This window comes from Cannabis sativa, chromosome 7 (genome assembly GCF_029168945.1).
Source record: "Cannabis sativa cultivar Pink pepper isolate KNU-18-1 chromosome 7, ASM2916894v1, whole genome shotgun sequence".
In the NCBI taxonomy this organism is placed as follows: domain Eukaryota; kingdom Viridiplantae; phylum Streptophyta; class Magnoliopsida; order Rosales; family Cannabaceae; genus Cannabis; species Cannabis sativa.
Genome location: NC_083607.1, coordinates 35,726,279 through 35,870,457, shown reverse-complemented (window position 1 = coordinate 35,870,457; position 144,179 = coordinate 35,726,279). Strand labels below are relative to the sequence as shown.

The 144,179-nt window shown below is 36.5% G+C and overlaps 8 protein-coding genes and 1 long non-coding RNA gene across 9 annotated transcripts; 2 read left to right on the top strand and 7 right to left on the bottom strand.

The window, feature by feature from the left end:
* Positions 1-2,498: 2,498 nt before the first annotated feature.
* Positions 2,499-3,837, bottom strand: LOC115696575 (uncharacterized). The gene is made up of 4 exons (XM_030623469.1): positions 3,650-3,837; positions 3,316-3,580; positions 2,917-3,211; positions 2,499-2,800 (listed from the first exon to the last, which is right to left on the bottom strand). Exons 1-4 carry the CDS (start codon positions 3,835-3,837, stop codon positions 2,499-2,501), a joined length of 1,050 nt encoding a protein of 349 aa, XP_030479329.1.
* A 68,871-nt stretch (positions 3,838-72,708) lies between these two features.
* Positions 72,709-84,594, bottom strand: LOC115696576 (uncharacterized). The gene is made up of 3 exons (XM_061101699.1): positions 83,903-84,594; positions 82,521-82,941; positions 72,709-72,898 (listed from the first exon to the last, which is right to left on the bottom strand). The coding sequence occupies exons 1-2, from the start codon at positions 84,021-84,023 to the stop codon at positions 82,532-82,534; spliced, it is 531 nt and encodes a 176-aa protein (XP_060957682.1). The 5' UTR covers positions 84,024-84,594; the 3' UTR covers positions 72,709-72,898; positions 82,521-82,531.
* On the bottom strand, positions 84,161-85,636 carry LOC133039699 (uncharacterized). Its single transcript, XM_061118615.1, has 2 exons — positions 84,741-85,636; positions 84,161-84,377 (listed from the first exon to the last, which is right to left on the bottom strand). Exons 1-2 carry the CDS (start codon positions 85,634-85,636, stop codon positions 84,161-84,163), a joined length of 1,113 nt encoding a protein of 370 aa, XP_060974598.1.
* A 12,345-nt stretch (positions 85,637-97,981) lies between these two features.
* Positions 97,982-98,673, bottom strand: LOC133039698 (uncharacterized). Its single transcript, XM_061118613.1, has 2 exons — positions 98,479-98,673; positions 97,982-98,377 (listed from the first exon to the last, which is right to left on the bottom strand). Exons 1-2 carry the CDS (start codon positions 98,671-98,673, stop codon positions 97,982-97,984), a joined length of 591 nt encoding a protein of 196 aa, XP_060974596.1.
* Positions 98,674-103,326: 4,653 nt separating this feature from the next.
* LOC133039697 (uncharacterized) lies at positions 103,327-104,123 on the bottom strand. Its single transcript, XM_061118612.1, has 2 exons — positions 103,824-104,123; positions 103,327-103,722 (listed from the first exon to the last, which is right to left on the bottom strand). Exons 1-2 carry the CDS (start codon positions 104,121-104,123, stop codon positions 103,327-103,329), a joined length of 696 nt encoding a protein of 231 aa, XP_060974595.1.
* Positions 104,124-108,668: 4,545 nt separating this feature from the next.
* Positions 108,669-109,361, bottom strand: LOC115696577 (uncharacterized). The gene is made up of 2 exons (XM_030623470.1): positions 109,167-109,361; positions 108,669-109,064 (listed from the first exon to the last, which is right to left on the bottom strand). The coding sequence occupies exons 1-2, from the start codon at positions 109,359-109,361 to the stop codon at positions 108,669-108,671; spliced, it is 591 nt and encodes a 196-aa protein (XP_030479330.1).
* Positions 109,362-112,346: 2,985 nt separating this feature from the next.
* LOC115697006 (pentatricopeptide repeat-containing protein At5g66520) lies at positions 112,347-113,940 on the top strand. The gene has a single exon (XM_030623908.2). It carries the CDS (start codon positions 112,478-112,480, stop codon positions 113,780-113,782), a length of 1,305 nt encoding a protein of 434 aa, XP_030479768.1. The 5' UTR covers positions 112,347-112,477; the 3' UTR covers positions 113,783-113,940.
* Positions 113,941-117,263: 3,323 nt separating this feature from the next.
* On the top strand, positions 117,264-119,214 carry LOC115696240 (peptidyl-prolyl cis-trans isomerase FKBP13, chloroplastic). Its single transcript, XM_030623145.2, has 5 exons — positions 117,264-117,729; positions 117,903-117,995; positions 118,573-118,633; positions 118,722-118,790; positions 118,912-119,214. Exons 1-5 carry the CDS (start codon positions 117,355-117,357, stop codon positions 118,977-118,979), a joined length of 666 nt encoding a protein of 221 aa, XP_030479005.1. The 5' UTR covers positions 117,264-117,354; the 3' UTR covers positions 118,980-119,214.
* LOC133039836 (uncharacterized) lies at positions 118,976-120,279 on the bottom strand. The gene is made up of 2 exons (XR_009688763.1): positions 120,121-120,279; positions 118,976-120,023 (listed from the first exon to the last, which is right to left on the bottom strand). It is a non-coding gene; the product is annotated as an uncharacterized LOC133039836 (long non-coding RNA).
* Positions 120,280-144,179: the final 23,900 nt, after the last annotated feature.

Genomic DNA, 144,179 nt, shown 5'->3' with positions numbered 1-144,179 from the left:
TTGTGCCGTCAACACATTGGAAAGTAAACATGACTATGTGAATAAAGTTTCCTAGATTTATCAGACATAGGGTTTTACTGATATGATAATCTACAACAGAGTTTACTTGCATTTGAAGAAGTGCTATGTTCTTTCCAGAGCATTGGTTAAAGTAAAGCTCAGGTTGGATGCATGGAGTATGCATCGGAAGGGACCGATATTGAACTTTGACTTAGATTTATTAAACTTACCGTAATATCTATTCAAGTCAATATTGCCTAGTTAATCCTAGATCAAATGTTCTTAATCCTGTTATGATTAGGCTCAATCTTGAAAGGCTATTCGTGTTCTTTGATTTGTTAGTTAAGCCTACTTTTAGGTCAGGGTGATACGTACATTTTGGGAACACGGTAGTGCAATTAAGTGGGAGCGCTAACATAAACATGGAATCTATAGCTTCTATCTGGCAAATAGTAAGCAAAGGATGATCTCCATTGAGCTTGACCAAACGAACATAAATGGTGGAGTACTCATTTCACATAAGCTGAAATATCATTTATACGGGGTCAAGTGTTTTAAGGATAAAATACATAGTAGGGTGTTACGGTAATCTAATCCCTTTACAGTGTAGATCATTCATATAGAGGATCATTGATCACATTAGGATTATAAAATTGGATAACTAATGATGCATCTATATGGTGGAACATATAGAGCATTCTATATAACTGAGAGTGCAATTCTAAGTTCTATGCGTCGATTCAACGAATAATTAATAAGTTAGTGAATTTTAGTGCTAAATTCTTGATCTACTTATTGGAAGCTCGGTTATATAGACCCATGGTCCCCCCACTAGTTGAGATAATATTGCTTGTAAGACTCATATAATTGGTTTTGATTGATCAATTATAATTCTCAAATTAGACTATGTCTATTTGTGAATTTTTCACTAAGTAAGGGCGAAATTGTAAAGAAAGAGTTTTAGGGGCATATTTGTTAATTATGATACTTTGTATGGTTCAATTAATAAATATGATAAATGACAATATTATTTAATAATTATTTATAGTTATTAAATAGTTAGAATTGGCATTTAAATGGTTGAATTAGAAAATTGGCATTTTTGAGAAAATCAGATGCATAAAAGGTAAAACTGCAAAATTACAAAAAGTGAGGCCCAAATCCACTAAGCATGGCCGGCCACTTTTGTAGGCAATTTAAACTGATATTTTCATTATTTTAATGCCAAATAATTCAAACCTAACCCTAGTGGAATCCTATAAATAGATAGTGAAGGCTTCAGGAAAATTACACTTCTGATTCAGAAAAAACTAAGCCTTCTCTCTCCCTATCTTTGGCCGACCCTTCTCTTTCTCCTTCCCTCTTCAATTTCGAAAATCTTAGTGTAAGAATAGTGCCCACTCACAGCAAGTGATACCTCAATCATAATGAGGAAGATCGTGAAGAAAGACTTTCAGCAAGGAGTTTCAGCATCAAAGATTCAGAGAAAGAGATCCAGGTTCAGATATTGATAATGCTCTGCTACAGAAAGGAATCAAGGGCTAGATATCTGAACGGAAGGAGTCATTATATTCCGCTGCACCCAATGTAAGGTTTCTTAAACTTTATACGTTTTTATTTCATCATTTTAGAAAGTTCATATTTAGGGTGTTAATAAACATACTTGTGAGTAGATCTAAGATCCTCGTAAAATAATTCCAACATGATCTACACTGTAAAGGGATTAGATTACTGTTACACCCTACAATGTATTTAATCCTTAAAACACTTAACCCCGTATAAATGATATTTCACCTTATGTGAAATAAGATCTCCACCATTTATTTTCGTTTGGTCAAGCTCGAAGGAGATCATCCTTTACTTACTATTCGCCAGATAGAAGCTATAGATTCCATGTTTATGTTTGTGCTCCCACTCAATTGCACTACCGTGTTCCCAAAATGTACGTATCACCCTGACCTAAAAGTAGCCTTAACAAACAAATCAAAGAACACGAATAGCCTTTCAAGATTGAGCCTAATCATAACAGGATTAAGAACATTTGATCTAGGATCAACTAGGCGATATTGACTTGAATAGATATTACGGTAAGTTTAATAAATCTAAGTCAAAGTTCAATATCGGTCCCTTCCGATGCATACTCCATGCATCCAACCTGAGCTTTACTTTAACTAATGCTCTGGAAAGAACATAGCACTTCTCCAAATGCAAGTAAACTCTGTTGTAGATTATCATATCAGTAAAACCCTGTGTCTGATAAATCTAGGAAACTTTATTCACATAGTCATGTTTACTTTCCAATGTGTTGACAGCACAATAAACAGGATCAAGTATGTGAAAAGGGTTTCAGAAGAATTCATACATTATGTACATATAATCATGAAATAAATCATGTGAACCATGCAACATTAAATGTTATTTCTGATCTATATTAATAAGTAAATCTGATTATATTGAAATGAGTTTTATTTAGGGCATAAAACCCAACACCTTCCACATTAGGGTTTTTTCAGTGTTTTATCCCTAAACACCTTGATGAAATTTTTTTCCAAGTGCCTAGCACAATGTCTGTGCTCAGCTTCGGGTATCCCATCTTCCCACATACCCTTTAATGCCTGTTCTAACCCCTTTTGTTTGTCTGTAATAAAGCTCCAGTGAAGAGAATTCTCAATCTTCAAATCTCCCTTCAACAAATTCACAAACCAACTCCAAGAGTCTTTGTTTTCTATCTCCACTACAGCGAAAGCAACTGGATACATCTGGTTGTTTGGAACTATGGCAACTGTAGTCAACAATTGACCTGGATGTACCCTTTAATGTAGCAGCCATCCAATCCAATGAGTGGTCTACACCCCTCATTGAAACCCTGTTTCAGTCCACCATAGAAAATATACATTCTTTTGAAATGAGGCTTACCATCTTCAGTTGCTTCAGTGAGAATTTTTATAGTTGAGTCCTTGTTGGTGTGCTTGATCTCCTCAGCGTAATCCCAAAGGGCATTGTATTGTTCTTGATAAGTCCCTTCTATCTCTTTTGTTGCAAACATCCAAGCTTTATATGCCTTATCTCTTGAGATAACGAGGATCTTCTCTCTGCCAACACTTTGTTGGAAGGCCGAGACAACCCACTTATCATGCATCTTGAATCGATCCAGGTCCTTTTCAGCAAGCCATTTTGAACTTGCAAATCTATTTTTATTGGTTCTCGGGCACTTGTGGTCATCGTTAAACGTTTCACAACAAATGTAAGAGTATCATCTATTTTAGATGAAAACAATACCCATGGACAATTAACTCCTTTGCATCTTGCCCTAACCGTATTAGAGTCATTTTTCTCAAAGTAAACATCCTTACCCTGTTGAATGGCATACTCCCTCACTGCTTTTTTGAAATGTGCCCCTGAAGCAAATGATAAACCTGGTTTGAATATTGGATTGGCCATGTCAACTTCTGGCCTAAACTCAAAAAATTTTTGCAGCTTCGTTCTTACATACTTTTTCTTCCTCTTATGAACATTTGTAGGTTCTTCATCTTCTACTTCAGTGTCTTCATCAGAAGAACTACTATGCGGTTTGAAATCACTAACAAACTCAACACAACCATCATTGACAACATCAATATGTACATGCTTTTTCACTAACTCTGTCAACTAATTCTCGGCTCTCTCATCAACTCCCAAATCTTCTTCATCCATGCTGTACTCATGGTCTTCCTCACTCAAATCCGCATATTGTCCTGTCCCAAAAGTATCATACTCATGGTCCTCATTTGTCTTTTCATTTTCCTCTTCGCATGGTGGTTGTTCTTTGTCATTTCTAGAGTGATCTTGCAAGTTCATTTATTGGCTGGTGTGTTGGGTTTTATGCCCTAAATAAAACTCCATTTCAATGTAATCTCTATTATTCAATATCCATAAAGAAACAGAAGTATTTTTTATTCATTTGTGTATTTTTTTGGTTCATGTTATCAATTACTTGTCTATTTGATTTATAAATTCATCCAAACCCTTTTCACATTTATATTCTTGTTTATTGTGTCGTCAGCATAGTGGAAAGTAATCAAGATTATGTGATTATAGATATATTCCAAGATTTATCAGAACACAGGGTTTTACTGATATGACAATCTAGAACATAGTTTACTTGCATCTTGGATAAATGCTGTAACGGCCTATTGCTAAGGCACGCTACAGTGCAATCTTTGCTAATCAAAGAATTTTCTCGAAAAACATGTCAAATTAAAACTTTTATATTAATTAATAAACTTTATAATATAATAAAAATATTTATAAGTACCGGGATCCCGTTTTCAATCTTCTTAAAGTTAACATTCCAAAATACATATATTACAGGTCGCACAGCGACAACAAAATACAATCCCCAGATGTCCCGAGATCGAACACTCTAGGTCGTGTTGCTTTGACATGTACAACTTCATCCGAGCTCAGGTTCACTCCTGTTCAGCCTTCGCCTTTCCTTTACCTACACATAGAAGCAGAACTGTGAGTCGACAGACTCAGTAAGACAAGCATATAACATATCATATAATACCGACTTATAACTAGGCGTCCATACACCTATTTACAAGGCTTAACAGATGAGTAAGAACGTTCTACTAGTTGTGCTATTGACCATGATATCACCCATTACAAGTACTAAGATCGTACTGCAGGACCGACACTATGTTCATGCCGCTATGATAGCATCAATAACATCCAAGAGTATAATTGGCCATGATATCATTCTTAACCAGTACGATGCCTATACTGCTGAACCGACACAATGTTTGTGTCGCTATGATAGTACCAATTCATACTCTCTGGGGTGAATATCACTCTTATCTAGTACGATGCATGTATTGCTGAACCGACACAATGATTGTGTCGCTATGATATCACCCAAACATAATCAGTCATGCACACAGCATATATATATACCATACATATATACATTCGTATAAATATCACATATTATACACAATTCTTACCTTATTTCCGAATTCAAGTGTGCTGGCTGACCTGAGCGGAAGTTTGGTGCTAGATGGATGCCCTAATCACATTTTAAAACTGGGTATGTTACATGATTAAAACCCTAATCCCGGGAAACCTAAAACCTTAACCCTAGGTTTTGTTATACTTTCTATAGGTTATACTAACTCTGGGAATGGGGAAACACCCAACCAAGGCACCGCAAAGACAAAAATTGAGAAAATGAAAGGCCCGGGGAACCCTGCCAAAACCGGCTAGCCGGTTTTTGTGGCTCTACAAACTGACTAGCCGGTTTGCACCACAGTTCCCAAAGCCTCTCATTTCTTGTTCAACTCTCCACCAAATGCAATTAAAACTTCCAGAGTATCTAATAATGGTATACACAATACATTCCAGCCAGAAAATTACATAGCAAACCATTGAAACTCAAGTTTCCATTAATGATCAAAGCTTTGAGTTCAAAACTCAAACTTGCATAAAATCAACAACAAACCTCAAAACCAGCTGCTAGGAACTAAAATCAATCCAAACTAGCCCTAGAATTCGAACTCCAAACAAATCTAACCCTAACAGCCCCTAATTTACAATTTCACATACACAAACTAAAGAAAAAGCTTTAAAAATATAAAACCAATGATCTAGGGGTACCTTTGGTTGTTCCTCCTTGAATTCCTTGCTAAAAACTCAGAGAAAATAGGATGGAAGAGTTGGTTCTAGCCCTGGTTTGCCTCAGCCGAAGGAAAGAGAGAGAGAGAGAGAGTTCAAGAGAAATGCTATCCTTCTAATTTCTTTTTGATTTGTCCTTTAATTGGAAAAAGGATTTTAATTAATCCTTTGCTGCCCAAATAGTTGCTAGGTGTCATCCTCAAAATCAGCCACCTATCCCACCATTTAAAATTACTAAAATACCCCTTGAACATAAAATTAGTGTATTTCTAATGCTAGGGGTAAAATGGTCAAATCCCATAACCCCGCTCAATCCCGATATTTTATTTTCTCAAAAATATTTCCCACTAAGAAATAAGGTTCTAAACTTACCCATGTGATCAAACTAGCCATCCATCGCATTTTCTGTTGTCGCCGAGCAAAAATAGCAAAAGTAGCATATTTCACATATAAGCTAAATCATACCCCTAAAGTTTAATAAAATCTCCGAAATTGAGAAATTATAACTCTAATATTTATTTCTAAATATTGGGGTCCACAAACAATTAACATTATAAATAATCATAAAATAACAGAAATTAGTGCTAATTGCCTTTTCTAATCCAATTTACTAAAGCGGTCATTACAAATGCTATGTTCTTTCCAGAGCATTGGTCAAAGTAAAGCTTGGGTTGGATGCATGGAGTATGCATCGAAATGGACCGATATTGAACTTTGATTCAAATATATTAAACTTACCATAATATCTATTCAATTCAATATCACCTAGTTGATCCTAGATCAAACGATCTTAATCATGATATGATTAGATTCAATCTCAGGAGTATTACACATGTTCTTTGATTTGTTAGTTAAGCGTACTTTTGGGTCAGGGTGATACGTACATTTTGGGAACATGGTAGTGCGATTGAGTGGGAGCGCTAAACATAGATATGGAATCTATAGCTTCTATATGGAAAATAGAAAGTAAATGATGATTTCCTTCGAGCTTGGCTAAATAGAGATAAATGGTTGAGTACTCATTTCACTTCGCTAAAATATCATTTATACGAGGCTAAGTGTTTTAAGGATAAAATACATTGAAGGGTGTTACGGTAATTTAATCCCTATACAATGTAGATCATCTGTATAGAGGGTCATTGATCAAATTAGGATTATAAAAATAGATAATTAATAGCGTGTCTATATGGTGGAACATATAGAGCGTTCTATATAGCTGAGAGTGCAATTCTGAGTTCTATACGTGGATACAACATAGAATTAATAAGTCAGTGAATTTACTTGGTAAATTCTTGGTCTGCCTATTGGAAGCTCGGGTATATAGGCCCATGGTCCCCATACTAGTTGAGACAATACTACTTGTAAGACTTAGTTAATTGATTTTGATTAATCAATTATAATTCTAAAATTAAACTATATCTAGTTTGTAAATTTTTCACTAAGCAAGGGAAAAATTATAAAGAAAGAGTTTCTAGGGTATATTTGTTAATTAAGAGACTTTGGTTAGTCTAATTAATAAATATATTAAATTACAATATTATTTAAAAATTAATTTTAGTTATTAAATAGTTGAAATTGGCATTTAAATTGTTGAATTTGAAAATTGGCGTTTTTGAAAAAATGAGATGTAAAAATGATAAAACAGCAAAATTGCAAAAGTGGGGCCCAATATCCAAAGCCCAGTCCCGCCACTATTGTAGGTTTTATCATTTATTTTTTCATTATTTTAATGCCAAAGAATTCTAACCTAACCCTAGGTGGCATACTATAAATAGGTGGCGATGGCTTCAGAAAAAGATGATGCATCTTATTCTTTCAGAGAAAAACTTGAGAGCCTTCTACCTAACCTAGCCGCCACCTCCCTTTCTCTATTCTTCACTATTGAATCGAACCCCTTGAGTGATAGAGTAGTGCCCACACACATCAAGTGGTACCTCAATCATAGTGTGGAAGATCGTGAAGAATCCAGATTCAACATAAGGACATTCAGACTTAGATGTTGGTGATACTCTGCGGCAGAAAGGATACAAGGGTTAGAGATCTGAGTGGAAGGAGACATATTATTCCGCTGCAACCACTGTAAGGTTTCTCATAGTTTATATGTGTTTATTTATAATCGTTTTAGAAGTTCATATTTAGGATGTTAAGCAACATACTTCTTAGTAAATCTAAGATCCTGGTAAAATATTTCCAACAACTTGCCTCAAGAGCCATGGTAATTGATTTACTTTCAAGAAATTTGGACTTAAACGATTTGTGTGTGATTTGGATGTTTTCATGTTGATCTCCGTATTATATGATGATTGATTGATGCTTGTGAAATTTTATTAAAATAGTTGAATTTTCGTTTATGGAATTATTTTTGTTTGATAGTTTGGAAAAAATTAAGCAATTCACTTTTTTACAGAACTTAATTTTGATTTTATTTGAATTTGTTATGAATATTTGAAAATTGAAAAAAATCAGGGTGGCATCACCCACCCTACGCGCGCGGATGGGCCTATTTTTCTCGGCTGCACGCGCTCAGACAAGCACGTGCTGGGATGTTTGAAGACCACCTGGGCGCGCGCGGAGAGGCTGCATACAACCTCATGCGCCATGTCCACTCGGTCAAGCCCCCCACTTCGTGCGTGTGGACAGTATGCAATGCATACTGTTCGTACCACTTACATTTTTTTTTTTGTTTTCTTCGATTTTTCATGCTATTTCATGGAATTAACTTCCAATTTTTTTTGTGTAGTTTTGTATTTTGATTTTTACTTTTCATATTTCAAATCTAATTATCAAAAAAAAAAAATTAATTGAATTTTTAAAAATTAATTTTAGATATTAGTGTAATTTGAACTCGAAAATAGGTAAAAATCTATCTTTTTGCTTAATTTTTTATCTTAATTTTAAATTTAAGGTCAGATATTAATATATTTTTTAATTTTTTTTTTAAATTATTTGACCTTATTTAAATTTAAAATAAGATTACTATAATCATGATATTTTGCTAACTTTTAAATCTTGCTATTTTTTTTTATTTAAATTAAATTATAAAATCAGAAAAGGATATTTAATTATCATTTTATTTTATTGAATATTTAATTTATAAAATAACATGAAATTTGAAAAGGTAGTTAGCAAATTTTTTTTGAAATGATATTTAGGTTAGTTGAAACCTAATTTTCTAAAATTTGTAGGTTTAATTTTAATATTAATTTTTTTAAAATTTATTTAAAACAGAAAATATTTTTTTTATTATTTATTAATTATTTTTGAATTTTTTTTAATTAATTAATTTAAAATTAAATAAATCCTACATCCAACTATCCAATTCAACTTGTTGCAGGAGTATGTGTTTTAGCTTGTGTGTAAGTTTTATAAAACCTATTATTGCTTCATCTAAATTGCCATGATTAACTTGCTGATAGATCCAATGATCTAATTTTAACCCATGGTTCAATTGTCAATAGGTCAAGCAAATAATTTGTAACAGGTAAATTTTACATTCTTTTTTCATCTGTGTATGATCTAGTAACTGTTGGGTTTTATGCTCTAAATAAAACTCATTTCATATAATCAGATTTACTTATTAATAAAGATCAGAAATAACATTTTATGTTGCATGGTTCACATGATTTATTTCATGATTATATGTGTATATAATGTATGAATTCTTTTTAAGTCCAGAACATATGAGTTGGTTAAAGATTATAGTGTTGTCAGCACAGTGGAATATAATCTTTATTATATGTTCAAAAGTAGATTCCCTGATTTGTCAGAACACTGGATTTAGACTCACATGGTATAATCAGCGATAGGTATTCTTACACCTTGGAAAAGTGTTATGTCCTTTCCAGGACATCGACAAAGTTTACCAGTATCGGATGCATGGAGTATGCATTGGAATGGACCGATATTGAACTTTGAACTAGATTTTGAAACTTACCGTAAACATCTATTCAATTCAATATCATAAGTTGATCCTAGATCACATGATCAAAATCCTGATATGGTTAGGCTCAATTTCAAGAGTATTATTCGTGTTCTTTGATTTGTTAGTTAAGCCTAATCTTTAGTCTGGGCAATACGTACATTTTGGGAACACGATAGTGCAATTGAGTGGGGGAGCGCTAACATAAATATGGAATCTATAGCTTCTATTTGGCAAATAGAAGTAAAGGATGATTTCCTTCGAGCTTAACCAAACGAAGATAAATGGTGGAGATCTCATTTCACTTAGGTGAAATATCATTTATACAGGGTTAAGTGTTTTAAGGATAAAATACATTGTAGGGTGTTACGGTAATTTAATCCTGTACAGTGTAAATCATCTATATAGAGGATCATTGATCACATTAGGGTTATAACAATGGATAACTGATGACGTGTCTATATCGTGGAACATATAAAGCGTTTCTATATGACTGAGAGTGCAATTCCAAGTTCTAAGTGTGGATTCAATGAGGAATTAATAAGTTAGGGAATTTACTTGGTAAATTCGGTTCGACTTATTGGAAGCTCGGTTATAAAGACCCATGGTCCCCATACTAGTTGGGGCCATACTGCTTGTAAGACTCAGTTAATTGATTTTAATTAATCAATTATAATTCTAAAAGTTAGACTATGTCTACTTTATGAATTCTCACAGTTTAAGGATGAAATCGTAAAGAAAAGGGTTTCTAGGTTTAATTATTAATTAAGAGACTTTGTATGTCTAATTAATAATTATTTTAAATGACAATATTATTTAATAATCTAATTTAGTTATTAAATAATTAGTTTTGGCATTTAAATGATTAGAATTGGAAAAATGGCATTTTTGGAGAAATTGAAATAAAATTGAGGAAACTGCAAAATCCAAGTGAGGCCCATATTCCCTCTATGGCCGAGCACTCCCTTTGTATTTCCCAATTATTATTTTTATTTTTTAATTGTCATGTAATTGCTAATCAAAGCCTAGCTATAATAGGAAAGTGGTGAATCACACTAAATAAGGCAGTTAATCAATTACACAGTAAAAGAGGAAACTGTTTTATTTGGAAAGTTGTGCTCTCCCTTCTCCCTATATAAAGCAACCTTTGTGTCTCTTCTCTTGCATGCTATCAGCCACGAAATTAAGAGAGAAAAGAGAGAGAATTTTCGAAATCCTTGTGAGATGAGTAGTGCCCACACACATCAAGTGGTATCTCAATCATAGTATGGAAGACTATGGAATTTCTGCATCAAAGAAGGAGAAAAGAAGATCCAGGTTCAGATCTTGGTGATGCTCTGCTACAGAAAGGAATCAAGGGCTAGAGATCTGAACGGAAGGAGTCATATTATTCCGCTGCACCCACTGTAAGGTTTTCTAACTTTATATGTGTTTATTTTCATTGTTTTAGAATTCATATTAGGTTGTTAATCAAACATACTTGTTAGTAAATCTAGATCCTGGTAAAATAATTTCCAACAACTGGCACCAGAGCCATGGTAATGATTTACTTTCATGTAATATGAATTAAAACGATGATTGCATGTTTTTGTGTTGATTTGGATGGTTTCATGTTGGTTTATGTGTTTATGTGATGAATGTTAATGTTGTACGAAATTTTTCCATGAAATATATTTTTTCAATTTTTGAAAATATTTTATTTGGATTCCTTGTGAAAAATTGAGCAATTTTGTTTTTTACGGAACTCGATTCCGATAAAAATTGAGAAAGATATGAATTTTGGAAGATTGGAATTCATGGTTGCTGCATGCAGCCTATCTTGGCAGTTCCCCACAAATTGCGAATTAAATATTTATTTTTCCAATTTTAAATATTTCTAAATTGAAATGTTTCCAAATTTAAATATTTTCAATTTGGAATTTTTCCAATTTTTAAATATTTTCTATTATGGTGAGATTTAAAAATTTGTTAACTTCTTTAACATTTATTTATTATTTAATTATAAGATTAGATATTTTGATATATAAGATATTTTAAATTAAAAGATAACTTTGTCTTTTTATTTAAAATATTATATTAAAATTATCTTATATGGCAAATTAAATAATTAATAAATTTGAAATTAACATAGATATTTTTATAGATATACTTACCATAATGTTTTTCAAATTCAAAGATTTGTTATTTTGTTAAATATTTAATTATCTATAAATTATAAGTATAAAAATGATATTTTTTCTATATATATCATTTTTTTCTTATTAGAAATTTATAAATCATATCTTAAATATTTAAATAACATAGATATTTTTGTAGAGATTTGAATATTGCTTAATTTGAGATATTTTGACATATAATTATGGTAATTATTATTTAACCAAATCTATTTTAAAATTGGTTTATTTTATTAAATTATAAGATCTGAAAGTGATATTGGAGATTCTTTCCTTTTAAATCATTGATCTTATTAGATATTTAATTTCATTTGATTCAAATAAACCTAGATATTTTAAAATTAGTTTCCTTTATTTGGTTAGTTTAAGAATAATAATTTAATTATATTAATATCTTATTTTCACATCTGTTACATGGACAATGTTTGTTTATTAATATTGTTTATTCAAAAACTCTTTTTAACAAACCTATTATTTATCTGATCTAAATTGCTATGATTAACTTGTTGACAGATCATGATCCAATGATCTGATTTTAATCATAGTCCAATTGACGATAGATCTTATAAATAATTTGTAACAGGTAAATTTTGTACTTCTTTCATCTGTGTAAACCTAGTAACATGATAGGGTCCATCCAAATCATTTGACCTGTGTGAGCCTATATGTTTGCTTTTGGGCTTAGATACATATAGGGAGCCCATTTAAGTTTTTACTAAGTAAATGGACTAGGTTGCTAAAATAAATTTTGACATAAGGAAATTTATTTAGGCCCAATTAGATTTGGGCTTATTCAATGAATAACAATTGTTTATTTTAAGGTTAAATTCCTCTCTTTTGGGCCTTGTGTGAGAGTTGGGGGCCATAGAAGTGGGTACGACATACTGAACCCAGCTCCCCCTCACATGAACTACCCCAATTGTGAAGGCCCATTTGCCTTATTTAAATAATTGTATTAGGTTAATTATATTAGTCTAACCTAATAAAAATTGAATTAGCAACATAATTAACTTTTAAAATATATGAAATTTATTTTTCATTGTAATATTTTAAAGTTAATTTTAGAAAAACACTTAGTCAATGATATATTCTAGATAGTTATTTCTAGTACTAGTTATTATTTCTAATATTAAATAGGAAAATATCATAGATTGTGAAATTAATTGTTTCCTAATTAATTTTGGTACAATCTAAGTTTAGAATATTTTCCTAGTATTAAACTAGAATCAATAATTAAGTTCCCTCTTTACTTAATTATTTATTTCTTGAATTTAATACATTTAATTAAATTGAAAATTTCAATATCTAAGTTGATTTTCATCATGATACTTTAATATTGTTATTTTCATGTATTTAATTAAAGTTGAAAATTATTTTAAGTTTGGAATCTTATTTCAGAATAACTTAAGTTTGAATAATTTTCAGAATATATTTTATTTATTTTATTAATCATTTCCCAAAATTTCGAAATTACATTTCTTTAATGTAGAAATTTCGAATTTTATTTGAAAAATAGATTAAAGTTGAAAATTATTTATTTAATTTTGGACCAACTTAAATCAGTGACTTTTTCATTTGATGGTTAATTAAAATAAATGAACTAAAATATATAATAATTAGAAATTAGATTAATTAGTCTATGAAAGTCTAGATAGATATTATCTCTTTTGCTTGAAGTATTTTTCTAGTGATATTTAATTAAATAGAAAATTAATATTTAAGTTGATTTTTTTAATCATGATACTTAAATATTTGAAATTTTTCTTAGATATTTAATTAAATAGGAAAATTATATTTTTTTGTTGAAAATTAATTTTTTAATTAATTTTGGGACAACATAAAATTAGGATAATTTTCCAGGATTTATTTTATTTTATTTTAAAGCATTTTCGAAAATGCAATATATATTTATAGAAAATTAAATTTTAGTTGTAAATTAATTTAAATTAATTTTGAAACAACTTAATTTGAATAATTTTCTAAATATTTATGGAAATTATTACTAAGATGGAAATAATTCACGTTATTTTAATATCCATCTAAGTATAATTTATAAATATTAAATTAAAATTTATATTTGGAATTTTTCATTCTAAATTGGAAATTTTAATTAAATAAATATATATTTAAAATAAATGGATTAAAATAAATATTAGAAGAAAATACAACCCTTCATTAAATAATGAGCTTTATTATTAGGATATTCGATCTCCATTGTTGGTTTTACATAGCTATTGTTTTAGTGAGTAATCCTCCCTAATGGAGGAACGTTCATTAGCAAGTTAGCACCGTTTAATCTCGAAAGATAAGTAATCTTGTAAGTTTTTTTATATAGTTTATGACCACCCTAATGGTGGCGACTGTATAAGACTTGCAAGAATATGAAACAATGGTGGAAGCTCATAAGATAGAATAGCCTTGACTCTCGCCTAAACGGGACAACGCGGATTCACATCTTGATCGAATAAAAGGTTGCTAGAATGTTTGACATTTTAGATGAGCTGACAACTCTGTTCAATGAATGGTAGCTTTGACTCTCGCCTAAACGGGACACTGATATCAGTTTGTTGAAAACCTTGGAAATTATTTAGGATTGTATGTTTTAGTATTTTCACTTGTCATTCCTACTTGCTATATGCTTGATAATTTCTGAATTGTGTATGAATTTGTATTGAACAATGTTATTTTCTGTTATTAAATTGTAGTTTAATTTCGAATCTTCATTGTTGGTCTAACTTGATTTGTTTTTCTAATGAAATAAATCCCTAATGGATTTTCACCATTAGACTAACATAATAGTGTTAGATCTCGAAAGATAAATATTGTATATGCAACATCTAGTTGTTCATCAATTGATGACGCCTTAGACTAGTGTTTTACAATATGAAACAAGAAGATTGTATAAATAAGATTACTTTGACTCTCGCTAATCGGAGCATCGTTGGATTCTTATTTAAAACGAAATTATCCTAATTCCTCTTAGCTTATTCATTTCGAATTAGCTTAATGACATATCATTGGATGAATGGTCTATAAATCATATAAAGTCATATTTTCTCTTAAGACATTAGATGACGCATATGATTATATTCCCGGAATTCTATCCCTAAATGATATAAATCCTCAATCTTAGATATCTCCTACTTGTATAGGCAAATCATAGAGTTAGATTAGTAGTGGTGGTCCAAGAAAGAATTACTAATTATACAGTTACACTTTCACAAGTGTTTCATGACCATTTTCTTTCAATGGATTCAAACTGTATGAGTTTAGTATTCTGTGACCAGAATCCACTTGCACTATTCTAAGAACTCTTTGATGTAACTAAACCTGAGTCATCAAAAGATACAACCACATTTTATAAATCTATGGCATTTTTATCTTGTTCATAGTGGTTTTGACAAGATCATTCTCTGCAAGGAGTTAATATGCCTATATCCACTGAAAGTAATTTCATCTCATTCGCAGATGAATGTACATTCAGGGGTGGATATGAGTTTTCGTTGTATTCTTAAAACGATCACTCTAGATTTTACCTTATGCAAAAGAAATTTGAAATTGTTTGAAAAATTTCATGAATTTCTAGCAATGGTGAAGGTAAGTGGTTAAAGATCATGCGAACTGATAGGGGTGGAGAAAAAGTTAGTAGATATGCAGTTCGAAGATCATTAATTTGATTTTGAATAATATCCAAACTTACCTCCCCAGAAATTCGAGTTGCATATTGATGATTAGTTACTAGTCGTTGCCTAAATCCTTATATGGTAATTTCAGAATGATGCAATGGTTGTATACTTAATGTAAACCATTACTAGATTCATGGATGACCTAATCGAAGTCTTAAGAAAAGCTAGAACTGCTAACCTTGGTTTGCATGTTTGTTAGCTATTCTAAGTGATTAGGGGTGGAACATCCCATAGTCATTAGATAAGAAAGTGTTTGTTTAAACAAATACTACTTTTCTAAGAAAATGACTAAGTCTGAAAATAAAGTAGCAAATTAAGGAGATATTTTTTCTTGATTCCAAAAGTGTTCTATCATCTTATTTTACAAGGTGATCCCACTGCCTCTGTTGTCTTAACACAACTTAAGAGGTCTATACCATTTAGTTTTCTATGACATAGTTCACGGTACCTTGTTGCAGTGGGAGAGTTTCCAGGAACTCACCTTCTTATAACTTGGAAGACACTAGTGATCAAAATCCATTGTGAGTTTAAACAAGTAATGGATTGTCAAGATAAGAAACTAAGAAGAAAGCCAAGAGAACTATGGTTTGATCCATTCACATGGAGTAACCTAAAGTTTTCTATTACAAGGACATGAAAGGAAATTTTTGTTCATAAGTCTATTCAATGGACTTAACAAAACTTCCTGTTCCTAGTATTGTAGGTTTGAGTTTATCTAAACTTATGGCTTGTGGTATACCTGGTGATTACTTACTCTAATGCATGCATGAGATGCTGATGCATTTTCTTTCCAATGGAAATCTATAGAAGCTTCACAACTTCTTAGACATAGATTTTATTTATCTAAGGAAAAGTCTCAACTATTCCAGAGAAGATAAAGCCATGAAAGAATTTCTTGAATCAACAGTGAGAGGTCTCAGATATGCTTTAGTATGCCTTAGACCAGACACCTGCTGTTGAGTGGGAGTAATGAGTAAGTATCAGATTAATCCAGGAGAAGAACATTGGAAGACAATCAAGTAAATTTTAAGATTAAGAAGAGGAACTATATGTTAGTCAATAAGGGTGGTTTTGAAACTCTTAGACTACACCACATCAGATTTCAAGACTTGCCTTTGTGCTAGAAAGTCTGCTGATGAGATGGTGATTACTTTGGGGGTGGAGTAGTGGTTTTGGAGAAGTGTAAAAACCTATCTGAAATCTCTTGGTCTACCAGAAAGAGACTGAATGTTAAAAGTTGCAGGAAAGATACTCTTTCAGTCTAAGGAAAGTTCTATACATTTGTGGCAGTGTTCCAACTTGCCTTAACTACTAGGGTTACTTCCTGTATAACAAAAGAGTAGTTGCCCAAAAGTATAGAATCCAGTATCCCAAAAGAGTAGACATATAGAGAGGAATTTCACATTATCAAGGATTTTGTGATTAAGGAAGAGTAATGGTGGAGAAGAGGTTGTGTTTAATTCAACCTGTCAGATCCCATTACGAGGAGTTTACTACTATTACACTTGATTGGTATATCAAGGTGTTAATGATTATTTGAAATGCACTTTTTGTTTTATATTAGTGCAAGTGGGAGTTTGTTGGGTTTTATGCTCTAAATAAAACTCATTTCATATAATCAGATTTACTTATTAATAAAGATCAGAAATAACATTTTATGTTGCATGGTTCACATGATTTATTTCATGATTATATGTGTATATAATGTATGAATTCTTTTTAAGTCCAGAACATATGAGTTGGTTAAAGATTATAGTGTTGTCAGCACAGTGGAATATAATCTTTATTATATGTTCAAAAGTAGATTCCCTGATTTGTCAGAACACTGGATTTAGACTCACATGGTATAATCAGCGATAGGTATTCTTACACCTTGGAAAAGTGTTATGTCCTTTCCAGGACATTGGCAAAGTTTACCAGTATCGGATGCATGGAGTATGCATTGGAATGGACCGATATTGAACTTTGAAATTAGATTTTGAAACTTACCGTAAACATCTATTCAATTCAATATCATAAGTTGATCCTAGATCACATGATCAAAATCCTGATATGGTTAGGCTCAATTTCAAGAGTATTATTCGTGTTCTTTGATTTGTTAGTTAAGCCTAATCTTTAGTCTGGGCAATACGTACATTTTGGGAACACGGTAGTGCAATTGAGTGGGGGAGCGCTAACATAAATATGGAATCTATAGCTTCTATTTGGCAAATAGAAGTAAAGGATGATTTCCTTTGAGCTTAACCAAACGAAGATAAATGGTGGAGATCTCATTTCACTTAGGTGAAATATCATTTATACAGGGTTAAGTGTTTTAAGGATAAAATACATTGTAGGGTGTTACGGTAATTTAATCCTGTACAGTGTAAATCATCTATATAGAGGATCATTGATCACATTAGGGTTATAACAATGGATAACTGATGACGTGTCTATATCGTGGAACATATAAAGCGTTTCTATATGACTGAGAGTGCAATTCTAAGTTCTAAGTGTGGATTCAATGAGGAATTAATAAGTTAGGGAATTTACTTGGTAAATTCGGTTCGACTTATTGGAAGCTCGGTTATAAAGACCCATGGTCCCCATGCTAGTTGAGGCCATACTGCTTGTAAGACTCAGTTAATTGATTTTAATTAATCAATTATAATTCTAAAAGTTAGACTATGTCTACTTTATGAATTCTCACAGTTTAAGGATGAAATCGTAAAGAAAAGGGTTTCTAGGTTTAATTATTAATTAAGAGACTTTGTATGTCTAATTAATAATTATTTTAAATGACAATATTATTTAATAATCTAATTTAGTTATTAAATAATTAGTTTTGGCATTTAAATGATTAGAATTGGAAAAATGGCATTTTTGGAGAAATTGAAATAAAATTGAGGAAACTGCAAAATCCAAGTGAGGCCCATATTCCCTCTATGGCCGAGCACTCCCTTTGTATTTCCCAATTATTATTTTTATTTTTTAATTGTCATGTAATTGCTAATCAAAGCCTAGCTATAATAGGAAAATGGTGAATCACACTAAATAAGGCAGTTAATCAATTACACAGTAAAAGAGGAAACTGTTTTATTTGGAAAGTTGTGCTCTCCCTTCTCCCTATATAAAGCAACCTTTGTGTCTCTTCTCTTGCATGCTATCAGCCACGAAATTAAGAGAGAAAAGAGAGAGAATTTTCGAAATCCTTGTGAGATGAGTAGTGCCCACACACATCAAGTGGTATCTCAATCATAGTATGGAAGACTATGGAATTTCTGCATCAAAGAAGGAGAAAAGAAGATCCAGGTTCAGATCTTGGTGATGCTCTGCTACAGAAAGGAATCAAGGGCTAGAGATCTGAACGGAAGGAGTCATATTATTCCGCTGCACCCACTGTAAGGTTTTCTAACTTTATATGTGTTTATTTTCATTGTTTTAGAATTCATATTAGGTTGTTAATCCAACATACTTGTTAGTAAATCTAGATCCTGGTAAAATAATTTCCAATAGTAACATGATAGGATCCATCCAAATCTGTGTGCCTATGTGAGCCTATATGTTCACTTTATGTTTAGATGCATATAGGTTGTTCATTTAATTTTTTTTAATTAAAATGAACTAGGTTGCTAAATAAAATGTCACACCATGATAGATTTTATTTAGGCCCATTTAGTTTTTGGGCCTATTCAATTAATAACAGTTGTTCATTTTAAGGTTAAATTCCTCTCTTTTGGGCCTTGTGTGAGAGTTAGGGGGCCAATAGAAGTGGGTACGACATACTGAACCCAACTCTCCCTCACATGAACAACCCCAACTGTGAAGGCCCATTTGCCTGATTTGAATAACTGTACTGGGTTAATTAAATTAGTTTAACCTACTAAAATTGATTAGCAACATAATTAATTTCAAAGTAAATGAAATTTATTTTTCCATTCGTATATTTTGAAATTAATTTAAGAAAAACACACTTAGTTTAATGAATTATTTATAGATAAACTATATGTATTTTTCTTGTATTTAATTAAATATAGAATTATAACTAAATAGATTCTTTCTGAAGCTTATTTTAATTACTTCATTAAATATACCTATTTAAGTTGTAAATTAGTTATTTCTAACTAATTTTATTTATCAACTTAAATTTGAATATCTTTTAAATTTCAAAATTAAGTTGAGGAATTCTAGGAATTGGTTATTGAAGATTCTTTAGATATTTTTTAAGTTAATATTATTTTTAAAATATGGACAAACTTAAAATGGAATACTTTTCAAATTAGGTGGTTACAACTTAATTTTGATATTTAATTAAATTTTATTTGAAAAATATTTAAGTTGGATATTTTAGATTTTTCTATAACAACTTAAATTAGATATTTTTTCAAATTTTATTTTATTATATTTTAATTATTTATTTAATTTCGAATTTATTTTTTGAATATTAAATAATTGAAAATTTAATTAAGGTTGGAATTTTTTTTAAAATTTTAAATTTTTTTAACCAACTTTAATTTGTAATTTTCATTATTAAAATATAGAATAAAATCAGTGATTAAAAATAAAATACATATTTTTTTAAATAATGAGCTTTAATCAAGAGATATTTGATCTCTATTGGTGGCCTTGCAATAGTTAAATGTTTTCAATATAATCTCGAAACGCTAGACTTCGTCCCCCTTATGGATGGTTATTCATTGAAAGCATTTAACACCGTAAGATCTCATTTGATAAGTATTTTGTAAGTTTTCGTCTCTATGAGACTCTCCCCTACGGTGACTACTTAGAGATAAACTTATAAAACATGAAACAATGGTGGAAGCTCATAAAATGAGAATAACCTTGACTCTCGCCTACCGGGACAACGTTGGATTCTCATTTTGATCGAATAAAAGGTTGCTAAAATGTTTTTTTTTATTTTAGACGAGCTGACTACTCTATTGAACTAATGTTATCTTTGACTCTCGCCTACCGGGACACTGTATTTCATTATGCTGGAAACCTTGGAAAATAAAAATATGTTAGAGTTTTAGTATTTTTGCAAACATATCTGATTACTTGTTATTTTCTGAACTTGTGTATGAATTTATTGAACAAAAACTTACTTCTGTTTATTGATATTTGTAGTGCCGAAATTTACATCCCACATCCCAACACTCATCTAGAAATTTTCTTTAGGAATGAACTTGAAAGTGTGAATATGCCTCCTGTCAGTGTAATACTTCACACTTGCTCATGATGAACATGAAACTCCAGAAAGCAGCTAAGCTGGGAATTGTTCACTCTGAAGAGCAAAGAGTTCATAGCTCCAACAATCCTACAATTTCAAGCTCAGTTGAGAAGATTAGAGAAAGTGATTTCACTTCCTCAAATTATACTTCACAACAGATTGAACCAGCATTAAAAACAATTCGAAAATGATTAAGCAGTGATGCTTTAGTTTTCGAATCATGTGTTTTAGAGAACGATAAATCCATCTGGATTCTTGATTCTGGATCTACAAACCATGTTAGTTGTTCATTGCAATTTCTTGAAAAATGGAATTCTTTGAAATTCAGAGAGTTGAAACTTAAGGTTGCTAATGGCGAAATGGTATCGGTTAGAGCAAGAGGAAAAGCCAAACTCAAGTTTCAAAACAGAATTTTAGAATTAGACAATGTCTTATACATTCTAAATTTCAGTAGAAACTTGATTTCTGTTTCATGCTTACAATTGCAACAATACAAATTAGATTTTTCGAGTTCTGGTTCTACCATTTCTCGAAATGACATTCATATTTGTGTTGCATCCATGGAACAGGGGCTTTATGTTCTAAGACCAGACGAACCATGTGCACTTCATAACGAACTGTTTAAAGTAGCTAAACCTAGAAACCACAAAAAACAAAAGATCGATAATGATGATCAAACCTATCTATGGCATTTACGTTTAGGTCACATAGGCTATGACAGACTCAATAGGTTAACCAAAGACGATCCATTGAAAAATGTCGTCTTAGGTGAATTACCTGTATGCGAGTCTTCCCTAGAAGGAAAGATGACCAAACGTTCTTTCTCTACAAAGGGAGAGCGTGCCAAAGAACCACTAGGCATAGTACATTCAGATCTATGTGGACCACTTGATGTCAAAGCTAGAGGTAGTTATAAGTACTTTGTCACTTTCATTGACGATTACTCTAGATATGGTCACATTTACCTTATGCATAAGAAATCTGAAACATTTGAAAAGTTTCAGGAATTTCTTGCATTGGCTCAAAACCAATTGGGTAAAACGTTAAAGATCTTGCGAACTGATAGGGTGGAGAATATATGGATATGCAGTTCAAAGATCATTTGATCGAACTTGGCATTGAATCTTAATTGACTGCCCCTAGCACTCCACAGCAAAATGGAGTTGCAGAAAGAAGGAATCGTACGCTTTTGGAAATGGTTAGGTCCATGCTTAGCTACTCAACTCTACCTACGTCCTTCTGGGGATATGCAATTCAGATGGCGATCGACATTTTAAATGTTCCATCTAAATCAGTCCCTAAGACACCTTTAGAACTATGGAATGGTCGTACACCTAGTTTACGCCATTATAGAATCTGGGGGTGCCCTGCTCATGTCTTAAGAAAGAAAGATGGAAAACTTGAAAAGCGAGCTGAGGTTTGCATGTTTGTTGGAAACTCTAAAGAGACTAGGGGTGGACTATTTTATAGTCGCAAGGATGATAAAGTGTTTGTTTCCACAAATGCCACTTTCCTTGAAGATGACTATATTAAGAATTTCAAACCACAAAGTAAAGTAGTATTGGAGGAAATGCTTGCAGATATAAGTCCTTCTAATGTTCCATCCTCTTCTACTCAAGTAGAGGATAATCCCACTTCCTCGGTTGAACCTTTACAAGTTGATACAACTGAGAGAACTACCACTAAAGTTCCTGTTCAGAAGATCACCGCTCCTCGTCGTAGTGGGAGGGTTTTTACTAAACCATCTCGTTATGGCTTGGATGGTGAAATCAATATGGTCGTTGGTGACGGTATTGATGACGACCCATTAACCTATAAACAGGCAATCGCAAGTCCAGAACAGAAACGATGGTTAGCTGGCATGGATTCAGAAATGGATTCCATGAAAAAGAACAAAGTCTGGAATATGTAGACACACCTGATGACTATCGTCCAATCGGATGTAAGTGGGTCTACAAGAAGAAAAGAGGTGCTGGAGGCAAAGTCGAAACTTTTAAAGCTAGACTGGTCGCCAAGGGTTACACCCAAAGAGAAGGTGTGGACTATGAGGAAACTTTTAGTCCGTTCGCCATGCTAAAATCCATTCGAATTCTTCTCTCCATCACAGCCATTTTCGATTATGAAATCTGGCAAATGGATGTCAAGACCGCCTTCCTTAATGGAATTCTTGAAGAAACCATCTATATGGAGCAACCAGAAGGCTATGTTCTTCCAGGGCAGGAAAAGAAAGTTTGCAAACTCAATAGGTCCATTTATGGACTTAACCAAGCTTCTCGCTCATGGAACAAAAGGTTTGATGAAATCATCAAGACCTACGGCTTTCTTCAGAATGAAGATGAACCTTGTGTTTATCAACTCAAGGAAGACCAAGTGGTAGTATTCCTGGTCCTTTATGTTGACAACATTTTGATTATTGGCAACAATGTCAAGAAAATGACTGATATCAAGGAATGGCTAGACACTCAATTCGAAATGAAAAATTTGGGTGAGGCTACCTATGTTCTCGGTGTTTAGATTATTAGAAACCGGAAGAACAGATCCCTTGCTCTCTCTCAAACCACTTACATTGATAAGGTCTTAGAGAGATTCTCAATGACCAACACCAAAGGGGCGACTATGCCCTCTGGATATGGTATCCGTCTATCTAAGGAACAGTGTCCCACTGATCTTCAAGAGATAGAGGACATGAGAAAAGTTCCTTATGCTTCTACAGTTGGGAGTCTAATGTATGCAATGTTTTGCACTAGACCTGACATCGGTTATGCTGTAGGAATCGTGAGCAGGTATCAAACAAATCCAGGACATGAACATTGGACTGTTGTTAAGCATATCTTGAACTACTTGAAGAGTACAAGGCAATTTGTGTTAGTCTACAAGGGTGGTGCTTTAAATCCCGTAGGCTATACTGATTCAGATTTCCAAGCATCTCTTGATGACAGAAAATCTACATTTGGGATGGTGTTTACTCTTAGGGGTGGAGCAAAGGTTTGGAGAAGTGCTAAACAAACCGTGATTTCAGACTCCACCATGGAGGCAGAATACATAGCTGTTGCAGAGGCTGCCAAAGAACTTGTCAGGCTTAGAAAGTTCTTCACTGCATTCGGTGTTGTCCCTGGAATGGAAAAACCTTTGGTTTTTCTTTGTGATAACACTGGAGTCATAGCCAACAGTAAGGAGCCTCGAAGCCAAAAGAGGAGCAAGCATATAGGAAGGAAATATCACATCATTAGAGAATATGTTGCAAGAGGGGAGATGTACTGGTGGAGAAAGTGGACACAGAGGACAACCTAGCTGATCCATTCACCAAAGTCTTGGCAGGAACTGCATTCGAAAAGTACCGTCAGAATTTAGGATTAATTGATATGTACTAATTAGTTTTATATTAGTGCAAGTGGGAGTTTGTTGGGTTTTATGCCCTAAATGAAACTCCATTTCAATGTAATTTTATTATTCAATATTAATAAAGAAACAGAAATATTTTTCATTCATTTGTGTGTTTTTTTGGTTCATGTTATCAATTACTTGTCTATTTGATTTATAAATTCATCCAAACCCTTTTCACATTTATATTCTTGTTTATTATGTTGTCAGCATAGTGGAAAGTAATCAAGATTATGTGATTAAAGATATATTCCTAGATTTATCAGAACACAAGGTTTTACTCATATGACAATCTACAACATAGTCTACTTGCTTCTTGGATAAATGTTATGTTCTTTCCAGAGCATTGGTCAAAGTAAAGCTTGGGTTGGATGCATGGAGTATGCATCGGAAGGGACCGATATTGAACTTTGATTCAGAAACTTACTGTAATATCTATTCAATTCAATATCACCTAGTTGATCCTAGATCAAATGATCATAATCCTGATATGATTAGGTTCAATCCCAGGAGTATTACACATGTTCTTTGATTTGTTAGTTAAGCCTTCTTTCGGGTCAGGGTGATTCGTACATTTTGGGAACATGGTAGTGCAATTGAGTGGGAGCGCTAAACATAGATATGGAATCTATAGCTTCTATATGAAAAATAGAAAGTAAATGATGATTTCCTTCGAGCTTGGCTAAACAGAGATAAATGGTTGAGTACTCATTTCACTTCGCTGAAATATTATTTATACGGGGCTAAGTGTTTTAAGGATAAAATACATTGAAGGGTGTTACGGTAATTTAATCCCTATACAATGTAGATCATCTATATAGAGGGTCATTGATCAAATTAGGATTATAACAATGGATAATTAATAGCGTGTCTATATGGTGGAACATATAAAGCGTTTTATATAGCTGAGAGTGCAATTCTGAGGTCTATGCGTGGATACAATAAAGAATTAATAAGTCAGTGAATTTACTTGGTAAATTCTTGGTCTGCTTATTGGAAGCTCGGATATATATGCCCATGGTCCCCACCCTAGTTGAGACAATAGTACTTGTAAGACTCAGTTAATTGATTTTGATTAATCAATTATAATTCTAAAATTACACTATGTCTAGTTTGTGAATTTTTCACTAAGCAAGGGCAAAATTGTAAAGAAAGAGTTTCTAGAGTATATTTGTTAATTAAGAGACTTTGGTTAGTCTAATTAATAAATATATTAAATGAAAATATTATTTAATAATTAATTTTAGTTATTAAATAGTTGAAATTGGCATTTAAATGGTTGAATTTAAAAATTGGCGTTTTTGAGAAAATGAGATGTAGAAATGATAAAACAGCAAAATGGTAAAAGTGGGGCCCAATATCCAAAGTCAAGGCCGACCACTATTGTAGGTTTTTATCATTTATTTTTTCATTATTTTAATGCCAAATAATTCTAACCTAACCCTGGGTGGCATACTATAAATAGGTAATGATGGCTTCAGAAAAAGATGATGCATCTTATTCCTTCAGAGCAAAACCTGAGAGCCTTCTACCTAACCTAGCCGCCACCTCCCTTTCTCTCTTCTTCACTATTGAATCGAACCCCTTGAATGATAGAGTAGTGCCCACACACATCAAGTGGTACCTCAATCATAGTGTGGAAGATCGTGAAGAATCTAGATTCAACAGAAGGACATTCAGACTCAGATCTTGGTGATACTCTGCGATAGAAAGGATACACGGGTTAGAGATCTGAGTGGAAGGAGACATATTATTCCGCTGCAACCACTGTAAGGTTTCTCATACTTTATATGTGTTTATTTATAATCGTTTTAGAAGTTCATATTTTGGATGTTAAACAACATACTTGTTAGTAAATCTAAGATCCTGCTAAAATATTTCCAACATGGTGTTGCTCTGATATTGCAGAAATTTCTTATTCAACAAAGGTGGTTGTGGTTGATTCCTTGGCAGATCTAGAACATCAAATTCAGGCCCATTTTCAGATGATTGCGTGGCTGGTAACTCACCAAAAATAGGCCCAAATTTAGGAGCACTTTGCACATTACAATGAGGCCCAATTTGAGACAATTGAGCGGCTGGTGACTCACCCAAAAAAACCCCAATTTTAGAAGTATTAAGCCCAATGTGATCCACTTGTCCTTCACCCAAACAAGATCAACTTGGATCACCTACTAACCTTTTCTCAAAACCTAAAGTAGAACCTTTTTTTGTGTAATCCAAATTACAAAAATATCACTCAAGGACATGACTATTTTTAATAAATTGACTAATCTTCTCAACCAAAACTTTGTCACTATCAACACACTCCAATGTTTCATTATCCCACTTAAAATAAAAGCTCATTTCAACAGGATTTGTGTGACTAATATCACTAGCTATCCCATGTAGCTCACACATAGACATGTTATCAATATGACAATGATGAACATAATCAATCTTCCCACCAAAGTAAGTAGGTATATTACCATGTCTTTGCAAATGTCCTTTGTGATGAATCTTGAGAGTAAACGACCCTGATGTTGGCTCTACACAAAACAATAAAGAGACTTCACTTTCTAATTAAATAAGATATCACAAATCATACATAGAAGTGTTTTAATAAAACAGAATATATGTCACATTTGTGTGTGAAATTCATTGACTATATTTATGAGAAGAAAGACTTTGTCCATACATCTAAATTTAATTATTTTATCAATTAAATTATAATAAATAAAATTAAATTGTATTATCTATTAGGGAAACTCACACTTATACAAATGTGGCACCACATGTGGTTTTTAACATTATGAAAACTTTGTCCATATATTTCACTACAAAAATGTTAACTTAATTAACAAAATCATAACAGTACTTCAACACCCCACCATTTTTTTTTTCTTTTGCCATAAATACAAATAAAGATAGAAAAAAAATATCCTCTTATTGTGCTAAAATGTTTTTGTGAAAGTATTATTCAAATGTTAGTGAACCTAAAAGGATGTTATAAGTGAGTCAGACCAACGAATCATTTCCACTTTTTATGGTTAAAAATTAAAGCCTATTATTTTCAGGCAATATGTCGATTATGGAGTATATGATTCTTTGCATTGCATCAACTTTGAGTTATAGAGTTTGTTTATCAAATAATAATATAAAATAAAAAAGACATAATGTTTTTGGGAGGGGAACTTCTTTAAATTTAAATTTTCTACTAGAAGAATCCAATACTTAAAGGAATATAGTATCATACTATATAATAGTAAATGTAAAAAAGCAAAAAAAAAAAAAAATGGAACTCATCTTACTTGAACTTGAAGACATCATTTTTCTAGCCAAAAATGACTATCTTGTAATAGACTGTATACTTCCACAAGAAAAAGTTAAAAAATGTTCAAAACAAAACAAATTAAAAGGCATTATATATGAGGTGCACAAAAAATCCATATTGCTACAAGTTCAAGGTACTAAAATTTGATCAGCTGCAAAGAAATGAAGAAGGGAAAATGCCCTTTCACAAACAATGAATCCATTGATTAAATGTGGCCTAAAGTATTTTTTTTTCTCACAGAATATGCTACACTACTACTACCATTTTGATAAGTTCCCATTATTGAATGTGTCTTTCTCGGCTTATTCAATAGTCTTCTTTTCCTAGACCTAACTTTTTTGGATACACTACTCAAACAAACACCAGAAGACTCAGCAGGAAAACAATAAGCTATAGTGACCTCTTCTGGTCTCAAAGAATTTAGTGATGAATGAGCAAAAAGAGAAGCTGTTGTTGCTTTATCTGGAGATGAAATATACACCTCTTTAATTACTTTATAAGAGTTCTATGCAATGCAAAAATATCAATAATAAACCACATAAATTCACACACAGTAACCCACAGACCCCACAGACCCATCCCCTAATAGATTCTAAAAATTATTCTCTAACCATGTGTAATTTGACCATGCAAACAGAGAAATTACCAAAATCAACCTCAACTACTTCCTATAAAGCTTAAAATTATTCTACACAAATACCCACATATGAGACCACTTTTCATATTTAGTTGAAATGTACCAAAAAAAAAAAAAACCAAACTTACCATAAAATGGAGGTTTGGTTCTCTGGTTAGTGGGGAGCCCGAATCCCTTCTTCTTGGCCAAGCTTTTCTTTCCTATGAGTATTTCTTCTTCACCACCACAGGTCGCCCCTCACGCCTACAACCACCGTCACCTCCGCGCAACCAGCGTCTGAATCGCCTAAAAAACTTCGAACCCCACCAGCCACGTTCGACCCCCACCACCCACGTTCGACCCCCACCGGTGACCTTCGACTTCGACCCCACTAGCCACCTTCGACTTCGACCCCACCAGCCACCTTCGACCCTCAACCCCGATCAGCCGTAGCCCCTTCTTCTCAGGTGACGTTGTAAAAAAGGCCCTTTTTCAATTTTTTTTTAAAAAAGAGTTGAACAGCCTGTTGAACAACACATTTAATTTTTCAACTCAAACCCACTTTTCATTTTATTTTAGTTTCCTAAATAATTTTTGTTTATTAATATTTTGGAATAATTTGTTATTTGATAATTAAATTGTAATGCCATGTCATTACATAGTTTCTTTACATGAAAAATGCCACATCAATTTAACAAAAGTGAAACGGAGAGTAATAGAAGGATGACATTTAATTAGTTTAAATAGTTTGAGGAGTATTTGTAACAAGCAGAATATTATAGGGGCAAAAGTTGGTAGGGTAAAAAGTTCGGGGCAAAAATGCTATTTATTCTAATATTTATAATAAATATCATAAGTAATATCATAAATTGGTTGTAAACATTAATGGCAGCCATGATTTCATTAAGAGAAATAATTACAACACTTATCCAAAATCCAAATATTTTGTTCCCTACCAAAGTTTCAAATGACTAGTATAACAAATGTCAATTTTCTCTTTCATTTCTATCTGTTTTTTTACCAATAAAAATAACAGATATTTGAAAATAGCATTAAGAGAATGAGCCTGCAAAAAAAAAAAAAAATAATACATGAAGAATAGCTGTGTAATATAGCACAAATTACATGAAACGAAAAATAAAGCTTTTAAAATGTTCTATACCTAAGGCATTGGAAAACAGAACAAAATGATTGAGAAAAAAATGAGTGAAAATGAAGCTCAGTAATGAGCTAAGAAATCTGAGTAGTTGTAACATGTGTGTTTTGTCTAAGCTTTGCTAATTGGACAACATAGTGTCCTACACCACCCGAAGCTGGAGTTACCAAAATATTGGTAACTGCAATCTCGGTTGTGCCAGGATCAAGGTTGATCCCAGGAATTTGAGTGAGAGCTTGGTGTGCTGTGAGGTCAGAAATTGGTAAGCTTGTAGCTTCGGCTGGTGAAACTTGAGGTGGCCTACTGTGTAACACCCTAACTAACTTAGGCGTATTACGTGATTTTTAAACATACTGTGCAGCTCGTTGCTAATCAACGAGGTTTATGGAAAAACGTGATTAATTAAAATTTTGCTTTTTCATTAAACTTATAAACCATTTTACCAAAAAGTCTCGGGATCCCGATTTATAAAATATTTACAAACGTTTTTACTATTCAACTTTTACATCAAAATAAGGTCATCTAACGACCGTTACAAAATCTCAGCCGTGCTGTCCCGAGGATCGTACGTTCCAGGCCTAACCGCCCCGACATGTACAATCCCATAAGCTCGCTCACGGTCCATCAGCAACTGCCTTGCCTTTACCTACACATGCAACGTAAACTGTGAGTCGACAGACTCAGTAAGAAAAGCATAATAATATCATACATAAAACTGACTGCCGTGTCCAACACGATACTGAGTCCCGCTACTGCCATGTCCAACATGGTACTGAGCACTACTGCCATGTCCAACATGGTACTGAGTTTTGAACGTTCAGGGGACGGTACTATTGACACGTAACAACCTGATCGGTCGAACCGGTCATACTCCGCCGCCGGTCATACTCCGGCTGTACCGACGTGTTACTATATCCTCCGATCGGGCGAACCGGTCATACTCCGCCGCCGGTCATACTCCGGCTGTCCCGACGGGATACGTCAATAGCACGGAACCACCAACCAAGTGTCGGCTGATCGGTCAAACCGGTCATACTCCGCCGCTTGGTCATACTCCGGCTGTCCGTACCGACGTGACAGGGTAGGATGGTTCGAAGCCTAATACATATCTAATGTAATCTAACTGGCTTCCTACATGCACGCTCAACATGTAATCTACATATGCATACCGTTATACTAATCTTACACGGATTCGATTTCGGGTGTGTGCGGTCAACTTTAGGCCCGAAGCTGAACGGCGGATTACTGGCTCCTAAACCATAAAAACCACAACGCTATAAGTGACACGCTAAATCACTTCCCGGGGACTAAAACTCGAAACTAAAAGTTTCCCTATCGTTAAAAAGCATGGCAATACCCCTAAAAACCCAAAAACGAGGAAAACTCGGGTTCTGAAAAATCCCCCATCCGGAAGTCCGGTTGCCCAACCGGAATTCCGGTTCTGGGAAAATTCAGGACCCCATCCGGAATTCCGGATGCTCAACCGGAATTCCGGTTCCTCGCAGGCAGCAACCAAAAATTCCCATATCTTGACCAATTCGAACCCAATTGATCCCAAACTTTCCAGACCTCCTCTATAGGTCCCAAATAACAATTCTAGAGCATCAAACCTACCCAGAAATCCCACATGCAAAATTCACCATTGGAGCTCAAGCTTTGAGTTCCAAACTCAAGCTTGAGCAAACCACCAAAACAAGCATGCAAACCAACTAAAATCAACCTAAACTAGCATAATATAACCTCTGAAAACAAACAACAACCTCCAGCAATTCACAGAAACAAAACATGGCAATTTCTCCTCAAAATCACAATTTTCACATATAATTTAAAAGCTTGAACAATCTAGCTACTCATGCTTCACACAACTCATTTAACATCAAAAATCATGCTTTGAACAACATAAATCAACAACAAAACACAGCAGAAACAACTCTCAAAAATCACATGCATTATCATCCATTTTCATCATTTTTCTTCAAGAATTTAAAGAGAAAGTGCCTAGGAAATACATACCACACAAGAGATCAAACAAGTTGCAAGTTAGGGCTAGAATCACCAAAGAAAATCCAGCTTTTTGAACCTCCAAGCCTCGTAGAAAGAGAGGAAAAAGAGAGAGAGAGTTTTTTCTATTTTCTTTAAAATTAACTAAGTGTTTGAAATGAGAGAAAAAAGGATTTATTCACATATTATTCATTTACTTTCAGCCAAGAAAAGAATAAATAAAATCAACATATAATTCCATTTACAAGTCACAAAAGACAAAAAAAGTCATTGGGGCAAAAAGACCATTTTGCCCCTCCTTTCTAAAATCACATAAAAATCACTAAAGGGGTATTTTTGGGACATTCTAAATGCCCGGCCATTCCCGACATTCCCAATGTCTAAAACCCGTCCCCAAAATACTAACATACTAAGTTGTGATTTCTACTGAGCCAAACGCCGCGTTCCAAAATACCGGACACCGGAAATGCGAAATAAAAACTACCGATAACATACTCATGCATATCTGAATTCCATAAATATCCATAATAAATTATTTAAATGGCTACAAATAATTTCCTGATTAACATAAATAACTGCTAATTTCCAAATTAACTAAGCGGGCTTTACAACTATCCCCCCCCTTAAAAGGATTTCGTCCCCGAAATCTAACCTGAATAACTCTGGATATTGAGCTCGCATATCTGATTCTAGCTCCCAGGTGGCTTCTTCCACCTTACTGTTTCTCCAGAGAACCTTGACCAACGCTATGGTCTTATTCCGAAGGACTTTATCCTTTCTATCCGGGATGCACCGGTTGTTCCTCATAGGACATATCCGACCGAAGGCCGAAGGCTCTCATAACTGAGTATATGAGAGGGGTCTGAAACGTATTTTCTCAACATTGAGACATGAAATACGTTGTGCACTGCTGAGAAAGCTGGAGGCAATGCTAACCGATATGCCACTTGACCTATCTTCTCGAGAATCTCGAAAGGTCCTGTAAATCTAGGGCATAACTTGCCTCTTTTCCCGAAACGTTTAATTCTCTTCATCGGAGATACTCGCAAGAACACATGGTCCCCTACTCGGAACTCAACATCTCGACGTTTCGGATCTGCGTAACTCTTAAATGCCTTTCTGGGAGGCAAGCATTCTAGCTTTAATCTTCTCTATTGCCTCATTGGTCCGATGAACCGACTCGGACCTAGATATTTCCTCTCCCTGTCTCATCCCGGTGGATAGGGGATCTACATTTCCTACCGTACAACGAGTTCATAGGGTGCCATCCCTATCGTACTGCGGTAATCGTTGTTGTACGAAAACTCTATTAACGGTAGGTATTTATTCCATGAACCCTCAAAGTCCATAACACAGGCTCTCAGCATATCCTCCAATATCTGAATTGTCCTTTCGGACTGACCATCTGTCTGAGGATGAAATGCTGTACTGAATTTTAGCTTCGTACCCATTGCCCGTTGCAAACTCTGCCAAAATTTGGAGGTGAATTTCGGATCCCTGTCCGAAACAATAGACTTCGGTACCCCGTGAAGTCTCACTATCTCACGACGTATAATTACGCCAACCGATCCACTGTAAACGTTGTTCGGCCAGAGGCGGAAAATGAGCGAATTTCGTAAATCGGTCCACCACTACCCAGATGGAATCATACATACCCGTGGTCCTAGGTAACCCGACCACAAAATCCATAGTAATATCCTCCCATTTCCATTCTGGTAGGGTTAGAGGCTGCAACAACCCTGCTGGTCTCTGATGTTCAGCCTTGATCTGCTGACATGTGAGGCATCTCGAAACGAATTCTACCAAATTCTTCTTCATACCGCTCCACCAGAAGTACGGTTTCAAATCTTGGTACATCTTGGTGGTGCCGGGATGCAGAGAATACGGGGTAAAATGAGCCTCCTCAAAGATCTCGTTCCTCAAGTCCACACTGTTCGGGACACAAACCCTGGCTTTATACAAAAGCATTCCGTTATCTGACACTGAAAAGTCTTTGGCCTGACCAGCCAATACCTCATCTCGGATCTTCACTAACTCCGGATCTGTCGTCTGAGCAACCTTTATTCTTTCTAACAGATCAGATTGCAGCGTTAAGTTGTGTAGCTGACCTACCACAAACTCAATGCTGGACCTGACCATATCCTCTGCTAGCTGAGGTGAGATCTGGACCATGCTAGCCACTTGCCCGGGACCCTTTCTGCTCAGGGCATCGGCCACTACATTGGCTTTCCCGGGATGGTAAAGGATCTCACAATCGTAGTCCTTCACTAATTCCAACCAACGCCTCTGTCTCATGTTCAAATCTTTCTGAGTAAAGAAATACTTGAGACTCTTATGGTCGGTGTAGATCTCGCACTTCTCACCATACAAGTAATGTCGCCAAATCTTCAGTGCGAAAACCACTGCGGCCAATTCTAAGTCATGAGTCGGGTATCGCTGTTCATAATCCTTTAACTGACGAGAAGCGTAAGCGATAACCCGATCGGCTTGCATCAATACGCACCCCAAACCCTGTTTGGATGCGTCACAATAAACCACGAACTTCTCCTTGTCCGAAGGTAAAGCTAGTACCGGAGCGGTAATCAACCTCTGTTTCAGCTCCTGAAAACTAGCTTCGCATTTATCTGTCCAGATAAATCGCTGATTCTTCTTTGTAAGCTCGGTTAGGGGCATTGAAATTTTGGAGAACCCCTCCACGAACCTACGATAGTACCCAGCTAATCCCAAAAAGCTTCTGATCTCTGTCACTGTCTTCGGTCTCGGCCAATCCCTGACGGATTCGATCTTCCCGGGATCCACCTTGATCCCATCTTTACTCACTATGTGCCCTAGGAAGGACACCTGAGACAACCAGAACTCACATTTCTTGAACTTGGCGTAGAGTCTATGTTCTCGAAGTCGTTGCAGTACCATCTGAAGATGTAACTCATGCTCCTCTTCTGACTGAGAGTACACGAGGATATCGTCGATAAACACAATCACACAGATATCGAGGAAATCCTTGAATACTCTGTTCATCAGGTCCATGAATGCTGCAGGAGCATTGGTTAGTCCGAATGACATAACCAGGAACTCGTAGTGTCCATACCTAGTGCGGAAAGCCGTCTTTGGAATGTCCTCCTCTCGGATCCTCAACTGATGATAACCCGAACGGAGATCAATCTTAGAGAAGACCGTCTTCCCCTGAAGCTGATCGAACAAGTCATCGATCCTAGGTAATGGATATTTATTCTTCACCGTCAGCTTGTTCAACTCTCTGTAGTCGATGCACATCCTCATCGATCCATCCTTCTTCTTCACGAACAAAACCGGGGCTCCCCAAGGTGACACACTGGGCCGAATGAACCCTATGTCAAGCAACCCCTGGAGCTGAATCTTTAACTCCTTAAGTTCAGCTGGAGCCATCCTATACGGGGCTTTGGAAACCGGATCCACCCCTGGTGCCAAGTCAATCACAAAGTCAATCTCCCGATGAGGTGGTAACCCTGGAAGTTCTTCGGGAAAAACATCCAGAAATTCCCGAACCACACTGATGTCCTCTGGCCGAATGGTGTCTGGCCGAGTGGTGTCCATCACCACGGCCAGAAACCCTAAGCACCCACCGTGCAATAATTCTCTCGCTGACATAGCCGAGATCACCGGGATCCGAGATCCCTGAACCGAACCAACAAATACGAACGGTTCTTCACTTTCTGGTTGGAAGACCACCATCTTCCTCTTACAGTCAATGCTCGCCGAATATTTAGATAGGAAATCCATTCCTAAAATAATATCAAATTCGACTAAGCTCATCTCTATCAGATCAGCGCTTAACTCTCTACCATCTATCCTGATCGGCATAGACCTAATCCACCTATTGGAGATAACCAATTCTCCGCCAGGTAACAGGGTTCCAAACCCTGACTCATATCTATCAAAGGGTCTACCCAACTTACTAAAGACTCTGGCCGCCACATAAGAACGTGTAGCCCCAGAATCAAACAGCACTGAATAAAACGAGTCGTTAATAAGAATCTGACCTGTAACAACTGATGGGCTGGCATCTGCATCAGCCTGCGTGATCGCGAATACCCTGGCTGGAGTGGGCATCGCTGGAGCTCTCGGTGCCTCTGGCCGGAGCTGGGGACATTCCCTCTTGAAGTGCCCGGGCATGCCACAATGGAAGCATCCCTGCCCCTTGCACTCGTCCCGTGATCCGTAAGGGGAAATACCGGGTAAGCTGTGCAATCCCACACCGCCTGGGGAAGGTCAAGTGGGATGATTCTGAGACTGTGTAGGTATGGGACTACACAGTTGAAGAGGGCTTAAATGGATTGATTGGTACTACCTATGTCAACAAGGTGCATCTTGTTTTTTGGTAGCCCATCTCGAAAGAACTCCACAGTTAAGCGTGCTTGACTTGGGAGCAATTTAAGGATGGGTGACCTCCTGAGAAGTTTTCCCAGGAAGCGTGCGAGTGAGGACAAAGCATGCTGGAAACACTCGTGTTGGTCTGTAGGGTCAGTCGTCAGTCCATGAAGCAGCCAGAGTGACGTACTCGTGTATAAGAGCCATTCATTCCGTGGGTGTAAGGACCCAATGGAGGCTTGAAGCGGGGACGTTACAAATGGTATAGTTGTAAAGCCCGCTTAGTTAATTTGGAAATTAGCAGTTATTTATGTTAATCAGGAAATTATTTATAGCCATTTAAATAATTTATTATGGATATTTATGGAATTCAGATATGCATGAGTATGTTATCGGTAGATTTTATTTCGCATTTCCGGTGTCCGGTATTTTGGAACGCGGCGTTTGGCTCAGTAGAAATCACAACTTAGTATGTTAGTATTTTGGGGACGGGTTTTAGACATTGGGAATGTCGGGAATGGCCGGGAATTTAGAATGTCCCAAAAATACCCCTTTAGTGATTTTTATGTGATTTTAGAAAGGAGGGGCAAAATGGTCTTTTTGCCCCAATGACTTTTTTTGTCTTTTGTGACTTGTAAATGGAATTATATGTTGATTTTATTTATTCTTTTCTTGGCTGAAAGTAAATGAATAATATGTGAATAAATCCTTTTTTCTCTCATTTCAAACACTTAGTTAATTTTAAAGAAAATAGAAAAAACTCTCTCTCTCTTTTTCCTCTCTTTCGGCTGAGGCTTGGAGGTTCAAAAAGCTGGATTTTCTTTGGTGATTCTAGCCCTAACTTGCAACTTGTTTGATCTCTTGTGTGGTATGTATTTCCTAGGCACTTTCTCTTTAAATTCTTGAAGAAAAATGATGAAAATGGATGATAATGCATGTGATTTTTGAGAGTTGTTTCTGCTGTGTTTTGTTGTTGATTTATGTTGTTCAAAGCATGATTTTTGATGTTAAATGAGTTGTGTGAAGCATGAGTAGCTAGATTGTTCAAGCTTTTAAATTATATGTGAAAATTGTGATTTTGAGGAGAAATTGCCATGTTTTGTTTCTGTGAATTGCTGGAGGTTGTTGTTTGTTTTCAGAGGTTATATTATGCTAGTTTAGGTTGATTTTAGTTGGTTTGCATGCTTGTTTTGGTGGTTTGCTCAAGCTTGAGTTTGGAACTCAAAGCTTGAGCTCCAATGGTGAATTTTGCATGTGGGATTTCTGGGTAGGTTTGATGCTCTAGAATTGTTATTTGGGACCTATAGAGGAGGTCTGGAAAGTTTGGGATCAATTGGGTTCGAATTGGTCAAGATATGGGAATTTTTGGTTCTTGCTGCGAGGAACCGGAATTCGGTTGAGCATCCGGAATTCGGATGGGGTCTGAATTTTCCCGAACCGGAATTCGGTTGGGCAACCGGACTTCGGATGGGGGATTTTTCAGAACCCGAGTTTTCCTCGTTTTTGGGTTTTTAGGGGTATTGCCATGCTTTTTAACGATAGGGAAACTTTTAGTTTCGAGTTTTAGTCCCCGGGAAGTGATTTAGCGTGTCACTTATAGCGTTGTGGTTTTTATGGTTTAGGAGCCGATGTCCGTAGTTCGGCTTCGAGTTCCGGTCGAGTCGGCACACACGAAATCGGAATCCGGGTAAGATTAGTATAACGGTATGCATATGTAGATTACATGTTTAGCGTGCATGTAGGAAGCTGTTAGATTACATTAGATATGTATTAGGCTTCGAACCATCCAACCCCGTCACGTCGGTACAGCCGGAGTATGACCAAGAATGGAGTATGACCGGTTTGACCGATCAGCCGACACTTGGTTGGTGGTTCCGTGCTATTGACGTATCCCGTCGGGACAGCCGGAGTATGACCGGCGGCGGAGTATGACCGGTTCGCCCGATCAGGAGGATATAGTAACACGTCGGTACAGGCTGGAGTATGACCAGCAGCCGGAGTATGACCGGTTCGACCGATCAGGTTGTTACGTGTCAATAGTACCGTCCCCTGAACGTTCAAAACTCAGTACCATGTTGGACATGGCAGTAGTGCTCAGTACCATGTTGGACATGGCAGTAGCGGGACTCAGTATCGTGTTGGACACGGCAGTCAGTTTTATGTATGATATTATTATGCTTTTCTTACTGAGTCTGTCGACTCACAGTTTACGTTGCATGTGTAGGTAAAGGCAAGGCAGTTGCTGATGGACCGTGAGCGAGCTTATGGGATTGTACATGTCGGGGCGGTTAGGCCTGGAACGTACGATCCTCGGGACAGCACGGCTGAGATTTTGTAACGGTCGTTAGATGACCTTATTTTGATGTAAAAGTTGAATAGTAAAAACGTTTGTAAATATTTTATAAATCGGGATCCCGAGACTTTTTGGTAAAATGGTTTATAAGTTTAATGAAAAAGCAAAATTTTAATTAATCACGTTTTTCCATAAACCTCGTTGATTAGCAACGAGCTGCACAGTATGTTTAAAAATCACGTAATACGCCTAAGTTAGTTAGGGTGTTACAAAATGGTATCAGAGCCTTGACCCAGCCGGAAGTGTGGTCGACGAGGACGTCGGACCCCGTAAGGGGGGGTGATTGTGACAGTCAATAGTCCCGTGATCCGTAAGGGGAAATACCGGGTAAGCTGTGCAATCCCACACCGCCTGGGGAAGGTCAAGTGGGATGATTCTGAGACTGTGTAGGTATGGGACTACACAGTTGAAGAGGGCTTAAATGGATTGATTGGTACTACCTATGTCAACAAGGTGCATCTTGTTTTTTGGTAGCCCATCTCGAAAGAACTCCACAGTTAAGCGTGCTTGACTTGGGAGCAATTTAAGGATGGGTGACCTCCTGGGAAGTTTTCCCAGGAAGCGTGCGAGTGAGGACAAAGCATGCTGGAAACACTCGTGTTGGTCTGTAGGGTCAGTCGTCAGTCCATGAAGCAGCCAGAGTGACGTACTCGTGTATAAGAGCCATTCATTCCGTGGGTGTAAGGACCCAATGGAGGCTTGAAGCGGGGACGTTACATACTGACTGTCAAGTTCTCACTAGCCACAACAAATTCAGCTAGTCCACCTCCATTCTGTCATAACACAATCTCATCATATTATGACACTTCTTAGTTTTCCCCATGTAATTTTTTTTAGTTTTCAAACACTCTAATTGAAAAATTATCACACTAATTCTTCATGTTTTCTCTCTCTGATTCTTCTATTTTTTTTATGTATATATACGAATAAATGAAAAAAAAAAGAGGTTAACCCACGACATGGTTAAAAGTAACTACAACTCTGTCACCAACTATGAATTTAGTGACACCATGTCCAACCTCTACTAATTCTCCAGCCACATCAGTACCTGTGATGTGATCCCCAATACTGAATCTCATTAGTTCTTTCCAATAATGATAATAATTATTATATACATAAGTATAGGAAAATTGATTGGTTTGGTTATGCTTTTTGATGTGGGAAAATCCTAATCTAAATATTTTATACAACTGTTTACATGGTAGTTATTTTGAAATTCTCAATATTTTATACAACATGCTACATGCTTTCAATATGCTACTTGCTAGTAGCGTTCCGTAAGAGGATAATATGCTACATCCTAGGTTGTTTCTTCAATGGGAAACTGAGATTTGTTCTCTGTTCTTTATTTTACAACATGACTAAATTTGTTTTGATTGTTCTTAAGGTTTTCAACTGTTATTTTGGGGTGGCAATTGAGATTTGTTCTCTGTTCTTCATTTTACAACATGAATGAACTTTTTTTGATTGTTCTTCTGGTTTTCAACTGTTATTTTGGGGTTCTTTAATGATTGCATTTGTGTGTAACTTTTTAGTTCAATATAAATTTGAGAAAGAAGAAGACTAGGGAAACAATCTCATTTAATGTGACACACACTAGCTGGTATCATTATATACAATGGAGAGATCAAGATAGAGAGAGCTACAAATGTAACAAAATTCAGTTATTACAGCTTCACACCGAAAGCTAACTGACAGTAACTGAACTCTAACTACCTAACAACCAGATTAAACTAACTAATCATTAATAGGTTTTTGTTTTTACATCTAAAATCTAGGAGAAAGAGAAAATAAAGACAATGATTCTAATAGAGGTATTCTTTTTGTAGAAATGAAACATATCAAACACTCAAAAACAAAAAACACTTTGTGTAACCCTCTTCAAAACAGAAAAACAGAATATGATGCCCTTGTCAATAAAACCCACACCACCCCAAAACAAGGGTCTCTATTGACATGATTTTGAAAATTGTGATTCATTGCTAGTGTCTTACATTGGCAATCACATCTTACAGTATTGAAACGGCTGAGATGTTGAAATGATCATTTTCTTGATCAACCGTACAAAATTACAGTATCGCTTACATGCATGTTAATGATATGAAACTCTCTTTTAACTGTTTCCTTTTTTTGTTTTTGGTTTTCCTGTTACTTTCTTCTTATTCATCTTCAGTCACTCCTTATAAGCACTCTTTGTCTACAATATCAGCAAATGGCAAAAAATATGGTTTTCTTGGGCTTGAAATGTTTGTTGATATTTAGTTTTATTGATTTAAATGTTTGTTGTAGATGTCATTAGGAAAGTGCAGTGTTGAGGAAGATGACAAGTCACTTGCTAAGCGCACAAAGGCCTCTGACAAGGGGAAAATGTAGTTACAAATGAGGTAAATTTAACATGTATACGTAAATGTGTGCTGTCACATAATTATTATTATTGTATTGTATTGCTGGATATACTTGATCTATGTGTAAAAGGTATAAATAATTTGATCTTTTACATTATTGCAGGAACAATGTATAAACAACTCACTTGAACCTGCACTGCAGCGTTTACTACAAAAAAAGCATCAATAATTTTAGGGAAGATCACTGCAAAAGAAAAGATTAAGGAGCCAACAGAAGAGAATGACAATGACAAAGATCGTCGTAGTGTCCAATGTAGATGCAGTCCAGAAAGATTAAAAGAAATTGTGATTGGTTTGAACGAAGCACAAAAGAAAGTCATTTCAGATATAGGCTTCGGGTCCCTCCTTAATGAAGAAATTATGTCAGTGCATAGTTCTCTCATATGGTACTTGTACAACCATATGAATCTTGAAAAAATTGAACTAGTCCAAGATGGGGTAACTTATCCTTTCATTATTGAATCGTCTAAGGCAATTATGAAAATCGAAGATGGTGGTGAGGATATCAACTGTGAAGATTATGTTGACATTGACAACAATGTCCGAAATGAATTGTGCAACCTCGAAAAATCAATTAGGTGCACTGACTGGTCAAGCTTATAACCAACTCTGAAGAAGCTGATGTTGTGTTCGTTGCACGTTTTATGTTGGTAGCATTGGGATCCTTCTTGGTTCCCACATCTGGAATGTAAAGCCCGCTTAGTTAATTTGGAAATTAGCAGTTATTTATGTTAAACAGGAAATTATTTATAGCTATTTAAATAATTTATTATGGAATTCAGATATGCATGTGTATGTTATCAGCAGTTTTTATATTTCGCATTTCCGGTGTCCGGTATTTTGGAACGCGGCGTTTGGCTCAGTAGAAATCACAACTTAGTATGTTAGTATTTTGGGGACGGGTTTAGACATTGGGAATGTCGGGAATGGCCGGGAATTTAGAATGTCCCAAAAATACCCCTTTAGTATGTTTTGCATGATTTTATGGTGGAGGGGCAAAATGGTCTTTTTGCCCCATTAGTGTGTTGTTTTATGTGATTTATTAAATGGAAAAATAAGTGTTTATTTTATTAAATGTTGGCTGAAATGATTTTAATTAAATGGCATTACTATTTTAAGTTCCTTCATTTTTCACACTTAGAGAAAAATAGAAATTTTCAAAAAGAAACACTCTCTTTTCCTCTCTAACTTTCGGCTGAAGCTTTTGGAGTGCATGAACTGAATTCTCTTTGATTTTCCAAGCAACTTTCATCCATTCTTGAGACTCTTTGCAAGCTAGGTTAGCTCATCCTCTTCCTTTCTTAAAATTCTTGAGTTTTGATGAAATTATGAGTAAATGCATGTTAATTTTGAATGTGTTGCTGCTGCTTGTGATTGTTGTTATTTTTATGTTCAAATGCTGGATTATTTATGCTTAGTTAGGTTGGAATGCATGCTAGATAGGTTGTGCAAAGTTTGGAAATTTTCTATGCAAAATGTGTGATTTTGAAGATGAATTGTGTAATCTGTTGCTGGGTTATTGTTAATGTTTTTGATTGTTTTCTGGGGTAATATTATGCTAGTTTAAGGTGGATTAAGCTAGTGGATTGCTTGTTTAGTTGGTTGTGCTCAAGCTTGAGTTTGGAACTCAAAGCTTGAGCTTTAATGGTGAATTTCGTGTATGAGGTTTCTGGGTAGGTTTGATGCTTTGGTTTTGTTATTTGGGACCTATTGAGGAGGTCTGGAAAGTTTGGGATCAATTGGGGTTAAATTGGTCGAGATATGGGTAATTTTGGTTGCTGCCTGCGAGGAACCGGAATTCCGGTTGAGCATCCGGAATTCCGGATGGGGTTCGAAATTCCCGAACCGGAATTCGGTTGGGCAACGGACTTCCGGATGGGGGATTTTTCGGAACCCGAGTTTTCCTCGTTTTTGGGTTTTTAGGGGTATTGCCATGCTTTTTATCGATAGGGAAACTTTTAGTTTCGAGTTTTAGTCCCCGGGAAGTGATTTAGCGTGTCACTTATAGCGTTGTGGTTTTTATGGTTTAGGAGCCGATGTCCGCCGTTCGGCTTCGAGTTCCGGTCGGAGTTGGCGGCACACACGAAATCGGAATCCAGGTAAGATTAGTATAACAGTATGCATATGTAGTTTACATGTTTAGCGTGCATGTAGGAAGCCTGTTAGTTTACATTAGATATGTATTTAGGCTTCGAACAACCCAACCCTGTCACGTCGGTACAGCCGAGTATGACCGACGGCGGAGTATGACCGGTTCGACCGATCAGTGACACCGGTTGGTGGTTCGGTGCTATTGACCTATCCCGTCGGTACAGTGGAGTATGACCAGCGGCGGAGTATGACCGGTTCGACCGATCAGGAGGATACTTGTCAATAGTGCCGGTCACGAACGTTCAAAACTCAGTACCATGTTGGACATGGCAGTAGTGCTCAGTACCATGTTGGACATGGCAGTAGCGGGACTCAGTATCGTGTTGGACACGGCAGTCAGTTTTATGTATGATATTATTATGCTTTTCTTACTGAGTCTGTCGACTCACAGTTTACGTTGCATGTGTAGGTAAAGGCAAGGCAGTTGCTGATGGACCGTGAGCGAGCTTATGGGGTTGTACATGTCGGGGCGGTTAGGCTGGAGCGTACGATCCTCGGGACGACGGGCCGAGATTTTGTAACGTCGTTAGACGACTCTATTTTGATGTAAAAGTTGAACGGTAAAAACGTTTGTAAATATTTTTATAAATCGGGATCCCGAGTCTTTTGCAAAATGGTTTATAAGTTTAATGAAAAAGCAAAATTTTAATTAATCACGTTTTTCCATAAACCTCGTTGACTAGCAACGAGCCGCACAAAGACGTTTAAAAATCACGTAATACGCCTAAGATAGTTAGGGTGTTACAATTTGGTATCGAGCCGCTGGGTTGTCTTCGAAGATCGTCACGACATGTACAATCATCATCAGCAGTTAGCTCGGTTCAGGGTTCAGTAAGCCTTTATTGCGTTAGTAGTTTATTTTATTCGGTTATGAAAAAGAAAAGCTGTTAGGAAGCATGTTAGTAGCGATAGTAGAATAGGCGCATGTTTCATTTCTAATTTCCAAATTAAGCGGCATTAGTAAGCTCGCCACGAATACGACCCGATATGCCAACTCTTGGTTTCGCGGGCGGTTCTAACTAGATGGACGCCCGGCGGACTACCAGGAGTCGAGGCAACTCAGTGGGGTCGAATCAGGGAGAGGGAGCTCGGTTTCCCCCACCTGCTATGGGCCGAGGCAGAGGTCCCCGAGGCGGGGCTCGTGGTCGGGGTGATGAGAACCCGCCACGGGCTGCCCGAGCTCCCCAGCCCGATCGGGGAGCCCCGAACCGGGAGTTACGGTTTGCGGAGATGCAAGCCGGGATCGAAGAGCAAGACCTCGAGATTCGAGAGGTTGAGACGCCAGGGGTGCTCTGCAGCCCGGTGCCGGTAGTTCCGGTGGCACACGCCCCCGCTCGCCTGTGCCGAGATGGTAGTGGCGGCCCACAGATTGGAACCTTTATATGAGCGGTTCCGGAAGCAAGCACCTCCGGTATTCCTGGGAGGTCCAGATGTGTCGAAAGCCGAGCAGTGGCTTACGGTGATCACCAGAATTTTGAATTTTATGGGTGTCACCGGCAACGACAGAGTGGTGTGCGCCACATTCCAGTTCCAGGAGGATGCCCTGGTATGGTGGGACATGGTGTCTCAGATTCATGATGTCACCACCATGACTTGGGAGAGGTTCCAGGAACTCTTCAACGCGAAGTACTACAACGAGGCGGTTAGAAGCGCCAAGAGAAAGGAATTCGTTCACCTGACCCAGCGGGAGAACATGAGTGTCACTGAGTATACTACTCAGTTTGACCGGTTGGCGAGGTTAGCCTCGGGTATTGTGCCGACCGACTTCAGCAGAAAGGAGAAGTATCTGGACGGGTTGAATCCCAAGATCAGGCATGACCTGATGATTACCACTGACGATAGCACCACCTACGCTCAGATGGTGGAGAAGGCACTGCGAGCTGAGGGCGCAGTGGGATGTATGTCAGATTCAGCCAGTACTCCGGTCGGTGGCGGAGCTCCTACCCCTCCTGCATCAGGATTTAGCAGGGGGAGTAGTGGTTCGGCCATTGATCAGAGGAAGAGGGCACCCACTGCTTCCGGCGGCTCGAGTCAGAACAAGAGGTTCCGGGGGAACCGAACAGAGGGAGTCGTCCTGGTGGTAATGAGACTCGCTTCTCCTATCCCGAGTGCCCTATCTGTAAGAGGCATCATCGGGGAGAGTGCAAGGGGCAGGGATGCTTTCATTGTGGCATGCCCGGGCACTTCAAGAGGGAATGTCCCCGGCCCGGCCGGAGGCACCGAGAGCTCCGGCGATACCCACTCCGGCCGGGGTATTCGCCATCACGCGAGCCGATGCGGATGCCGGCCCATCGGTTGTTACGGGTCGGATTCTTATTAACGACTCGTTTTATTCAAGATCTTGTTTGATTACGGGGCTACACGTTCTTATGTGGCGGCCAGAGTCTTTAGTAAGTTGGGTAGACCCTTTGATAGATATGAGTCAGGGTTTGGAACCCTGTTACCTGACGGAGAATTGGTTATCTCCAATAGGTGGATTAGGTCTATGCCGATCAGGATAGATGGTAGAGAGTTGAGCGCTGATCTGATAGAGATGAGCTTAGTCGAATTCGATATTATTTTAGGAATGGATTTCCTATCTAAATATTCGGCGAGCATTGATTGCAAGAGGAAGATGGTGGTCTTCCAACCAGAAAGTGAAGAACCGTTCGTATTTGTGGGTTCGATTCGGGGATCTCGGATCCGGTGATCTCGGCTATGTCGGCGAGAGAATTATTGCACGGTGGGTGCTTAGGGTTTACGGCCGTGGTGGTGGACACCACTCGGCCGGACACCATTCGGCCGAGAGGACATCGGTGTGGTTCGGGAATTTACGGACGTTTTCCCGAAGAACTTCCGGGGCTACCACCTCGGCGGGAGATTGACTTTGTGATTGACTTGGCACCAGGGGTGGATCCGGTTTCTAAAGCCCCGTATAGGATGGCTCCAGCTGAACTTAAGGAGTTAAAGATTCGGCTCGGGGGTTGCTTGACATAGGGTTCATTCGGCCCGGTGTGTGTCACCACAGGGAGCCCGGTTTTGTTCGTGAAGAAGAAGGATGGATCGATGAGGATGTGCATCGACTACGGAGAGTTGAACAAGTGACGGTGAAGAATAAATATCCATTACCTAGGATCGATGACTTGTTCGATCAGCTTCAGGGGAAGACGGTCTTTTCTAAGATTGACCTCCGTTCGGGTTATCATCAGTTGAGGATCCGAGAGGAGGACATTCCAAAGACGGCTTTCCGCACTAGGTATGGACACTACGAGTTCCTGGTTATGTCATTCGGACTAACCAATGCTCTGCGGCATTCATGGACACGATGAATAGAGTATTCAAGGATTTCCTCGATATACGTGTAATTGTGTTTATCGACGACATCCTCGTGTACTCTCGGTCGAAGAGGAGCATGAGTTACATCTTCAGATGGTACTGCAACGACTTCGAGAACATAGACTCTACGCCAAGTTCAAGAAATGTGAGTTCTGGTTGTCTCAGGTGTCCTTCCTAGGGCACATAGTGAGTAAAGATGGGATCAAGGTGGATCCGGGAAGATTGAATCCGTCGGGGATTGGCGAGACCGAAGACGGTGACGGAGATCGAAGCTTCTTGGGATTAGCTGGGTACTACCGTAGGTTCGTGGAGGGGTTCTCCAAAATTTCAATGCCCCTAACCGAGCTTACAAAGAAGAATCAGCGATTTATACGGACGGATAAATGCGAAGCTAGTTTTCGGGAGAGTTTGAAACGAGAGGTTGATTACCGCTCCGTACTAGCTTTGCCTTCGGACGAGGAGAAGTTCGTGGTCTATTGTGACGCATCCAAACGGGGTTTGGGGTGCGTATTGATGCGAGCCGATCGGGTTATCGCTTACGCCTCCCGTCGGTTAAAGGATTATGAACGGCGATACCCGACTCATGATTTAGAATTGGCCGCAGTGGTTTTTGCACTGAAGATTTGGCGGCATTACTTGTATGGTGAGAAGTGCGAGATCTATACCGACCATAAGAGTCTCAAGTATTTCTTTACTCAGAAAGATTTGAACATGAGACAAAGGCGTTGGTTGGAGCTAGTAAAGGATTATGATTGTGAGATCCTTTACCATCCCGGGAAAGCCAATGTTGTGGCCGATGCCCTGAGCAGAAAGGGTCCCGGGCAAGTGGCTAGCATGGTTCAGATCTCACCTCAGCTAGCAGAGGATATGGTCAGGTCCAGCATTGAGTTTGTGGTAGGTCAGCTACACAACTTAACGCTGCAATCTGATCTGTTAGAAAGAATAAAAATTGCTCAGACGACAGATCCGGAGTTAGTGAAGATCCGAGATGAGGTATTGGCTGGTCAAGCCAAGGACTTTTCAGTGTCAGATAGTGGGATGCTTTTGTATAAAGCCAGGGTTTGTGTCCCGAACAGTGTGGACTTGAGAAACGAGATCTTTGAGGAGGCTCATTCTACCCCGTATTCTCTGCATCCCGGCACCACCAAAATGTACCAAGATTTGAAACCGTACTTCTGGTGGAGCGGTATGAAGAAGAATTTGGTAGAATTCGTTTCGAGATGCCTCACGTGTCAGCAGATCAAGGCTGAACATCAGAGACCAGCAGGGTTGTTGCAGCCTCTAACCCTACCAGAATGGAAATGGGAGGATATTACTATGGATTTTGTGGTCGGATTACCTAGGACCACGGGTATGTATGATTCCATCTGGGTAGTGGTGGACCGATTTACGAAATCTGCTCATTTTCTGCCGGTCAGAACGACGTTTTCAGTGGATCAGTTGGCAGAGTTATATGTCAGGGAGATAGTGAGACTTCACGGGGTACCGAAGTCTATTGTTTCGGACAGGGATCCGAAATTCACCTCCAAATTTTGGCAAAGTTTGCAACGGGCAATGGGAACGAAGCTAAAATTCAGTACAGCATTTCATCCTCAGACAGATGGTCTGTCCGAAAGGACAATTCAGATATTGGAGGATATGCTGAGAGCCTGTGTTATGGACTTTGAGGGTTCATGGAATAAATACCTACCGTTAATAGAGTTTTCGTACAACAACAGTTATCAGAGTACGATAGGAATGGCACCCTATGAACTGTTGTACGGTAGGAAGTGCAGATCCCCTATCCACTGGGATGAGACAGGGGAGAGGAAATACCTAGGTCCGGAGTCAGTTCAGCGGACCAATGAGGCAATAGAGAAGATTAAAGCTAGAATGCTTGCCTCCCGGAGCGGACGGAGAAGAGTTACGCAGATCCGAAACGTCGAGATGTTGAGTTCCGAGTAGGGGACCATGTGTTTTTACGAGTATCTCCGATGAAGGGGATTAAACGTTTCGGGAAAAGAGGCAAGTTATGCCCTAGATTTACAGGACCTTTCGAAATTCTCGAGAAGATAGGTCAAGTGGCATATCGGTTAGCATTGCCTCCAGCTTTATCAGCAGTGCACAACGTATTTCATGTCTCAATGTTGAGAAAATACGTTTCAGACCCCTCTCATATAATCAGTTATGAGAGCCTTCAGCTTCAGTCAGATATGTCCTATGAGGAACAGCCAGTGCAGATCCTGGATAGAAAGGATAAAGTCCTTCGGAATAAGACCATAGCGTTGGTCAAGGTTCTCTGGAGAAACAGTAAGGTGGAAGAAGCCACCTGGGAGCTAGAATCAGATATGCGAGCTCAATATCCAGAGTTATTCAGGTTAGATTTCGGGGACGAAATCCTTTTAAGGGGGGGATAGTTGTAAAGCCCGCTTAGTTAATTTGGAAATTAGCAGTTATTTATGTTAAACAGGAAATTATTTATAGCTATTTAAATAATTTATTATGGAATTCAGATATGCATGTGTATGTTATCAGCAGTTTTTATATTTCGCATTTCCGGTGTCCGGTATTTTGGAACGCGGCGTTTGGCTCAGTAGAAATCACAACTTAGTATGTTAGTATTTTGGGGACGGGTTTAGACATTGGGAATGTCGGGAATGGCCGGGAATTTAGAATGTCCCAAAAATACCCCTTTAGTATGTTTTGCATGATTTTATGGTGGAGGGGCAAAATGGTCTTTTTGCCCCATTAGTGTGTTGTTTTATGTGATTTATTAAATGGAAAAATAAGTGTTTATTTTATTAAATGTTGGCTGAAATGATTTTAATTAAATGGCATTACTATTTTAAGTTCCTTCATTTTTCACACTTAGAGAAAAATAGAAATTTTCAAAAAGAAACACTCTCTTTTCCTCTCTAACTTTCGGCTGAAGCTTTTGGAGTGCATGAACTGAATTCTCTTTGATTTTCCAAGCAACTTTCATCCATTCTTGAGACTCTTTGCAAGCTAGGTTAGCTCATCCTCTTCCTTTCTTAAAATTCTTGAGTTTTGATGAAATTATGAGTAAATGCATGTTAATTTTGAATGTGTTGCTGCTGCTTGTGATTGTTGTTATTTTTATGTTCAAATGCTGGATTATTTATGCTTAGTTAGGTTGGAATGCATGCTAGATAGGTTGTGCAAAGTTTGGAAATTTTCTATGCAAAATGTGTGATTTTGAAGATGAATTGTGTAATCTGTTGCTGGGTTATTGTTAATGTTTTTGATTGTTTTCTGGGGTAATATTATGCTAGTTTAAGGTGGATTAAGCTAGTGGATTGCTTGTTTAGTTGGTTGTGCTCAAGCTTGAGTTTGGAACTCAAAGCTTGAGCTTTAATGGTGAATTTCGTGTATGAGGTTTCTGGGTAGGTTTGATGCTTTGGTTTTGTTATTTGGGACCTATTGAGGAGGTCTGGAAAGTTTGGGATCAATTGGGGTTAAATTGGTCGAGATATGGGTAATTTTGGTTGCTGCCTGCGAGGAACCGGAATTCCGGTTGAGCATCCGGAATTCCGGATGGGGTTCAGAAATTCCCAGAACCGGAATTCCGGTTGGGCAACCGGACTTCCGGATGGGGGATTTTTCGGAACCCGAGTTTTCCTCGTTTTTGGGTTTTTAGGGGTATTGCCATGCTTTTTATCGATAGGGAAACTTTTAGTTTCGAGTTTTAGTCCCCGGGAAGTGATTTAGCGTGTCACTTATAGCGTTGTGGTTTTTATGGTTTAGGAGCCAGTAATCCGCCGTTCAGCTTCAGTTCCAGTCAGGTTGACCGGCACACCTGAAATCGGAATCCAGGTAAGATTAGTATAACAGTATGCATATGTAGTTTACATGTTTAGCGTGCATGTAGGAAGCCTGTTAGTTTACATTAGATATGTATTTAGGCTTCGAACCACCCAACCCTGTCACGTCGGTACAGGCTGGAGTATGACCAGCAGCCGGAGTATGACCGGTTCGACCGATCAGGCTGACACCGGTTGGTGGTTCGGTGCTATTGACCTATCCGTCGGTACAGCCGGAGTATGACCGGCGGCGGAGTATGACCGGTTCGACCGATCAGGAGGATACTTGTCAATAGTGCCGTCCCCTGAACGTTCAAAACTCAGTACCATGTTGGACATGGCAGTAGTGCTCAGTACCATGTTGGACATGGCAGTAGCGGGACTCAGTATCGTGTTGGACACGGCAGTCAGTTTTATGTATGATATTATTATGCTTTTCTTACTGAGTCTGTCGACTCACAGTTTACGTTGCATGTGTAGGTAAAGGCAAGGCAGTTGCTGATGGACCGTGAGCGAGCTTATGGGGTTGTACATGTCGGGGCGGTTAGGCCTGGAGCGTACGATCCTCGGGACAGCAGGGCTGAGATTTTGTAACTGTCGTTAGACGACTCTATTTTGATGTAAAAGTTGAACAGTAAAAACGTTTGTAAATATTTTTATAAATCGGGATCCCGAGTCTTTTTGCAAAATGGTTTATAAGTTTAATGAAAAAGCAAAATTTTAATTAATCACGTTTTTCCATAAACCTCGTTGACTAGCAACGAGCTGCACAGTACGTTTAAAAATCACGTAATACGCCTAAGATAGTTAGGGTGTTACATGGAACGTACGTAAGAAAGGAGTACATAAATGTACTCTTAGATGTTGGACGGATAAAGAAGTTGAATTGGACTTCATTCATCTTTAAGTTTTTACACGAGAATATGAAAGCACATAAAAAACGACTCAATAATTCGAAAGTTAAGGGCAAGGTCTGTTATCTCCCGGGTTGCACTATTTACCTTCAAGTATGTTATAAACCATCTTTTAATTAATTATGCATTCCTTTCACTGTAGTTTTAATTGCAAATAATTTTTTTGTAGAAATATTGTTGGAGCAATATAAAAAGGAAGTTGTACACTTCTCCTCGCCTCGGCCTTCCCATGGCTTACTAGAATGAGAACCGAGTGAAAGGAATATCCTCGTTCATCTCCAAGAGTGGGGGATTTGTGAATGGGAAGGTACATTTTTGGTTTACAACTCTTCAAAGTTACTTGTTATTAGGAATAGGCCAATACAATTTTGTTAATTCGTACTTTTTTTTTGTAAAGTGATCTTGAAATTTTTCTCATTTTGGGGTAGATTATTCTACACCCGCCTATGTTCAGGAAGAAATATGACCATACAAAAGACACTTCCATTCTATCATCCAACCAGAGAGGAACCTCATCCTCTACATGATGCATCTGCATCTTAAGAGATGAAATGAAAGAGAGGGGTAAAAAATTAGACACTACTTGTCAAGAACTACTAAGAGTATTTGACTCTTTCAAAGCCGACATCTTTAAGGACATCGGAAAGGGCTTCATCACTATGAAGAAATCTATCATTGATGAGGTTAAGGAATCTTTTATCCCAGAGCTTCATAAATCTATATTAGCTGAAGTGAGAAAATTTGTCACAGCCGAGTTGCATCAGACAGTGATGAAAGAGTTGAGGCAATCTCTACTAAAAGAATTGATGGAAGTTATTGATAAGGATGGGGAGAGAGATGATGAGGAGGCCGACAAAGAACTGATGAAAGTTATTGATAAGGATGGGAAGAGAGATGATGAGGAGGCTGACAAAGAAACTGACTCGATGAGCACTTCAAAAGAGGATCAACTTGGAAATGAAAACACGGGAAATTCGGAGTTTGACAACCCGCCTACCAACAATCAATATGAGGTTGACCTTAGGAACTTGACAATGGTAGAAGACATTGGTCATGAAGATCAATGCACCTCAGCCATCAAAGTTCTCCTTGCTTCTAACACGTATCAAAAGACCAAAAAAAGATTCCACTCTAGCAAGGAAATGTATGTTGACACTTTCCAGTTGAAGGAGCCATCAGCCGAGATTGAATTTAAGCTGGCAATGTTCATTTTTGGTAAAAATTTTGATAAAGGGTAAGTCTTCAATTAGTAGATTGGTAGTTGAGTAAGACTGTGTAATAGTATTACCATATATTCTACCTGATTCCATTGTCTCATTGGCACGTACCCATTTGTGAAATTTCAAAAACTTGAACTTTTTCGGCACCAACTACTTTGCTTGAAGCCTGGCATGGAAATAAATGATCCAGTAAATGTCTTCATTAGTATTTATTTGTTCTAAGCATTATTAGAAGAAAAAAAAAATACTACCAACAGATTCTGCTTAGTGGCATGTTGATTTGTGCAGGTTATTAGTTGCCACGCACACTTACTGACGCTGAAAGAACGTGAAACAACCCCAGATGGAGTACCAAAATATTGGTTTATGCCTTGTCGGGTCTCCGTAAGTCTCATTAGTATTAATATCAGCACGTGTATTTATTTTTCTATTCAAAATGTGTGATTTGTTTAATAAACTTATTTAATTTATTTGTCTCTTATTGATTGTTTATTTATATGTGAAATTATAAAATCAAAGTATTGCTGAATGTTTATTTAATTTTTTATTTGTTTTGTTGGAACAATATTATTCATGAAATACATTATTCACATGTACTTCATGAATAATGCATGAACTTGTGATTGAATATGATACAGAATACAGCTCTGCAGGAGGTTAGATTTTCTTCATTTCGAGTTCCCATTTGTTATTCAATTTATGAAAAAAGTTCTAATCTTTAACATTAATTGATTACGTTTTTTGTCAATTTGTATTTGGAATAATTGCTTTCATTAATTTATGATATATTTATAAACCTAATGTCTCAGTTAATTAGGATCATGAGCATTGTTTTCTCTGTTGATGGTTGTAGTTTTATTCCCAAATATTGCATTGGCAGCTATTGAAGCATGGAAAGAAGTTCAAACTTTCTAGAAATTAAATCCCATAATTTTGTTATTTAAAATTTGAGTTGGATACTATTTCTCATAAGTTATTTGTTTTATTGTTGTGTTCTTTTTCTTCACTCCGTGAGTAAACCTATATTCAGTAAAAGCATGTTAATTATTTTAGCTTCCTGGCCTCATTCAAGTGGAAGATTTTTACCCAGGTTCCAAGTTTTAATAGAACTCTAGTATGAAACTAAGCTAAGGGGGTTTTGTGTTGCTGATCATTTATGTTTATAGAATTCTACATTAGTTTTTATCTATACCCTTTACTTATTTATGTCTAAAACACTTAAGGGATGCTTTTCAAAAAAAGCATTCCTGTCATTTGTTTTATATAACAAAATGTTTTATTGTTTTATGCCAAAATATGATGTCTTTTGATCATAATGGAGACACATTTCCCCCCTATGGAGAGTATTTCAACATGTATCTTTGTTTTTCATTGTATTATATTGACAGTACCGAAGATAGATGTCATGATACTATTTTGTATCTCAAGTATAGTGCTGCTCTTGATTTGTTGATTAGTCCTTCAAAAAGTTCATATCTTTATCTAGTTCTGGGATATAGAATAAAACAAAAGAAATCTACTTCTTCTCGGAGTTTGTCACTACTCTGCATTCTAAGCTCTTGAATATTCCATTACTTGAAATCTGCATAACAATAATAATGGATATGATTTGTTTAAGTAGCATGAAAATCTTGGGTTGCCATGCTTTGTTAGCACTTGGGCAGGACAACAAATTTGGAAGGATCTATTTTACGACAAGTTGGCAAAAATTGAACATGTAATAGTTGGAATATGTTTTACCAGGATCTAGATTTACTGCCATGTATGTTATTTAACACCCTAAATATGAATTTCTAAAACAATATAAATAAACACATATAAAGTTTGAGAAACCTTACAGTGGGTGCAGCGGAATATTAATGGCTCTTTCCACTCAGATCTCTAACCCTTGTATCCTGTCTGTAGCAGGGTATCACTAAGATCTGAGCCCGAATGTCCTTCTCTTGATTCTAAATTCTTCACAGCCTTACACACTATGATTGAGTTACCACTTGATGTGTGTGGGCACTTACTCTATCACTCAAGGTATAAAATATGAAGAGAGGAAGAGAAGGTTGGTTCGAAAATAATAGAAGTGAAGGCTCAAGAAAATTTTGACTGAAGGTGAATTTTCATCATCTTTAAGTGTGAGCCATCACTATCTATTTATAGGCAACCAACTAGGTTTAGGTTAGAATTAACTAGGCTAAAATATTGAAAAAATTAAATGGAAAATACCATACAAGTGGCCGGCCATAGTTATGGGCCCCACTTTGGAATTTTTTGCCATTTTACAACAATCTTTTCTTATTTCTCAAAAATGCCATTTTTCCAATTCTAACCACTTAAATGCTAGAACTATTTATTTAATAATTAAAATTAATTATCAAATAAAATTACCATTTAAAATATTTATTAATTAGACTTAATAAAATCTCTTAATTAATAAATAATCCCTAAAATCTCCTTTCTTCACATTTAAGCCCTTGCTTAGTGAAAATTCATAAATTAGACATAGTCTAACTTTAGAATTATAGTTGATTAATTAAAATTAATTATCAGAGTGTTACAAGCAGTATGGTCTCAACTAGTATGGTGACCATGGGCCTATACAACCTAGCTTCCAATAAGCAGAACTAGAATTTACCAAGTAAATTTCTTGACTTATTAATTCCTTATTGAATCCACCATAGAACTTGAAATTGCACTCTCAGTCATATAGAACGCTCTATATGTTCCACGATATAGATACGCTATAAACATTTAACCATCGTTCTAATACAATAATCAAAGATCCTCTATAGATGATTTACACCGAGTAGGGATAAATTTACCGTTTCACCCCTCAATGTATTTTATCCTTAAAACACTTATCTCCCTATAAATGATGTTTCAGTGAGCTAATATAATCACTGAAATAAGAGCTCTTCCATTTATCTCTATTAAGCCAAGCTCCAAGGAAATCATCATTTCACTTCTATGTCCAAATAGAAGCTATATATTCCATATCTATGTTTAGCGCTCCCACTCAATTGTACTATCATGTTCCCAAAATGTACGTATCACCCTGATGAAAAAGTAGGCTTAACTAACAAATCAAAGAACATGAATAACACTCCTGAGATTGAACCTAAGCATGTCAGGATTAAGATCTTTTGATCTAAGATCAACAAATGATATTGACTTAGAAAGATACAACGGGAAGATTATAATATCTTTACAAAGATCAATATCGGTCCCAGTCCAATGTATACTCCATACATCTGAAACTAGCATACTTTGCCAACGTTCTGGAAAGAACATAACACTTATCCAAGGTGTAAGAATACTTTATCGCTGATTATCAGGGATATTGTCTTTTGAAGCATATAATCACAATTACATTTCACTGTGTTGACATCACTGTGATTGTGAATGACTATATATTCTGGACTTAACAGACTTTGTATATATTGAACCATAAACATGAAAACTACATGTAAACATAAATGACTTCTAATCTTTTATTGATAACAAATCAGATTAGATTGAAATGGGTTTTATTTAGGGTATAAAATCCCAACAGTAATGACCCTTCAGTTTTTTTTTTAATCTTTTAGTTAATTATAATGATTTTATGGTAATAACTAATTTCTGCCCCTTTCATATGCAGGTGTGTTCCAATCATATGCAAAACTAAAACTCCACACTGGTTCATGTGTGACATAGGCATGTTGGCAAGTAAGGCATTCATTTGGGACAGCCTGAAAACACCATGCGGGAAGGATGTGCAAGATTTCCGTGTACGAGCTATTTCTGAAATGGTATTTACTTTCGATTGTTTCATTTCACATACTAGAATCCAAGTATTTTTAGATAAGAACTAGAATCCAAATAGAATAGCGAATTTAATAAGTAATGGGAAGATCTTCATCTCTTATACCTTCCAACTAAGAACACTTGATGATCTTCCCCAAGTGGATATGTGTAATGACCGCTTTAGTAATTTGGATTAGTAAAGGCAATTAGCACTAATTTCTATTATTTTTATAATTATTTATGAATTTAATTATTTGTGGACCCCAATATTAGAAATAGGCATTAGAGTTATTATTTCTCAATTCTGGAGATTTTATCAAAATCTAGGGGTATTATTTGTCTTATATATGAAATATGTTATTTTTGTAATTTTTGCTCGGCGATAACGGAAAAGGCGATGGATGGCTAGTTTGATCACATGGGTAAGTTTAGAACCTTATTTCTTAGTGGGAAATATTTTAGAGAAATTAAAATATCAGGATTAAGCGGGGTTATGGAATTTGATTATTTTACCCCTAGCTTTAGAATTACCCTAATTTTAAGTCAAAGGGAAATTTAGTCATTTGGTCAAATGGAGTATTGGGTGGCTGCCTATAAGAGTGACACCTAGAATTAGTTAATTTCCGCAAGGATTAATTAGAAATCCTTTTCTATTTGGGAAATTAGAGGAAATTAAAGAAAAAAAGTAAAATTGGAGAACCCTTTCTTTGTTTCTCTCTTTCAGCTGGGACAAAACTAGAGGGAATCACCCTCAAATCTTGGTATTTTGCTAGATTGAAGCTAAGGAATCAAGCACTCTTTAAGCCAAGGTAACCCTAGACACTCTTAGCTAAGTTTTCTCAAGGTTTTAGTTGGTTTCATGTTGTGATTTTATGAATTAGTGGCTGTTAGGGTTTGGGATGTTTAGGATTCGAATTTTAGGGTTCATTTGAGTTGGTTTCAAGTTCTTGCAGCTGGTTTTAATGTGTTGTGTTGGATTTATGCAAGTTTGAGCTTTAAGTTCAAAGCTTTGATCTCTAATGGCATAAATTGATTTTGTATGTTTTTCTGTGAAATATTGGTTGGATTATGTTGTGTATACCCTAATTCGGTACTTTGGAAGGTTTGGTTGCTTTTGGTGGAGTTTTGAGTAAGAAATGAAATTTCTTGGTGAACTGGTGCAAACCGGGTAACCAGTTTTACACATACGTGTAAAGCCGGCTAGGCAGGGTTCCCGGGGCCTTTCATTTCCTCAATTCTTGTCCATTTTTTGTCGTGGTTGGGTGTTTCCCTACTTCCAAAGTTAGATTAACCCCTGGAATGTATAACATAACCAAGGGTTGTGGGTTCGGGTTTCCCGGGATTAGGGTTTTGATCTTGTAACTTACTCAGTTTCATAATATGATTAGGGCATCCATCTAGCACGAGACTTTCCGTTCAGGTCGGCCAACACACTTGAATCTGGAAAGAAGGTAAAAACTGTATATAATGTGTGATATTGATATCTGAGTGTATGTATATGTTATGTGTATATGCATGCTTAAATTATTTATTGCACTAACAACACTTGTATAGTTTTGGTACAGAGTGTATTGGTATAGTGAATATTGTTTGAGAGTACATTATAGTGATACCAGCACAAGTACGGGAAATTACTGAGTGTGGGTGGTATATCACTCAGTGGTACTCAGGGTATGAAACAAACCCTACCAACACTCGTACAGTGAGGTACGCAGTGTATGTGGTATAGTGGCTATACCCTAGTATTGAACGTTCTTACTTATCTGTTGAGCCTTGTAAATAGGTGTATGGGCGCCTAAATACAAGTTGGAGATTATATGATATGTTATATGCTTCTCTTACTGAGTCTTTCGACTCACAGTTCTGCTTCCATGTGTAGGTAAAGGAAAGGGGAAAGCTGAACAAGAGTGAACCTGAGCTGGGATGAGGTTGTACATGTCAAAGCAGCGCAACCTGGAGTGTTCGGTCTCAAGACTTTTTGGGTTGTATTTTGTAGTTGCTATGCAACCTGGATATTATGTATTTTGAAGTATTATGTTTAAAAAGTTTGAAAACGGGATCCCAAAACTTGTAAATAATTTTATAAATTATAAAGTTTAATAATTAATATAAAAGTTTTAATTTGACACGTTTTTCAAGAAAATTCTTTGATTAGCAAAGATAGCACTGTAATTGAAAAAGCACTGTAGCGTGCCTTAACATTAGGGCGTTACAATTTTGGTATCAGAGTCGCCAGGTTTGTCTACCGAAGCTTGCCAAGACATGTACAATCTTCATCAGAAAAAGCTCGGTTCACGGTTCAGTAAGCCCATAATTGTTTAGTATTTTAAATGATTATTAAAGCATGTTAGGAAGCATATTAGATTATAATTATTTTAAGTGTGTTGTCTTTAAGTCCATAAGAGCGGTATTAAGTTTTATGATCAATGTCTAACATGCCTGGCTTATGGGTTCGCAGGCTAAGTCCTATAAATGGACACCCAGCGAAGTACAAGATGTCAGGGTAACATGATTGAGACCGGAGGTGGTCAGGGAAATCAAAATCCCCAGAATCCCCGTGGTCGTGACCGTGGCCATGGCAAAGCTCAGGGTGGTCGCCGTGTAAATCCACCACAAGCTCCTCTGGATTGGGAGCAGAGGTTTGTAGAAATGCAAGATCGAATCTGCCAGCAAGATGAAGAAATTCAGAGGTTGAGGTAGCAGGGTCTTCCTGCCGTGCCTCCTCAGCAAGCTGCTCAGGCTGTTGTCATTCCAGCAGTGCCAGTAGAACAACCTGTTGCTGGCAACCGTATGGAGCCGTTGTACGAAAGATTCCGTAAGCAAGCACCTCCAGTGTTTCTGGGAGGTCCTGATGTGATGAAGGCTGAGCAGTGGCTCACAGTAATTGAGCGTATTCTAAACTTTATGGGAGTGGTTGGTAATGATCTAGTGACCTGCGCCACATTTCAGTTTCAGGAGGATACTCTCGTGTGGCGGGAGTTGATAACCCTCACTCGGGACGTCACGGTTATGACATGGGAAGAATTCTGGCAATTGTTTAACTCTAAATATTACAATTAAGCCGTCCGCAGTGCTAAGCGGAAAGAGTTCACTGAGTTGGTTCAAACTGAGGGAATGTCAGTCACTGAGTATACTACAAAGTTTAACCGTCTGGGCAAGCTTGTCGTGGGTATAGTGCCAACTGATTTTAGTAAGAAAGAGAATTACTTGGCCGGTTTGAATGTGAAGATCATGCATGATGTGGTGATCACTACTAATGAAGCAACGTCCTATGCTGAAATGGTTGAGAAAGCCCTGCGGGCTGAGGTTGCTGTGAAATTTCTTCAGGAGCCCCGTGTGACTTCGAATGTTGGTGGAACCCCCACTTTTCCTACTCCTGCCTATGGTAGGGATGGTGGTGATTCCACCGCGAATCAGAAGAGGAAAGTTACCCCAGCACCTGGTGGTTCGGGGCAAAGTAAGCGGTTCCGTGGGAACCAAGGCAAAGGTGGCCGACAGGCTTACTCTTACCTTGAGTGCCCTCGATGTAAGAAACATCATCCGGGAGAGTGCAACTGGAAAACATGATTTTTGTGTGGCATGGTGGGGCATTTCAAGAAAGATTGCCCTCATCCAAAGAAAGAAGAGCCAAAAGCTGAGGTAAAGCCGGTACCTGCTCGAGTGTTTGCTATCACCCAAGCTGATGCTGCAGCCATTCCTTCTGTTGTGACAGGTCAGCTTCCCGTCAACAACTCCTTATTTACTGTATTATTTGATTCGGGAGCTACACATTCATATGTGGCTATTAGAATAATTAATCTTTTGAATAGGCCTTGTGATATTCTAGAAAGAGGGTTTGGAACCCTAATGCCTAGCGGGGAGTTAGTTATCTCTAATAGGCGCATTAGGTCTATGCCGGTTAGGATCGAGGATAGGTAGTTGAGTCCTGACCTTATAGAGTTTGAATTAACTGAGTTTGACATCATACTTGCGATGGATTTTTTGTCCAAGTATTCGGCCAGTATAGATTGTAAGCAGAAAATGGTAACTTTTCAGCCAGAAAGGGAAGGTCCATTTGTTTATGTTGGATCAGTTTAGGGTCTCGGATCCCGGTTAACTCTGTATTAAGGGTTAGGGATCTACTACACAGTGGATGTGTAGGATTTTTAGCAGTGGGGATTGACTCCAGCAGACCTGAAACATTTGGGCCTGAGGTAGCCAGAGTAGTAAAAGACTTTCTCGACGTGTTTCCCGAGGATTACCGCCGCAACGAGAAATTGATTTCGTAATTGATCTGGCACCTGGAGCTGAACCTATTTCTAAAGCTCCATATAAAATGGCTCCAACAGAACTCAAGAAGCTTAAGTTACAACTTCAAGGGATGCTTGATATTGGGTTTACCCGACCTAGTGTATCGCCCTGGGGAGCTCCGGTTTTGTTTGTGAAAAAGAAATATGGTTCCCTCAGAATGTGTATTGACTATCGGGAACTAAACAAGTTGACAATTAAGAAAAAATATCTATCACCCAGAATTGACGATTTATTCGATCAACTTCAAGGAAAGGCAGTGTTTTCGAAGATTGACTTACGATCCAGTTACCATCAACTTAGAATTCAGAAGAGGACATACGAAAGGCTGCTTTTCGAACCAGATATGGGCACTATGAGTTTCTGGTAATGTCATTCGGATTGACTAATGATCCTGCAGCCTTTATGAATCTCATGAATAGGGTATTCAAGGATTTCCTCGATAACTGCGTCATAGTGTTTATCGATGACATCCTCGTGTACTCTCAGTCAAAAGAGGAGCACGAGCATCATCTTCGAATGGTATTGCAACGACTTACGGATCACAAGTTATATACAAGTTTTCAAGAGTTGAAGCAACGTTTGATAACAGATCCGGTGTTAGCTTTGCCATCAGATCAAGAGAAATTTGTTGTTTATTGTGATGCATCCAGACAAGGTCTGGGATGTGTTCTGATGCAAGTTGTTAGAGTCATAGCTTATGCCTCTCGTCAATTGAAGGATTATGAAAAACGCTACCCAACTCATGACCTAGAGCTTGCCGTTGTAGTTTTTGCTCTAAAGATATGGCGGCATTATCTTTACGGTGAAAAATGTGAGATTTATACTGATCATAAGAGTCTGAAATACTTTTTCACCCAGAAAGATTTGAACATGAGGCAGAGGAGGTGGCTGGAATTGGTTAAAGACTACGACTGTGAGATTCTGTATCACCTTGGGAAAGCCAATGTTGTGGCTGATGCTTTGAGTAGAAGAGGTCCCGGGTAGGTTTGCACCACGGTTTTGATAGCCCCTCAACTAGCTTCTGAAATGGTTAGTGCAGGAATTGAGTTTTAGTTGGAAAGTTGCACAACTTGACACTTCAATCTAATCTGTTAAAACGAATCAGAAAGGCACAACTAGAAGACCCCGAGCTAATTAAGATTCGAGATGAGGTAATAGCTGGTCAACCTAAAAACTTTTCAGTCTCGAGTAGTGGAATGTTGTTGTATAAAGCTCGAGTTTGTGTTCCTGGTGTTGATGAGCTTAAGAAAGAGATACTTGATGAAGCTCACACCACACCTTATTCATTGCATTCGGGAACCACCAAAATGTATCAGGATTTAAAACCTTACTTCTGGGGGTATGGGATGAAAAGAGATGTGGTGGACTACGTGTCCAAATGCTTAACCTGCCAGCAAATCAAAGCTGAACATCAATGGCCGGCAGGGTTATTGCAACCTTTGGTCCTCCCTGAGTTGAAGTGGGAAGACATTGCAATGGATTTTGTAACTGGATTACCTAGAACCACAGGAATGTATGATTCAGTATGGGTCATAGTGGACAGATTCACAAAGTCAGCTCATTTTCTGCCAGTGAAAATTACATATTCAGTGGATCATTACGCTGAACTGTATGTAAAGCAGATAGTTCGTCTCCATGGAGCCCCTAAATCTATTGTTTCAGACAGGGATCCAAAGTTTACATCGAAGTTTTAGGTGAGTCTTCAGAAGGCTATGGGTACCAAGCTGAAGTTTAGCACAGTCTTTCACACTCAGACTGATGGTCAGTCAGAAAGAATAATTCAGATACTAGAAGATTTACTGCGAGCCTGTGTCATGGACTTTGAGGGTTCATGGAGTAAGTACTTGCCTTTGATTGAATTATCCTATAACAATAGCTACCAGAGTACAATAGGGATGGCTCCCTATGAGATGCTATATGGTAGGAGATGTCGCTCCCCTATTCATTGGGATGAAACAGGAGAAAGGAGGTAATTGGGTCCAGAGTTAGTTCAGAGGACCAATGAAGCTATTGACAAGATCAAGGCTCGGATGCTTACTTCTCAAAGCAGACAGAAAAGTTATGCTGATCCAAAGCGCAGAGATGTCACATTTCAGGCAGGGGAACATGTTTTCCTGCAGGTTTCACCAATGAAGGGTATTAGGCGCTTCAGGAAGAAGGGTAAGTTGAGCCCTAGGTTCATTGGGCCATTTAAGATACTTAAGAAGGTCGGGCAGGTAGCGTATCAGTTAGCCTTACCACCAGCTTTGTCGGCTGTTCATGATGTATTCCATATTTAAATGTTGATGAAGTATGTTTCAGACCCGCCTCATATCTTGAGTTATGAAGCCCTTGAACTGCAATCAGACTTATCATATGAAGAGCAACCTGTACAGATCCTAGACAAAAAAGAAAAGGTTCTTCGGAACAAGACCATTGCTGTAACACCCTAACTAACATAGGCGTATTACGTGATTTTTAAACATCCTGTGCAGCTCGTTGCTAATCAACGAGGTTTATGGAAAACGTGATTAATTAAAATTTTTGCTTTTTAATTAAACTTATAAAATATTTATACAAAAGACTCGGGATCCCGATTACAAAATCATTTACAAAAGTTTACTGTTTATACAAAATACTTGTCGCCTAGCGACTAATTACAAAAAAATAGCCTTGCTGTCCCGATGATCGTACGCTCCAGGCCTAACCGCCCCGACATGTACAATCTTCATAGGCTTGTTCACGGTCCATCAGCTCTAGCCTTGCCTTTACCTACACATAAACATAGCACTGTGAGTCGACAGACTCAGTAAGAAAAGCATAATAATACTCATACATAAATCCCGGTCATGATCAGACGCCCATACCCCTGATCATAACCCTAACTGTCGTGTCCAACACGATACTGAGTCCCCCTAACTGCCGTGTCCAACACGGTGCGAGTTACGAATGTTCATAGGGACGGTACTATTGACAAGTAACGGCTGATCGGTCGAGCCGGTCATACTCCGGCTGCTGGTCATACTCCGGCTGTACCGACGTGTTACGATTATCGGCTGATCGGTCGAACCGGTCATACTCCGGCTGCTGGTCATACTCCAACCTGTACCGACGTGATACGTCAAATAGTACGAAACCACCAACCTAAGTATCAGCCTAATCGGTCGAACCGGTCATACTCCGGCTGCTGGTCATACTCCAGCCTGTACCGACGTGATATAGTGTCAGCCTAATCGGTCGAACCGGTCATACTCCGGCTGCTGGTCATACTCCAGCTTGTACCGACGTGACACAGTTGGATGGTTCGAAGCCAACATACATATCTAATGTAATCTAACAGGCTTCCTACATGCACGCTAAACATGTAATCTACATATGCATACTGTTATACTAATCTTACCTGGATTCCGAATTCAGGTGTCTTAGGTCAACATTTGGAACTATCTGCGCGGCGGATTACAGGCTCCTAAACCATAAAAATCACAACACTATAAGTGATATGCTAAATCACTTCCCGGGGACTTAAACTAGGAACTAAAAGTTTCCCTATCGATAAAAAGCATGGCAATACCCCAAATAACATAAAAACGAGGAAAACTAGGGTTCCAGAATTTTCCCCAACCGGTAGACCAGTTTCCCAACCGGAATTCCAGTTCTGGGAAATTTTAGAACCCCATCCGGAATTCCGGATGCACAACCGGAATTCCGGTTCCTCGCAGACAGAACTTCAAAAATTCACACAATGCTCAAATCAACTCCAAACCAAACCAAAACTTCTAGAGCTGTTCTATATAACCCCTAGAACATTTCTAAAGCATCAACACAGCCCAGAAAGTACAAAAACGAAAATCACCATTAAAGCCCAAGCTTTGAGTTCTAAACTCAAACTTGGTTAAAATCAACTAACATGCATCCATTCAGCCCAAATCAACTTAATCAAGCCTAGAATAACCTCTGAAAACAAAAGCAATTATCTACAGCAAGCAATTAACAGATTGAACACATTTCTTTGAAAATCATAGCCTTTGAACAAAACTTCACAAACTTGAATTAAGTAACTAGCATGCATGAAACCTACTTAATTCCATTCAATTCAAGCATAGAAAATCACAGAAAACAACCTAAAACTACAGCAGCAACAACATCAAAATTGAACGTGCAACCATTTTCATTTTTTTCCTGAAAACTAAGAAAACTAAAGAGCAAGATTCAAGGCTTACCAAGAGCTTAGAATCACCCAAAAATAGCTTGAAATTCAAAGGAAATCCAGCCCTAGCACCCACACAACCAGCCGAGAGAGAGAGAGGAAAAGAGAGAGTGTTTTCCAAATTTTTTTCTATTTTCTCTAACTTTGAAATTTTGAAAAGTAAAATGAAATAAAACAAGGGATTTTAACTATTCTTTTCAGCCAACAAATAATTAAAATAAACACATAAAATTCATTTACTAAGTCCACTAAAGGACAAAATATCATTGGGGCAAAAAGACCATTTTGCCCCTCCACACTAAAATAACATAATTAACACTAAAGGGGTATTTTTTGGGAAATTCTAAATTCCCGGCCATTCCCAACATTCCCAATGTCTAATAAACCGTCCCAAACTACTAACATACTAAGTTGTGATTTTACTGAGCCAAACACCGAGTTCCATGATACCGGGCACCGGAATGCAAAATTATGGAAACTACTACATGACATAAAAAGGCATCTCTGAATTCAGTAATAACAGTATAATAAATTATTTAAATAGCTATAAATAATTCATAATTAAACGTGATTAACTGCTAATTTCCAAATTAAACTAAGCGATCTTTACAATTGCTCTAGTTAAGGTGCTCTAGAGGAACAGTAAGGTGGAAGAATCCACATGGGAATTAGAGTCTCACATGAGGACTAAACATCTAGAGCTACTCAGGTTAGATTTCGAGGACGAAATTCTTTTAACGGGGGCATAATTATAATGACCGCTTTAGTAATATGGATTAGTGAAGGCAATTAGCACTAATTTCTATTATTTTTATAATTATTTATGAATTTAATTATTTGTGGACCCCAATATTAGAAATGGGCATTAGAGTTATAATTTCTCAATTCCGAAGATTTTATTAAACTCTAGGGGTATTATTTGTCTTATATATGAAATATGTTATTTTTGTAATTTTTCCTCGGCGACAACGGAAAATGCGATGGATGGCTAGTTTAATCACATGGGTAAGTTTAGAATCTTATTTCTTAGTGTGAAATATTTTAGAGAAATTAAAATATCGGGATTAAGCGGGGTTATGGAATTTGACCATTTTACCCCTACCTTTAGAATTACCCTAATTTTAAGTCAAAGGGAAATTTAGTCATTTGGTTAAATGGAGTATTGGGTGGCTGCCTATAGGAGTGACACCTAGCATTAGTTAATTTCAGCAAGGACTAATTAGAAATCCTTTTCTATTTGGGAAATTAGAGGAAATTAAAGAAAAAAAGTAAAATTGGAGAACCCTTTCTCTCTTTCTCTCTTTCTCTCTTTCGGCTGGGACAAAACTAGAGGGAATCACCCTCAAATCTTGGTGTTTTGCTGGATTGAAGCTAAGGAATCAAGCACTCTTTAATCCAAGGTAACCTTAGACACTCTTAGCTAAATTTTCTCAAGGTTTTAGTTGGTTTCATGTTGTGATTTTATGAATTAGTGGCTGTTATGGTTTGGAATGTTTAGGATTCAAATTTTAGGGTTCATTTGAGTTGGTTTCAAGTTCTTGCAGCTGATTTCAATATATTGTGTTGGATTTATGCAAGTTTGAGCTTTGAGTTCAAAGCTTTGATCTCTAATGGCATAAATTGATTTTGTATGTTTTTCTGTGAAATACTTGTTGGATTATGTTGTGTATAACCTAATTAGGTACTCTGGAAGGTTTGGTTGCGTTTGGTGGAGTTTTAAGCAAGAAATGAAATTTCTAAGGTGAACTGGTGCAAACCGGGTAACCTGTTTTACACGTACGTGTAAAACTGACTAGCTGGTTTTGGTAGGGTTCCCCGGGCATTTCATTTCCTCAATTTTCGTCCATTTGGTGTCGTGGTTGGGTGTTTTCCTATTTTGAGAGTTAGATTAACCCCTAGAAAGTATAACAGAACCTAGGGTTGTGGGTTCGGGTTTCCCAGGATTAGGGTTTTAATCTTGTAACTTACCCAGTTTCATAATGTGATTAAGGCATCCATCTAGCACGAGACTTTCTGTTCAGGTAGGCCAGGACACTTGAATCTGGAAAGAAGGTAAGAACTGTATATAATGTGTGATATTGATATCTGAGTGTATGTATATGTTATGTGTATATGCATGCTTAAATTGTTTATTGGACTACCAACACTTGTATGGTTTTGGTACAGAGTGTATTGGTATAGTGAATATTGTTTGAGAGTACATTACAGTGATACCAGCACAAGTACGGGAAAGTTCTGAGTGTGGGTGGTATATCACTCAGTGGTACTCACCAACACTCGTATAGTGAGGTACGCAGTGTATGTTGTATAGTGGCTATACCCTAGTATTGAACGTTCTTACTCATCTGTTGAGCCTTGTAAATAGGTGTATGGGCGCCTAAATACAAGTCGGAGATTATATGATATGTTATATGCTTCTCTTACTGAGTCGGTCGACTCACAGTTCTGCTTCCATGTGTAGGTAAAGGAAAGGCGAAAGCTGAACAGGAGTGAACCTGAGTTGGGATGAGGTTGTACATGTCGAAGCAGCGCGACCTGGAGTATTCAGTCTCGGGACTTCTGGGGTTGTATTTTGTAGTCGCTGTGCGACTTGGATATTATGTATTTGAAGTATTATGTTTAAAAAGTTTGAAAACAGGGTCCCGATACTTGTAAATAATTTTATAAATTATAAATTTTATAATTAATATAAAAGGTTTAATTTGACACGTTTTTCAAGAAAATTCTTTGATTAGCAAAGATAGCACTGTAATTGAAAAAGCACTATAGTGTGCCTTAGCATTAGGGCGTTACAATATGGCTCTGGCATTAGGAGAGAAATTTAACTTTGCATCACTTCCCCTAGATTATGCAAAACAAGTGTCGTATCAAGATAATGGGGTCGATTGTGGCGTATACGTAATGAAATTCATGGAACATTTCTTGAATAGAGGCAATGTTGCTGAAATTGATGTTGAGGTATTTTTTCAAGTACAAGTGATTGAAATTAAACTTAAATTAAAAATTTCATATAGTGGATAAGCAATAATTAACTAATATTTATTTTGTCTTCCAACTTTCAGCATGTAACCAGTCAAGACAGGTTTAATATCATGATGAATCTAATTCAGCATCCAAAAAATGAGTGTAAGGCTACTATTTTGGCAGATGTTGTTGAGATGTATTCAGTTAACAATGTCTTAGATGTTCCCCCATCTACTCCTGTACGTTCTGACAAGGAATTGATTATCAAGTCTCCTGAGAAATCCCATGTTGATCCAAGGTTTAAAAATAAGAAGTCACGAGCGAAAAACATGATGCCTTCGTCCTCAACTATGTCTAGGAAGAGAATGTCCACCGGCAGTGGTTTGACTATGAGAGACTTGGTCGGAGACAATGAGTAACATTTGAATACTTTTTAATTGGAAGAATACTCGGTTATTTTTTCTCAACCTGTTTATTATGGTACTGTTTGCATTAGATGTTTATGCCTTGATATGCCTTTTAGAATATGCATTGTTAAGCAATTATATAATTTGTAGATGTAACTACCTTGTGGGTCTTGTATATGTAAGACTTTGACCAAATGTAACCAAATATTGTGTTACAATATATGATATGCATGTTTAGTTATGATCTTAGATATTATCTGTATAAGTTAGAAATATTTTTTTTTATTGATATAAATATTTATTGTGTGATTCTTATCTCAACTTAAGATGTTTATTATGGTACTGTTTGCATTAGATGCTTATGCCTTGATATGCTTTTCAGAATATGTATTGCTAAGCAATTATATAATTTGTATATGTAACTACCTTGTGGGTCTTGTATATGTAAGACTTAAAAAAAATGTAACCAAATATTGTGTTACAATATATGATATGCATGTTTAGTTATGATCTTAGGTATTATCTGTATAAGTTAGAAATATTTTTTCTTATTGAAATAAATATTTATGGTGTAATTCTTATCTCAACTTAAGATGTTTATTATGGTACTGTTTGTATTAGATGTTTATGCCTTGATATGCCTTTCAGAATATGCATTGTTAAGCAATCATATAATTTGTATATGTAACTACCTTGTGGGTCTTGTATATGTAAGACTTTAACCAAATGTAACCAAATATTGTGTTACAATATATGGTATGCATGTTTATCTGTATAAGTTAGAAATAATTTTTCTTATTGAAATAAATATTTATTGTGTGATTCTTACCTCAATTTAAGATTTTTTACACTATACAACCTGCTATTCTGTAACTATACAAAAATTGTTACTTTGTAATAATTAATTTTTATTCATATTTTCAAAAACTATATTATAAATATGCATTGTAAAAAATTTTATATTAAATAAAAAGAAAAAAGTTTAACTCATTGCCCTTCAGCTCTTCATGATAAATAACACTAAAAAAGATAAAATAAACTTTTAGAAGAAAATTAAAAGCAACATTGTTAATATTTTGAAATGACAGCCATTAAGCAAAAAAAAAAAAAAAAAGCAACTAGATATAAAGAAATCACAACTAAATAACTATCAAATTTAAGTTCTTTCTTTTTGCCCTTCGAACATACTTCATCAAGTCGCATCTCCAAATTCTTTGTGTATTGACTCACAGCTTCACGTTTTAGGGTGATAAACTTAACATCCAGTGCAGCAAGTTCCGTGTCCCAAGCCATCTCTTTTAGCAACCGTTCTTCATTAATTTTGTAACATTTGGCTTCGGTATCCATAGCTCTTCTCTCCAGCTCAGTGATTTTTTTCCTCAAAGTATCTATCTTTTCTTTAACTTCTCGGAGCTCACTTGATTTTCTCAAAAGTTCTAAATCATTGTCAAAATACTTAACCTCAAGACCATTGAGATACTTTAGGGCATCTTCAGGAAGTCGGGAATGAACTTTGGGTGTATATGCCTCTCTTAGAATAATATCATCAATAATATTATTTTGTTTAAGCATGGGATTGAAAGTATCATCAGAGGATGAAGCTTCACTCACTATGTTTTTTGTGAGTTGAAGGAGTTCTATTCAAGTTAGTGGATCAAGAAAAATGTGACTTTCTTAAAGTAAAACACACGTATTTATATTAATCTCTTTCAAACTTTTTTACCATTAGTTAAGACTATTATACATTAGTCATTGTGTTGGTACCAAAACCCAAAGTAAAGCAATCAACTCTTACACGCATGTCACTTTGCTTTTGTTGTGTTTAAAGTAAAGCAAAACGATATATAGTACATAAAGTTGTATGTTATATTTGCTAAAATTAGGATGTAGTACCATTGATAAGACTACACACTTCTTATTGTGTTGCTATAAACTTAATCAGGGTAGACCAAATACTAATAACTCATATGCCCCCTAACTCATAACTCATATATTATATCAGATAAAGTTGTAGGTTATTTCAATATTTTTTAAAGTAATATTATATCAGATAATTTAATATTTGCTAAGGTATATAATATATTTATCTAATAATATCTGCATTATTTATTCATAGTATATATTCACTCACTGATTTGGGTATATTAATTTTGTATAAAAAGTATGTGATGCATGACCCAATGTTTGCTATGCATGGCAAATTTATTAGAGGAGAGAGGGATGCTCATGTTAAGAATTTAATTATTTGTCCAAGACCTAATGTTTTACCAAAACAATAAATTATGTAAAGTGATTTTGTTTCTGTGAAGAGATGATGACCATTTTTATTTTATTTTTTATTTATATTTTAATGTCATTCAAAGGCTAATCAATTTTTGCATGCATGTCACTTTGTTCTTATTGCGTTTAAAGTAAAGAAAAGAGTTATATAGTACATAAAATTGTAGGTTATATTAGCTAAAATGAGAATATATAGTACTATTGATAAGACCACACAGTAGTGATTGTATTATTAAAACGTACTAACCTAAGATAATAATAATAATAATATTAATAATAATAATAATAATTTATGACATTTTTTTGTAACCAACAACATAACACATTAATATTATAATAGGGATCCATGATATTAATTATACATTACAACATATTAACTCAAACTACTGATTACATAAGTTTAATAAAAAACAAACACTGATATCATGGATTAGTTATACATTTTCAGTACAACAATAATTTTATTCAACACAAATTAGGAATAACACAAATTTCTTAAGTAACTTGATCTTTTACTTTGGTCCTCAATTTTTCTTTCCAACCTCTGCAGTACTACATTAGCTCCAACCAGAACATCTAGATCCACCCACTCGAAAAAATGACATACCTTACAAGAATCTCGATCTTAAAATAAAAAATTAAGAAAAACAAAATCTTGATGATAACCCATAGCTTAAACTTTTCAAGAAAATCTATTTTATTTTTTTAAAAAAAAAAAATAAGTGTAAGGAAAACTTACATAGTTTCCACAATGCCAAAATCTTCTACCAGGATTCTCTTCACTCCTTGAAGTTCGGCATACTGAATCTGTGCCACAATGGCACTTTGGACGAGTATTGATGGAAGTCACAAGAGAGGAAGACATAGTTAATTTAAAGAGTTTTTATATGCAAGTGCAATATAATAGTAAGTGGTATTCTAAACATTCCCTATTTAGGGGTATTTATATAAGACATATCACTATACCAAATGTGTTTTAAAAATATATTATTATATAAGTGTCCTATTTACATTTTGTGGTATATTATTTTATACAGTTAACTAGATATTTTTTTATTTTTTTATTATTATTTGTAAGGTTTTTTTTAAATTTTAAATAAATGTTAAGAAATAGTTGTTAATGTATATTAAAATAAATGACAACTCAAAATACATTAGACATAAAAATACAAAAATAATACATTCAAAACATGAATATGGTAGTAACTACTTAAATTAAACATTGTTCACACTACATAATTCAACATCACTAACACTTCAAGCATAGTAAATTAGAGTTGACTAGGACCTGCTATTTTTTCAGATCCACTGTCACCACCAATCAGCATTTCAAGGTTTCTTTTGTATTGAGCACATGCTTCATGCTTCATATGTGCCAAGGCCCTTTTTATTCTATCAACGTCATTCGCATCCCTAGAAGATATCTGTCGACGGATTTTTACATCATGCTTTAGATCGGAGATCTTTGTTTTGTAATAAGAAACTTGTGATACCAAAAGCTTTTTTTGTTCATCGGCTAGCAATATTTTTTGCTCGGCATCCCATAGCCTCTTCTCAATATGATTAAGATAGCGTAAAGGAGATGGAGGTAGTGACAAATTGTGCATGAATCCAGAATTGCTATTTTCATGAGAAGATTTATTAAGTGAACTTGTAGAGGGTATTGCTTCATGATTTTCCATTCGCAATAAATATGCAAGTTATAGTGAACCAGTAGAGGGTATTGAAAAAATAAGGATTGAGTTAGAGTTAGGAGGTGAGATAAGTTTGGTAAATGGTAATCTTAATTTATTGAGTAGTGAGATACCTAACTCTTTTGTCTTTTTTGTTGTCTTTATTTTATTTATTTATTTATTTATTTTGCTTATTTGATTATTAATAAGGATGTAGTACCATTGATAAGACTACACACTTGTCATTGTGTTGCTCAATGACAAACGTTAGACCAAATATTAATAACTACGGGTGTATATCGATCGGTTTGGTCGGTATATAGTATATTTTTTACCAACCCAATATAAATGTCGAGTTACAAATATCTAATTGTAACACGTTCAATGAAAAAATAAAAAAGTGTAACTCGGCCAATGATTTTCATCAGTTTAGTCGGGTTAACTCGTTTAAACCGATCTTTATTTTTTATTTTTTATTATTGTTGTTAGTTTTTGGTATTCAAATAATTGCTTTAAAAAAATAAATGTATAGTATATGCCTTTCAAGATTAAAATAGTTATAGTTTAAATTAATGTTAAAAGAAATATAAATTGAATAAACATTAAAGTATTAAAAAAACACTTTTCAAAAAATACAATAAAACTAATATACTCATATGTAAATTCTATATTTCAACTTAAATATTCAAATACAATTAAAATTATCAACTATAAATTATAAATTTCAAATTAAACACTATAAAATTATCAATATTCTAAGTTTTAGTGCGATCCGTTATGCATTCCCGATCGTCCCGTTGTGACTACTAGTGGATTCACTATAGTTGACTAGAACCGATATTGGTCAAAGTTACTCGTTGCTAGCAAATCATCACTATCGGGTATCAATCATCATTGCAAGTCTATTTCCATAATGACTAGGGGCATTTTAGGATGGCACGTGCGATCCGTTATGCATTCCTGATCGTTCTGTCATGACTACTAGTGGATTCACTATAGTTGACTAGAACCGATCTGAATCAAAGTTACTCGTTGGTTGCAAATCATCACTAGTATGGAACCAATAGCCATTGAAAGTCTGTTTCCATAATGACTAGGGACATTTTAGGATGGCACGTGCAATCCGTTATGCATCCCCAATCATCCCGGCGTGACTTGATACGAACCACACCAACAGTTGTCATGAAACTCGATACCAATTATGGCAGCCTCTAAGAATTCTCGAAATTTGGATGTGGAACCGCGATCCAATGCTTAGTTAAGCATAAACCTTGGTATGGAGGAAGACGCCACAAACGGTGGTGGAAATCCGTTTGATATGTTTGGTTGAACGCCACAAGGAATACTCCTTGATAAGTTCGAATAGTTCTCTCAAGAACTGAAGAAGAAAACCTCTCAAAATTTTATTCCAAAAAATTGAGATTTTTTAAAGTGTTTAAAGGCTTTATATTGCCAACTTACAATCAAGAAAAAGGGAAACTAAAAGAAAGACAATTTTCTAAATAAAACAAAGACAAAATAAAGGAAACAAAATTAAAAAGAAAAGCTGCCAAATACCTTGAAAAACGTGATAAGCTCAATTTAGGTCTTAATTAAGTCTACTTTGATGAGAAGCACAAATCTTTGTTCTCCTTCAATGTTGATTGCAGTCTCCTCTTGTTTTAAAACTCTGTCGACTAAGTTGTTGAGTTCTTCTTTGAATCTCTTGGCTTGCTGTAATATCCAGTTTATATACATATATTGGTATTTGGTATATTAAGTGTGGTACAATTATATTGTTATTATTATTATTATTATTATTATTATTATTATTATTATTATTATTGTTATTATTATTATTATTATTATTATTATTGTTGTTGTTGTTGTTGTTGTTGTTGTTGTTGTTGTTGTTGTTGTTGTTGTTGTTGTTGTTCTTGTTGTTGTTGTTGTTGTTGTTGTTGTTGTTGTTGTTGTTGTTGTTGTTGTTGTTGTTGTTGTGCGTGTGTGACTAGAAAAAAAAAAGATATATATATTAAATAGTGAGATAAATAAATAGTGAAGCATTAGATTAGTTAGTTTAAAATTTAAAATTTAAATTTAAATCATCATAATTTTATCTGATTAGTTAGATTTTTATTTTTTAAATTTAAACCTATTATACGATAGGTTATATAACTATATACTCTAGAACCCTAGCAGCCAGATAGTATCGTATTCCTTTATTCTCACCATCTCTCAATTTTTTTTTTTATCCTCTCTATTGAACCAAATCAATTGTTTTAATCTTAAGAGCTTCGGGGTCAGCAATCAACCGATCATCGTTCCGTATCTTCGAAATCTTCAGGTAAAATTCGTAGTTGTTTTTATTTTCGTTCTCAGAGAAATAGGCTTTCATAAAACTATCATATCTCTCTCCCCATAGGTCCGTTTTCAGTGATCTAGGTACCGTTTTAAAGATAATTTAATGATCTATATTTTTTATGAAGAAACTCTTTCCTAATTCTGAGTATTTCGATGTCCAAAAATTCATGTTTTACACTGACTGTCGATTTACAGTTTTTTAAAATTTCTTTCTGATATTGCCTTAGTAAAAGTGTGATATCTCTCTTGATATCTATTATTTTACAGCGATTCTTGTACTGTTAGAAAGATAATTCAATAATTTATATTTTTTTTGAAGAAACCTTTCCCTAGTTCGGAGTTCTTACCAGTCAAAAGTTGGGATCTTTACTCGGTTATGGTATTTCGTTTTAAGTTTTGTTTCAGAAAAAGTGTCTTCAGTAAAAATTCAATATCTCTCTCACTTTTGATCCATTTTAAAAGATCTTTATCTCGTTTTAAAGCTTAGGAAAATAGCTATATTTGTTATGAAGAAAGTATTGTCTAGATCGGGGTGTAACTATTTTTAAAACTTTTATTTTTGGGCTGTATTCAGAAATCGGCATGATCCAGGATTTTAAAGAAACTGTTTTGAGAAAACATGCATAACTCCTAGGTTATAGCTCCGATTTTGATGATCTTTATACCGTTAGAAAGGTATTTCAATTAACTAAAAACTTTGTGAACAGTAGGACTTCTAATTCAAACGTTTTATAAGTCAAATTCTAGGCTAAACTTGCTGTACAGTACGAATAATAAATATATTGAGTTTATCGGTGGACTAAGGGTTTCACTAATTGTTATAGGGCCTAGAAGGTATCGTAGGAGTTAATTACAGCGGAGTTGAGGTAAGGAAAAATAATTATACTTTATACTTGCTTTTTATATGGTTTGAGTATCTAGTATGACTGCTTGAATAAATTGTATTGAAACTGTGGAATGTGATAGTTTCGGTGAAATAGTGTTTTATCGATGAATTGTATATGGTTGTTTAATCATGTTCCAAGTACTTGGAAGTGGTTGGAAACCACACATGTATGGTGATGTGGTAAGTGAGGCAGTGTACGTAAGGGTGCACTAGTTATTGGTACTGCGTTCTGGTTAAGAACGTAAGACACTCCAGATTTGTATGGAAGCTGGAGTGTGATTGTGAGTGTGAGTGTGTGGTATTTCAGTATCTGTGTGGCTGCCTCTATTTATACTTATGATTAGGTTGTTGTATGTTTGATGTATATGTTTGTGCTATGATGTGTGAATGCTGGTACATAGTATTTTGTTTTTCCTTACTGGGCTTTGCAGCTCACCCCTTATTTACCCCCTATGTGCAGATAAGTAAGCCTGTAAGCTTTCGGTGACAAGTTGAGTCTGGGCAGCATGGGGTGTATCTCGTGTGATCATGTAACTGCGTGTGGTCTTGGCCATCTTCCGCTGAAAGTTTTTTTTTTTAATTTATTAAACTTATCGAGGATGTTGTCGTTTAAATTTTCTATTACTTTTCCCTAAGTGGTAATACTTTATTTTCAACTGTATACCCATGTTTTAAAAAGTGTTATTTTTTTTAATAAAGGCAACATTAGTATCTTAACGCCAGTTTATTTATGGCATCTTATTTTACGTAAGTAAGGGCGTTACAAATGGTATCAGAGCCACAGTTACATTGATCTTGAATTCACGCGACATACACACCATCGCTGCAAAGGATCAACTTGTCATCAAGTATGTATGCTTTATATATGTTATGTCTTATATGTTAAATTTGGTTTAGTCTTTATCTTTTGATTTTCCTTTAGTTAGCTAGAAGTTTAGGGTATGGTTAATCGAAACAATTAACTGATTCTTCGGAGTTAGAATTTTAGTATAACTCAAACAATTTTCTTATTAGTGTAATTTTTTTTGTGAGTGAAGATTATTTATTTTACATGGTGAATTGTTGCTTGATGATTTACGTTTTTTTTAAGTTTATATAATTTAGTGTATAGATATTTCCTTTTTGAGCGAGATACATCTTTGGTTATTTTTTTTTCTTACCGCTACCATCTCCTTGCTTTTGAAGAACAAGTTAAGGGATTTGATGGAAAACGGTGAACCCAGAAGATCAACCGGTTGAATGAAAGAGCGGCTGTAAGAGACCGAGCTAGAGGTCGAGGGCGAGGAGGTGCTCGCGGTCGAGGTAGCGGTCGAGGCAGGGGAAACCAGCATGTCCCTGCCGAGGCGGTGATCCAGGAGAATCAAAATGCCCCTGAAAATGGACAACAACCAGGTCAAGGTGGGGGCAACCACGAAGTCCCTGCTGGGGTAGTTGGTCAAGGACACCAAAACGCCCCTGTAGTGGTGCCACCACAACAAGAAGATTTGGCGCAAGAAGTTGCTCGTCTCAGGGAAGAAATTAGGAAGCGAGATGAAGAGGCTCACAACCGTCAAGAACAACCCAATCAAGGACAACATCGATTTTTGCTGGTGCAATACATGCCTGTGCCGGAGGGTCGATGGGAACCAATATATGAAAGGTTCCGCAAGCAACACCCACCAAATTTTGAAGGGGGCTCAGATCCAATGGAAGCTGAGGAATGGTTAAGAACAGTGGAAGGTATTGTTGAGTACATGCGGCTCGGTAACGGAGATAGTGTAGCTTGTCTTTGCTAGTTTATTGAAAAAGGATGCCGCATGCGGTGGGATGTTATTAAACAAACACGGGATGTGGCCGCAATGACTTTGGGCTGACTTTGTACAAGTTTTCAACAAAAAATACTACGGTGAAGCAATACGCTCGGCTAGAGTTAATGAGTTCACGAACACGAGGCGAGGTAAGTCTACGATTACTGAGTATGCTCGCCAATTTGACGGATTAGCAAAGTTTGCCAAAGATGCGGTTCCTACCGAGTTTTTGAGGATTCATCGTTTCTTGAAGGGCTCGACTCCCGAATAAGTCGGGACATAGCGATGTCAGGAGTAAGGGCAACCACGTATGCTGAGGTACTAGAAAAAGCCCTAGAAGCTGAGTTGTGTGAAAGTCGTATACAGAAAGACAATACAGCAAGGTGGGAGGCCAGAAAGGCTAGTAATGGAGGTGGTGATAACAAAAGGAAACTGCCAAGTAACCAACACAACGAAGCCGACAAGAGAAACAAGATAAGGTCCAATAACTACAAAGGGAAGAAGCCATATGTGGAGTACCCCCTATGCCCAACATGTGGTCGTAAGCATCCGGGAGAATGTCGACTGAAAGGCAAGACTTGTTACAAGTGTGGGCAACCAGGCCACTATAAGAAGGACTGTCCGCAAAAGGGTGATCAACTCAGGGATGACAAACTTGTCCCAGCTCGAGTATTTGCACTAACCAGAGGGGAGGCTGAGACTAGTAACACTGTGGTTGCGAGTCGATTTATATCTACGGAAAACTATGTCTTGTTTTATTTGATTCTGGAGCTACGCACTCATTTATTGCTTTAAAGATGATAGATAAGTTAGAACTACCGTATGTAAACTTTAGTTATAAGTTCATGACGGAGTTGCCCTCGGGCGAGGTTATGATATCATCTAGAGGAGTGCGGGATGCGCCAATAAGGATTGCAGACAAGGAACTTAGTGGAGATCTGATAGAGCTGGAGATGAGGGATTACGATCTTATCTTGGGCATGGATTGGCTATCACGACATGGAGCAACAATAGACTGTCGAAAGAGGACAGTGACTTTCACCCCTGAATCTGGAGAGGCATTCATATTTGAAGGAATCAAAGTCAAGTCAAGCTTACCGCTAGTTACAGCCCTGAAGGCACAAAAGATGATACGTGCGGGATGTCAAGCATACTTGGCCGGCATAGTAGACAAGTCAAGAGAAACCACCCTCGAAGCCGAGAGAATGTCCACATAGTATGTGAATTCCAAGAAGTTTTTCCGGAAGACCTACCAGGGCTACCCCCAGATAGAGAGATAGAATTTGTGATTGAGTTAGCGCCAGGCACAGCACCAATCTCGAGGGCTCCATACCGCATGGCTCCCAATGAATTGAAGGAATTGAAGGCTCAACTACAAGATCTTTTAGACAAGGGGTTCATTAGACCAAGTTACTCACCTTGGGGTTCGCCAGTGTTGTTCGTCAAGAAGAAGGACGGTAGTATGCGGATGTGTATAGACTATCGAGAGCTGAACAAAGTGACTATAAAGAACAGGTATCCCTTGCCTCGCATCGATGATTTGTTTGATCAGTTACAAGAGGCGATCGTCTTCTCAAAGATCGACTTGAGATCTGGGTACCACCAATTGAAAGTCCGAGAGGAAGATATACCAAAGACGGCATTTCGAACACGGTATGGGCATTATGAATTTCTAGTGATGTCATTTGGGTTAACCAATGCCCCAGCAGCCTTCATGGATTTAATGAATAGAGTATTCAAGGAATATCTTGACAAGTTTGTGGTGGTATTCATTGATGACATACTCATTTATTCAAGGACAATGGAAGAGCACGAGGAGCACTTAAGGCTAACTCTAAGCAGACTCAAAGAGCACCAATTGTACGCCAAATTTAAAAAGTGTGAGTTTTGGTTGGAGAAAGTGGCGTTTCTAGGCCATATAGTGTCCAAAGATGGGGTAGAGGTGGACCCTGCGAAAATTGAAGCAGTGAAGAGCTGGCCAAAACCAAAAACCGCAAGTGAGGTTCGGAGTTTCCTCGGACTAGCTGGATATTATAGGAGATTCGTTGAAGGGTTCTCAAAAATAGCCACACCATTGAAGAATTTGACTCGAAAGCAACAAAAATTTGCATGGACAGATAAATGTGAGGAAAGCTTTCAGACATTGAAAGATAAACTCATAACAGCACCTGTCCTGTGTGTTCCAACTAACAAAGACAAATTTGTAGTATATTGCGACGCATCAAAGCAAGGGCTCGACTGTGTGTTGATGCAGAATGAGAAGGTGGTAGCCTATGCCTCTAGGCAGCTAAAGGATTATGAGACAAGGTACCCAACTCATGACTTAGAGTTGGCAGCAGTGGTCTTTGCATTGAAAATCTGGAGGCACTACCTCTATGGAGAGAAGTGTGAAATATACACAGATCACAAAAGCCTAAAATACTTCTTTACGCAGAAAGAGCTCAACATGAGAAAGAGGCGGTGGTTGGAACTGGTAAAAGATTACGATTGTGAGATACTATACCATCCTGGAAAGGCTAATGTAGTGGCGGATGCACTTAGCAGACGCCACTATGCAAGCTTATCAATGTTAAGGGCATTAAAAGTGTCGTTGCAACAGGAAATCGAGAGATCTAGAATAGAGTTAGTAACAGGAAAGCTAGCTAACCTCACAATTGAATCAAATTTATTAGAGAATATCAAAGAAGAACAAGCCCAAGATGAGTTTTTAATCAAGAAGCGGGTCGAACTACAAAATGGGAAAGCCGGGGACTTCTCAGTTAATGAAGAGGGTATTCTACTATACAAGGCAAGGGTGTGTGTACCTAAGAAAGCGGAGTTGCAATCAAAAATCTTACAAGAGGCGCACACTACACCCTATTCTTTACACCCAGGATCAACCAAAATGTACAATGATCTGAAAGGTAGGTATTGGTGGCTGGGAATGAAAAATGATATAGCAAAATTTGTAGCAAAATGTCTTACCTGCCAGCAAGTTAAGGCCGAACACCAGAGACTGCGGGTACATTGCAATCTCTTGATATTCACGAGTGGAAATGGGAAGATATTGTTATGGATTTTGTGACGGGGTTGCGAAGAACGACAAACAACGGGATTCCATACGGGTGATTATCGACGGACTCACTAAATCGGCACATTTTACGCACTTTTGTGCGCACTAATTACAATGCGAGCAATATGCCGAATTGTATGTAAAAGAAATTGTAAGGCTACACGGAGTCCCAAAGACCATTGTATACGATAGAGGTTCGAGTTTTACTTCTAAGTTTTGGGAAAGTGTGCAAAGTGCTTTGGGCACAAAACTGAAGTTGAGTACAGCATTCCATCCTCAAACTGATGGACAATCGGAACGAACTATTCAAATACTAGAAGACATGCTACGAGCTTGTGCGTTGGATTTCCCAAGTAACTGGAGTAACTATTTGCCACTAATGGAGTTCTCGTACAACAATAGCTATCAATCTACAATAGGGATGGCACCCTATGAAATGTTGTATGGGAGGAAGTGTCGATCACCACTACACTGGGATGAGGTTGGCGAAAAGCGATACTTAGGCCCAGACCTAGTAAGAGAGGCCACTGAAGCGGTAGAAAAGATTCGAAATAGAATGGTAACTGCACAAAGCCGCCAGAAAAGTTATGCCGACGCAAAGAGACGGAATGTGGAATTTGCAGTGGGTGATAAAGTGTTCCTTCGAGTGTCACCTATGAAAGGGGTTATGCGTTTTGGAAAGAGAGGAAAGCTAAGTCCAAGATTTATAGGTCCTTTTGAGATATTGGACAGAGTGGGACAGGTCGCTTATCGACTGGCATTGCCACCAGTATTAGCTGAGACGCATAATGTGTTCCATATTTCTATGCTACGAAAATACGTGTCGGATCCATCACACGTGCTGAACTATGAAAGAATGGAGCTAAAGCAGGACTTGAGTTATGAAGTGCGACCAGTTCGCATTATAGAGAGAGGAACGAAGGAGTTAAGGTCCAAAAGTATTCCTCTAATAAAAGTTATGTGGAGCAACCGTTCAGAAAGGGAGGCAACGTGGGAAATGGAGGAAGACATGAAAGAACAGTACCCTGAACTTTTTGGTAAGTCTAATTTCGAGGACGAAATTTCCTTTAAGGAGGGTAGAATGTAATATCCAGTTTATATACATATATTGGTATTTGGTATATTAAGTGTGGTACAATTATATTGTTATTATTATTATTATTATTATTATTATTGTTATTATTATTATTATTATTGTTGTTGTTGTTGTTGTTGTTGTTGTTGTTGTTGTTGTTGTTGTTGTTGTGCGTGTGTGACTAGAAAAAAAAAAAAAGATATATATATTAAATAGTGAGATAAATAAATAGTGAAGCATTAGATTAGTTAGTTTAAAATTTAAAATTTAAATTTAAATCAGCATAATTTTATCTGATTAGTTAGATTTTTATTTTTTAAATTTAAACCTATTATACGATAGGTTATATATGTATATACTCTAGAACCCTAGCAGCCAGATAGTATCGTATTCCTTTATTCTCACCATCTCTCAATTTTTTTTTATCCTCTCTATTGAACAAAATCAATTGTTTTAATCTTAAGAGCTTCGGGGTCAGCAATCAACCGATCATCGTTCCGTATCTTCGAAATCTTCAGGTAAAATTCGTAGTTGTTTTTATTTTCGTTTTCAGAGAAATAGGCTTTCAAAAAACTATCATATCTCTCTCCCCATAGGTTCGTTTTCCGTAATCTAGGTACCGTTTTAAAGATAATTTAATGATCTATATTTTTTATGAAGAAACTCTTTCCTAATTCTGAGTATTTCGATGTCAAAAAATTCATGTTTTACACTGACTGTCGATTTACAGTTTTTTAAAATTTCTTTCCGATATTGCCTTAGTAAAAGTGTGATATCTCTCTCAATATCTATTATTTTACAGCGATTCCTGTACTGTTAGAAAGATAATTCAATAATTTATATTTTTTTTGAAGAAACCTTTCCCTAGTTCGGAGTTCTTACCAGTCAAAAGTTGGGATCTTTACTCGGTTATGGTATTTCGTTTTAAGTTTTGTTTCAGAAAAAGTGTCTTCAGTAAAAATTCAATATCTCTCGCACTTTTGATCCATTTTAAAAGATCTTTATCTCGTTTTAAATCTTAGGAAAATAGCTACATTTTTTATGAAGAAAGTATTGTCTAGATCGGGGTGTAACTATTTTTAAAACTTTTATTTTTGGGCTGTATTCAGAAATCGGCATGATCCAGGATTTTAAAGAAACTGTTTTGAGAAAACATGCATAACTCCTAGGTTATAGCTCCGATTTTGATGATCTTTATACCGTTAGAAAGGTCTTTCAATTAACTAAAAACTTTGTGAACAGTAGGACTTCTAATTCAAACGTTTTATAAGTCAAATTCTAGGCTAAACTTGCTGTACAGTAAGAATAATAAATATATTAAGTTTATCGGTGGACTAAGGGTTTCACTAATTGTTATAGGGCCTAGAAGGTATCGTAGGAGTTAATTACAGCGGAGTTGAGGTAAGGAAAAATAATTATACTTTATACTTGCTTTTTATATGGTTTGAGTATCTAGTATGACTGCTTGAATAAATTGTATTGAAACTGTGGAATGTGATAGTTTCGGTGAAATAGTGTTTTATCGATGAATTGTATATGGTTGTTTAATCATGTTCCAAGTACTTGGAAGTGGTTGGAAACCACACATGTATGGTGATGTGGTAAGTGAGGCAGTGTACGTAAGGGTGCACTGCTTATTGGTACTGCGTTCTGGTTAAGAACGTAAGACACTCCAGATTTGTATGGAAGCTGGAGTGTGATTGTGAGTGTGAGTGTGTGGTATTTCAGTATTTGTGTGGCTGCCTCTATTTAGACTTATGATTAGGTTGTTGTATGTTTGATGTATATGTTTGTGCTATGATGTGTGAATGCTGGTACATAGTATTTTGTTTTTCCTTACTGGGCTTTGCAGCTCACCCCTTATTTACCCCCTATGTGCAGATAAGTAAGCCTGTAAGCTTTCGGTGACAAGTTGAGTCTGGGCAGCATGGGGTGGATCTCGTGTGATCATGTAACTGCGTGTGGTCTTAGCCATCTTCCGCTGAAAGTTTTTTTTTTTTAATTTATTAAACTTATCGAGGATGTTGTCGTTTAAATTTTCTATTACTTTTCCCTAAGTGGTAATACTTTATTTTCAACTGGGTACCCATGTTTTAAAAAGTGTTATTTTTTTTAATAAAGGCAACATTAGTATCTTAACGCCAGTTTATTTATGGCATCTTATTTTACGTAAGTAAGGGCGTTACACTTGCGCCCTTATCACTCACCCAACTGGAACTTTACTTGTATCTTTACCCTTAGTGTTCTCATCATTCCCCCCTCTTGAAAAGGATTTGTCCCTAAATCTTCACTTGCATCAAAAGGGTTCAAATTAAAAACATTAAAAGTGACACTAACATTATATTCTCCAGGTAAATCGAGTCGGTAGGCATTGTCATTGATCCTTTCAAGCACTTGAAATGGACAATCTCCTCGAGCTAGCAATTTGGAACGTCTTTGGGCTGGGAATCGTTCTTTCGTCATGTGTAACCATACCAAATCACCTGGCTCAAAAACCTGCTTGTGAAGACCCTTGTTAGCTTGCTTTATGTATTGCTCGGTCCTTCTTTCTATGTTAAACTGTGCCCTCTCATGGATTTTCTTCACAAATTCTGCTTTCTTTTTGCCATCTAAATTCAAATGCTCAGAATCAGGTAAATGTGATAGATCTAAAGGAGTCAAAGGATTAGAACCATAAACAATTTGAAATGGTGAAAATTTAGTAGCAGAATGCATAGAACGATTATAAGCAAATTCAACATGTGGTAAACAATCCTCCCAAGTCTTAATATTTTTACTTTTGATAGCCCTCAATAAAGTGGATAAAGTTCTATTAACTACTTCTGTTTGACCATCGGTTTGAGGATGACAAGTAGTAGAAAACAAAAGTTTTGTCCCAAGTTTTCCCCCACAATGTTTTCGAAAAGTAACTTAAGAACTTAGCATCCCTATCGGATACAATTATTCTAGGCATACCATGTAATCTCACAATCTCCCTAAAAGACAAATCTGCAACATTAGAAGCATCATCAGTTTTATGACATGGGATAAAATGAGCCATCTTAGAAAATCTGTCTACCACCAAAAAAATTAAGTCCCTCCCACGTTTAATCCTAGGTAAACCCAACACAAAATCCATTGAGATATCAACCCATGGTGAAATAGAAATAGGTAGGGGTGTGTAAAGACCATTTGGCTGAACCCTCGATTTAGCTTTCTTACAAGTGACACATCTACCACAAATTCGCTCAACATCTCTTTTCATGTGGAGCCAAAAGAAGTGCTCTCATAATATAACTAAGGTTTTAGCAACTCCCAAATGTCCCATAAGCCTTCCTCCATGGGGTTCCCGAACTAATAAATCTCGTAAAGAACAATTAGGCACACACAACCTATGCTCCGTAAACAAGAAGCCCTCACGCCTATAAAACTTACCTTAACCAGATGTTTCACAAGCTCCATAAATCTCCCCAAAATCATGGTCATTGGGATAAATTTCCTTACTATGTTCAAAACAAAGTAATTTATCATCAAGATTAGAGATCAAGGCATACCTGCGAGAAAGGGCATCAGCAACCACATTCTCCTTACCTTTTTTATACCGAATGACATATGGAAATGTTTCAATGTACTGAACCCATCGTGCATGTCTCCTGTTGAGCTTGTGTTGCCCCTTCAAATGTTTAAGGGATTCATGATCTATGTGAATCATAAATTCTTTGGGCCACAAACAGTGTTGCCATGTTTCTAAAGCTCGCACCAAGGCATACAACTCTTTATCATAGGTGGGGTAATTAAGTGCATCCCCACCTAGCTTTTCACTAAAGTATGCGCAAGGGGTCTCCCTTCCTACATAAGAGCAGTGCCAATACCTATACCAGAAGCATCACATTCAATTTCAAATGTGTTAGAAAAATTAGGTAAAGCGAGTACTGGGGCGTGAGTAAGCTTGTGTTTAAGCAGTTGAAATGCCTCCTCTTGTGCTTCACCCCATTCAAAAGCAACATTCTTTTTGATAACATCTGCAAGCAGTGCTGCGATGGTGCTGAAATCCTTCATAAACCTCCTGTGAAAACTAGCAAGGCCATGAAAACTTCGAACATGGCCTATAGTTGAGGGGTTGGCCACTCTTGGATGGCTTTGATCTTTTCTTCATCAACCTCAATACCTGTGCACTCATAACAAATCCTATGAAAACAATCTTATCAGTGTGAAAAGTACATTTACTAAGGTTAGCATATAGTTTTTGTTTTCAAAGTACATCTAAAACTGATTGCAAATGTGAAGCATGATCATGCAAACTCTTACTATAAATTAGAATATCATCAAAATACACAACAACAATTTTCCAATGAAAGCACGCAAAACATGATTCATTAATCGCATGAAAGTGCTAGGTGCATTAGTTAGTCCAAAAGGCATGACTAACCATTCATACAATCCATGTTTAGTTTTAAATGCAGTTTTCCACTCATCTCCTTCTTTCATACGTATTTGATGATACCCACTCTTAAGATCAATCTTAGAAAACACACAAGAACCATGCAACTCATCTAACATATCATCTAAATGAGGAATGGGATGTCGATATTTTACCGTTATGTTGTTGATGGCTCGACAGTCAACACACATCCTCCATGTTCTATCCTTCTTAGGAACGAGAATTACTGGAATAGCACAAGGGCTCATGCTTTCTCTCACATGCCCTTTGGTCATCAATCCTTCAACTTGTCGTTGTATTACTTTGGTTTCATCAAGATTAGTTCTATATGCTGGGCGGTTTGGGATTGAAGCACCTAGAATAAAATCAATTTGATGCTCTATTCCTCGAATAGGTGGCACACCATGTGGTACCTCCTTGGGAAACACATCCTCAAATTCCTGCAAAACAGAAACAACAACACTAGGCAGTGAAGAATCAAGTTGGTTAGTGTTTAAAAGAGCATCCATGTAAACGAACAAAAGCATTGGTTGTTTTGTACGCCAAGTTCGTGTAATCTCACTTTTTTTTGTATACAAATTATTTTGTTTTCTCTCTATTTTTTTCTCATCGATAGAACTCTTCTCTTTCTTTTCTCTCTCTCTTGCTTCGATTGTTTTCTCTTTTTGGCTCTGTTTTTTCTCACTCTTTTGCTCACTCAAGTTCTTTTTATCACTCAAATTTTTTAATCTCACTTGGTCTTCATAGTCTCGTTTTGGTGACAAAGGAGATAGAGTGACTGTTTGTTGACGGAACATGAATGAGTACTTGTTGGTGAACCTGTCATGTTGGACTCGTCGATCAAATTGCCAAGGCCTTCCTAGAAGAATGTGTCCAACTTGCATTGGGACCACATCGCACAATACCTCATCCTCTTATTTTCCAATTCGGAAAGATACCAAAACTTGTTTGGTAACTCTAACTTCACCACTATCATTCAACCATTGCAACTTGTAAGGACGTGGATGTTTAAGCGTTGGAAGTCCCAGCTTCTCAACCATGGATGAACTAGCAACATTAGTACAGCTACCCCCATCAATGATCACACTACATACCTTGTCTTTCACATGACAACGAGTATGAAAAATGTTCTCACGCTGTACCTCTTCTTCCTTTTCTTTTGCTTGCAAGTTTAATGCTCGTCTGGTGACTAGTGCAAGCATGTCACCGTATTCTGGCCCATACTCTTCATCTTCTATAGAAGCGTCTTCCAATGGTGGCATATTAGCAAGCTCTTCTTCATCTTCAGAATCTACTTCACCATTTTCTTGAATCACCATAACGCTCTTATTTGGACATTGGCTAGCTATGTGTCCTCGCCCTTGACATTTGAAACACTTTATCTCACTAGAACGAGATGAAAGAGGGGCTGCTTTTCCTTGAGAGGTTGTAGTTGCGGTGGCTGGTTTGGGTGCAAGGGATGAACTAGGTTGATCCTCTTTCTTTGGGAAGTTTGACCTCCAAGGTGTTGTATTTGGATTGTGTGGACTTGGCCTTTGCTTTGAGCTCAAACTACCCTTCTTGAGTTGTCTTTCAACTTTGATTGCCATGTGCACCAAATCTTCCAATTCCACATAATGGTGTAGTTCAACGGTATTAGCAATCTCTCAATTTAATCCATTCAAAACCTTGCCATTGTCGCCTGCCGATCCTCTTCCACATTGGCTCTAATCATAGCCATCTCCATCTCCTTGTAATACTCATCAACACTCTTGTAGCCTTGACGAAGACCTTGCAACTTGAGGTACAAGTCTCGATAATAGTGAGATGGTACAAAATGTCACCTCATTACCCTCTTCATAGCCTCCCAAGAGTCAATATCTCGTTCTCTATTCCTCCTCCTATTGATGCACAACTGATCCCACCAAACAATATCATAGTCAGTAAATTCAATGGCAGCAAGTTTTACCTTTTTCGTTTCAGAATAGTTGTGACAATCAAACACCAATTCCATCTTCTTCTCCCACTCTAGGTATGCTTCAGGATCACTCTTCCCTTGAAAAGAGGGAATTTTCATCTTTATATTTCCTAAATAATTTGTTGGAATATATTTTACCAGGATCTAGATTTACTAACAAGTATATTTTTAACATCCTAATATGAATTTCTAAATTGATGAAAATAAACACATAAAAGGTATGAGAAACCTTACAGTGGTTGCAGCGGAATTAAATGACTCCTCCCACTCAGATCTCTAACCCTTGTATCTGTAGCAGAGTATCACCAAATCTGAGCCCGATTCTCCTTCTTGTTGATTGGATTCTTCACAGTCTTACATACTATGATTGAGGACCAACTTGTTATGTGTGGGCATGCACTCAATCACTAATGGCTGAATATATTTTGTGAAGAAAGACTTAGGTATTTCGAAAATTCAAGAGGAAGAAGAAGAAGGAAGAGGTCTCATCAGAAAGCTAGGTTTTTAGCTTTGGAGGCATTAGTTGGATGATGAGACCTTAGCTATCCTTTTATACTAATTTCCATAAGGTTATGGTTGATTTATTTTGGAATAAAAAATTGATAAAAATAGAGTAAAATAGCACCATATGGCCGGCCACATATTGGGCCCCACTCAAGTTTGGTTTTTGCCATTTTTCTCAACTATTTTATCTATTTTTCACAAATACTACTTTTTGCAACTTCAACCCTATAAATGCCAAAACTATTTATTTAATAATTAAAATAATTATTAAATAAAATTGTCATTTATAATATTTATTAATTAGACTGCACAAAGTCTCTTAATTAATGAATTAACCCTAAAATACAAATTCTTCACGATAAAGTCATAACATAGTGAAAATTCATAAAATAGACATAGTCTAATTTTAGAATTAAAATTGATTAATTAAAATCAATTAAATGAGTCTTACAAACAATTATCTCAACTAGTATGCGGACCATGGGCCTATATAACTGAGCTTCCAATAAGTAGGTCTAGAATTTACCAAGTAAATTCTCTAACTTATTAATTCCTCGTTGAACCACTATAGAACTTGGAATTGCACTCTCAATTATATAGAACGCTCTATATATTCCACGATATAGATACGCTATTTATTATCCATTATTATAATCCCAATAATCAATTATCCTCTATAGATGATTTACATTACATATGGACAAAATTACCGTTACACCCTTTCAATGTATTTTATCCTTAAAACACTTAGCCACCTATAAATGATATTTTAGTGAACTAATATAATCACTAAAATGAGTGCTATATCATTTATCTCTATTTATCCAAGCTCGAAGGAAATCATCATTTCACTTCTATGTCCGGATAGAAGCTATAGATTCCATATCTATGATTAGCGCTCCCACTCAATTGTACTAGCATGTTTCTAAAATGTACGTATCACCCTGACCAAAAAGTAGGCTTAACTAACAAATCAAAGAACATGAATAATACTCTTAAGATCGAACCTAACCATCTCAGGATTGAGACCATTTGATCTTGGATCAACTAGGTGATATTGAATTGAATAGATATTACGGTAAGATTATCATATCTAGTTCAAGTTCAATATCGGTCCCTTCTGATGCATACTCCATACATCCAACCCAAGCTTACTTTAACAATGCCCTGGAAAGGACATAACACTTATCCAAGGTGCAAGTAAACTCCCTTGTAGATTATCATATCAGTTAAACCATGTGTACTGATAAATCTAGGAATACATTTAATCACACAATCGTGTTTACTTTCCACTGTGTTGACAACGCAATAAACAAGAATATCGGTGTTATAAGGGTTTGGATGAATTTATTAATCAAATAAGTAAATAGATGATCACATGAACCAAATAACACATTAAACAAGTAATGAAATTAAATCTGTTTCTTTATTGATATGAATAGAAAATATTACATTGAAATAGAGTTTTATTTAGAGCACAAAGCCCAACAAACTCCCACTTGCACTAACATAAAACTATCAGTACATTTCTATTAATCCTAAATTCAATCTGTGCTTTTCAAAAAAAAAATGCAGTTGCAGTCAATACTTTGGTGAATGAATCAGCTAGGTTATCTTCAGTGTCCACTTTCTCCACCAGTACGTCCCCTTTTGCCACATATTCTCTGATGATGTGGTATTTCCTCTCTATGTGTTTGCTTCTCTTGTGGCTTCGAGGCTCTTTACTATTGGCTATAGCACCAATGTTATCACAAAGTAAAACCAGTGGTTTCTCCATTCCATGAACAACACCAAATCCTGTGAAGAACTTTCTAAGCCAGACAAGTTCCTTAGCAGCCTCTGCGGCGACTATGTATTCGGCCTCCATGGTAGAGTCTGAAATTACGGTTTATTTAGCACTTCTCCAAACCACTGCCCCACCCCCAAGAGTAAACACCATCCCAGATGTAGACTTTCTGTCATCAAGACAAGCCTGGAAATCTGAGTCGGTATAGCCTACAATATTTAAAGCACCACCCTTGTAGACTAACACATAATGCCTAGTACTTTTCAAATATTTCAAAATATGCTTAACTGCTGTCCAATGTTCCTCTCTTGGGTTTGTCTAATACCTGCTCACAATTCATACTACGTAGCATATGTCAGGTCTAGTGCATAACATTGCATACAATAAACTCCCAACTGTTGAAGCATAAGGAACCCTTCTCATGTCCTCTATCTCTTGAGGATCAGTGCGACGTTGTTCCTTAGATAGACGGATACCAAATCTAGAGGGCATTTGTGCCCTCTTGGCATTGGTCATTGAGAATCTCTCCAAAACCTTATCAATGTAAGACGTTTGAGTAAGAGCAAGGGATTTGTTCTTCCAGTTTCTGATGATCTGAATACCAAGAAGAAAAGCAGCTTCACCCAAATCTTTCATTTCGAATTGAGTGTCAAGCCATTCCTTGATGTCAGTCATTTTCTTGATATTGTTACCAATAATCAAAATGTCATCAACATAAAGGACCAGGAATACTACCACTTGGTTATCCTTGAGTTGGTAAACACAAGGTTCATCTTCATTTTGAAGAAAGTCGTAGGTCTTGATGATTTCATCAAACCTTTTGTTCCAAGGGTGAGAAGCTTGCTTAAGTCCATAAATGGACCTATTAAGTTTGCAAACTTTCTTTTCCTACCCTAGAAGAACATAGCCTTCTGGTGCTCCATATAGATGGTTTCTTCAAGAATTCCATTAAGGAAAACTGTCTTGACATCCATTTGCCAAATTTCATAATCGAAAGCGGCAGCTATGGAGAGAAGAATTCAGATTGATTTGAGCATGGCGACCGGACTAAAAGTTTCCTCATAGTCCACACCTTCTCTTTGGGTATAACCTTTAGCGACCAGTCTAGCTTTGAAAGTTTCGACTTCGCCTCCAACACCTCTTTTCTTCTTGCAGACCCATTTACATCCAATTGGACGATAATCATCAAGTGCGTCTACATATTCTCAGACTTTGTTCTTTTTCATGGAGTCTATTTTTGACCATTGTTTCTGTTCTGGACTTGCCATTGCCCGTTTATAGGTTAATGGATCGTCATCAATACCGTTACCAACGACCCTATTCACTTCACCATCCAAACCATAACGAGATGGTTTTGTGGAAACCCTCCCACTACGACGAGGAGCCGTGATTGTGACAGTCAGTAGTCCTGTGATCCGTAAGGGGAAATACCGGGTAAGCTGTGCAATCCCACACCGCCTGGGGAAGGTCAAGTGGGATGATTCTGAGAATGTGTAGGTATGGGACTACACAGTTGAAGAGGGTTTAAATGGATTGATTGGTACTACCTATGTCAACAAGGTGCATCTTGTTTTTCGGTAGCCCATCTCGAAAGAACTCCAAAGTTAAGCGTGCTTGGCCTGGCGCAATTTCAAGGATGGGTGACCTCCTGGGAAGTTTTCCCAGGATGCGTGCGAGTGAGGACAAAGCACGCTGGAAACACTTGTGTTGGTCTGTAGGGTCAGTCATCAATCCAGGAAGCAGCCAGAGTGGCGTACTCGTGTATAAGAGCCATTAGTCCGTGGGTGTAAAGGCCCAATGGAGGCTTGAAGCGGGGACGTTACAAATGGTATCAGAGCCTTGACCCAGCTGGAAGTGTGGTCGACGAGGATGTCGGACCCCGTAAGGGGGGGTGATTGTGACAGTCAGTAGTCCCGTGATCCGTAAGGGGAAATACCGGGTAAGCTGTGCAATCCCACACCGCCTGGGGAAGGTCAAGTGGGATGATTCTGAGAATGTGTAGGTATGGGACTACACAGTTGAAGAGGGTTTAAATGGATTGATTGGTACTACCTATGTCAACAAGGTGCATCTTGTTTTTCGGTAGCCCATCTCGAAAGAACTCCAAAGTTAAGTGTGCTTGGCCTGGAGCAATTTCAAGGATGGGTGACCTCCTGGAAAGTTTTCCCAGGATGCGTGTGAGTGAGGACAAAGCACGCTGGAAACACTTGTGTTGGTCTGTAGGGTCAGTCATCAATCCAGGAAGCAGCCAGAGTGGCGTACTCGTGTATAAGAGCCATTAGTCTGTGGGTGTAAAGGCCCAATGGAGGCTTGAAGCGGGGACGTTACAAATGGTATTAGAGCCTTGACCCAGCTGGAAGTGTGGTCGACGAGGATGTCGGACCCCGTAAGGGGGGGTGATTGTGACAGTCAGTAGTCCCGTGATCCGTAAGGGGAAATACCGGGTAAGCTGTGCAATCCCACACCGCCTGGGGAAGGTCAAGTGGGATGATTCTGAGAATGTGTAGGTATGGGACTACACAGTTGAAGAGGGTTTAAATGGATTGATTGGTACTACCTATGTCAACAAGGTGCATCTTGTTTTTCGGTAGCCCATCTCGAAAGAACTCCAAAGTTAAGCGTGCTTGGCCTGGAGCAATTTCAAGGATGGGTGACCTCCTGGGAAGTTTTCCCAGGATGCGTGTGAGTGAGGACAAAGCACGCTGGAAACACTTGTGTTCGTCTGTAGGGTCAGTCATCAATCCAGGAAGCAGCCAGAGTGGCGTACTCGTGTATAAGAGCCATTAGTCCGTGGGTGTAAAGGCCCAATGGAGGCTTGAAGCGGGGACGTTACAGTGATCTTCTAAACAGGAACATTAGTGGTAGATTTATCGATTGTATCAACTTACAAAGGTTCAACTGAGAAAGTGGGATTATCCTCTACTTGAGTAGAAGAGGATGGAACATTAGAAGGAGTTATATCTAAAAGCATTTCCTCCAATACTACTTTGCTTTGTGGTTTGAAATTCTTAATATAGTCATCTTCAAGGAAAGTGGCGTTTGTGGAAACAAACACTTTATCATCCTTGCGACTACTCTCCTTAGAATTTCCAACAAACATGCAAACCTCAGTTCGCTTTTCAAGTTTGCCATATTTCTTTCTTAAGACATGAGCAAGACACCCCCAGATTCTGTAATGGCGTAAACTAGGTGTACGACCATTCCATAATTCTAAAGGTTTCTTAGGGACTGATTGAGATGGAACAACATTTAAAATTATGGTTGCCATCTGAATTGCTTAAGTTATATATTTTAAAATAATACATTACAAGTTCATCTTAGAAAAGAAATATTATAATCGTTTTTAACCTATTTTAACAGACAAATCAATGGATCAAGCACTCAAATTATTTTACAACTTCTTATTTAGCTAGATTATTCACAAATCATAAGACATCTTTACCAATAAGGTAAAATATTATGGTCTTACAATTTATCTTTTTTTTAAAAAAAAAAAAAAAAAAAAAAAAAAAAAAACCATTTTCCAAATTATACATATTTTTATACAATTTCTAACTCTTTCTCATTTTTAATTTGGCAGCCTCCATTTGAATCATTCTACTTACCACACAAAAGTTACAAAAAAATAATAGCAACAAAATAAGGAGCAATATTATGAAATTTTAATATTATCAAATTTACCATATTTGTTTTGTTGTACGCTATATTAACTTAATACTATATATGCTTTATTTTTTTGGTATATCACGTTTTATATTATTATTCAATATATATATTCATCATTCCTCTAAAATTAAAAGCAAAATATATATAAACTTCTTATTTATTACATAATAATACTATGTATAGTCTCATTTTTTAAGGTATATGTTTCATCTATTTACCATAAATAAAATTTATGATTCATAATCTTACAAAACACAATAGTTTAAAAAAAATGTATCTTTTTTTGAAATTTTTACATCAAAAATATAAAATGTAACTTTTATTACACTATTACCACAACACGACTATATCAACTTTTTTACTCTTCTTCTATATTTTATTACTATTTTACCACATGCACACTCATTCCATGCATCATTTCCCTCTCTTTTTTCTTGTTTTTCCTTTTATTTTCCGTTTCTTTCAATTTTTTTTTAAATTTGCGACCTCCATTGCTGAACCTTACCTCCCCACGATCTCTCATCCATTTTCCCTCTCATTTTTGTCCTTCAAAATTTTTCTACTCCCACTAACCCAATCCCATAACCGTTTTCCCTCTTCATCATCTCCTTCCGTATATAAAATGGTTGTGACCCGTTCTTCATCATCTCCTTCCCCTGTTAAAAAAAAAAAAGCTCCAAAATGGGTTTGAAATCATTAACTAATAAGGCCATGGGAAAACAACCTATTATTGAGGAGGAAGACTCTGATTTTGCTCCTCCATTAACGAAGCGTGGGCGAGCTCCTCCTAAGTAGAAATCAAAGGTCGGTGTCCAAGAGAAAAGGACTGAAGATGTTTCTGGAAAAATCGATAATGTTGTTGGTGTTATTCGAACTGAGGTGTGTTTACAGTTTCTTTTTCGTTTCCCCCTATTTTATAGATATTTAAGGCTTTAATTTTTCTTGATCAATTTTATTTGTTATTTTGTGGGTTTTGCATTTTAGTTTGTTTATTCTTACTTTTGTTTCATTTTGTTGTCTTTTTTATTTTGTTTGTGTTTTCCAGTTTTTTAAATATTTTTAAACTTCAGTTTCGTTTGAATGTCTCTTCACAGTGTGTTTTAGTTTTTTCATAATTTTTTTAATAGTTTATTCCGTTTATGTATGTTGTCTTTTGGGAATATGATTAGGTATAGTTGTTTGTTGTTCATTTTTAGGTAAGAATTTGATTTTAGATCTTTGTAGTTTATGTTCGAAGAGTTGTTTTGTTTGTCAGTTTGTTTTCAATTTTTTTTATACTTTTATTATAGTTTGTATACTTGCTTATTTTCCATTTTTATTTATATTTGACATGTTTGTTAAATTGCAGGTCTGGGATTACAAATTTAGTCCCTCTGATTTTTACAGAACCAAATGTGTTGTACTAGCAATTTTTCTGTTATTGATAATATAAAAAATACTTTATCTGTGAATTTATTTTCTATGTTTCGTGACACCCAATTTGGTCATTTTTTTTATATTCGTGATTTTGTTTTCCACCCCCAAGTTGTACATAGCCTACTGTTGAGGGAAGTGTACTAGACCAATCAAAAAGAATTTTGGGCTAAGGTTGCTGGTCGTTGTATACAGTTTAGTGCCGAGGAGTTTTATTTGATCACTGGGATTGATTATTTTGGTGATTGCAACAAATTGTTGTTTTCCCAGGAATCAAACCAGTTGATTGAGGTTTGTTTCCGTGATGTAAAAACCATTGATCATAAAGCTATAGAGGATGCTTTTTTGGGGAGTAGGTGGGGTCTGGACGAGTCTCTTGGTTTGAAATTGTCTGTGCTGTATTTATCCAATGTTTTCTTCTTAGCAATACTCTAGTTAAAGAAGTTTCTATGTTTGATCTAGATGTTGTTGATAGCAGTCGTTGGGATGAGTATTGTTGGGGTAGGGAGTCCTTTAAATTGACTATTGATTCATTCAAAGGTAGAATACATCATGGGATTAAAAGGAAAAATAAGAAAGAAGAAAAGGGGGTCAATATGATGGTTGGTATAGAGCTTTGGGCTGTCCGTGGGTGTTTATTATTTGGTTTTATGAATGTTGTACTGCCATGGTAAACACTTTCTGCAAAATAGTTTCATCCAGGATTCCAAGAATTCTAAATTAGAGCAATACCATTGTGACCAAAAATCCAACTCTCAGAGACTTGAAGAGCAAGATTTTTGATTTGTCATTGAACAAGGTGATTTTTCAGTTTCCTTACTGTTTTTTTTTTCTGTTTTGTGTTGTTTTATTAATATTTTGTTATTTAATTGTTTTTGCTTCATATTTTGTTGTTTTGATTATAATTTTCAGTTAAGGATTAAAAATATTTGTCCTACTGATGAGGAGAGGCAGAAGCTACAATTGGAAGGTTTATTTCTAGATGAATCTATTGATGACCGCGGTATATCTAAGCAAACATTTGAGAGTTGTTCATCTTCTAAGAAATTTGATTCAGAGGACATTAATTTGTTGAAATCTAAGTTGGAGCTGGTCATTTCGAATCAAGAATCCTTGGCCGAAGACTTCATTTCCTTGAGGTGTTTTGTTGACCTTAATTTCAAGTCTGTAACGACTGTAATTAAGGATATTCAAGAAAAAGTTAATGTCATTCATCGTCGACCTTCTGATGAGGTATATAATTAGAGTTTATTGTTTCTGTTTTTACATGCTTTTTTTTTAGTTTTTTTCCTATTTTATTTTAGTTCCATTACTGTTGTTTGATTCAGGATAAATCATCTGATGAGTTAGTGACACAAGATTCTGATGATGATGATGATGATGATGATGATGCAGAGGATGATGACAAGGAATTGCCTGATCCTGAAAATATTAATTCCGACTCCGATGATGGTGATGAGTTGGTTAAAGATGGTGGTGATGATGCTGGAGATGATAAGGTCGTTAGTGATGTTCCTACTGCTGATGTGAATCAATCTGAGACTGTTAGTGATGAGAGGGCTAAGGATGTTGAGAACGTTAAGGTCAAAGAGTCTAGTTTAAAAGGGGATGATTTTTTCGATGGTTTAAGCCAGCTTGAAATTGATGAGGACCAAGTTGTGTTGGCTGGTTTAGAAGCTGTTCGTAAAATCAATGTAAGTGTAGCTTAATTTGTTTGCTAGTAAAATATGTTTTATTTTAATAGCTTGGCAGTTTTATGTTTGTTTTGCAATTGTTCCTTTTCCTGATTTTCAATTTGTTTTTTTTCAAGTCCCAAAACAAAATCCAAGTGTTGTTGTTGAAAAGACAGCTATCATTCCCTCTAATAAAAAAGCTGAGGACACTGTTTCTGATACTCCTCTTATGGATAAGAGAAAGCGTGCACCGGCATTGAAATCGCCTTTTGTTGATTTTGGGTTGGCTGAGGTGAGAAGCACTCCAATGGAGGTAATGTCACCAGGTTCTCAATCAGGAGGAGAGAAGAGGGATTTTAAGATGGTTACTTATGTGAAGGGCCTTTACGCTCTTAACGATTCATTTGTTGATCCCGTCTCTCCTGAAATTAAGGCAAAGTTTGATGCTTGGGTTGGTGAAGGTTTTCTAATACATCCTAGGTGACTATTTTATTGTTTCTATTTTTGTATTCTGTTTTTTGTTTGAATTTTATTTTTATTTTTGCAAATATTTGATTCAATATTGTTTTTTTGTTGTTTGTTTGTTGTTTTAGGCATTTCAATTGTTATGTTGATGGTGCGAAGAAATTTCCCCAGAGTTTAGATTAGGTGTTGATTATGTTGAAGATTTATCATTTGGCTACCTCTGACATGTTTATCAATGACTCGGTAAAGTTTATGTTTTCTTTTAAAATTTACGATAGTTGTTTTATCATTGTTTTTTAGTTTAGTTGCTGTATTTAAGTTTTTTAAATAGTTTTTAACTTTCTATTTTGTGTTTCTGTATTTTTTTGTTTCAGCATATGAACACTATATTCTATTACCTTCGTAAAAAAGGTAAATATTCTTCTGTTGTTACACTGAATTTTGCAACAGCTGATTGCCTCTTCGATGATTCCATTCAAGCGTTATACCACAAGTTCAATAAAGCCAAGGCAATGAAAACAAAGATGTCGCACATACATGCTGCTCACCCAATAGCGCATTACATACGAGGTTTGCGAATTTCGTGTTCTAAGCCTTGGTATGAAGCCAATCATGTCTTATTCATCATAAATCTTAGGAAGGAAAGTCATTGGGTTTTTGGTTGTCTTGACTTGAATGAGGGGATTTTGTTTCTTTATAATTCCTTGAGGACTGCCAAAATGAATCCTTACTAGGAATGGAATGAAGGCTTATTATGTTTTACTGCCTTTGTTTTTTGATCTACTTGAATTTTGGAAGAATAGGTCCCATGTTCCTGATTTAGGTTCTGACCCTAAAGCTCCTCTAAGAGTTTGGAGATTGTTGGTCTTCCATCTCTGCAAAAAAAGTGAGTTGTTGTTTTTAAGTTAATTTTATGTTGTATTTTAGTTGTTTAACTGTGTTTTTCCTTTTCTGGTTATTAGTGATTGCGGAGCATTTGTGGTTGCATTTGTCGAGTTCTTCATCCATGAAAAAGATGTTCCTGCTGATTTCGACTTTGAAGTTTATCGTACTCGAATTGCTGCCCTTTTCTTCTCATACAGGCAAAGGAAAATTAATGAAATTATTGATAGCGAGGATGAGAAGCAAAGCAAGTCTTCCAAGGCTTCTAAATTGAAAAAGTAGTGTCTTTTTTTTAGTGACAATTTGTTGTTATTGGTTGATTTTATTATCAGACAATTGTTCTTTATTTTATGTGTTTAGGTATTATATTTGTTTTATATTCTGGATCTGGTTTTAAACTTTTAGAATATTTGACATTAATCATTATAATATGTTATTTTTTTTTTTTATGTTTTGTATCAGCATCAGTTTTATGTTTTTCCAATTTATTATGTTTTTTATAAAGTCGTTCAACTATATAGAAACTATTATGTAACTGTATACAAACAAATTGCAATGTTCAGCATACTTGTAATTTTAATTGTGTAACAATGTATTCTTCACTGTTTTGTAACTTTTTTATTATCCTAGTTAATCATATTTTATAAATTAATATCAGACTTTTTAAAAATTTTAATACTTAAATTTTTTTCGTAGTTAAACATTAACAAGTGTCAAAACTGTTATGAAACTATTTTGCAACTATTAGCAAACTATTTGAAATTTGCCAAATAATATCAATCTACCAAATATAACATATAATCTTTTGTGAATTCTCATAGAGAATTAAACAATTCAAAAAATTCAGATGTATCTATTTTATTGCTTGATTGTTGCATGTCTTTCAATTGTGTCCGTGTTTACCACATTTGCTGCACCTTCTATTTTTTGTATCCCAATCAGCTATAAATCTTCTTTTCCTTGGTCTTCCAGATCTTATTTTCTGGTTTGGTGGCAGAACAATGATAACTTTTATGTTCTGTGGTACATCCCATGTTGTGTGATTGTGCACCGGATATGTTGAGCTGCTGTATGTTTCAAGCCATGTTCCTGTCGTGTAATAACCTGAACAGTAGTTGTAAACATTCAAGTTCCTCTCTTTTATCACAGCAAGCGCATGAGCGCACGGTAGTTTGTCAAGTTGGAATCGGTTGCAACTGCATGTTTTCTCCTTTAGATTGATTACCCATGATCTTGTTAGTTCTACTACTTCGAACATGCTCTCGTTTATTGGGTTTACCTACAAATTAGGTCAATTTTATCAATTGTCATTCTGTATATGAAACTGAAAATAAACTATTAAGAAACTGTAACGCAACTTAAAGTTTAAAGAGATTTTACATTTTTTGTCAATGAGTCCACAAAGTTGTTGACTAGCTTTTTCTCTGCCGTAGGTGTTGTTTTCTGTGCCTTGTTCCTGTTTGTGTATGTCCATTGTTGTATTAAAGCTCTCAATGACTCCATCAGTGTTGTGATTGGTAGTTCTCTAGCTGTTATGTTTGCTGCATTTAGAGATTCAGCAATGTTTGAAGTCATAGTTGAATACACGCTGTGGTTGTTGTGGTATCTTGACCATTTATGGTATCCAACTTGTTGTAAATATGGTCTGACACGAATGTCCAAGCTGTCCAGCTCGCTCATATGGTATTTAAATTTTCTCTCTATGTATGCTCTTGCTGCAGCGAAGAATGGTTTATCGAGCTTGCTTGCATTTTTCTTGAAGGTTGCTTTCAGGTTGCTTAACAGGTGGTATACACAATAGCCATGCATTATTTTTGGAAATACTTGAGCAGCTGCCTTAATTATGCTCTCATGTCTGTCTGAGATCAAGCACTGTTCCTCTCTGATCCCATATGTTTCTCTTAGTTTTGTGAAAAATCATTGCCATGAGTTGTTGTTTTCTGAATCCACAATAGAAAAAGCTAGCGGAAAAATGTGCCCATTTCCATCTTGTGTACAAGCAAAGAGCAATGAACCTCCATATGTTGATTTAAGGAAAGTTCCGTCAACAACTATTATAGGTTTGCACTTCTTCCATCCTTTTATTGAAGCATCTAGTGCCATAAACAAGTACTTGAAGTTGTTGTCTTCCTCTGTTTGCATGTGCACGATAGTTCCGTGATTAGTTTTCTGCAGCATGTGCAAAAAACTTGGCAGCATCTTGTATGATTCGTTGGCTTTTCCTCGTAATTCTTCTTGCGCTTGCTCTTTGCTTCTCCAAGCTTTCATGTAGTTCATTCTCACCCCATACTTGTGTTTCATTTCTCCTCTGATGTCTTGTGGCGTTTGAGTTGTTTTTATGTTGGTAAACCGTGGCTTGATGTAGTTTCCAATCAACTTCATTGTAGATTGTCTTTTGTCGGCAAATCTTATGTTTAGATTACAAGTGTGTGTCACCTTTCTGTCATACTTTCAAATTATGAATGACTTCGTTGGTCCGTTTCTGGATGCCGTTAGTGCCCACTTGCATTTTGTATCCAAGCAACAAATTTTGTTTATTCTTGCACATGATTTTTGCACTCTGAATGGAAGTTGTTTCTAATTGCATAGAAACCAAGCACACTCTGGAGTGTTTCTTTGTCTTTGTATATTTAGGCTTTTTCTATTTCAGGATGCTTTTTTGGGGAGTAGGTGGGGTCTGGACGAGTCTCTTGGTTTGAAATTGTCTGTGCTGTATTTTATCCAATGTTTTGTTCTTAGCAATACTCTAGATAAAGAAGTTTCTAGGTTTGATCTAGATGTTGTTGATAGCGGTCGTTGGGATGAGTATTGTTGGGGTAGGGAGTCCTTTAAATTGACTATTGATTCATTCAAAGGTAGAATACATCATGGGATTAAAAGGAAAAATAAGAAAGAAGAAAAGGGGGTCAGTATGATGGTTGGTATAGAGCTTTGGGCTGTCCGTGGGTGTTTATTATTTGGTTTTATGAATGTTGTACTGCCATGGTAAACACTTTCTACAAAATAGTTTCATCCAAGATTCCAAGAATTCTAAATTAGAGCAATACCATTGTGACCAAAAATCCAACTCTCAGAGACTTGAAGAGCAAGATTTTTGATTTGCCGTTGAACAAGGTGATTTTTCAGTTTCTTTACTGTTTTTTTTTTGTGTTGTTTTATTAATATTTTGTTATTTAATTGTTTTTGCTTCATATTTTGTTGTTTTGATTATGATTTTCAGTTAAGGATTAAAAATATTTGTCCTACTTATGAGGAGAGGCAGAAGCTACAATTGGAAGGTTTATTTCTAGATGATTCTATTGATGACTGCGGTATATCGAAGCAAACATTTGAGAGTTGTTCATCTTCTAAGAAATTTGATTCAGAGGACATTAATTTGTTGAAATCTAAGTTGGAGTTGGTCATTTTGAATCAAGAATTCTTGGCCGAAGACTTCATTTCCTTGAGGTGTTTTGTTGACCTTCATTTCAAGTCTGTAATGACTGCAATTAAGGATATTCAAGAAAAAGTTAATGTCATTCATCGTCGACCTTCTGATGAGGTATATAATTAGAGTTTATTGTTTCTGTTTTTACATGCTTTGTTTTTAGTTTTTTTTCCTATTTTATTTTAGTTGCATTACTGTTGTTTGATTCAGGATAAATCATCTGATGAGTTAGTGACACAAGATGATGATGATGATGATGATGATGATGATGATGATGATGATGATGATGATGATGATGATGACAAGGAATTGCCTGATCCTGAAAATATTAATTCCGACTCCGATGATGGTGATGAGTTGGTTAAAAATGGTGGTGATGATGCCAGAGATGATAAGGTTGTTAGTGATGTTCCTGCTGCTGATGTGAATCAATCTGAGACTGTTAGTGATGAGAGGGTTAAGGATGTTGAGAACGTTAAGGCCAAAGAGTCTAGTTTAAAAGGGGATGATTTTTTTGATGGTTTAAGCCAGCTTGAAATTGATGAGGGCCAAGTTGTGTTGGCTGGTTTAGAAGTTGTTCGTAAAATCAATGTAAGTGTAGTTTAATTTGTTTGCTAGTAAAAATATGTTTTATTTTAATTGCTTGGCAGTTTTATGTTTGTTTTGCAATTGTTCCTTTTCCTGATTTTCAATTTGTTTTTTTTTCAGGTCCCAAAACAAAATCCAAGTCTTGTTGTTGAAAAGACAGCTATCATTCCTTCTGATAAAAAAGCTGAGAACACTGTTTCTGATACTCCTCTTATGGATAAGAGAAATCGTGGACCGGCATTGAAATTGCCTTTTGTTGATTGGGTTGGCTGATGTGAGGAGCACTCCAATGGAGGTAATGTCACCAGGTTCTCAATCAGGAGGAGAGAAGAGGGATTTTAAGATGGTTACTTATGTGAAGGGCCTTTACGCTCTTAACGATTCATTTGTTGATCCCGTCTCTCCTGAAATTAAGGCAAAGTTTGATGCTTGGGTTGGTGAAGGTTTTCTAAAACATCCTAGGTGACTATTTTATTGTTTCTATTTTTGTATTCTGTTTTTTGTTTGAATTTTATTTTTATTTTTGCAAATATTTGATTCAATATTGTTTTTTTGTTGTTTGTTTGTTGTTTTAGGCATTTCAATTGTTATGTTGATGGTGCGAAGAAATTTCCCCAGAGTTTAGATTAGGTGTTGATTATGTTGAAGATTTATCATTTGGCTACCTCTGACATGTTTATCAATGACTCGGTAAAGTTTATGTTTTCTTTTAAAATTTACGATAGTTGTTTTATCATTGTTTTTTAGTTTAGTTGCTGTATTTAAGTTTTTTAAATAGTTTTTAACTTTCTATTTTGTGTTTCTGTATTTTTTTGTTTCAGCATATGAACACTATATTCTATTACCTTCGTAAAAAAGGTAAATATTCTTCTGCTGTTACACTGAATTTTGCAACAGCTGATTGCCTCTTCGATGATTCCATTCAAGCGTTATACCACAAGTTCAATAAAGCCAAGGCAATGAAAACAAAGATGTCGCACATACATGCTGCTCACCCAATAGCGCATTACATACGAGGTTTGCGAATTCCGTGTTCTAAGCCTTGGTATGAAGCCAATCATGTCTTATTCATCATAAATCTTAGGAAGGAAAGTCATTGGGTTTTTGGTTGTCTTGACTTGAATGAGGGGATTTTGTTTCTTTATAATTCCTTGAGGACTGCCAAAATGAATCCTGCAGCTAGGAATGGAATGAAGGCTTATTATGTTTTACTGCCTTTGTTTTTTGATCTACTTGAATTTTGGAAGAATAGGTCCCATGTTCCTGATTTAGGTTCTGACCCTAAAGCTCCTCTAAGAGTTTGGAGATTGTTGGTCTTCCATCTCTGCAAAAAAAGTGAGTTGTTGTTTTTAAGTTAATTTTATGTTGTATTTTAGTTGTTTAACTGTGTTTTTCCTTTTCTGGTTATTAGTGATTGTGGAGCATTTGTGGTTGCATTTGTCGAGTTCTTCATCCATGAAAAAGATGTTCCTGCTGATTTCGACATTGAAGTTTATCGTACTCGAATTGCTGCCCTTTTCTTCTCATACAGGCAAAGGAAAATTAATGAAATTATTGATAGCGAGGATGAGAAGCAAAGCAAGTCTTCCAAGGCTTCTAAATTGAAAAAGTAGTGTCTTTTTTTTAGTGACAATTTGTTGTTATTGGTTGATTTTATTATCAGACAATTGTTCTTTATTTTATGTGTTTAGGTATTATATTTGTTTTATATTCTGGATCTGGTTTTAAACTTTTAGAATATTTGACATTAATCATTATAATATGTTATTTTTTTTTTTATGTTTTGTATCAGCATCAGTTTTATGTTTTTCCAATTTATTATGTTTTTTATAAAGTCGTTCAACTATATAGAAACTATTATGTAACTGTATACAAACAAATTGCAATGTTCAGCATACTTGTAATTTTAATTGTGTAACAATGTATTCTTCACTGTTTTGTAACTTTTTTATTATCCTAGTTAATCATATTTTATAAATTAATATCAGACTTTTTAAAAATTTTAATACTTAAATTTTTTTCGTAGTTAAACATTAACAAGTGTCAAAACTGTTATGAAACTATTTTGCAACTATTAGCAAACTATTTGAAATTTGCCAAATAATATCAATCTACCAAATATAACATATAATCTTTTGTGAATTCTCATAGAGAATTAAACAATTCAAAAAATTCAGATGTATCTATTTTATTGCTTGATTGTTGCATGTCTTTCAATTGTGTCCGTGTTTACCACATTTGCTGCACCTTCTATTTTTTGTATCCCAATCAGCTATAAATCTTCTTTTCCTTGGTCTTCCAGATCTTATTTTCTGGTTTGGTGGCAGAACAATGATAACTTTTATGTTCTGTGGTACATCCCATGTTGTGTGATTGTGCACCGGATATGTTGAGCTGCTGTATGTTTCAAGCCATGTTCTTGTCGTGTAATAACCTGAACAGTAGTTGTAAACATTCAAGTTCCTCTCTTTTATCACAGCAAGCGCATGAGCGCACGGTAGTTTGTCAAGTTGGAATCGGTTGCAACTGCATGTTTTCTCCTTTAGATTGATTACCCATGATCTTGTTAGTTCTACTACTTCGAACATGCTCTCGTTTATTGGGTTTACCTACAAATTAGGTCAATTTTATCAATTGTCATTCTGTATATGAAACTGAAAATAAACTATTAAGAAACTGTAACGCAACTTAAAGTTTAAAGAGATTTTACATTTTTTGTCAATGAGTCCACAAAGTTGTTGACTAGCTTTTTCTCTGCCGTAGGTGTTGTTTTCTGTGCCTTGTTCCTGTTTGTGTATGTCCATTGTTGTATTAAAGCTCTCAATGACTCCATCAGTGTTGTGATTGGTAGTTCTCTAGCTGCTAAGTTTGCTGCATTTAGAGATTCAGCAATGTTTGAAGTCATAGTTGAATACACGTTGTGGTTGTTGTGGTATCTTGACCATTTATGGTATCCAACTTGTTGTAAATATGGTCTGACACGAATGTCCAAGCTGTCCAGCTCGCTCATATGGTATTTAAATTTTCTCTCTATGTATGCTCTTGCTGCAGCGAAGAATGGTTTATCGAGCTTGCTTGCATTTTTCTTGAAGGTTGCTTTCAGGTTGCTTAACAGGTGGTATACACAATAGCCATGCATTATTTTTGGAAATACTTGAGCAGCTGCCTTAATTATGCTCTCATGTCTGTCTGAGATCAAGCACTGTTCCTCTCTGATCCCATATGTTTCTCTTAGTTTTGTGAAAAATCATTGCCATGAGTTGTTGTTTTCTGAATCCACAATAGAAAAAGCTAGCGGAAAAATGTGCCCATTTCCATCTTGTGTACAAGCAGAGAGCAATGAACCTCCATATGTTGATTTAAGGAAAGTTCCGTCAACAACTATTATAGGTTTGCACTTCTTCCATCCTTTTATTGAAGCATCTAGTGCCATAAACAAGTACTTGAAGTTGTTGTCTTCCTCTGTTTGCATGTGCACGATAGTTCCGTGATTAGTTTTCTGCAGCATGTGCAAAAAACTTGGCAGCATCTTGTATGATTCGTTGGCTTTTCCTCGTAATTCTTCTTGCGCTTGCTCTTTGCTTCTCCAAGCTTTCATGTAGTTCATTCTCATCCCATACTTGTGTTTCATTTCTCCTCTGATGTCTTGTGGCGTTTGAGTTGTTTTTATGTTGGTAAACCGTGGCTTGATGTAGTTTCCAATCAACTTCATTGTAGATTGTCTTTTGTCGGCAAATCTTATGTTTAGATCACAAGTGTGTGTCACCTTTCTGTCATACTTTCAAATTATGAATGACTTCGTTGGTCCGTTTCTGGATGCCGTTAGTGCCCACTTGCATTTTGTATCCAAGCAACAAATTTTGTATATTCTTGCACATGATTTTTGCACTCTGAATGGAAGTTGTTTCTAATTGCATAGAAACCAAGCACACTCTGGAGTGTTTCTTTGTCTTTGTATATTTAGGCTTTTTCTATTTCAGGATGCTTTTTTGGGGAGTAGGTGGGGTCTGGACGAGTCTCTTGGTTTGAAATTGCCTGTGCTGTATTTTATCCAATGTTTTCTTCTTAGCAATACTCTAGATAAAGAAGTTTCTAGGTTTGATCTAGATGTTGTTGATAGCGGTCGTTGGGATGAGTATTGTTGGGGTAGGGAGTCCTTTAAATTGACTATTGATTCATTCAAAGGTAGAATACATCATGGGATTAAAAGGAAAAATAAGAAAGAAGAAAAGGGGGTCAGTATGATGGTTGGTATAGAGCTTTGGGCTGTCCGTGGGTGTTTATTATTTGGTTTTATGAATGTTGTACTGCCATGGTAAACACTTTCTACAAAATAGTTTCATCCAAGATTCCAAGAATTCTAAATTAGAGCAATACCATTGTGACCAAAAATCCAACTCTCAGAGACTTGAAGAGCAAGATTTTTGATTTGCCGTTGAACAAGGTGATTTTTCAGTTTCTTTACTGTTTTTTTTTTTGTGTTGTTTTATTAATATTTTGTTATTTAATTGTTTTTGCTTCATATTTTGTTGTTTTGATTATGATTTTCAGTTAAGGATTAAAAATATTTGTCCTACTGATGAGGAGAGGCAGAAGCTACAATTGGAAGGTTTATTTCTAGATGATTCTATTGATGACTGCGGTATATCGAAGCAAACATTTGAGAGTTGTTCATCTTCTAAGAAATTTGATTCAAAGGACATTAATTTGTTGAAATCTAAGTTGGAGCTGGTCATTTCGAATCAAGAATTCTTGGCCGAAGACTTCATTTCCTTGAGGTGTTTTGTTGACCTTCATTTCAAGTCTGTAATGACTGCAATTAAGGATATTCAAGAAAAAGTTAATGTCATTCATCGTCGACCTTCTGATGAGGTATATAATTAGAGTTTATTGTTTCTGTTTTTACATGCTTTGTTTTTAGTTTTTTTTCCTATTTTATTTTAGTTGCATTACTGTTGTTTGATTCAGGATAAATCATCTGATGAGTTAGTGACACAAGATGATGATGATGATGATGATGATGATGATGATGATGATGATGATGATGATGATGATGACGACAAGGAATTGCCTGATCCTGAAAATATTAATTCCGACTCCGATGATGGTGATGAGTTGGTTAAAAATGGTGGTGATGATGCCAGAGATGATAAGGTTGTTAGTGATGTTCCTGCTGCTGATGTGAATCAATCTGAGACTGTTAGTGATGAGAGGGCTAAGGATGTTGAGAACGTTAAGGCCAAAGAGTCTAGTTTAAAAGGGGATGATTTTTTTGATGGTTTAAGCCAGCTTGAAATTGATGAGGGCCAAGTTGTGTTGGCTGGTTTAGAAGTTGTTCGTAAAATCAATGTAAGTGTAGTTTAATTTGTTTGCTAGTAAAATATGTTTTATTTTAATTGCTTGGCAGTTTTATGTTTGTTTTGCAATTGTTCCTTTTCCTGATTTTCAATTTGTTTTTTTTCAAGTCCCAAAACAAAATCCAAGTCTTGTTGTTGAAAAGACAGCTATCATTCCTTCTGATAAAAAAGCTGAGAACACTGTTTCTGATACTCCTCTTATGGATAAGAGAAAGCGTGGACCGGCATTGAAATTGCCTTTTGTTGATTGGGTTGGCTGATGTGAGGAGCACTCCAATGGAGGTAATGTCACCAGGTTCTCAATCAGGAGGAGAGAAGAGGGATTTTAAGATGGTTACTTATGTGAAGGGCCTTTACGCTCTTAACGATTCATTTGTTGATCCCGTCTCTCCTGAAATTAAGGCAAAGTTTGATGCTTGGGTTGGTGAAGGTTTTCTAAAACATCCTAGGTGACTATTTTATTGTTTCTATTTTTGTATTCTGTTTTTTGTTTGAATTTTATTTTTATTTTTGCAAATATTTGATTCAATATTGTTTTTTTGTTGTTTGTTTGTTGTTTTAGGCATTTCAATTGTTATGTTGATGGTGCGAAGAAATTTCCCCAGAGTTTAGATTAGGTGTTGATTATGTTGAAGATTTATCATTTGGCTACCTGTGACATGTTTATCAATGACTCGGTAAAGTTTATCTTTTCTTTTAAAATTTATGATAGTTGTTTTATCATTGTTTTTTAGTTTAGTTGTTGTATTTAGGTTTTTTAAATAGTTTTGAACTTTCTATTTTGTGTTTCTGTATTTTTTTGTTTCAGCATATGAACACTATATTCTATTACCTTAGGAAAAAAGGTAAATATTCTTCTGCTGTTACACTGAATTTTGCAACAGCTGATTGCCTCTTCGATGATTCCATTCAAGCGTTATACCACAAGTTCAAAAAAGCCAAGGCAATGAAAATAAAGATGTCGCACATACATGCTGCTCACCCAATAGCATTACATACGAGGTTTGTAAATTCCGTTTTCTAAGCCTTGATATGAAGCCAATCATGTCTTATTCATCATAAATCTTAGGAAGGAAAGTCATTGGGTTTTTGGTTGTCTTGACTTGAATGAGGGGATTTTGTTTCTTTATAATTCCTTGAGGAATGCCAAAATGAATCCTGCAGCTAGGAATGGAATGAAGGCTTATTATGTTTTACTGCCTTTATTTTTTGATCTACTTGAATTTTGGAAGAATAGGTCCCATGTTCCTGATTTAGGTTCTGACCCTAAAGCTCCTCTAAGAGTTGTGGAGATTGCTGGTCTTCCATCTCTGCAGAAAAAGTGAGTTGTTTTTTTTAAGTTAATTTTATGTTGTATTTTAGTTGTTTAACTGTGTTTTTCCTTTTCTGGTTATTAGTGATTGCGGAGCATTTGTGGCTGCATTTGTCGAGTTCTTCATCCATGAAAAAGATGTTCATGCTGATTTCGACATTGAAGTTTATCGTACTCGACTTGCTGCCCTTTTCTTCTCATACGGGCAAAGGAAAATTAATGAAATTATTGATAGCGAGGATGAGAAGCAAAGCAAGTCTTCCAAGGCTTCTAAATTGAAAAAGTAGTGTCTTTTTTTTAGTGAATTTGTTGTTATTGGTCGATTTTATTATCAGACAATTGTTATTTATTTTATGTGTTTAGGTATTATATTTGTTTTATATTCTAGATCTGGTTTTAAACTTTTAGAATATTTGACATTAATCATTATAATATGTTATTTTTTTTTTATGTTTTGTATCAGCATCAGTTTTATGTTTTTCCAATTTATTATGTTTTTTTATAAAGTCGTTCAACTATATAGAAACTATTATGTAACTGTATATAAAAAAAATTGCAATGTTAAGCATACTTGTAATTTTAATTGTGTAACAATGTATTCTTCACTGTTTTGTAACATTTTTATTATCCTAATTAATCATATTTTATAAATTAATATCAGACTTTTTAAAAAATTTAATAATTAAATTCTTTTCGTAGTTAAACATTAACAAGTGTCAAAACTGTTATGAAACTATTTTGCAACTATTAGCAAACTATTTGAAATTTGCCAAATAATATCAATCTACCAAATATAACATATAATCTTGTGTGAATTCTCTTAGAGAATTAAACAATTCAAAAAATTCAGATGTATCTATTTTATTGCTTGATTGTTGCATGTCTTTCAGTTGTGTCCGTGTTTACCACATTTGCTGCACCTTCTATTTTTTGTATCCCAATCAGCTATAAATCTTCTTTTCCTTGGTCTTCTAGATCTTATTTTCTGGTTTGGTGGCAGAACAATGATAACTTTTATGTTCTGTGGTACATCCCATGTTGTGTGATTGTGCACCGGATATGTTGAGTTGTTGTATGTTTCAAGCCATGTTCTTGTCGTGTAATAACCTGAACAGTAGTTGTAAACATTCAAGTTCCTCTCTTTTATCACAGCAAGCGCATGAGCGCACGGTAGTTTGTCAAGTTGGAATCGGTTGCAACTGCATGTTTTCTCCTTTAGATTGATTACCCATGATCTTGTTAGTTCTACTACTTCGAACATGCTCTCGTTTATTGGGTTTACCTACAAATTAGGTCAATTTTATCAATTGTCATTCTGTATATGAAACTGAAAAATAAACTATTAAGAAACTGTAACGCAACTTAAAGTTTAAAGAGATTTTACATTTTTTGTCATTGAGTCCACAAAGTTGTTGGCTAGCTTTTTCTCTGTTGTAGGTGTTGTTTTCTGTGCCTTGTTCCTGTTTGTGTTTGTCCATTGTTGTATCAAAGCTCTCAATGACTCCATCAGTGTTGTGATTGGTAGTTCTCTAGCTGCTAAGTTTGCTGCATTTAGAGATTCAGCAATGTTTGAAGTCATAGTTGAATACATGTTGTGGTTGTTGTGGTATCTTGACCATTAATGGTATCGAACTTGTTGTAAATATGGTCTGACACGAATGTCCAAGCTGTCCAGCTCGCTCATATGGTATTTAAATTTTCTCTCTATGTATGCTCTTGCTGCAGGGAAGAATGGTTTATCGAGCTTGCTTGCATTCTTCTTGAAGGTTGCTTTCAGATTGCTTAACAGGTGGTATACACAATAGCCATGCATTATTTTTGGAAATACTTGAGCAGCTGCCTTAATTATGCTCTCATGTCTGTCTGAGATCAAGCACTGTTCCTCTCTGATCCCATATGTTTCTCTTAGTTTTGTGAAAAATCATTGCCATGAGTTGTTGTTTTCTGAATCCACAACAGAAAAAGCTAGCGGAAAAATGTGCCCATTTCCATCCTATGTACAAGCAGAGAGCAATGAACCTCCATATGTTGATTTAAGGAAAGTTCCGTCAACAACTATTATAGGTTTGCACTTCTTCCATCCTTTTATTGAAGTATCTAGTGCCGTAAACAAGGACTTGAGGCTGTTGTCTTCCTCTGTTTGCATGTGCACGATAGTTCCGTGATTAGTTTTCTGCAGCATGTGCAAAAAACTTGGCAGCAGCTTGTATGATTCGTTGGCTTTTCCTCGTAATTCTTCTTGCGCTTGCTCTTTGCTTCTCCAAGCTCTCATGTAGTTCATTCTCACCCCATATTTGTGTTTCATTTCTCCTCTGATGTTTTGTGGCGTTTGAGTTGTTTTTATGTTGGTAAACCGTGGCTTGATGTAGTTTCCAATCAACTTCATTGCAGATTGTCTTTTGTCGGCAAATCTTATGTTTAGATCACAAGTGTGTGTCACCTTTCTGTCATACTTTCAAATTATGAATGACTTCGTTGGTCCGTTTCTGGATGCCGTTAGTGCCCACTTGCATTTTGTATCCAAGCAACAAATTTTGTATATTCTTCCACATGATTTTTTCACTCTGAATTGGAAGTTGTTTCTAATTGCATAGAAACCAAGCACACTCTGGAGTGTTTCTTTGTCTTTGAATATTTGGGCTTTTTCTATTTCAGGATGTTGCGGATCTGTGATTAGTAGTTTGTCATAATCTGTGATTTCTGGCTCCCTGTTTTTGTTGTTTTCCAGTTGCTCAACCATTTCCTCTACCACAAGTTTTGCATAGTCCATGAAGTCAAGATTTTCTCCCCCATCTTCCAGTATTGTAGCTTCAATTGTATGTTGTTGATTTGTTGAGTCTTCTGCTGTTGCTGCATTGTATTCCATCATTTCAAATGCGTTTGTATGTGCAATTAATGCATTGTTATTTTCCAAGAACGATGGATTGATTGTTGTTGGTGGGTTGTTGATGACATTCACACACAATGGGTATGTTGTGAAGTCCGGTTCCTTCAGTTTTAGTTGTATGTAGAAATGCCGGCTTTGATCATCCTTTATCCTCAATGATTTGTATCCTTCTTTGACTTGATATTTCAGTTGCAAAACAGTGTTTTCTTGGTTGCATTCCAGGACCTCTTTCAACTTCCGTTGCAATTCTTCATACTTACAATTGACTGAAATGTAATGTCCACTAACTTCATAATTTTCATAATTCATTCGATCATCAAATTATCTATTGTAGAAGACTAGGAATGGAATGTCTTTTTTGTCCTGTGATTTTGAAATTGTTATTAGTGCAAGGCAACGATTTTGAAATTGTTTTGATTCTGTTATTGATAATGTTAGTATTGTAGACTAACATTTTTTACTCTAATTTTATATATAAAAAAAATTATATTTATGAAATAGAATAGAAACTTAATTCTATTTCCTTTCCTTTGTTCAAGTCTTTTATTTCTAGTTCTGAACCCTGTTTTTTGTCATTTTTTGTTTTATAGATATTGTTAAACTATAATAAAACTTAAATGAAACTATTAAGAAACGTTTAAATTCATTTCAGAAACTAACCATTTGTCCAAGTGTTTTCTCTTTTTTCTACTGTCCAAAAAAAATTCCTGCAAAAAAATGAATAAAACTATTATGAAATGATGATGCAACTGTAAATCAACTTGAAAAAACATGGTACTTAACTCAATTTAACATTGTTGAGATCCTTGTGCATTTTCATCAGTTTTATTTGAATCAGATCAATTTCCAACTATTATAAAACTAATTTGTAACTTTTAACATAAATCTTACCTTGTATAAATGCTATTTGTCGGTACCCATCAACTGAAATTCTTCCATAATTTGTAAACTATTATAAAACGATAATGCAACTATAAGGCAACGACAAAAAATAAAAAATAGACTTATACGTAACATGTCGTTCCTTAATTAGAATTAGATCTTTTATAGTGTGTTTAACAAGCTGAATTGCCCATTGTAAACCATGAATCAACCAGGATGCAACTGTACATAAAGTAGATTTAGTATTTAAAAAAAAAATTCATATCATACCTTGTTTTGGATTCGAGGGGGAGCTCCAGATCTGTTTAATTCAGATCTACATTGCATGAATCTGGATTTTCGATTTTAGAGGGAGTTATTTTGAACGATTAAAACCGAACTCAAATGTTTAATTTCAGTTTCTTCCTACTTTTTTTGATTTTTTTTCTTCATAATTTTCTGTTTAGATCATTGCAGTTCTTCTCTTCCAATTAAATTTTGCCGGAATTGATGGTTGAATTACCCTTGTTTTGGTTTCATTCTGGTTGTGTTGCTGATTTGATCGATGGAGGTATGTTCATCTTATTCGTTCATTCCGTGCAGCTTAAGGTATAGACCAGATGGTATTTTTGTAATTTTTTGATTCTGGGCTGTACAAATGTTGAATGGGTCGGCCCATAGTAATTTTGTAATTTTTTTTCCTTTTTTTTATTTTCCTGTTTTTTTCTTCTTTTTTTTTTCCTTTCTTTTTTTAAATAAATAAAAAATATTAAAATATCACTAGTCATTGGCAAAAGGTCACCTAAAAATTATTGTTTAAAATTGAATTGCACTAGTTTTGATGGTTAGAACCTAGATGTCATTAAAAGTAAAATGGTTCCTCTATAACGGGAAAGCTCAATTCGTCAATTAAATTTGATCGCCAATGTCTAATCCATCTATTAGAAATGCGTCTAACAAAACCCACAAGCCACTCATTTTTTCAGTTTGTCAAAACCTTTACATCCTTTGCTTTGGCAATAAGAAATGCCTCTTCCCCTCACAAAGCTTTGTCCCTTTATTCAGATATGCACCAGAAGTCTGTTCCTTTTGATAGTTTCTCAATACTTTTCACACTAAAATCATGTACCAGATTGCATAATGTAGTACTCAACAAACACCTCCATGCCCACATTATTAAACTTGGCTTCAGTTCTCATGTCTACGTGGCTACTTCTCTTCTATATGCGTATATAGTTACATCGTTTGATGATGCTTGTAAACTGTTCAATGAAATGCCTGTGAGAAACACTACAACTTGGAACACTATGATTACTGGGTACTCAAGGCTTGGTGATGTAAAGAAGGCAAAGTCTGTGTTCGAGGAAATGCCAGAGAGAGATCTTGTATCGTGGTCTGCTGTGATTGCAGCTCACATAAATAGGGGTGGCAATGAGCAAGGTTTACATCTCTTTCGAGATATGCTGATGAACAAAGAAGGTTTAATACCTGATCAAGTGACTGTAGGATCTGTTCTTTCAGGTTGTGCCCATATGGGTACTCTTGGATCTTTACTAGGGAAATCAGTTCACGGCTTTATAGCAAAGAATGCATGGGAACTGAATGTTGAACTGGGAACAGTTTTAGTGGACATGTATGCTAAGTGCGGGGTTATTACGAGCGCATGTCAAGTGTTTGAGTTAATGCGCGAAAGGAATGTCATGTCTTGGACGGCGTTGATCTGCGGCGCTGCACAACACGGTTACTGTAAAGATGCCTTATCCATGTTTGAGTTGATGCAAAAAGAAGGGGTAAAAGCCAATGAATTGACTTTTACTGGGATTCTTAGTGCCTGTGTACATGCAGGTCTAGTTGAAGAAGGGCAGAGATTTTTCAAGATGATTGAAGAATGTGGATTGGAGCTGAAAATTCAGCACTATGGATGCATGGTTGATTTGTTTGGGAAGGCTGGGCTTGTAGAGGAAGCCTATGAAGTCATTATGACAATGAAACTACAACCTAACGTTGTCGTTTGGTCTTCTTTCTTATCAGCTTGTAAGGAACATAAAAAGTTTGAGATGGCTGAGAGAGTGACTGAGAAGGTTTTGGGGATTGTAAAACCAGAGAACGATGGCGGGGTGTATACTCTCATTTGTGATTTGTATGCTTTGGGTGGGAAATGGGATGATGCAGAAAGAGTGAGGAAATTAATGGTTAACCTAAATGTAAGAAAGTTTAGGGGCTCTAGTTATGTTAGAAATGCATTCTCTTGAAGGTTTTCATTAGAAATTTTGTTACATTTTTTTTCACTAGCATGACAGTTGCTTGAGATGCTAATAGCAACTAAATTATTTTTTTACCATCCATGTTGTTACTTGAGCACAATTTGCTCAAAGTTATTACAATTGCACTTGATTGTCTGTCCATTCAATTCAAGTCCTCTGAATTTTAAATCTCCTGTGAATTTATATATCAACTGACTGATGATATGATGAGAACCTGCAACTCAATAAACAGCAACCAGCAACAATAACAACACACCAGCAGCAGTAAAACACAAATACCCAATACACCAGCAACAAGAACTCTCAAATAACCAGAACACAGTGAGAATGATTCAAATTGTGAGCTGTTATTGAATTGAAACAAACTGAGATCCTCTACTACACACGGCAGAGAGCTAAGGTAGCTCTCTACTGATGCAGTAGTGAATTCTCTATTACAAAATGCATAACTGAAAAACACAATCCTTTCCCATACAAAAGGTAGCTCACTACTAAAGACAATTACCAAAATACCCCCTCCTAAGCTAATTTACCTTGCTTACCCCTTCTAGCATAAGTAAACTTAATAGGAGGCCTCACATTCGTATCATTACCCCCCCCCCCCCCCAAAATCCCGAACCTTGTCCCCAAGGTTAAAATCTGGAAACTGGGCTGCAATGGTTTCAAACTTCTCCCAAGTAGCTTCGAAAAGAGGCAAATCTTTCCAACGAATCAACACTTCTATAGGAGCTCCCGTAGGTGTAGGCCGTTGACGCACATTCAAAAGTTCCGCAGGTTCGACCAACAACTCCAAATCAGCAGTCAATGTAGGAGGTATGGTAGGGGACGAGTGAGTTGAACCAACCGCCGCTCGGAGTTGGGACACATGGAAGACGGGGTGAACCGCTGATGATGTGGGAAGGTCCAAATGATAAGCGACGGCACCAATCCTTTTCAGAACAGTAAAGGGCCCATAGAAACGAGCAGCCAGCTTCTCATTCTTGCGGAGGGCTAAGGACTTCTGCCAATAAGGCCGTAGCTTAAGGAAGACGCGATCGCCAACTGCAAACTCAACATGTCGACGAGAAGAATCAGCTGCTGCCTTCATCTTGTGTTGAGCACGCAACAAGTGCATTTTGAGATCATCCAAAAACCCATCTCGTTCTTCCAAATACTGCTCGAGGGCCAAAACAGAAGTGGATCCCTCAGAATACCGAATTAATGCTGGTGGGTCACGCCCATATAACACCTTAAATGGAGTACAACCCAAGGAGGAGTGGAAAGTAGTATTGTACCAGTACTCTGCCCAAGACAACCACTTGGCCCATGCCTTAGGCCGATCAGAAGCCAAACAACGAAGATAAGTCTCGAGGCAACGATTTACCACCTCGGATTGGCCATCAGTTTGCGGGTGGTAGGCGGTGCTATGGCCGATTTCAGTGCCCTGGAGGCGGAACAGCTCAGCCCAGAAATGACTGAGAAAGACGCGGTCACGATCCGAGACGATGGTCCGAGGAACCCCATGTAACTTGACCACTTGATGAAGGAAGGCTTCGGCAACTGTGCGAGCTGTGAAAGGGTGTTTGAGGGCAATAAAGTGACTGTATTTGCTCAAACGATCCACAACCACTAAGATCGTGTCAACACCTTCCGATTTTGGCAACCCCTCAATAAAATCCATAGTCAAGTCCTCCCAAACCTGTGCGGGAAGATCTAAAGGCTGCAAGAGACCCCCCGGTGACATGGCCAAGTGCTTGTTCCGTTGGCACACTTCACAAGCGCGCACAAAATTCCCCACTTGCGCTTTCATACCGACCCAATAAACATCTCCCCGGAGGCGAAGGTAAGTCCGATACTCTCCCAAATGACCACCGATTGGAGAGCTATGGTATTCCCGAAGGAAATGTGGAATCAAGGATGATGTGGCGGCCAAAACAAGTCGTTTCCGATACAACAGACGCTGCTTCTCGAATGTAAAACCCAAGACATCCTTTCCTTGTTCCAAATCTGCCACTACTCGAGAAAGGAAAGGATCTTGCTTAATTTCTTGTTCAATCACCGTCCAATCCAACCAAGTAGTAGTAGTAAGGAGAGAGCATTCTAGAGGCTGCACTCGAGACAAAGCATCCGCAGCTCTGTTACCCACCCCCAGTCGATAGTGGATATCAAAATCATACCCCAAAAGTTTGACCAACCATTTCTGATGTTCCGGAGTGACCAATCGTTGTTCCAAGAGGAACTTCAAGCTTTGTTTATCGGTACGGACAATAAAACGGCGACCTAGCAAGTATGGCCTCCACTTAAGGATCGCCAATACAATGGCCATTAATTCCTTCTCATAGATGGACTTAAGTTGAGCTCGCGGTTTCAGAATCTGACTGAAGTAAGCAATAGGTCGCCCCTCTTGCATCAAAACCGCTCCTAACCCATATCCGGAGGCATCCGCTTCAACCACAAATGGCTTGGCAAAATCGGGAAGGGCTAATACGAGGACCGTAGTCATTGCTGTTTTGAGAGACTCAAAAGCTTCGGTTGCTGCCGAGGACCAAGCAAAGCTATCCTTCTTCAATTGATCCGTCAGAGGTCGAGCAATAGAACCATAATTCTTGACAAACTTGCGGTAATACCCCGTAAGACCAAGGAACCCACGTAGAGCTTTAATCGAAGTAGGGAGAGGCCAATCCACCATGGCTTTGATCTTTGTATCATCCACCGCAACCCCGTGGCCACTCACCACATGTCCCAAGTACTCAATGCGTCGCTGCCCAAAAGAACACTTCTTCTTATTAGCAAAAAACTGATGCTTGAGGAGAGTTTGAAGCACAAGCTCTAGGTGTTGTATGTGTGTAGCTTCGTCAGGGCTATAAACCAGGATGTCATCAAAGAATACCAAAACACATTCACGCAGCCAAGGCTTGAAAAGTGCGTTCATCTGAGATTGGAAGGTGGCAGGAGCATTAGTAAGACCAAACGGCATGACAAAAAACTCATAATGACCTTCATGAGTGCGAAAAGCCGTCTTGTGAACATCTTCAGGCCGAACTCTGATTTGATGATAACCTGAGCGCAGATCAATTTTAGAGAACACTTGAGCACCATGTAATTCATCCAAGAGTTCATCAATGACCGGTATGGGAAATTTATCTGGAATGGTGGCGTGATTAAGGGCACGGTAGTCCACACAGAACCGCCAACTACCGTCCTTCTGTTTGACTAACAAGACCGGGCTAGAGAAAGGGCTGTTGCTATCTTGAATGATCCTCTGAATTTTAAATCTCCTGTGAATTTATATATCAACTGACTGATGATATCAGAAGAAGTCAGAACCATTAGTTCAGCTAATCCAGACCAAAAAAAAAATTTAAATGTTATTTTCCTAAGGTATTGATGGGCAGATGGCCGAAGAGTTTAGTTGGTCACCTGAAGGCCCAATTACTCGTAAAGTAAGCCCAAATGAAACCCCACTTTCTATTTGATATTTCTGCAAGAGAGAACGCACCGAAATTAAATTAAATTTTATCCTAAAGAAAATTGTATTTTATCTTTTCTCATCACTGACCCCGGTTCGGTGGAGACTAAAGATGACGTCATTAGCATCTTCTGTTGCTGTTGTTGGTACATGCAGCCCCAAAAGGCTTAGACATTGTTCAGGACCAAGTAGAAGACTGCCCACATCACAATCTGTAACAAAACTCAAAATCTCAAGCCACTGCCATGAAGACTCTTCTCTGCGACTTCTAGTAGATGAGAAAGCAAAGCCAAGTTTGTTTGCTAGAAGAGAAATACTTGGTTTTGGGTTATGCTCAGGCCTTTTGAGTGCACTTACTGAACTTCATCCTTCTGCAAACGCTGCTGAAGTAAGTTCCTGTGATTTCACTGTTGCTCCCTCTGGCCTTGCTTTCTGTGACAAAGTTGTGGGCTATGGGCCCGAGGCTTCAAAAGGGCAACTCATTAAGGTAAAATTAAAATTCTTATCTTCCCATTTCGAAACCATTGAACAGGAGAGAGGCAAATAAATTGGTTTATTCATCTGCATCGAGCATAATTGACCAAATTATGTTAGTTTGTAATCTAGTCTCTTTCTGGGGATGTGTTAGAATTATTATAATTTTTATGCTTTTCTTCACAGGCACACTATGTTGGAAAATTGGAGAATGGGAAGGTCTTTGACAGCAGCTATAACCGTGGGAAGCCCCTTACTTTTCGTATCGGTGTTGGTGAGGTATGTATTTAAATGAGAGTTTTCATGTGAGTTTGAATGCTGAGTAAAGAGATGAAGATACACTTTTTTAGTTGGAACTCCAAACTTAATTTGAAGATTCAGAAATGATAAGAGTATTTTGCAAGACAGGGGTTGAATAATTGAATTCTGGTTGATGACCATTCTTTGCTTGTTTATAAAACTCAAATGCTTCTCACTGTTCTCAGCTAATTGCCTACTAAATACGAATATAAGTATAATTTAGTGCCTTTGTATTTGATTACTTACACAAGTATCAAACAGTATAAGAATTTTTTTTTTTTTAAAAAAAAACAAAGATAATAATTGGCTTCAGAGGGACAATACCTCCTCCTTGTCAAGGCTACTGTTCATAGTGACAGTTAGAATAGAAGTTAAGTTAGTGTGTTGGTTGTCGTTGTTAGAACCGCTTCTGTAGTTAGTTAGTTTGTAAAACTAACAGTTTTCTGTTAGCTTTGGAAGCTTGCTTAGCTTCTCTTTCTTTGTATAAATACCACTTCATGTATCAGTTGAAGACCCTAATGACAAGAAGTGTTTCATAATTATCATTTTAATATAGGTCATCAAAGGCTGGGACCAAGGTATTCTAGGTGGAGATGGAGTTCCTCCCATGCTTGCTGGTATGACAACGACTCATGAATTGCTGTTCCTTTTGTACCACCATTTATATGAATTAATGTTAATCTGTTTGGCCAACTTTGATTGTAGGAGGCAAAAGGGTCTTAAAGCTTCCTCCAGAACTTGGGTATGGCGTGAGGGGTGCCGGTTGTAGAGGAGGTACTTCAATTTATCTTCATAAAAACTGAAAATCAATATTTGGTATTGGTTTCTTTTAATTTCATTAATTTTACTTCTTCTTAGGTAAGGCTATTTATTTTTGCAACATTGTATATGACAGGTTCATGTATTATTCCTCCAGACTCAGTTCTCATGTTTGATGTAGAGTTCATCGGCAAGGCATCATGAGTAGACCTAGAGAGTCAGCAAACAAATACTTAAATCAACTTTTTTTTTTTGGCCTTCTTTAAATTGTGAGAGGCCTCACTCTTTTATGGTATAATTTTCTATTGGTGATACAAAATTAATTATACTAACATGAACTTCCCTGATCATCTCATCTGAATTGTATAAGGGTTGATGAAGAGTTGCGGATAAAGTGTTTTCTTTTCTTTTATTTAATTTTTTAAATTTCTTTTTTTCATTTTAATGGCCATATTTTATTTTCGATTTTGATTCATTTTCAATTATTCAGAAGTTTGAGTAAGGATTCTTGGAATTAAAATGCATAACTCACGTGATTTCAAAAATCACCCACCAACTTTTTACTAAAAAAAGAAACTTTTGTTTTACAAAAACGATATTGGCGGCTAAACTACCTGAATTTTACGGTTTGTAACACTTAACCACCAAAATTGAAATTTTGACGGCATAACTATCTAAATCCTAGTTTCGTTTTGCTCTGTACACTTCCGTCCAAAAATCACTGTTAAGTGCCACGGTGGACTGTCCACATGTACACCCTTGTACACGTGGCAAATTTTTAGTGGTCCACATAATATTAGTTTTAAAAAAATAATTATAAATATTTAAAAAAAATAAAAAATTAGATTTTTTTAAATAATTTATATATTAAAAAAATAGTTTAAAATAATTAAATAAAAAGGAAAAAAAATAATTAAAAAATAATTTAAAAAATAATTAATATTTTCTTCTTCTTCTTCTTCCTTTTTTTTCCATAAATAAAATAACCACCATTATCACCTTCACGAGCAAAACTGAACCCCAATCCGAAAATCGAACCACAATACTCCTAGTTGTAGGAGTAGCAACGGTTCCCCGACGAGTTCGAGTCCTTGGCTGCAAGGTTTCAGGTAATGGCAATACTGGTTTTCGGGTTCTTGTAGAAGTTCGGCAAGAAGTTTTGGGATCTGGTGACAAAAGAACCGAATCTTCATCAACCTGAGCATCATCAGATCTGGGTTGACTCAAAAACTACTCTAACCCTTCAACCTAAAAAAATATTCATTTTCAACAAATTAGAATAAAGGGGGAAAATCCAAAACCCTAAAAAGAAAGAAACTTGATTGGAGAAATTGAGGTAAATTACCAGTGGAAAAAGAGCTTAGAGAGCATCAGCCATGGCAATGTTGGTTCGATTAGCGGGGATTTTGTTCTTCTTGTACAGAGCTTGAAGCTCTCTCCTGTTGACGGTGTCGACGTTTGCAGAGGAGAGATGGAGAAGAGTTCGGACGGTTGGGGTTGGACAGTCGGGGATGGACGGCTTGGGCTGGACGGTTGGGGTTTGATTTTTGGGGGTTTGATTTCTGGAAAAAAAACGAAGAAGAAGAGAAAGAAGAAGAAAGATGAAGAAGAAAAGGAAAGAAAAAAAAAGGAAGAAGAAGAAGAAAAAAAATATTAATTATTTTTTTAATTATTGTTTTTATTTGTTTTTAAATATTTTAAAGTATTTTCTTAATATATAAATTATTAAAAAAAATTGATTTTTTAATTATTTTTAAATATTTATAATTATTTTTTAAAACTAATATTACGTGGACCACTAAAAATTTGTCATGTGTACAAGGGTGTACATGTGGACAGTCCACCGTGGCACTTAACTGTGATTTTTGGACGGAGGTGTACAGAGCAAAACGGAATTAGGGTTTAGGTAGTTATGCCGCCAAAATTTCGGTTTTTGTGGTTAAGTTTTACGAACCGTAAAGTTCAAGTGGTTTAGCCGCCAATATCCCTTTACAAAATTATATTTGTCATGTCATGAGAAAATATTATATTTGAAAAGTCATATATATCGGATAGGAAAAATATCAGAATTTGGCCTTTTTTTCCGCTCTTTTTCAAAAGTAACTTTTTGTTATAATACTAATAAATAAGTTATCTGTTATCCCAAAATTAGCACTCTGACGTGGCATCACAAGAATGGTGACACGTGGCATCTACTTAGAGCACCTAGTCGGATCAACATGTTGAGCAGGATGCCTCGCTGGCATGTCCATAATGGAATACTCAACGAACCGTGGAGAATGAGCAACACTTAGCGAATTCAACCAAGTGCATTGTGAGTCACCAGCTCAATCCCTATAACTCAAGGATCCACTTGCGTGGATGTGGCATACACACGATCCCACTATCAGTGTATTCAGCCTCAATCCCACGATCCTAGCATTCAGCAATGATCACACGATCTTTCTATTTATGCGCATTGTAATGAGAGAGGAAACTCTTCCTCCTCAAGTTTCCTGCCCTATAAATAGTGAGGAATGTTCACTGGGCAAAGGATGGGAAAATAGAAACAGAGATATTGTACGCCGAAACGCTATAAGCTAAGGCTATCTAAGAATTATATATTCAGAGATATTATTGTAAGAGCTATAAGAAAAGGAATCTTCTTCCTTATTCTTAAGTCAATACAACTAACGAGGATTAGGCTATTACCGAACTGCTCGGGGCTGAACCTCTATAAAATTTCTGTGTCTTCTTATTATTGCTTTATTTACATATTCATATTACTGTTAGGTTTTATGCCCTAAATAAAACTCCATTTCAATGTAATCCAGATTATTCAATATCAATAAAATAACAGAAGTATTTTTCATTCATTTGTATATGTTTTGGTTCACTTTATCAATTGTTTGTCTGTTTGATTTATAAATTCATCCAAACCCCTTTCACATACTTGATCATGTTTATCCGTCTATCTAAGGAACAGTGTCCTACTGATCCTCAAGAGATAGAAGACATGGCAAAAGTTCCTTATGCTTCTGCAGTTGGAAGTCTAATGTATGCTATGTTATGCACTAGACCTGACATCTGCTATGCAGTTGGAATCGTGAGCAGGTATCAGTCAAATCCAGGACAGGAACATTGGAATGCTGTTAAGTATATTTTGAAATACTTAAAGAGTACAAGAGATTATGTACTAGTCTACAAGGGTGGTGCTTTAAATCCCATAGGCTATACAGACTCAGATTTCTAGGCATGTCTTGAAGACAGAAAATCTACATCTGGGATGGTGTTTACTCTTGGGGGTGGAGCAGTGGTTTGGAGAAGTGCAAAACAAACCGCGATTTCGGATTCTACCATGGAGGCAGAATACATAGCTGCGGCTGAAGCAGCTAAAGAGGTTTTCTGGCTTAGAAAGTCCTTCACCAGTCTTGGTGTAGTACCTGGAATGGAAAAGCCTCTAGTCCTATTTTGTGATAACAATGGAGCTATAGCCAACAGTAAGGAACCTCGGAGCCACAAGAGAAGTAAGCATATATAAAGAAAATATCATATTATCAGAGAATATGTGGCAAGAGGGGATGTACTGGTGGAGAAAGTTGACACACAGGACAACTTAGCTGATCCATTCACCAAAGTCTTGGCACTGACTGCATTCGAAAAGCACCGTCAGAATTTAAGGTTAATTGAAATGTACTGATTTGTTTTATATTAGTGCAAGTGGGAGTTTATTGGGTTTTATGCCCTAAAAAAACTTCATTTCAATGTAATCCAGATTATTCAATATCAATAAAGTAACAGAAGTATTTTTCATTCATTTGTATATGTTTTGGTTCACTTTATCAATTGTTTGTCTGTTTGATTTATAAATTCATCCAAACCCTTTTCACATATTTGATCATGTTTATTGTGTTGTCAACACAGTGGGAAGTAAACATGACTATGTGAATAAATGATTCCTAGATTTATCAGAACACTGGGTTTTACTGATATGACAATCTACAACAGAGTTTACTTGCATTTGGCGAAATGCTATGTTCTTTCCAGAACATTGGTTAAAGTAAAGCTCAGATTGGATGCATGGAGTATGCATTGGAATGGATTGATATTGAATTTTGAAATAGATTTATAAAACTTACCGTAATATCTATTCAATTCAATATCACTAAGTTGATCCTAGATCACATGATCTAAATCCTGATATGGTTAGGCTCAATCTCAAGAGTGTTATTCGTGTTCTTTGATTTGTTAGTTAAGCCTACTTTTGGGTCAGGGTGATACGTACATTTTGGGAACACGGTAGTGCAATTGAGTGGGAGCGCTAACATAAATATGGAATCTATAGCTTCTATCTGGCGAATAGTAAGCAAAGGACGATTTCCTTCGAGCTTAACCAAACGAGATAAATGGTGGAGTACTCATTTCACTTAGTTGAAATATCATTTATACAGGGTTAAGTGTTTTAAGGATAAAATACATTGTAGGGTGTTACGGTAATTTAGTCCCTTTACATTGTAAATCATCCATATAGAGGATCATTGATCAAATTAGGGTTATAACAATGGATAACTAATGATGTGTCTATATGGTGGAACATATAGAGCATTCTATATACTGAGAGTGCAATTCTAAGTTCTATGCGTGGATTCAACGAAGAATTAATAAGTCAGTGAATTTAATTAGTAAATTCTTGATCTGCTTATTGGAAGCTCGGATATATAGACCCATGGTCCCCCCACTAGTTGAGACAATATTACTTGTAAGACTCATTTAATTGATTTTAATTAATCAATTATAATTCTCAAGTTAGACTATGTCTATTTGAGAATTTATCACTTATTAAGGGCAAAACAGTAAATAGAGATTTTGAAGGGCATATTTATTAATTAGGAAACTTTAATTAGTTATATTATTAATAAATAAATACAATATATTATTTGATAATTAATTTTAATTATTAAATAATTAGATTTGACATTTATGTGGTTGAACAAAGGAATTGGCAGTTTTTGACAAAACAAGAAACTAGCAATGTAGGAAAAGGAAAGTTGGAAAAGTGGTAAGTCTTGTTTCCACAATGCCTAGGCCGGCCACTATGCCTCCCTTTTCACATTGATTTTTCAATTTTTAAATGCCAATTAATTCAACCATAGCCCTAGGTGGTTTTCTATAAATAGAAGATAAAGGCTTCAGTTTTTGTACACACACATCATTCTGACAGAATTTTCTCACACAAAAACTCTCTCTGAGCCGCCACCCTCTCTCTCTCTCTCTACCTTCTCTGTTTTGAAATCTATGAGTGATAGAGTAGTGCCCACACACATCAAGTAATACCTCAATCATAGTGAGGAAGGCTGTGTAGTATTCAGAGACAACAAAGAAGGACTATCGGGCTCAGATCTTGATTATACTCCGCGACAGAAAGGAATCAAGGGTTAGAGATTTGAGTGGGAGGAGACATATATTCTGCTGCACCCAATGTAAGATTTCTCTTACTTTTATGTGTTTAATTTTCCATCGTTTTAGAAGTTCATATTTAGGTTGTTAAATCAACATACTTGTGAGTAGATCTAAGATCCTGGTAAAATAACTTCCAACAACTGGCACCAGAGCCATGGTAATTGATTTGCTTGCAAGAAATTTGGACTTAAAACAATTTGTTTGTGTTTTGGATGGTATCATGTTGCTTTGTGTGTCATATTGATGTTTGATTGTTGTTTGTGAATTTTGGGAAAAATAGTTACTTTTCTGTCTCTGTAATTATTTTAATTGGATAGTTGGGAAAATTCTAAGCAATTTACTTTTTAACAAAACTCAATTTCAATTTAATTTGAATTAGTTATGAATTTTTGAAAATTGAAAAAATCGGGATGATGAGCACCTTCTCACGCGCGCGGAATGGCTGCAAGCAGCCTCCCTGCGCCGTGAAATCTCGGCGTGCATCCCCTGGGCGCGCGTGAATGGGCATGCCTGGCATGCCATCTGTACTGTTCATCAAATTTTTTAATTTTTTCGATTTTTCATGCTATTTCATGGAATTAACTTCCGATTTTTTGTGTAGTTTTGTATATTGATTTTTATTTTTCAAATTTCAAATCTAATTATTAGAAATAAATTAATTTGATTTTTCAAAATTAATTTCAGATATTAGTGTAATTTGATTTTTAAAATTAAAAAAAAAAAATCAAGTTTTGCTTACCTCTTTTCTTATTTCCTTTAAAATTTGATTATTTTATTTTTTTTTAAGGTCAGTTATTAATTTTTTTTTTTTTTTGGTAACTTGACCTTAATTAGAATAAGATCAAAATAATCATGATATTTTAAAAGAGGAAATAAGATATTTTTGTTAACTTTTAAATTTTGTTATTCTTACTTAAATTAAATTGTAAAATAAGAAAAGGGTATGTATTTACCATTTTCTATTTTATTATTTAATTTATTAAATAACATGAAATTTAAAAGGAAAGTTAGCAATTTATTTTGAAATGATATTTGGGTTACTTAAAACCTAATTTTTCAAAATTGTAGGTTTAATTTTTTAAATATTTTTTTTAAAAAACCGTTTTTTTTTATTTTCGAAATATATATTTAAAAATTAAATAAATCCTACATCCAACTATCCAAATCTAACTTGTTGCAGGAGTATGTGTTTTAGATTGTTTGTAAGTTTTTTAAAACCTATTATTGCTTGATCTAAATTGTCATGGTTAACTTGTTGACAGATCCAATGATCTGATTTTAACTAATGGTTCAATTGATGATAGATCAAGTAAATAATTTGTAACAGGTAATTTTTACAATCTTCTTTCATCTGTGTATGACCTAGTAACATGATAGGATCCATCCAAATCTGTGTGCTTGTGTGAGCCTATATGTTTAATTTCTGTTATAGATACATATAGGTTGTTGTTGCTAAATAAAATGTCATAACCTGATAGATTTTATTTAGGCTCATTTAGTAGTGAGCCTATTCAATTAATAACAGTTGTTCATTTTAAGGTTAAATTCCTCTCTTTTGGGCCTTGTGTGAGAGTTGAGAGCCTTACATGAACAACCCCAATTGTGAAGGCTCATTTGTGAAGGCCCAGCCCCCCTCATTTTAAGTGGGTACGACATACTGAATCCAGCCCCCCTCACATGAACAACCCCAATTGTGAAGGCCCATTTGCCTGATTTGGATAACTGTGCTAGGTTAATTATATTAGTTTGACCTAATAAAATTGATTAGCAACATAATTAATTTCATTCTTCCTTGAAATTAATTTAAGAAAAACATAGTTTGATGAATAATATTCTAGAAAACTATATGTATTTTTCTTGTGTTTAATTAAATATGGAATTGTAACCATGTAAATTCTTTCTGAATCTTAATTTTATAATTTCATTAAATATTCCTATTTAAGTTGAGATTTAGTTATATCTAACAAATCAACTTAGATTTGAATATCTTTTGAATTTTATATTATAAATTAAGTTGAAGAATTTTAGGAATTGGTTATTAAGATTCTTTGGATATTTTTTAAGTTGATATTTTATAAATATGGGAACTTTAAATGGAATATCTTCTAAATTAAGTGGTTACTACTTAATTGGTAATATTTAATTAAGTCATTGATTGAAGAATATTTAAGTTGGATATTTAGATTTTTTCTAAACAACTTAAATAAGATATTTTTCAATTTCATTTCATTTTTGAAGTTTAATGAAAGTTTTTACTTTAATTTGTAATGTTTCATTATTGAGATATCGAATATAAATGATTAAACAAAATACATATTTTAAATAATGAGCTTTAATCAAGAAAAATTCGATCTCCATTGTTGGTTTTACATAGCTATTGTTTTAGTGAGTAATCATCCCTAATGGAGGAACGTTCATTAGCAAGTTAGCACCGTTTAATCTCGAAAGATAAGTATTCTTATAAGTTTTTTATATAGTTTATGACCACCCTAATGGTGGCGACTGTATAAGACTTACAAGAGTATGAAACAATGGTAGAAGTTCATAAGATAGAATTGCCTTGACTCTCGCCTAAACGGGACAACGCTGAATTTCAATCTTGATCGAATAAAAGGTTGCTAGAATGCTTGACATTTTAGATGAATTGACAACTCTATTCAATGGATGATGCTTTGACTCTCGCCTAAACGGGACACTGTATCAGTTCGTTGGAAACCTTGGAAAATAAACTATGTTAGATTTAGTATTTTTATAACATATGTGATTATTTGTTATTTTCTGAACTTGTGTATGAATTTATAGAACCAAAACCTTACTTCTGTTTATTGATATGTTGTAGTGCCAATATGAATAACCCTCACCCCGATCAACTCCTAGTTAGTATCTTTGCAAGAGAACTCAATAGTGTGAAAATTCATCCTGGTAGTTGCATTAACTCGCACCTGTTGTTGATGAATCTGAAATTCCAAAAGGCAAATCTACTAGGAATTGATTTATCAAAGGAACAATGGGTACGACTCATCCTTAATAGTCTTCCTCAGGAGTATGATAGTTTTGTTCTATATTACTTATTGAACAATCCTCACTCCTCCGACATGGACAAACTCGAGACTGAGTTGAGGGCCCATGAGCGGAATCTGATTGCAATGGGACCTCCTGGTATTGTAAACTTTAATCAGAGGAAGAAGATTAAGCATGAGGGATCTAACAAAGCTGCTTCTTCAAGTACAATTATCAGACATCATGTTCTATGTGTGAATTGTAATGGAAAGGGACATAAAGAAGAACAATGTCCCATGCTTCTAGACAATTCAAACGAAGGTGATGCTTTTGTCTTTGAATCATGTGTTTTAGAGAATGACAAATCCACCTGGATTGTTGATTCTGGATCTGCTAACCATGTACGTTCTTCATTGCAGCTGCTTGAAACTTGGGAGAATCTTCACCCAGATGAGTTAAAGCTTAAAGTTGGAAATGGAGAGTTGGTATCAGTTAAAGCTAGAGGAACAACCTGAATCAAGTTTCATACAAAGAAGTTTTTACCTTTAGAGAATGTTTTATATATTCCCAATTTTAGTAGAAACTTGATTAGTGTTTCATGTTTACAAACACAATATTATATATTGAATTTTTCGAGTTCAAATTGTTCAATATCTCGTAATGGATTTCATATATGTGTTGCTAACACGGAACAAGGGCTTTATGTTTTAAGACCTGATACTCAAATCTCACTAAATATTGAACTTTTCAATGTAGCTAAACCTAGAAGCCTTAAGAGAAAAGAGATTGATAATGATGATCAAACTTATCTGTGGCATTTACGTTTAGGTCATATAGGTTTTGATAGACTCAATAGGCTAACCAAAGACGGTCCATTGAAAAATGTTGTCTTAGGAGAACTGCCAGTATGCGAGTCTTGCCTAGAAGGAAAAATGACCAAACGTTCTTTCTCTGCAAAGGGAGAGCGTGCCAAACAACCCCTAGGGTTAGTGCATTCAGATGTTTGCGGACCTCTGAATGTAAAAGCCCGAGGTGGTTATGAGTATTTTGTCACTTTCATTGACGACTTCTCTAGATACAATTTTCTTTACCTAATGCAAAAGAAATCTGAAACGTTTGAAAAGTTTCAGGAATTTAATGCTTTGGCTCAAAACCAATTAGGTAAAACATTAAAGATCTTGAGAACTGATAGAGGTGGAGAATATATGGATATGCAGTTCAAAGATCATTTAACTGAACTTGGAATTGAATCCCAATATACTGCCCCAAGCACTCCACAGCAAAATGGAGTTGCAGAAAGAAGAAATCGCACTCTCTTGGAAATGGTTAGGTCCATGCTGAGGTATTCAACTCTGTCTACGTCCTTCTGGGGATATGATATTCAAATGGCAAACGACATTTTAAATGTTGTACCATCTAAAGCAGTCCCTAAGACACCCGTCGAACTATGGAATGGTCGTACACCTAGTTTACGCCATTGTAGGATTTGGGGGTGTCCTGCTCACGTCTTAAGAAAGAAAGAAGGCAAACTAGAATCGCGAACGAAAGTTTGCATGTTTGTCGAAAATTCTAAAGAGACTAGGGGTGGACTATTTTATAGTCACAAGGATAACAAAGTATTTGTTTCTACAAATGCTACTTTCCTTGAAGATAACTATATGAAAGACAACAAACCGAAAAGTGAAGTTGTATTAGAGGAAATGCTTGCAGATACTGTTCCTTTAAATGTTCCATCCTCTTCTACTCAAGAAGAGAAAAATCCCACTCCCTCAATTGTAGCAACTGAGAAAACTACTACCAAAGCTCTTATTCAGAAGGTCACCGCTCCTCGTCGTAGTGGGAGGGTTTCTACAAAACCATCTCGTTATGGCTTGGAAGGTGAAATCAATATGGTCGTTGGTGACGGTATTGATGACGACCCATTAACCTATAAACAGGCAATGGAAAATCCGCAACGGAACGATGGTCAGCCGGCATGGATTCAGAAATGGATTCCATGAAAAAGAACAAAGTCTGGGAATATGTAGATCCACCAGATGATTATCGTCCAATTGGATGTAAATGGGTCAACAAGAAGAAAAGAGGCGCTGGAGGCGAAGTCGAAACTTTCAAAGTTAGACTGGTCGCCAAGGGTTATACTCAAAGAGAAGGTGTGGACTATGAGGAAACTTTTAGTCCGGTTGCCATGCTCAAATCCATCCGAATTCTTCTCTCCATTGCTGCCGCTTTCGATTATGAAATTTGGCAAATGGATGTCAAGACAGCCTTTCTTAATGGGCTTCTTGAAGAAACCATCTATATGGAGCAACCGGAAGGTTATGTTCTGCCCGGCGTAAAAATAAAGTTTGCAAATTGAATAGGTCCATTTATGGACTTAAGCAAGCTTCTCGCTCATGGAATAAAAGGTTTGATGAGATCATTAAAACCTACGGCTTTGATCAGAATGAAGATGAACCTTGTGTTTACCAACACAAGGAAGACCATGTAGTAGTATTCTTGGTCCTTTATGTTGATGACATTTTGATCATTGGCAACAATGTCAAGAAAATGACTCACATCAAGGAATGGCTTGACACTCAATTCGACATGAAAGACTTGGGTGAGGCAGCCTATGTTCTCGGTATTCAGATTATCAGAAACCGGAAAAACAGATCCCTTGCTCTCTCTCAAACAACTTACATTGACAAAGTTCTAGAGAGATTCTCCATGACTAATACCAATGGGGAAAATATGCCTTCTAGATATGGTATCCGTCTATCTAAGGAACAATGTCCTACTGATCCTCAAGAGGTAGAAGACATGGCAAAAGTTCCTTATGCTTCTGCAGTTGGAAGTCTAATGTATGCTATGTTATGCACTAGACCTGACATCTGCTATGCAGTTGGAATCGTGAGCATGTATCAGTCAAATCCAGGACAGGAACATTGGAATGCTGTTAAGTATATTTTGAAATACTTAAAGAGTACAAGAGATTATGTACTAGTCTACAAGGGTGGTGCTTTAAATCCCATAGGCTATACAGACTCAGATTTCTAGGCATGTCTTGAAGACAGAAAATCTACATCTGGGATGGTGTTTACTCTTGGGGGTGGAGCAGTGGTTTGGAGAAGTGCGAAACAAACCGCGATTTCGGATTCTACCATGGAGGCAGAATACATAGCTGCGGCTGAAGGCCTAAAGAGGTTGTCTGGCTTAGAAAGTCCTTCACCAGTCTTGGTGTAGTACCTGGAATGGAAAAGGCTCTAGTCCTGTTTTGTGATAACAATGGAGCTATAGCCAACAGTAAGGAACCTCAGAGCCACAAGAGAAGTAAGCATATATCAAGAAAATATCATATTATCAGAGAATATGTGGCAAGAGGGGATTTACTGGTGGAGAAAGTTGACACACAGGACAACTTAGCTTGTCCATTCACCAAAGTCTTGGCAGTGACTGCATTCGAAAAGCACCGTCCGAATTTAGGGTTAATTGAAATGTACTGATTTGTTTTATATTAGTGCAAGTGGGAGTTTGTTGGGTTTTATGCCCTAAATAAAACTCCATTTCAATGTAATCCAGATTATTCAATATCAATAAAGTAACAAAAGTATTTTTCATTCATTTGTATATGTTTTGGTTCACTTTATCAATTGTTTGTCTGTTTGATTTATAAATTCATCCAAACCCCTTTCACATACTTGATCATGTTTATTGTGTTGTCAACACAGTGGAAAGTAAACATGACTATGTGAATAAAGGATTCCTAGATTTATCAGAACACTGGGTTTTACTGATATGACAATCTACAACAGAGTTTACTTGCATTTGGAGAAATGCTATGTTCTTTCCAGAACATTGGTTAAAGTAAAGCTCAGGTTGGATGCATGGAGTATGCATTGGAATGGACCGATATTGAATTTTGAAATAGATTTATAAAACTTACCGTAATATCTATTCAATTCAATATCACTAAGTTGATCCTAGATCACATGATCTAAATCCTGATATGGTTAGGCTCAATCTCAAGAGTGTTATTCGTGTTCTTTGATTTGTTAGTTGAGCCTACTTTTCGGTCAGGGTGATACGTACATTTTGGGAACACGGTAGTGCAATTGAGTGGGAGCGCTAACATAAATATGGAATCTATAGCTTCTATCTGGCGAATAGTAAGCAAAGGACGATTTCCTTCGAGCTTAACCAAACGAGATAAATGGTGGAGTACTCATTTCACTTAGCTGAAATATCATTTATACAGGGTTAAGTGTTTTAAGGATAAAATACATTGTAGGGTGTTACGGTAATTTAGTCCCTTTACATTGTAAATCATCCATATAGAGGATCATTGATCAAATTAGGGTTATAACAATGGATAACTAATGATGTGTCTATATGGTGGAACATATAGAGCATTCTATATACTGAGAGTGCAATTCTAAGTTCTATGCGTGGATTCAACGAAGAATTAATAAGTCAGTGAATTTATAGTCACAAGGATAACAAAGTATTTGTTTCTACAAATGCTACTTTCCTTGAAGATAACTATATGAAAGACAACAAACCGAAAAGTGAAGTTGTATTAGAGGAAATGCTTGCAGATACTGTTCCTTTAAATGTTCCATCCTCTTCTACTCAAGAAGAGAAAAATCCCACTCCCTCAATTGTAGCAACTGAGAAAACTACTACCAAAGCTCTTATTCAGAAGGTCACCGCTCCTCGTCGTAGTGGGAGGGTTTCTACAAAACCATCTCGTTATGGCTTGGAAGGTGAAATCAATATGGTCGTTGGTGACGGTATTGATGACGACCCATTAACCTATAAACAGGCAATGGAAAATCCGCAACGGAACGATGGTCAGCCGGCATGGATTCAGAAATGGATTCCATGAAAAAGAACAAAGTCTGGGAATATGTAGATCCACCAGATGATTATCGTCCAATTGGATGTAAATGGGTCAACAAGAAGAAAAGAGGCGCTGGAGGCGAAGTCGAAACTTTCAAAGTTAGACTGGTCGCCAAGGGTTATACCCAAAGAGAAGGTGTGGACTATGAGGAAACTTTTAGTCCGGTTGCCATGCTCAAATCCATCCGAATTCTTCTCTCCATTGCTGCCGCTTTCGATTATGAAATTTGGCAAATGGATGTCAAGACAGCCTTTCTTAATGGGCTTCTTGAAGAAACCATCTATATGGAGCAACCGGAAGGTTATGTTCTGCCTGGGCAGAAAAATAAAGTTTGCAAATTGAATAGGTCCATTTATGGACTTAAGCAAGCTTCTCGCTCATGGAATAAAAGGTTTGATGAGATCATTAAAACCTACGGCTTTGATCAGAATGAAGATGAACCTTGTGTTTACCAACTCAAGGAAGACCATGTAGTAGTATTCTTGGTCCTTTATGTTGATGACATTTTGATCATTGGCAACAATGTCAAGAAAATGACTCACATCAAGGAATGGCTTGACACTCAATTCGACATGAAAGACTTGGGTGAGGCAGCCTATGTTCTCGGTATTCAGATTATCAGAAACCGGAAAAACAGATCCCTTGCTCTCTCTCAAACAACTTACATTGACAAAGTTCTAGAGAGATTCTCCATGACTAATACCAATGGGGAAAATATGCCTTCTAGATATGGTATCCGTCTATCTAAGGAACAATGTCCTACTGATCCTCAAGAGGTAGAAGACATGGCAAAAGTTCCTTATGCTTCTGCAGTTGGAAGTCTAATGTATGCTATGTTATGCACTAGACCTGACATCTGCTATGCAGTTGGAATCGTGAGCATGTATCAGTCAAATCCAGGACAGGAACATTGGAATGCTGTTAAGTATATTTTGAAATACTTAAAGAGTACAAGAGATTATGTACTAGTCTACAAGGGTGGTGCTTTAAATCCCATAGGCTATACAGACTCAGATTTCTAGGCATGTCTTGAAGACAGAAAATCTACATCTGGGATGGTGTTTACTCTTGGGGGTGGAGCAGTGGTTTGGAGAAGTGCGAAACAAACCGCGATTTCGGATTCTACCATGGAGGCAGAATACATAGCTGCGGCTGAAGCAGCTAAAGAGGTTGTCTGGCTTAGAAAGTCCTTCACCAGTCTTGGTGTAGTACCTGGAATGGAAAAGGCTCTAGTCCTGTTTTGTGATAACAATGGAGCTATAGCCAACAGTAAGGAACCTCAGAGCCACAAGAGAAGTAAGCATATATCAAGAAAATATCATATTATCAGAGAATATGTGGCAAGAGGGGATTTACTGGTGGAGAAAGTTGACACACAGGACAACTTAGCTTGTCCATTCACCAAAGTCTTGGCAGTGACTGCATTCGAAAAGCACCGTCCGAATTTAGGGTTAATTGAAATGTACTGATTTGTTTTATATTAGTGCAAGTGGGAGTTTGTTGGGTTTTATGCCCTAAATAAAACTCCATTTCAATGTAATCCAGATTATTCAATATCAATAAAGTAACAAAAGTATTTTTCATTCATTTGTATATGTTTTGGTTCACTTTATCAATTGTTTGTCTGTTTGATTTATAAATTCATCCAAACCCCTTTCACATACTTGATCATGTTTATTGTGTTGTCAACACAGTGGAAAGTAAACATGACTATGTGAATAAAGGATTCCTAGATTTATCAGAACACTGGGTTTTACTGATATGACAATCTACAACAGAGTTTACTTGCATTTGGAGAAATGCTATGTTCTTTCCAGAACATTGGTTAAAGTAAAGCTCAGGTTGGATGCATGGAGTATGCATTGGAATGGACCGATATTGAATTTTGAAATAGATTTATAAAACTTACCGTAATATCTATTCAATTCAATATCACTAAGTTGATCCTAGATCACATGATCTAAATCCTGATATGGTTAGGCTCAATCTCAAGAGTGTTATTCGTGTTCTTTGATTTGTTAGTTGAGCCTACTTTTCGGTCAGGGTGATACGTACATTTTGGGAACACGGTAGTGCAATTGAGTGGGAGCGCTAACATAAATATGGAATCTATAGCTTCTATCTGGCGAATAGTAAGCAAAGGACGATTTCCTTCGAGCTTAACCAAACGAGATAAATGGTGGAGTACTCATTTCACTTAGCTGAAATATCATTTATACAGGGTTAAGTGTTTTAAGGATAAAATACATTGTAGGGTGTTACGGTAATTTAGTCCCTTTACATTGTAAATCATCCATATAGAGGATCATTGATCAAATTAGGGTTATAACAATGGATAACTAATGATGTGTCTATATGGTGGAACATATAGAGCATTCTATATACTGAGAGTGCAATTCTAAGTTCTATGCGTGGATTCAACGAAGAATTAATAAGTCAGTGAATTTAATTAGTAAATTCTTGATCTGCTTATTGGAAGCTCGAATATATAGACCCATGGTCCCCCCACTAGTTGAGACAATATTACTTGTAAGACTCATTTAATTGATTTTAATTAATCAATTATAATTCTCAAGTTAGACTATGTCTATTTGAGAATTTATCACTTATTAAGGGCAAAACAGTAAATAGAGATTTTGAAGGGCATGTTTATTAATTAGGAAACTTTAATTAGTTATATTATTAATAAATAAATGACAATATATTATTTGATAATTAATTTTAATTATTAAATAATTAGATTTGACATTTATGTGGTTGAACAAAGGAATTGGCAGTTTTTGACAAAACAAGAAACTAGCAATGTAGGAAAAGGAAAGTTGGAAAAGTGGAAAGTCTTGTTTCCACAATGCCTAGGCCGGCCACTATGCTTCCCTTTTCACATTGATTTTTCAATTTTTAAATGTCAATTAATTCAACCATAGCCCTAGGTGGTTTTCTATAAATAGAAGGTAAAGGCTTCAGTTTTTGTACACACACATCATTCTGACAGAATTTTCTCACACAAAAACTCTCTTTGAGCCGCCACCCTCTCTCTCTCTACCTTCTCTGTTTTGAAATCTATGAGTGATAGAGTAGTGCCCACACACATCAAGTAATACCTCAATCATAGGGAGGAAGTGTTGGAAAATTTATTTTACCAGGATCTTAGATCTACTCACAAGTATGTTGTTTAAACACCCTAAATATGAACTTTCTAAAACGATAAATTAAACACACATAAAGTTAAGAAAACCTTACATTGATGCAGCGGAATTAATGTCTAATTCCTCTCAGATCTCTAACCCTTGAATCCTTTCTGTAGCAGAGTATAATCAAGATCTGAGCCCGAATGTCCTTCTTCTTCAAGTTTGATCCTTCACAGTCTTCCAATCTATGATTGAGTTACTGCTTGCTGTGTGTGGGCACTTACTCTCTCACTAAGGTTCGAAATTGATGAAGAAGAAAAGAGAAAGGGATTTCGGCCAGGTATAGAAAGTGGGGAAGGCTTAGTTTTTGTGAAGAGAGAAATTTCTGTCAGAAGATGATATTCAAAGATGTATATTTGACTGAGCCATCACTTTCTATTTATAGGCAACTACTAGGTTTAGGTTAAGAATTATTTGGCATTAAAATAATGAAAATATTAATTTGAAACTCCTTAATTAGTGGCCGGCCATGGTGTTGTATTGGGCCCCACTTGATTTTGCAGTTTTATCAAATTTTATCTCTATTTTCTCAAAAACGCCAATTTTCCAATTCTAAACTTTTAAATGCCAAAACTAATTATTTAATAACTAAAATAGATTATTAAATAATATTGTCATTTAATTTAATTATTAATTAGACATATAAAGTCCATTAATAAATAAATAAACCTAGAATCTCTTTTCTTTACAATTTCACCCCTGCTTAGTGAAAATTCATAAAATTAGACATAATCTAACTTTAGAATGGGGACCATGGATCTATATGCTGAGCTTCCAATAAGTGAACCAAATTTACCAAGTAAATTCCTACTTATTAATTCTTCGTTGAATCCACTCTTAGAACTTAGAATTGCACTCTCAGACTTATATAGAGCATATTATATGTTCCACGATATCAATATGCTATCTCATTTAACCATTGTTATAATCTTATTGTGATTTAAAGATCCTCTATATAGATGATCTACATCGAGATGGGATTTCTTTACCGTTCTCACCCCTCAATGTATTTTGCCCCTTAAAACACTTAGCTACCTGTAAATGGTGTTTAATGATCTAATGATTAGTCAGTTAAACAAGAGCTCATCCATTTACTTCTATTTGCTAAGCTCGAAGGGAATCATCACTTGACTTCTATACACCAGTAGAAGCTATAGATTCTATATTTATGTTCAGCACTCCCACTCAATCATACTATCATGTTCCCAAAATATACGTATCACCCTGACCCAAAAGTAGGCTTAATTAATAAATCTAAGAACATGAATAGCACTCCTGAGTTGAGCCTAAGCATATCAGGATTTACATTCTTTTAATCTTAAGATCAACTACTGATATTGACTTGGAAAGCTATGTATAACGGTAATTTTGTAATATCTTAACTTAGTTGCAATATCGGTCCAGTCCAATGTATACTCCATACATTCGAAACTAGTATACTTTACTAATGTCCTGAAAAGAACATAACACTTACTCCAAGTGTAAGTACACATCATCGCTGATTATCACATTAGTGTAAACCCAATAACACTGATGAAACAGGGACCAAAACTTTTGATACATATGATCACAATCACATTCCACTGTGTTGACGATACTGTAATTGTGAATAAACATATGATCTGGATTTAACTGATTTTGTGTGTATGAGTGTAATAAACATATTAAACATATTAAACCATTAGCATGTAAAATTCATGCAAACATCAATCACTTCAAATTTCTTATATTGATAACTAATCATATTGTAAAGAGTTTTTTTTAGGGCATAAAACCCAACAAACTCCCACTTGCACTAGTATAAAACAAACTGTGCAAATAGGTAAATCTGATGTCTTGATCTTCAGATCAAGTGTAGTATATTTGAATCCACCCAAACTTCTGGAACTAGTTCATAAATACTCTTATGAAACATCCTTTACTATATGCTTTACTTATCAAGGGATACTGAAATCTTTATTGTTTTGAAAGTACATCTGAATAAACAGAAGACATATCTCTCATATTTTAAAATATGTAATTGAGATAATACAGTGTAGACTTTTCTTCAGCAATATAACTTTCTTGGATTTCGAATACACAAAGTTATAATTCTTCTCTGGTAGAGCTAGAATTATTATTCAATAATTCCTCCACCCCAAAGTAAGCACCATCTCAAGAATTTCGAAATTAGATGGTGAGATACAAAGACAACTGATACACAGTTTGTTAGTGTTATTATTTTGTGACAGTGTTTGTTCTGTTCAATGTCTAGTCGTATCTGGATTTTTAGTCTGTTATATCTGCACTAACGTTTGTTTACGAGAGTCTCATTTAAGTGTTAGTTAGTGCCAGCTGGACTTATTTTTTGGACATATATATAGTCAGTTTCTGTTAGTAAAGTGGTTATCCATAAAATCGTTCAGACAGTTATTTCGGTTGTTTTTAGAGAGATAGTCGTATCTTGTTTCTTGTGGTTGTGATTACAGGTTAGATCTTGGAGCTTGAGAGTGTTCATCAATGGCGGATTGATCTGAATCTGGAATTGTTGAGTTCAAACTGAAGGGATTTCAGTGTCATCTTCATCATCAGATCTGAAGGGATTTCAGATTGAAGACATGTTGAAGAGGAGCTCAGTTGCTGCACAAGGGATTGTGCATTAACAATCAGTGTTCTTGATTGTCGTTGGTAATTCATTACTATTTGCTGTAAAGGTTGTATTTGATTCCTTTAGAGAGAATTGGAAATTGTAATATGAACCTTTGATAAATAGTGAATGAATTTACCCTGGTTCGGGGAACCCAAGCACTAGCTACCGAGATGTGTTCTCAGTGCAGATGAAGCTTGTAAATTGATGTGTGATTTACAGCTTAAAGTTTAATTCTTGTTCATAACTCATATCTTGAAATCGATCAATCTAAAGATGTACAACTTGGTAACTTGAATCATTAAAATCTAATAGTTGCACTTTCAATTGGTATCAGAGCTTGAAATTTTATAAAAATTTGTGTTAGATCCTACTACTGTATGATTCTTGATCGTTGATTCTTGAATCAACCTTGACGATCGATTCTGTCGCAACTAACCTCCTCTGAGTTCTCTCTCAAAGAACTACAGAACATTTGTGTGTCTGTTTACCACTTCTGTGTGCAGGATGGAAATGTTTAGAGAAGGAGGCTCCACCTCGAGACCTTCTATGCTGGAAGGAGCCAATTATCCATACTGGAAAACCAAGAAGCGTGCTTTCTTGAGAGCTGTTGATGAAAGAGTTTGGATGTCCATAGAAGAAGGGTGGTGGAAACCAACGATGATGGAGAATGAAATCGTCATACCCAAACCCATGAGTCAATGGACCACTGTTGAAATGGAAAGAGCGAATTTCAACTCAAAGGCTCTTCATGCCTTTTTCAATGCTGTCTCCACTAACCAGTTGAAGGTTATAGCCAATTGTGAAATTGCTAAGGAAGCATGGGAGAAGCTAAAGATTAAGAACGAGGGAACTGATGCTGTCAAGAAATCAAGGCTGCGTGCCTTGGCAAAGGCTTTCGAAAATCTCACCATGGAGGAGGATGAGTCTGTGGCTGAATTCCATGCAAAACTTTGTGACATCTCTAATGAATCATATGCTCTGGGGAAAACTTACTCTAACTCGAAACTGGTTCGAAAGGTGCTTGGTGTCCTCCCCAGAAGATTCATGTCCAAAGTTACTTCTATCGAAGAAATGAGAAACATTGATGAACTCGATCTTGACGAACTCATCGGGTCATTACAAAACTATGAGCTATCACTGTCTAGGTGGAAGAAAACCAAGAAACAAAAGGAGGTGGTGAAAGAAAAATCAGAGGTTGGCATTGCACTTATTCACCAAGAAAATAAGAAACCTGTTCTGGAAGACTTAAATGGCATTACAGATGAAACTATTGCCCTGTTAACAAGAAACTATGCAAAGTTCTTGAAAAAGAACTACAGGAAAAATTCACCAGCTGACAAAGAAAATCTTCTCAAGAGAAACAAAGGAGTAAATTTCAAACCAGGACAAGCCTCAACTGATCAAAAGGGGCGAGGGATTAAGTGCAGAGAATGTGATGGATATGGTCACATTCAGGCTGAGTGTGCCAACACACTAAAAAAGAAAAAGGCCCTTGCAGCAACTTGGAGTGATAGTGATGAGGAAAAGAACTCCACAGTCAGTGAAGGATCAGATGAGGAAAAGCAGGTACTTGCATTCATGGCCCAAAGCTGTAATCCAGTTGAATCTGAAGATGATACAGTCTCCACCTCATCGAAGCGAGACAAAGACAGGTCGTCAACATGCTTATGAAGAAATGTTTGCACAATGGGAGTACATGACTAAACAGATTCGTGCCCTAAAGAACTCCCTAGAGCAAGTGGAGACTGAAAAAGGAAAGTTAGAAGACTCTGTCAAAAATCTCAACCGACTTCTTGATGAAAAGGAGAATGAGATCTACAAACTCACAGCTGATCTAATCCGAACCAAGCAAGCTTTACAGTTCATTCCCCCAGGCACTGCTGCCATCAATCAAACCCTACAGCTTCAGAAGCCCTATGGTGATCGAACTTCATTAGGATATAAGATGCTATATAAGCAAGGGAATGACTTGTCGGTTGAGCATTCCTTACCCTCCAATGTCAATTCATCAAAGAAGGAAGATGGGTCTCCTGACACCTCAATCACCATTAACGAATCTGACTCATCTGAGAGGAGACAGGTTCCAACTGGACCCATCAAACTCAAATTTGAAGGAAGGAGGACTGATGCTGACAACCTCCCACAAAATGACAATTTCATTCCTACATGTCATTTCTGTAATAGGAGAGGTCACATTCGACCTAAGTGTTACAAATTGCAGAACTACTTGAAAGCCATGATCAATCGACCAAATAGTTTCCCTCCACCAAATAAGTCACATGGACGCAAACCTCGTCGAGAATGGAAAATAAAGTCCAAACCAAATCCTGATGTTGGTTTGGTTGCAAAGCTATCTCTGTCTGCCTTTGTTGAAGGACAGTGGTACTTCGACAGTGGATGTTCGCGTCACATGACTGGAAATAAGAAATTGCTAGTTAACTTCAAAGATGAAAAAGGGGGATCTGTCACTTTTGGGGATGGCAACAAAGGACAGATTGCTGGGAGAGGTGATGTAAATGTGAATGGAGCAGCTCAACTGACTAATGTCTTATATGTGAGAGGACTCAAAGAAAATCTCATCAGTCAATTGTGTGACGACAATCTCTCTGTAAGTTTCACTAAAATTCAATGTTTAGTTTCATCTAATGGGTGTGTTGTCTTAACAGGAAACAAAACTGTAGACCAGTGCTATGCTGTATGCAATACCATAGTGTGCAACAGGACCTTCTTGGACAAACCTGACTTATGGCACTACAGGCTGGGACACTTGAACTACAGAGATCTCCAAAGATTGGTGAAGCTTCAAGCTGTAAAGGGAATTCCTGACATGAAAGTTTCCAAGGAGAGAGTATGTGGTCCATGTCAGCTTGGAAAACAGCATAAGGCATCTCATCCCACAATTAATAGACTTCTCACCTCTCGTGTGTTGGAACTAATGCATGTTGACTTAATGGGGCCAATGCAGAATGAAAGTATCAGTGGGAAAAGATATGTAATGGTCTTGGTGGATGACTACTCTCGGTTTACCTGGGTTGAATTTCTTAGAGACAAGTCTGACACATTTGGATCATTCTCTGCCTTGATACTGAGATTGCAAACTGAGAAAGACTCCAAAGTTGGAAAAGTTTTTCGACTAAGAAGTGACCATGGAAAAGAGCTCGAAAATTCCATATTCTCAGAGTTCTGTAATGGCATGGGAATTCACCACGAGTTTTCAGCCCCAAAAACTCCTCAGCAGAATGGAGTTGTTGAACGAAAAAACAGAACTCTACAGGAAATGGCTCGGGTCATGATGCAGGCCAAAGATATTTCAAAATGATTTTGGGCTGAAGCTGTCAATACTGCCTGCTACGTGTGCAATAGAGTTCATCTTCGCACTGGTACCTCTCAAACTGCCTATGAGCTATGGAAAGGAAGACCTCCTAACGTGAGCCACATGCATATTTTCGGATGTACGTGTTATGTCCTGAACGATCGGGATCACTTGACCAAGTTTGATCCCAGGAGTGATGAAGGAACATTTCTGGGGTACTCCACCAACAGTCGGGCTTACAGAGTATTCAACAAACGGACTCTCTCTGTAGTTGAATCAATGAATGTGAAATTTGATGATTTAGAAGGACATGAAGATGTGTGGATCGAAGATGACTCTCCTGTTCTCTCAGGCTCTAGACCAGTCCTCACTAGACAGCCTCAAGTGTACCCTGACACTTCTACAGAGTCTCTAAATACAGCATCAGGCATATCAGGTGACAATCAAGCCAGTGCCAGTGGTCCAGGAAGAGGAAATGAAGTTGATAGTGCCCTGACCAACGAACCCCAACAAGTCAAAGTACATAAAAACGGGCCCCCATCCTGGGTTGAGAAAGCTCATCCTCAGGCCACTGTCATAGGAAATCCGAATGATACCATGGTCACTAGACGTAAACTGCAGAATTTGTTAGCCTTTGCCTGCTATCTGTCACAGATTGAGCCCAAAAGTGTTCGAGATGCATTGTTAGATGAAATCTGGCTGGCTGCCATGCAGGATGAAATGGGAAATTTCAAGAGACTGGGTGTCTGGATAATGGTCCCTCGACCAGATGGTGCAAATGTTATAGGGACAAAATGGTTGTTTAAAAACAAGTCTGATGAATTTGGGACAGTGACTCGAAATAAAGCACGACTGGTGGCTCAAGGATATAGTCAGGTCGAAGGCATCGACTTTGATGAAACATTTGCACCCGTGGCTCGATTAGAATCCATTCGGCTACTTCTTATCATTGCATGCTTTTTGAAGATCAAACTCTTTCAAATGGACGTCAAGAGTGCATTTCTCAATGGGGTAATTCAAGAGGAAGTCTATGTCAAACAACCACAGGGGTTTGAAGATCCACATCATCCACACCATGTGTACAAGCTCAATAAAGCCTTATATGGACTGAAACAGGCCCCACGTGCGTGGTATGATAGACTCACCTCATTTCTCATCTCTCATGGCTTCACTCGAGGTACTGCAGATAGCACTCTATTCATTAAACATATTGACAAAGGAATTTTTGTTGCCCAAATATATGTGGATGATATCATTTTTGGCTCAACTTGTGATAATGAAGTCCAAACATTTGTCACTTTAATGACTAATGAGTTTGAAATGAGTTTAATAGGTGACCTTACTTTCTTTCTAGGACTCCAAATAAAACAACTAGATCATGGCACATTCATTTCACAGTCTAAATATGTCAAGTCTATGTTAGATAAGTTTGGATTCTCTCAGGTCAAGCATGCACACACTCCAATAGGCACCACGTCCAAATTGTCACGAGATGAGTCTGGTGACCCTGTAGACCCCACTCTATACAGAAGTATGATAGGTGGCTTACTGTATCTCACAGCAAGTCGTCCTGATATATCCTTTAGTGTAGGTTTATGTGCCAGGTATCAAGCTAATCCTAAACAGTCTCATCTCTCTGCAGTCAAAAGAATTTTCAAATATCTAGCTGGGACAGTTAACTATGGTCTTTGGTATAGTTGTGACACGAATACCTCTTTGGTCGGATATAGTGACTCTGATTGGGCAGGATGTATAGATGATAGGAAAAGCACTTCAGGGGGTTGCTTTTCCATTGGGAATAACCTAGTCTTGTGGTATAGCAAAAAACAGCAGTCCATCTCCCTTTCCACTGCAGAAGGTAATATATTGCAATGGGCAAATGCTGCACTCAATTGATATGGCTGAATAAAATGCTTACTGATTATGGGTATCCTCAACACACACTGACCATCTTTTGTGACAGTACAAGCGCCATCAACATCTCTAAAAACCATGTGCAGCACTCTCGGACCAAACACATCGACATCAGGTACCACTTCATCCGAGAACTAGTTGAGTCAAATATGCTGTCAATATCGCATGTGCCCACAACAAATCAATTAGCAGATTTGTTCACTAAAGCTTTAGATACTCAAACTTTTACTCATTTAAGAACATGTATTGGTCTCTGTACAATCTAAACTGTTCTTAGTGTCATCTGATCAATCTATTTTGCCTATGAGTATGCGTGTATGTCACAGTTCTTCAGCAATGGTTCTTCTGTCCTTCCCCATCTACTATATACTACTTTGATTGTTACTACACTTGAATCTTCCCCAGTCAAAAAGGCTACCTCTTCCAGATGCAATGGGAAGAGCTCTCATACACCTTGTTCTAATAAGTAGTATGCTCCTTCTCTATTAGTTCTTGGTACTCAAAGAGGACGGCTACATCTCTGGAAGAGAGTGAAAGCCATGTCTGGGTACTAAAGCAAAAGCCAGAGTGATATAAAAAAAAGGCTTCAAATAAAAAAAAACAATACAAAAATCGTTATTTTCCTACTATCAGTTGTTGCTTAATTGAGAGAGTGGTCCAGCTGAATTTCACTCTTCTTGGACCACATGAGATCACTGTTCACACACGAATGGAGATTCAATGTGTAGTGCTCTTGTAAGTACCATTGTCGCTGGGGAAGGGGAATGATCTGTTGCTCAAGTTGTGCAGTACGTGTGTTCTCAGAAACACTTTTCATTGATCAGCTGATATAATTTTTTTTGTCTTAAAAGTTGAGTATCTTGAAGTTTTTTTTGTTATTTTTCTGTTTTGTCTAAGTGTGGGCTAAATGCAAATATTGTTGGTATATTTGTCATAATTCTGGTTTCTTTGATACACTCATTGCCTGATGACGTTGGTTTGTTTCGTTTAGTGTGCCGTATGATGTGGTAGTAAATATTCAATTTGGGCGCGTACGGTTTCT

Bases quoted from the DNA above. Each gene is read 5' to 3' on its own strand.
- LOC115696575 (XM_030623469.1), bottom strand. From the start codon at position 3,837: ATGAACTTGCAAGATCACTCTAGAAATGACAAAGAACAACCACCATGC. The intron at 3,581-3,649 runs GTTGACAGAGTT...TGAGTTTGTTAG, and splicing joins GATGAGAGAGCCGAGAATTA to TGATTTCAAACCGCATAGTA. The intron at 3,212-3,315 runs GTTAGGGCAAGA...GATGACCACAAG, and splicing joins AGAAAAATGACTCTAATACG to TGCCCGAGAACCAATAAAAA.
- LOC115696576 (XM_061101699.1), bottom strand. From the start codon at position 84,023: ATGATTCACATAGATCATGAATCCCTTAAACATTTGAAGGGGCAACAC. The intron at 82,942-83,902 runs GTAAGGAGAATG...ATTTGAATTTAG, and splicing joins TGTCATTCGGTATAAAAAAG to ATGGCAAAAAGAAAGCAGAA.
- LOC133039699 (XM_061118615.1), bottom strand. From the start codon at position 85,636: ATGCAAGTTGGACACATTCTTCTAGGAAGGCCTTGGCAATTTGATCGA. The intron at 84,378-84,740 runs GTTAGTCATGCC...TAGTTTTCACAG, and splicing joins AAACATGGATTGTATGAATG to GAGGTTTATGAAGGATTTCA.
- LOC133039698 (XM_061118613.1), bottom strand. From the start codon at position 98,673: ATGACTTCAAACATTGCTGAATCTCTAAATGCAGCAAACATAACAGCT. The intron at 98,378-98,478 runs GTAAAATCTCTT...CCTAATTTGTAG, and splicing joins TGGACTCATTGACAAAAAAT to GTAAACCCAATAAACGAGAG.
- LOC133039697 (XM_061118612.1), bottom strand. From the start codon at position 104,123: ATGAGCGAGCTGGACAGCTTGGACATTCGTGTCAGACCATATTTACAA. The intron at 103,723-103,823 runs GTAAAATCTCTT...CCTAATTTGTAG, and splicing joins TGGACTCATTGACAAAAAAT to GTAAACCCAATAAACGAGAG.
- LOC115696577 (XM_030623470.1), bottom strand. From the start codon at position 109,361: ATGACTTCAAACATTGCTGAATCTCTAAATGCAGCAAACTTAGCAGCT. The intron at 109,065-109,166 runs GTAAAATCTCTT...CCTAATTTGTAG, and splicing joins TGGACTCAATGACAAAAAAT to GTAAACCCAATAAACGAGAG.
- LOC115697006 (XM_030623908.2), top strand. From the start codon at position 112,478: ATGCGTCTAACAAAACCCACAAGCCACTCATTTTTTCAGTTTGTCAAA.
- LOC115696240 (XM_030623145.2), top strand. From the start codon at position 117,355: ATGACGTCATTAGCATCTTCTGTTGCTGTTGTTGGTACATGCAGCCCC. The intron at 118,634-118,721 runs GTATGACAACGA...CTTTGATTGTAG, and splicing joins AGTTCCTCCCATGCTTGCTG to GAGGCAAAAGGGTCTTAAAG. The intron at 118,791-118,911 runs GTACTTCAATTT...TGTATATGACAG, and splicing joins GGGTGCCGGTTGTAGAGGAG to GTTCATGTATTATTCCTCCA.